Below are 140,457 nucleotides of genomic sequence, written 5' to 3' on the forward strand. Positions count from 1 at the left end.
AGGCACAACGTGCAGGCTTCCTAACAAAGGGCGAGTTGGGCCCCAGAGCATCTTTCTTCCAGCTCTTTGGGAAGCTAAGAAACAACTCGCTTTGCACAGTGCTCTTACAGCCTATGGGGAACATCTCTTACAAAGGCCTGTGAAACGCAGTTTCTTGGCAGGCCTGATCTGGCTGAAGTAGAAGTTCTGCTCTGGGTGTGCCACATTGCCAAGAGCTGAAAGGCACAACGTGCATGCTTCTTAACAAAGGGCGAGTTGGGCCCCAGAGCATCTTGCTTCCAGCTCTTTGGGAAGCTAAGAAACAACTCGCTCTGCACAGTGCTCTTACAGCCTACTGGGAACATCTCTTACAAAGGCCTGTGAAACGCAGTTTCTTGGCAGGCCTGATTTGGCTGAAGTAGAACTTCTTCCCTGGGTGTGCCTCATTGCCCTAGAGCTGAAAGTCACACCGTGCAGGCTTCTTAACAAAGGGCGAGTTGGGCCCCAGAGAAAATTTCTTACAGCTCTTTGGGAAGCTAAGAAAAAACTCGCTCTGCACAGTGCTCTTACAGCCTACCGGGAACATCTCTTACAAAGGCCTGTGAAACGCTCTTTCTTTGCAGGCCTGATCTGGCTGAAGTAGAACTTCTGCTCTGGGTGTGCCACATTGCCCTAGAGCTGAAAGGCACAACGTGCAGGCTTCTTAACAAAGGGCGAGTTGGGCGCCAGAGCATCTTGCTTCCAGCTCTTTGGGAAGCTAAGATGCAGCTCGCTGTGCACAGTGCTCTTACAGCCTACCGGGAACATCTCTTACAAAGGCCTGTGAAACGCAGTTTCTTTGCAGGCCTGACCTGGCTGAAGTAGAACTTCTGCCCTGGGTGTGCCACATTGCCCTAGAGCTGAAAGGCACAACGTGCAGGCTTCTTAACAAAGGGAAAGTTGGGCCCCAGACCATCTTGCTTCCAGCTCTTTGGGAAGCTAAGAAAGAACTCGCTCTGCACAGTGCTCTTACAGCCTACCGGGAACATCTCTTACAAAGGCCTGTGAAACGCTCTTTCTTTGCAGGCCTGATCTGGCTGAAGTAGAACTTCTGCCCTGGGTGTGCCACATTGCCCTAGAGCTGAAAGGCACAACGTGCAGGCTTCTTAACAAAGGGCGAGTTGGGCGCCAGAGCATCTTGCCTCCAGCTCTTTGGGAAGCTAAGAAGAAATTCGCTCTGCACAGTTCTCTTACAGCCTACCAGGAACATCTCCTAGAGAGGCCTGTGAAACGCAGGTTCTTTGCAGACATTATCTGGCTGAAGTAGAACTTATGCCCTGGGTGTGCAACATTGACCTAGAGCTGAAAGGCACAACGTGCAGGCTTCTTAACAAAGGGAAAGTTGGGCCCCAGAGCATCTTGCTTCCAGCTCTTTGGGAAGCTAAGAAGCAACTCGCTCCGCACAGTGCTCTTACAGCCTACCGGGAACATATCTTACAAAGGCCTTTGAAACGCAGTTTCTTTGCAGACATTATCGGGCTGAAGTAGAACTTCTGCCCTGGTGTGCCACATTGCCCTAGAGCTGAAAGGCACAACGTGCAGGCTTCTTAACAAAGGGCGAGTTGGGCGCCAGAGCATCTTGCTTCCAGCTCTTTGGGAAGCTAAGAAACAACTCGGTCTGCACAGTGCTCTTACAGCCTACCGGAAACATCTCTTACAAAGGCCTGTGAAATGCAGTTTCTTTGCAGGCCTGATCTGGCTGAAGTAGAACTTCTGCCCTCGGTGTGCCACATTGCCCTAGAGCTGAAAGGCACAACGTGCAGGCTTCTTAAAAAAGGGCGAATGGGCGCCAGAGCATCTTGCTTCCAGCACTTTGGGAAGCTAAGAAACAACTCGCTCTGCACAGTGCTCTTACAGCCTACCGGGAACATCTCTTACAAAGGCCTGTGAAACGCAGTTTCTATGCAGGCCTGATCTGGCTGAAGTAGAACTTCTGCCCTGGGTGTGCCACACTGCCCTAGAGCTGAAAGGCACAACGTGCAGGCTTCTTAACAAAGGGCGAGTTGGGCCACAGAGCATCTTGCTTCCAGCTCTTTGAGAAGCTAAGAAACAACTCGCTCTGCACAGTGCTCTTACAGCCTACCGGGAACATCTCTTTCAAAGGCCTGTGAAACGCAGTTTCTTTGCAGGCCTGATTGGCTGAAGTAGAACTTCTGCCCTGGGTGTACCACATTGCCCTAGAGCTGAAAGGAACAACGTGCAGGCTTCTTAACAAAGGGCGAGTTGGGCGCCAGAGAATTTTGCTTCCAGCTCGTTGGGAAGCTAAGAAACAACTCGCTCTGCACAGTGCTCTTACAGCCTACCGGGAACATCTCTTACAAAGGCCTGTGAAACACAGTTTCTTTGCAGGCCTGATCTGGCTGAAGTAGAACTTCTGCGCTGGGTGTGCCACATTGCCCTAGAGCTGAAAGGCACAAAGTACAGGCTTCTTAAAAGTGCGAGTTGGGCCCACAGCATCTTGCTTCCAGCTCTTTGGGAAGCTAAGAAACAACTCGCTTTGCACAGTGCTCTTACAGCCTACGGGGAACATCTCTTACAAAGGCCTGTGAAACGCAGTTTCTTTGCAGGCCTGATCTGGCTGAAGTAGAACTTCTGCTCTGGGTGTGCCACATTGCCCTAAGGCTGAAAGCTACAACGTGCTGTCTGCTTTCCAAAGGTCGAGTTTGGCCCCAGAGCATCTTGCTTCCAGCTCTTTGGGAAGCTAAGAAGCAGCTCGCTCTGCACAGTGCTCTTACAGCCTACAGGGAACATCTCTTACAAAGGCCTGTGAAACGCAGTTTCTTTGCAGGCCTGATCTGGCTGAAGTAGAACTTCTGCCCTGGGTGTGCCACATTGCCCTAGAGCTGAAAGGCACAACGTGCAGGCTTCTTAACAAAGGGCGAGTTGGGCGCCAGAGCATCTTGCTTCCAGCTCTTTGGGAAGCTAAGAAACAACTCGCTCTGCACAGTGCTCTTACAGCCTACCGGGAACATCTCTTACAAAGGCCTGTGAAACGCAGTTTCTATGCAGGCCTGATCTGGCTGAAGTAGTTCTTCTGCCCTGGGTGTGCCACATTGCCCTAGAGCTGAAAGGCACAACGTGCAGGCTTCTTAACAAAGGGCGAGTTGGGCCCCAGAGAAAATTTCTTACAGCTCTTTGGGAAGCTAAGAAACAGCTCGCTCTGCACAGTGCTCTTACAGCCTACCGGGAACATCTCTTACAAAGGCCTGTGAAACGCTCTTTCTTTGCAGGCCTGATCTGGCTGAAGTAGAACTTCTGCTGTGGGTGTGGCACATTGCCCTAGAGCTGAAAGGCACAACGTGCAGGCTTCGTAACAAAGGGCGAGTTGGGCGCCAGAGCATCTTGCCTCCAGCTCTTTGGGAAGCTAAGAAGAAACTCTCTCTGCACAGTTCTCTTACAGCCTACCAGGAACATCTCCTAGAGAGGCCTGTGAAACGCAGTTTCTTTGCAGACATTATCTGGCTGAAGTAGAACTTCTGCCCTGGGTGTGCAACATTGACCTAGAGCTGAAAGGCACAACGTGCAGGCTTCTTAACAAAGGGCAAGTTGGGACCCAGAGCATCTTGCTTCCAGCTCTTTGGGAAGCTAAGAAACAACTCGCTCTGCGCAGTGCTCTTAGAGCCTACAGGGAACATCTCTTACAAAGGCCTGTGAATCGCAGTTTCTATGCACGCCTTATCTGGCTGAAGTAGAACTTCTGCCCTGGGTGTGCCACATTGCCAAGAGCTGAAAGGCACAACGTGCAGGCTTCTTAACAAAGGGCGAGTTAGGCCCCAGAGCATCTTGCTTCCAGCTCTTTGGGAAGCTAAGAAACAACTCGCTCTGCACAGTGCTCTTACAGCCTACCGGGAACATCTCTTACAACGGCCTGTGAAACGCAGTATCTTTGCACTCTTGATCTGACTGACGTAGAACTTCTGCCCTGGGTGTGCCTCAATGCCTTAGAGCTGAAAGGCACAACGTGCAGGCATCTTAACAAAGGGCGAGTTGGGCCCCAGACCATCTTGCTTCCAGCTCTTTGGGAAGCTAAGAAACAACTCGCTCTGCACAGTGCTCTTACCGACTACAGGGAACATCTCTTACAAAGGCCTGTGAAACGCAGTTTCTTTGCAGACATTATCTGGCTGAAGTAGAACTTCTGCCCTGGGTGTGCAACATTGCCCTAGAGCTGAAAGGCACAACGTGCAGGGTTCTTAACAAAGGGCGAGTTGGGCCCCAGAGCATCTTGCTTCCAGCTCTTTGGGAAGCTAAGAAACAACTCGCTCTGCACAGTGCTCTTACAGCCTACCGGGAACATCTATTTCAAAGGCCTGTGAAACGCAGTTTCTTTGCAGGCCTGATCTGGCTGAAGTAGAACTTCTGCCCTGGGTGTGCCACATTGCCCTAGAGCTGAAAGGCACAACGTGCAGGCTTCTTAACATAGGGCGAGTTGGGCTCCACAGCATCTTGCTTCCAGCTCTTTGGGAAGCTAAGAAACAACTCGCTCTGCACAGTGCTCTTACAGCCTACCGGGAACATCTCTTTCAAAGGCCTGTGAAACGCAGTCTCTTTGCAGGCCTGATCTGGCTGAAGTAGAACTTCTGCCCTGGGTGTGCCACATTGCCCTAGAGCTGAAAGTCACAACGTGCAAGCTTCTTAACAAAGGGCGAGTTGGGCCCCAGAGAAAATTTCTTACAGCTCTTTGGGAAGCTAAGAAACAACTCGCTCTGCACAGTGCTCTTACAGCCTACCGGGAACATCTCTTACAAAGGCCTGTGAAACGCAGTTTCTTTGCAGGCCTGATCTGGCTGAAGTAGAACTTCTGCCCTGGGTGTGCCACATTGCCCTAGAGCTGAAAGGCACAACGTGCAGGCTTCCTAACAAAGGGCGAGTTGGGCCCCAGAGCATCCTGCTTCCAGCTCTTTGGGAAGCTAAGAAGAAACTCGCTCTGCACAGTGCTCTTACAGCCTACCGGGAACATCTTTTACAAAGTCCTGTGAAACGCAGTTTCTCTGCAGGCCTGATCTGGCTGAAGTAGAACTTCTGCCCTGGGTGTGCCACATTGCCCTAGAGCTGAAAGGCACAACGTGCAGTCTTCTTAACAAAGGGCGTGTTGGGCCCCAGTGCATCTTGCTTCCAGCTCTTTGGGAAGCTAAGAAAGAACTCGCTCTGCACAGTGCTCTTACAGCCTACCGGGAACATCTCTTACAAAGGCCTGTGAAACGCAGTTTCTTTGCAGGCCTGATCTGGCTGAAGTAGAACTTCTGCTCTGGGTGTGCCACATTGCCCTAGAGCTGAAAGTTACAACGTGCTGTCTCATTTCCAAATGGCGAGTTGGGCCCCAGAGCATCTTGTTTTCAGCTCTTTGGGAAGCTAAGAAGCAGCTCGCTCTGCATAGTGCTCTTACAGCCTACCGGGAACATCTATTTCAAAGGCCTGTGAAACGCAGTTTCTTTGCAGGCCTGATCTGGCTGAAGTAGAACTTCTGCCCTGGGTGTGCCACATTGCCCTAGAGCTGAAAGGAACAACGTGCAGGCTTCTTAACAAAGGGCGAGTTGGGCCCCACAGCATCTTGCTTCCAGCTCTTTGGGAAGCTAAGAAACAACTCGCTCTGCACAGTGCTCTTACAGCCTACCGGGAACATCTCTTACAAAGGCCTGTGAAACGCAGTTTCTTTGCAGGCCTGATCTGGCTGAAGTAGAACTTCTGCTCTGGGTGTGCCACATTGCCCTAAGGCTGAAAGCTACAACGTGCTGTCTGCTTTCCAAAGGTCGAGTTGGGCCCCAGAGCATCTTGCTTCCAGCTCTTTGGGAAGCTAAGAAGCAGCTCGCTCTGCACAGTGCTCTTACAGCCTACCGGGAACATCTCTTACAAAGGCCTGTGAAACGCAGTTTCTTTGCAGGCCTGATCTGGCTGAAGTAGAACTTCTGCCCTGGGTGTGCCACATTGCCCTAGAGCTGAAAGGCACAACGTGCAGGCTTCTTACCAAAGGGCGAGTTGGGCCCCAGAGCATCTTGCTTCCAGCTCTTTGGGAAGCTAAGAAACAACTCGCTCTGCACAGTGCTCTTACAGCCTACCGGGAACATCTCTTACAAAGGCCTGTGAAACGCAGTTTCTATGCAGGCCTGATCTGGCTGAAGTAGTTCTTCTGCCCTGGGTGTGCCACATTGCCCTAGAGCTGAAAGGCACAACGTGCAGGCTTCTTAACAAAGGGCGAGTTGGGCCCCACAGCATCTTGGTTCCAGCTCTTTGGGAAGCTAAGAAACAACTCGCTCTGCACAGTGCTCTTACAGCCTACCGGGAACATCTCTTTCAAAGGCCTGTGAAACGCAGTCTCTTTGCAGGCCTGATCTGGCTGAAGTAGAACTTCTGCCCTGGGTGTGCCACATTGCCCTAGAGCTGAAAGGAACAACGTGCAGGATTCTTAACAAAGGCTGAGTTGGGCCCCAGAGCATCTTGCTTCCAGCTCTTTGGGAAGCTAAGAAACAACTCGCTCTGCACAGTGCTCTTACAGCCTACTGGGAACATCTCTTACAAAGGCCTGTGAAACGCAGTTTCTTTGCAGGCCTGATCTGGCTGAAGTAGAACTTCTGCCCTGGGTGTGCCACATTGCCCTAGAGCTGAAAGGAACAACGTGCAGGCTTCTTAACAAAGGGCGAGTTGGGCCCCAGAGAAAATTTCTTACAGCTCTTTGGGAAGCTAAGAAACAACTCGCTCTGCACAGTGCTCTTACAGCCTACCGGGAACATCTCTTACAAAGGCCTGTGAAACGCTCTTTCTTTGCAGGCCTGATCTGGCTGAAGTAGAACTTCTGCTGTGGGTGTGGCACATTGCCCTAGAGCTGAAAGGCACAACGTGCAGGCTTCGTAACAAAGGGCGAGTTGGGCGCCAGAGCATCTTGCCTCCAGCTCTTTGGGAAGCTAAGAAGAAACTCTCTCTGCACAGTTCTCTTACAGCCTACCAGGAACATCTCCTAGAGAGGCCTGAGAAACGCAGTTTCTTTGCAGACATTATCTGGCTGAAGTAGAACTTCTGCCCTGGGTGTGCCACATTGCCCTAGAGCTGAAAGGCACAACGTGCAGGCTTCTTAACATAGGGCGAGTTGGGCCCCAGAGCATCTTGCTTCCAGCTCTTTGTGAAGCTAAGAAACAACTCGCTCTGCACAGTGCTCTTACAGCCTACCGGGAACATCTCTTACAAAACCCTGTGAAACGCAGTTTTTTGCAGACCTCATCTGGCTGAAGTAGAACTTCTGCTCTGGGAGTGCCACATTGCCCTAAGGCTGAAAGCTACAACGTGCTGTCTCCTTTCAAATGGGCGAGTTGGGCCCCAGAAATCTTGCTTCCAGCTCTTTGGGAAGCTAAGAAACAACTCGCTCTGCACAGTGCTCTTACAGCCTACCGGGAACATCTCTTACAAAGGCCTGTGAAACGCAGTTTCTATGCAGGCCTGATCTGGCTGAAGTAGAACTTCTGCCCTGGGTGTGCCACACTGCCCTAGAGCTGAAAGGCACAACGTGCAGGCTTCTTAACAAAGGGCGAGTTGGGCCACAGAGGATCTTGCTTCCAGCTCTTTGGGAAGCTAAGAAACAACTCGCTCTGCACAGTGGTCTTACAGCCTACCGGGAACATCTCTTTCAAAGGCCTGTGAAACGCAGTTTCTTTGCAGGCCTGATTTGGCTGAAGTAGAACTTCTGCCCTGGGTGTACCACATTGCCCTAGAGCTGAAAGGAACAACGTGCAGGCTTGTTAGCAAAGGCTGAGTTGGGCCCCAGAGCATCTTGCTTCCAGCTCTTTGGGAAGCTAAGAAACATCTCGCTCTGCACAGTGAACTTAGAACCTACCGAAAACATCTCTTACAAAGGCCTGTGAAACGCAGCTTTATTGCAGGCCAGATCTGGATGAAGTTGAACTTCTGCCCTGGGTGTGCCACATTGCCCTAGAGCTGAAAGGCACAACGTGCAGGCTTCTTAACAAAGGGCGAGTTAGGCCCCAGAGCATCTTGCTTCCAGCTCTTTGGGAAGCTAAGAAACAACTCGCTCTGCACAGTGCTCTTACAGCCTACCGGGAACATCTCTTACAACGGCCTGTGAAACGCAGTATCTTTGCACTCTTGATCTGGCTGACGTAGAACTTCTGCCCTGGGTGTGCCTCAATGCCTTAGAGCTGAAAGGCACAACGTGCAGGCATCTTACCAAAGGGCGAGTTGGGCCCCAGACCATCTTGCTTCCAGCTCTTTGGGAAGCTAAGAAACAACTCGCTCTGCACAGTGCTCTTACCGACTACAGGGAACATCTCTTACAAAGGCCTGTGAAACGCAGTTTCTTTGCAGACATTATCTGGCTGAAGTAGAACTTCTGCCCTGGGTGTGCAACATTGCCCTAGAGCTGAAAGGCACAACGTGCAGGGTTCTTAACAAAGGGCGAGTTGGGCCCCAGAGCATCTTGCTTCCAGCTCTTTGGGAAGCTAAGAAACAACTCGCTCTGCACAGTGCTCTTACAGCCTACCGGGAACATCTATTTCAAAGGCCTGTGAAACGCAGTTTCTTTGCAGGCCTGATCTGGCTGAAGTAGAACTTCTGCCCTGGGTGTGCCACATTGCCCTAGAGCTGAAAGGCACAACGTGCAGGCTTCTTAACATAGGGCGAGTTGGGCTCCACAGCATCTTGCTTCCAGCTCTTTGGGAAGCTAAGAAACAACTCGCTCTGCACAGTGCTCTTACAGCCTACCGGGAACATCTCTTTCAAAGGCCTGTGAAACGCAGTCTCTTTGCAGGCCTGATCTGGCTGAAGTAGAACTTCTGCCCTGGGTGTGCCACATTGCCCTAGAGCTGAAAGTCACAACGTGCAAGCTTCTTAACAAAGGGCGAGTTGGGCCCCAGATAAAATTTCTTACAGCTCTTTGGGAAGCTAAGAAACAACTCGCTCTGCACAGTGCTCTTACAGCCTACCGGGAACATCTCTTACAAAGGCCTGTGAAACGCAGTTTCTTTGCAGGCCTGATCTGGCTGAAGTAGAACTTCTGCCCTGGGTGTGCCACATTGCCCTAGAGCTGAAAGGCACAACGTGCAGGCTTCCTAACAAAGGGCGAGTTGGGCCCCAGAGCATCCTGCTTCCAGCTCTTTGGGAAGCTAAGAAGAAACTCGCTCTGCACAGTGCTCTTACAGCCTACCGGGAACATCTTTTACAAAGTCCTGTGAAACGCAGTTTCTCTGCAGGCCTGATCTGGCTGAAGTAGAACTTCTGCCCTGGGTGTGCCACATTGCCCTAGAGCTGAAAGGCACAACGTGCAGTCTTCTTAACAAAGGGCGTGTTGGGCCCCAGTGCATCTTGCTTCCAGCTCTTTGGGAAGCTAGGAAAGAACTCGCTCTGCACAGTGCTCTTACAGCCTACCGGGAACATCTCTTACAAAGGCCTGTGAAACGCAGTTTCTTTGCAGGCCTGATCTGGCTGAAGTAGAACTTCTGCTCTGGGTGTGCCACATTGCCCTAGAGCTGAAAGTTACAACGTGCTGTCTCATTTCCAAATGGCGAGTTGGGCCCCAGAGCATCTTGTTTTCAGCTCTTTGGGAAGCTAAGAAGCAGCTCGCTCTGCATAGTGCTCTTACAGCCTACCGGGAACATCTATTTCAAAGGCCTGTGAAACGCAGTTTCTTTGCAGGCCTGATCTGGCTGAAGTAGAACTTCTGCCCTGGGTGTGCCACATTGCCCTAGAGCTGAAAGGAACAACGTGCAGGCTTCTTAACATATGGCGAGTTGGGCCCCACAGCATCTTGCTTCCAGCTCTTTGGGAAGCTAAGAAACAACTCGCTCTGCACAGTGCTCTTACAGCCTACCGGGAACATCTCTTACAAAGGCCTGTGAAACGCAGTTTCTTTGCAGGCCTGATCTGGCTGAAGTAGAACTTCTGCTCTGGGTGTGCCACATTGCCCTAAGGCTGAAAGCTACAACGTGCTGTCTGCTTTCCAAAGGTCGAGTTGGGCCCCAGAGCATCTTGCTTCCAGCTCTTTGGGAAGCTAAGAAGCAGCTCGCTCTGCACAGTGCTCTTACAGCCTACCGGGAACATCTCTTACAAAGGCCTGTGAAACGCAGTTTCTTTGCAGGCCTGATCTGGCTGAAGTAGAACTTCTGCCCTGGGTGTGCCACATTGCCCTAGAGCTGAAAGGCACAACGTGCAGGCTTCTTACCAAAGGGCGAGTTGGGCCCCAGAGCATCTTGCTTCCAGCTCTTTGGGAAGCTAAGAAACAACTCGCTCTGCACAGTGCTCTTACAGCCTACCGGGAACATCTCTTACAAAGGCCTGTGAAACGCAGTTTCTATGCAGGCCTGATCTGGCTGAAGTAGTTCTTCTGCCCTGGGTGTGCCACATTGCCCTAGAGCTGAAAGGCACAACGTGCAGGCTTCTTAACAAAGGGCGAGTTGGGCCCCACAGCATCTTGGTTCCAGCTCTTTGGGAAGCTAAGAAACAACTCGCTCTGCACAGTGCTCTTACAGCCTACCGGGAACATCTCTTTCAAAGGCCTGTGAAACGCAGTCTCTTTGCAGGCCTGATCTGGCTGAAGTAGAACTTCTGCCCTGGGTGTGCCACATTGCCCTAGAGCTGAAAGGAACAACGTGCAGGATTCTTAACAAAGGCTGAGTTGGGCCCCAGAGCATCTTGCTTCCAGCTCTTTGGGAAGCTAAGAAACAACTCGCTCTGCACAGTGCTCTTACAGCCTACTGGGAACATCTCTTACAAAGGCCTGTGAAACGCAGTTTCTTTGCAGGCCTGACCTGGCTGAAGTAGAACTTCTGCCCTGGGTGTGCCACATTGCCCTAGAGCTGAAAGGCACAACGTGCAGGCTTCTTAACAAAGGGCAAGTTGGGCCCCAGACCATCTTGCTTCCAGCTCTTTGGGAAGCTAAGAAAGAACTCGCTCTGCACAGTGCTCTTACAGCCTACCGGGAACATCTCTTACAAAGGCCTGTGAAACGCTCTTTCTTTGCAGGCCTGATCTGGCTGAAGTAGAACTTCTGCTCTGGGTGTGGCACATTGCCCTAGAGCTGAAAGGCACAACGTGCAGGCTTCTTAACAAAGGGCGAGTTGGGCGCCAGAGCATCTTGCCTCCAGCTCTTTGGGAAGCTAAGAAGAAATTCGCTCTGCACAGTTCTCTTACAGCCTACCAGGAACATCTCCTAGAGAGGCCTGTGAAACGCAGGTTCTTTGCAGACATTATCTGGCTGAAGTAGAACTTATGCCCTGGGTGTGCAACATTGACCTAGAGCTGAAAGGCACAACGTGCAGGCTTCTTAACAAAGGGAAAGTTGGGCCCCAGAGCATCTTGCTTCCAGCTCTTTGGGAAGCTAAGAAGCAACTCGCTCCGCACAGTGCTCTTACAGCCTACCGGGAACATATCTTACAAAGGCCTTTGAAACGCAGTTTCTTTGCAGACATTATCGGGCTGAAGTAGAACTTCTGCCCTGGTGTGCCACATTGCCCTAGAGCTGAAAGGCACAACGTGCAGGCTTCTTAACAAAGGGCGAGTTGGGCGCCAGAGCATCTTGCTTCCAGCTCTTTGGGAAGCTAAGAAACAACTCGGTCTGCACAGTGCTCTTACAGCCTACCGGAAACATCTCTTACAAAGGCCTGTGAAATGCAGTTTCTTTGCAGGCCTGATCTGGCTGAAGTAGAACTTCTGCCCTCGGTGTGCCACATTGCCCTAGAGCTGAAAGGCACAACGTGCAGGCTTCTTAAAAAAGGGCGAATGGGCGCCAGAGCATCTTGCTTCCAGCTCTTTGGGAAGCTAAGAAACAACTCGCTCTGCACAGTGCTCTTACAGCCTACCGGGAACATCTCTTACAAAGGCCTGTGAAACGCAGTTTCTATGCAGGCCTGATCTGGCTGAAGTAGAACTTCTGCCCTGGGTGTGCCACACTGCCCTAGAGCTGAAAGGCACAACGTGCAGGCTTCTTAACAAAGGGCGAGTTGGGCCACAGAGCATCTTGCTTCCAGCTCTTTGGGAAGCTAAGAAACAACTCGCTCTGCACAGTGCTCTTACAGCCTACCGGGAACATCTCTTTCAAAGGCCTGTGAAACGCAGTTTCTTTGCAGGCCTGATTGGCTGAAGTAGAACTTCTGCCCTGGGTGTACCACATTGCCCTAGAGCTGAAAGGAACAACGTGCAGGCTTCTTAACAAAGGGCGAGTTGGGCGCCAGAGAATTTTGCTTCCAGCTCGTTGGGAAGCTAAGAAACAACTCGCTCTGCACAGTGCTCTTACAGCCTACCGGGAACATCTCTTACAAAGGCCTGTGAAACACAGTTTCTTTGCAGGCCTGATCTGGCTGAAGTAGAACTTCTGCGCTGGGTGTGCCACATTGCCCTAGAGCTGAAAGGCACAAAGTACAGGCTTCTTAAAAGTGCGAGTTGGGCCCACAGCATCTTGCTTCCAGCTCTTTGGGAAGCTAAGAAACAACTCGCTTTGCACAGTGCTCTTACAGCCTACGGGGAACATCTCTTACAAAGGCCTGTGAAACGCAGTTTCTTTGCAGGCCTGATCTGGCTGAAGTAGAACTTCTGCTCTGGGTGTGCCACATTGCCCTAAGGCTGAAAGCTACAACGTGCTGTCTGCTTTCCAAAGGTCGAGTTTGGCCCCAGAGCATCTTGCTTCCAGCTCTTTGGGAAGCTAAGAAGCAGCTCGCTCTGCACAGTGCTCTTACAGCCTACAGGGAACATCTCTTACAAAGGCCTGTGAAACGCAGTCTCTTTGCAGGCCTGATCTGGCTGAAGTAGAACTTCTGCCCTGGGTGTGCCACATTGCCCTAGAGCTGAAAGGCACAACGTGCAGGCTTCTTAACAAAGGGCGAGTTGGGCGCCAGAGCATCTTGCTTCCAGCTCTTTGGGAAGCTAAGAAACAACTCGCTCTGCACAGTGCTCTTACAGCCTACCGGGAACATCTCTTACAAAGGCCTGTGAAACGCAGTTTCTATGCAGGCCTGATCTGGCTGAAGTAGTTCTTCTGCCCTGGGTGTGCCACATTGCCCTAGAGCTGAAAGGCACAACGTGCAGGCTTCTTAACAAAGGGCGAGTTGGGCCCCAGAGAAAATTTCTTACAGCTCTTTGGGAAGCTAAGAAACAACTCGCTCTGCACAGTGCTCTTACAGCCTACCGGGAACATCTCTTACAAAGGCCTGTGAAACGCTCTTTCTTTGCAGGCCTGATCTGGCTGAAGTAGAACTTCTGCTGTGGGTGTGGCACATTGCCCTAGAGCTGAAAGGCACAACGTGCAGGCTTCGTAACAAAGGGCGAGTTGGGCGCCAGAGCATCTTGCCTCCAGCTCTTTGGGAAGCTAAGAAGAAACTCTCTCTGCACAGTTCTCTTACAGCCTACCAGGAACATCTCCTAGAGAGGCCTGTGAAACGCAGTTTCTTTGCAGACATTATCTGGCTGAAGTAGAACTTCTGCCCTGGGTGTGCAACATTGACCTAGAGCTGAAAGGCACAACGTGCAGGCTTCTTAACAAAGGGCAAGTTGGGACCCAGAGCATCTTGCTTCCAGCTCTTTGGGAAGCTAAGAAACAACTCGCTCTGCGCAGTGCTCTTAGAGCCTACAGGGAACATCTCTTACAAAGGCCTGTGAATCGCAGTTTCTATGCACGCCTTATCTGGCTGAAGTAGAACTTCTGCCCTGGGTGTGCCACATTGCCCTAGAGCTGAAAGGCACAACGTGCAGTCTTCTTAACAAAGGGCGAGTTGGGCCCCATAGCATCTTGCTTCCAGCTCTTTGGGAGCTAAGTAACAACTCGCTCTGCACAGTGCTCTTACAGCCTACCGGGAACATCTCTTACAAAGGCCTGTGAAACGTAGTTTCTATGCAGGCCTGATCTGGCTGAATGAGAACTTCGGCCCTGGGTGTGCCACATTGCCCTACAGCTGAAAGGCACAACGTGCAGGCTTCTTAACAAAGGGCGAGTTGGGCCCCAGAGCTTCTTGCTTCCAGCTCTTGGGAAGCTAAGAAACAACTCGCTCTGCACAGTGCTCTTACAGCCTACCGGGAACATCTCTTTCAAAGGCCTGTGAAACGCAGTTTCTTAGCAGGCCTGATCTGGCTGAAGTAGAACTTCTGCCCTGGGTGTGCCACATTGTCCTACAGCTGAAAGGCACAACGTGCAGGCTTCTTAACAAAGGCTGAGTTGGGCCCCAGAGCATCTTGCTTCCAGCTCTTTGGGAAGCTAAGAACGAACTCGCTCTGCACAGTGCTCTTACAGCCTACCGGGAACATCTCTTACAAAGGCCTGTGAAACGCAGTTTCTTTGCAGGCCTGATCTGGCTGAAGTAGAACTTCTGCTTTGGGTGTGCCACATTGCCCTAGAGCTGAAAGCTACAACGCGCTGTCTCCTTTCCAAAGGGCGAGTTGGGCCCCAGAGCATCTTGCTTCCAGCTCTTTGGGAAGCTAAGAAACAACTCGCTCTGCACAGTGCTCTTACAGCCTACCGGGAACATCTCTTACAAAGGCCTGTGAAACGCAGTTTCTTTGCAGGCCTGATCTGCCTGAAGTAGAACTTCTACCCTCGGTGTGCCACATTGCCCTAGAGCTGAAAGGCACAACGTGCAGGCTTCTTAACAAAGGGCGAATGGGCGCCAGAGCATCTTGCTTCCAGCTCTTTGGGAAGCTAAGAAACAACTCGCTCTGCACAGTGCTCTTACAGCCTACCGGGAACATCTCTTACAAAGGCCTGTGAAACGCAGTTTCTTTGCAGGCCTGACCTGGCTGAAGTAGAACTTCTGCCCTGGGTGTGCCACATTGCCCTAGAGCTGAAAGGCACAACGTGCAGGCTTCTTAACAAAGGGCGAGTTAGGCCCCAGAGCATCTTGCTTCCAGCTCTTTGGGAAGCTAAGAAACAACTCGCTCTGCACAGTGCTCTTACAGCCTACCGGGAACATCTCTTACAACGGCCTGTGAAACGCAGTATCTTTGCACTCTTGATCTGGCTGACGTAGAACTTCTGCCCTGGGTGTGCCTCAATGCCTTAGAGCTGAAAGGCACAACGTGCAGGCATCTTAACAAAGGGCGAGTTGGGCCCCAGACCATCTTGCTTCCAGCTCTTTGGGAAGCTAAGAAACAACTCGCTCTGCACAGTGCTCTTACCGACTACAGGGAACATCTCTTACAAAGGCCTGTGAAACGCAGTTTCTTTGCAGACATTATCTGGCTGAAGTAGAACTTCTGCCCTGGGTGTGCAACATTGCCCTAGAGCTGAAAGGCACAACGTGCAGGGTTCTTAACAAAGGGCGAGTTGGGCCCCAGAGCATCTTGCTTCCAGCTCTTTGGGAAGCTAAGAAACAACTCGCTCTGCACAGTGCTCTTACAGCCTACCGGGAACATCTATTTCAAAGGCCTGTGAAACGCAGTTTCTTTGCAGGCCTGATCTGGCTGAAGTAGAACTTCTGCCCTGGGTGTGCCACATTGCCCTAGAGCTGAAAGGCACAACGTGCAGGCTTCTTAACATAGGGCGAGTTGGGCTCCACAGCATCTTGCTTCCAGCTCTTTGGGAAGCTAAGAAACAACTCGCTCTGCACAGTGCTCTTACAGCCTACCGGGAACATCTCTTTCAAAGGCCTGTGAAACGCAGTCTCTTTGCAGGCCTGATCTGGCTGAAGTAGAACTTCTGCCCTGGGTGTGCCACATTGCCCTAGAGCTGAAAGTCACAACGTGCAAGCTTCTTAACAAAGGGCGAGTTGGGCCCCAGAGAAAATTTCTTACAGCTCTTTGGGAAGCTAAGAAACAACTCGCTCTGCACAGTGCTCTTACAGCCTACCGGGAACATCTCTTACAAAGGCCTGTGAAACGCAGTTTCTTTGCAGGCCTCATCTGGCTGAAGTAGAACTACTGCCCTGGGTGTGCCACATTGCCCTAGAGCTGAAAGGCACAACGTTCAGGCTTCCTAACAAAGGGCGAGTTGGGCCCCAGAGCATCCTGCTTCCAGCTCTTTGGGAAGCTAAGAAGAAACTCGCTCTGCACAGTGCTCTTACAGCCTACCGGGAACATCTTTTACAAAGTCCTGTGAAACGCAGTTTCTCTGCAGGCCTGATCTGGCTGAAGTAGAACTTCTGCCCTGGGTGTGCCACATTGCCCTAGAGCTGAAAGGCACAACGTGCAGTCTTCTTAACAAAGGGCGTGTTGGGCCCCAGTGCATCTTGCTTCCAGCTCTTTGGGAAGCTAAGAAACAACTCGCTCTGCACAGTGCTCTTACAGCCTACCGGGAACATCTCTTACAAAGGCCTGTGAAACGCAGTTTCTTTGCAGGCCTGATCTGGCTGAAGTAGAACTTCTGCTCTGGGTGTGCCACATTGCCCTAGAGCTGAAAGTTACAACGTGCTGTCTCATTTCCAAATGGCGAGTTGGGCCCCAGAGCATCTTGTTTTCAGCTCTTTGGGAAGCTAAGAAGCAGCTCGCTCTGCATAGTGCTCTTACAGCCTACCGGGAACATCTATTTCAAAGGCCTGTGAAACGCAGTTTCTTTGCAGGCCTGATCTGGCTGAAGTAGAACTTCTGCCCTGGGTGTGCCACATTGCCCTAGAGCTGAAAGGCACAACGTGCAGGCTTCTTACCAAAGGGCGAGTTGGGCCCCAGAGCATCTTGCTTCCAGCTCTTTGGGAAGCTAAGAAACAACTCGCTCTGCACAGTGCTCTTACAGCCTACCGGGAACATCTCTTACAAAGGCCTGTGAAACGCAGTTTCTATGCAGGCCTGATCTGGCTGAAGTAGTTCTTCTGCCCTGGGTGTGCCACATTGCCCTAGAGCTGAAAGGCACAACGTGCAGGCTTCTTAACAAAGGGCGAGTTGGGCCCCACAGCATCTTGGTTCCAGCTCTTTGGGAAGCTAAGAAACAACTCGCTCTGCACAGTGCTCTTACAGCCTACCGGGAACATCTCTTTCAAAGGCCTGTGAAACGCAGTCTCTTTGCAGGCCTGATCTGGCTGAAGTAGAACTTCTGCCCTGGGTGTGCCACATTGCCCTAGAGCTGAAAGGAACAACGTGCAGGATTCTTAACAAAGGCTGAGTTGGGCCCCAGAGCATCTTGCTTCCAGCTCTTTGGGAAGCTAAGAAACAACTCGCTCTGCACAGTGCTCTTACAGCCTACTGGGAACATCTCTTACAAAGGCCTGTGAAACGCAGTTTCTTTGCAGGCCTGATCTGGCTGAAGTAGAACTTCTGCCCTGGGTGTGCCACATTGCCCTAGAGCTGAAAGGAACAACGTGCAGGCTTCTTAACAAAGGGCGAGTTGGGCCCCAGGGAAAATTTCTTACAGCTCTTTGGGAAGCTAAGAAACAACTCGCTCTGCACAGTGCTCTTACAGCCTACCGGGAACATCTCTTACAAAGGCCTGTGAAACGCTCTTTCTTTGCAGGCCTGATCTGGCTGAAGTAGAACTTCTGCTGTGGGTGTGGCACATTGCCCTAGAGCTGAAAGGCACAACGTGCAGGCTTCGTAACAAAGGGCGAGTTGGGCGCCAGAGCATCTTGCTTCCAGCTCTTTGGGAAGCTAAGAAGAAACTCTCTCTGCACAGTTCTCTTACAGCCTACCAGGAACATCTCCTAGAGAGGCCTGAGAAACGCAGTTTCTTTGCAGACATTATCTGGCTGAAGTAGAACTTCTGCCCTGGGTGTGCCACATTGCCCTAGAGCTGAAAGGCACAACGTGCAGGCTTCTTAACATAGGGCGAGTTGGGCCCCAGAGCATCTTGCTTCCAGCTCTTTGTGAAGCTAAGAAACAACTCGCTCTGCACAGTGCTCTTACAGCCTACCGGGAACATCTCTTACAAAACCCTGTGAAACGCAGTTTTTTGCAGACCTCATCTGGCTGAAGTAGAACTTCTGCTCTGGGAGTGCCACATTGCCCTAAGGCTGAAAGCTACAACGTGCTGTCTCCTTTCCAATGGGCGAGTTGGGCCCCAGAAATCTTGCTTCCAGCTCTTTGGGAAGCTAAGAAACAACTCGCTCTGCACAGTGCTCTTACAGCCTACCGGGAACATCTCTTACAAAGGCCTGTGAAACGCAGTTTCTATGCAGGCCTGATCTGGCTGAAGTAGAACTTCTGCCCTGGGTGTGCCACACTGCCCTAGAGCTGAAAGGCACAACGTGCAGGCTTCTTAACAAAGGGCGAGTTGGGCCACAGAGCATCTTGCTTCCAGCTCTTTGGGAAGCTAAGAAACAACTCGCTCTGCACAGTGGTCTTACAGCCTACCGGGAACATCTCTTTCAAAGGCCTGTGAAACGCAGTTTCTTTGCAGGCCTGATTTGGCTGAAGTAGAACTTCTGCCCTGGGTGTACCACATTGCCCTAGAGCTGAAAGGAACAACGTGCAGGCTTGTTAGCAAAGGCTGAGTTGGGCCCCAGAGCATCTTGCTTCCAGCTCTTTGGGAAGCTAAGAAACATCTCGCTCTGCACAGTGAACTTAGAACCTACCGAAAACATCTCTTACAAAGGCCTGTGAAACGCAGCTTTATTGCAGGCCAGATCTGGATGAAGTTGAACTTCTGCCCTGGGTGTGCCACATTGCCCTAGAGCTGAAAGGCACAACGTGCAGGCTTCTTAACAAAGGGCGAGTTAGGCCCCAGAGCATCTTGCTTCCAGCTCTTTGGGAAGCTAAGAAACAACTCGCTCTGCACAGTGCTCTTACAGCCTACCGGGAACATCTCTTACAACGGCCTGTGAAACGCAGTATCTTGGCACTCTTGATCTGGCTGACGTAGAACTTCTGCCCTGGGTTTGCCTCAATGCCTTAGAGCTGAAAGGCACAACGTGCAGGCATCTTAACAAAGGGCGAGTTGGGCCCCAGACCATCTTGCTTCCAGCTCTTTGGGAAGCTAAGAAACAACTCGCTCTGCACAGTGCTCTTACCGACTACAGGGAACATCTCTTACAAAGGCCTGTGAAACGCAGTTTCTTTGCAGACATTATCTGGCTGAAGTAGAACTTCTGCCCTGGGTGTGCAACATTGCCCTAGAGCTGAAAGGCACAACGTGCAGGGTTCTTAACAAAGGGCGAGTTGGGCCCCAGAGCATCTTGCTTCCAGCTCTTTGGGAAGCTAAGAAACAACTCGCTCTGCACAGTGCTCTTACAGCCTACCGGGAACATCTATTTCAAAGGCCTGTGAAACGCAGTTTCTTTGCAGGCCTGATCTGGCTGAAGTAGAACTTCTGCCCTGGGTGTGCCACACTGCCCTAGAGCTGAAAGGCACAACGTGCAGGCTTCTTAACATAGGGCGAGTTGGGCTCCACAGCATCTTGCTTCCAGCTCTTTGGGAAGCTAAGAAACAACTCGCTCTGCACAGTGCTCTTACAGCCTACCGGGAACATCTCTTTCAAAGGCCTGTGAAACGCAGTCTCTTTGCAGGCCTGATCTGGCTGAAGTAGAACTTCTGCCCTGGGTGTGCCACATTGCCCTAGAGCTGAAAGTCACAACGTGCAAGCTTCTTAACAAAGGGCGAGTTGGGCCCCAGATAAAATTTCTTACAGCTCTTTGGGAAGCTAAGAAACAACTCGCTCTGCACAGTGCTCTTACAGCCTACCGGGAACATCTCTTACAAAGTCCTGTGAAACGCAGTTTCTTTGCAGGCCTGATCTGGCTGAAGTAGAACTTCTGCCCTGGGTGTGCCACATTGCCCTAGAGCTGAAAGGCACAACGTGCAGGCTTCCTAACAAAGGGCGAGTTGGGCCCCAGAGCATCCTGCTTCCAGCTCTTTGGGAAGCTAAGAAGAAACTCGCTCTGCACAGTGCTCTTACAGCCTACCGGGAACATCTTTTACAAAGTCCTGTGAAACGCAGTTTCTCTGCAGGCCTGATCTGGCTGAAGTAGAACTTCTGCCCTGGGTGTGCCACATTGCCCTAGAGCTGAAAGGCACAACGTGCAGTCTTCTTAACAAAGGGCGTGTTGGGCCCCAGTGCATCTTGCTTCCAGCTCTTTGGGAAGCTAAGAAAGAACTCGCTCTGCACAGTGCTCTTACAGCCTACCGGGAACATCTCTTACAAAGGCCTGTGAAATGCAGTTTCTTTGCAGGCCTGATCTGGCTGAAGTAGAACTTCTGCTCTGGGTGTGCCACATTGCCCTAGAGCTGAAAGTTACAACGTGCTGTCTCATTTCCAAATGGCGAGTTGGGCCCCAGAGCATCTTGTTTTCAGCTCTTTGGGAAGCTAAGAAGCAGCTCGCTCTGCATAGTGCTCTTACAGCCTACCGGGAACATCTATTTCAAAGGCCTGTGAAACGCAGTTTCTTTGCAGGCCTGATCTGGCTGAAGTAGAACTTCTGCCCTGGGTGTGCCACATTGCCCTAGAGCTGAAAGGAACAACGTGCAGGCTTCTTAACATATGGCGAGTTGGGCCCCACAGCATCTTGCTTCCAGCTCTTTGGGAAGCTAAGAAACAACTCGCTCTGCACAGTGCTCTTACAGCCTACCGGGAACATCTCTTACAAAGGCCTGTGAAACGCAGTTTCTTTGCAGGCCTGATCTGGCTGAAGTAGAACTTCTGCTCTGGGTGTGCCACATTGCCCTAAGGCTGAAAGCTACAACGTGCTGTCTGCTTTCCAAAGGTCGAGTTGGGCCCCAGAGCATCTTGCTTCCAGCTCTTTGGGAAGCTAAGAAGCAGCTCGCTCTGCACAGTGCTCTTACAGCCTACCGGGAACATCTCTTACAAAGGCCTGTGAAACGCAGTTTCTTTGCAGGCCTGATCTGGCTGAAGTAGAACTTCTGGCCTGGGTGTGCCACATTGCCCTAGAGCTGAAAGGCACAACGTGCAGGCTTCTTACCAAAGGGCGAGTTGGGCCCCAGAGCATCTTGCTTCCAGCTCTTTGGGAAGCTAAGAAACAACTCGCTCTGCACAGTGCTCTTACAGCCTACCGGGAACATCTCTTACAAAGGCCTGTGAAACGCAGTTTCTATGCAGGCCTGATCTGGCTGAAGTAGTTCTTCTGCCCTGGGTGTGCCACATTGCCCTAGAGCTGAAAGGCACAACGTGCAGGCTTCTTAACAAAGGGCGAGTTGGGCCCCACAGCATCTTGGTTCCAGCTCTTTGGGAAGCTAAGAAACAACTCGCTCTGCACAGTGCTCTTACAGCCTACCGGGAACATCTCTTTCAAAGGCCTGTGAAACGCAGTCTCTTTGCAGGCCTGATCTGGCTGAAGTAGAACTTCTGCCCTGGGTGTGCCACATTGCCCTAGAGCTGAAAGGAACAACGTGCAGGATTCTTAACAAAGGCTGAGTTGGGCCCCAGAGCATCTTGCTTCCAGCTCTTTGGGAAGCTAAAAAACAACTCGCTCTGCACAGTGCTCTTACAGCCTACTGGGAACATCTCTTACAAAGGCCTGTGAAACGCAGTTTCTTTGCAGGCCTGATCTGGCTGAAGTAGAACTTCTGCCCTGGGTGTGCCACATTGCCCTAGAGCTGAAAGGAACAACGTGCAGGCTTCTTAACAAAGGGCGAGTTGGGCCCCAGAGAAAATTTCTTACAGCTCTTTGGGAAGCTAAGAAACAACTCGCTCTGCACAGTGCTCTTACAGCCTACCGGGAACATCTCTTACAAAGGCCTGTGAAACGCTCTTTCTTTGCAGGCCTGATCTGGCTGAAGTAGAACTTCTGCTGTGGGTGTGGCACATTGCCCTAGAGCTGAAAGGCACAACGTGCAGGCTTCGTAACAAAGGGCGAGTTGGGCGCCAGAGCATCTTGCCTCCAGCTCTTTGGGAAGCTAAGAAGAAACTCTCTCTGCACAGTTCTCTTACAGCCTACCAGGAACATCTCCTAGAGAGGCCTGAGAAACGCAGTTTCTTTGCAGACATTATCTGGCTGAAGTAGAACTTCTGCCCTGGGTGTGCCACATTGCCCTAGAGCTGAAAGGCACAACGTGCAGGCTTCTTAACATAGGGCGAGTTGGGCCCCAGAGCATCTTGCTTCCAGCTCTTTGTGAAGCTAAGAAACAACTCGCTCTTCACAGTGCTCTTACAGCCTACCGGGAACATCTCTTACAAAACCCTGTGAAACGCAGTTTTTTGCAGACCTCATCTGGCTGAAGTAGAACTTCTGCTCTGGGAGTGCCACATTGCCCTAAGGCTGAAAGCTACAACGTGCTGTCTCCTTTCAAATGGGCGAGTTGGGCCCCAGAAATCTTGCTTCCAGCTCTTTGGGAAGCTAAGAAACAACTCGCTCTGCACAGTGCTCTTACAGCCTACCGGGAACATCTCTTACAAAGGCCTGTGAAACGCAGTTTCTATGCAGGCCTGATCTGGCTGAAGTAGAACTTCTGCCCTGGGTGTGCCACACTGCCGTAGAGCTGAAAGGCACAACGTGCAGGCTTCTTAACAAAGGGCGAGTTGGGCCACAGAGCATCTTGCTTCCAGCTCTTTGGGAAGCTAAGAAACAACTCGCTCTGCACAGTGGTCTTACAGCCTACCGGGAACATCTCTTTCAAAGGCCTGTGAAACGCAGTTTCTTTGCAGGCCTGATTTGGCTGAAGTAGAACTTCTGCCCTGGGTGTACCACATTGCCCTAGAGCTGAAAGGAACAACGTGCAGGCTTGTTAGCAAAGGCTGAGTTGGGCCCCAGAGCATCTTGCTTCCAGCTCTTTGGGAAGCTAAGAAACATCTCGCTCTGCACAGTGAACTTAGAACCTACCGAAAACATCTCTTACAAAGGCCTGTGAAACGCAGCTTTATTGCAGGCCAGATCTGGATGAAGTTGAACTTCTGCCCTGGGTGTGCCACATTGCCCTAGAGCTGAAAGGCACTACGTGCAGGCTTCTTAACAAATTGCGTGTTGGGCTCCAGTGCATCTTGCTTCCAGCTCTTTGGGAAGCTAAGAAAGAACTCGCGATGCACAGTGCTCTTACAGCCTACCGGGAACATCTCTTACAAAGGCCTGTGAAACGTAGTTTCTTTGCTGGCCTGATCTGACTGAAGTAGAACTTCTGCCCTGGGTGTGCCACATTGCCCTAGAGCTGAAAGGCACAACGTGCACTCTTCTTAACAAAGGGCGAGTTGGGCCCCACAGCATCTTGCTTCCAGCTCTTTGGGAAGCTAAGAAACAACTCGCTCTGCACAGTGCTCTTACAGCCTACCGGGAATATCTCTTACAAAGGCCTGTGAAACGCAGTTTCTTTGCAGGCCTGATCTGGCTGAAGTAGAACATCTGGCCTGGGTTTGCCACATTGCCCTAGAGCTGAAAGGCACAACGTGCAGGCTTCTTAACATAGGGCGAGTTGGGCCCCAGAGCATCTTGCTTCCAGCTCTTTGGGAAGCTAAGAAACAACTCGCTCTGCACAGTGCTCTTATAACCTACCGGGAACATATCTTACAAAGGCCTGTGAAACGCAGTTTCTTTGCAGGCCTGATCTGGCTGAAGTAGAACTTCTGCTCTGGGTGTGCCACATTGCCCTAAGGCTGAAAGCTACATGGTGCTGTCTCCTTTCAAAAGGGCGAGTTGGGCCCCAGAGCATCTTGCTTCCAGCTCTTTGGGAAGCTAAGAAGCAGCTCGCTGTGCACAGTGGTCTTACAGCCTACCGGGAACATCTCTTCCAAAGGCCTGTGAAACGCAGTTTCTTTGCAGGCGTGATCTGGCTGAAGTAGAACTTCTGCCCTGGGTGTGCCACATTGCCCTAGAGCTGAAAGGCACAACGTGCAGGCTTCTTAACAAAGGGCAAGTTGGTCCCCAGACCATCTTTCTTCCAGCTCTTTGGGAAGCTAAGAAAGAACTCGCTCTGCACAGTGCTCTTACAGCCTACCGGGAACATCTCTTACAAAGGCCTGTGAAACGCTCTTTCTTTGCATGCCTGATCTGGCTGAAGTAGAACTTCTGCTCTGGGTGCGCCACATTGCCCTAAGGCTGAAAGCTGCAACGTGCTGTCTCCTTTCAAAAGGTCGAGTTGGGCCCCAGAGCATCTTGCTTCCAGCTCTTTGGGAAGCTAAGAAGCAGCTCGCTCTGCACAGTGCTCTTACAGCCTACCGGGAACATCTCTTACAAAGGCTTGTGAAACGCAGTTTCTTTGCAGGCCTGATCTGGCTGAAGTAGAACTTCTACCCTGGGTGTGCCACATTGCCCTAGAGCTGAAAGGCACAACGTGCAGGCTTCTTAACAAAGGGCGAGTTGGGCCCCAGAGCTTCTTGCTTCCAGCTCTTTGGGAAGCTAAGAAACAACTCGCTCTGCACAGTGCTCTTACAGCCTACCGGGAACATCTCTTACAAAGGCCTGTGAAACGCAGTTTCTATGCAGGCCTGATCTGGCTGAAGTAGAACTTCTGCCCTGGGTGTGCCACATTGCCCTAGAGCTGAAAGGCACAACGTGCAGGCTTCTTAACATAGGGCGAGTTGGGCTCCACAGCATCTTGCTTCCAGCTCTTTGGGAAGCTAAGAAACAACTCGCTCTGCACAGTGCTCTTACAGCCTACCGGGAGCATATCTTACAAAGGCCTGTGAAACGCAGTTTCTTTGCAGGCCTGATCTGGCTGAAGTAGAACTTCTGCTCTGGGTGTGCCACATTGCCCTAAGGCTGAAAGCTACATGGTGCTGTCTCCTTTCAAAAGGGCGAGTTGGGCCCCAGAGCATCTTGCTTCCAGCTCTTTGGGAAGCTAAGATGCAGCTCGCTGTGCACAGTGCTCTTACAGCCTACCGGGAACATCTCTTACAAAGGCCTGTGAAACGCAGTTTCTTTGCAGGCCTGATCTGGCTGAAGTAGAACTTCTGCCCTGGGTGTGCCACATTGCCCTAGAGCTGAAAGGCACAACGTGCAGGCTTCTTAACAAAGGGCAAGTTGGGCCCCAGACCATCTTGCTTCCAGCTCTTTGGGAAGCTAAGAAAGAACTCGCTCTGCACAGTGCTCTTACAGCCTACCGGGAACATCTCTTACAAAGACCTGTGAAACGCTCTTTCTTTGCAGGCCTGATCTGGCTGAAGTAGAACTTCTGCCCTGGGTGTGCCACATTGCCCTAGAGCTGAAAGGCACAACGTGCAGGCTTCTTAAAAGTGCGAGTTGGGCCCACAGCATCTTGCTTCCAGCTCTTTGGGAAGCTAAGAAACAACTCGCTTTGCACAGTGCTCTTACAGCCTACGGGGAACATCTCTTACAATGTCCTGTGAAACGCAGTTTCTTGGCAGGCCTGATCTGGCTGAAGTAGAAGTTCTGCTCTGGGTGTGCCACATTGCCCTAGAGCTGAAAGGCACAACGTGTAGGCTTCTTAACAAAGGGCGAGTTGGGCCCCAGAGCATCTTGCTTCCAGCTCTTTGGGAAGCTAAGAAACAACTCGCTCTGCACAGTGCTCTTACAGCCTACTGGGAACATCTCTTACAAAGGCCTGTGAAACGCAGATTCTTGGCAGGCCTGATCTGGCTGAAGTAGAACTTCTGCCCTGGGTGTGCCACATTGCCCTAGAGCTGAAAGTCACAACGTGCAGGCTTCTTAACAAAGGGCGAGTTGGGCCCCAGAGAAAATTTCTTACAGCTCTTTGGGAAGCTAAGAAACAACTCGCTCTGCACAGTGCTCTTACAGCCTACCGGGAACATCTCTTACAAAGGCCTGTGAAACGCAGTTTCTTTGCAGGCCTGATCTGGCTGAAGTAGAACTTCTGCCCTGGGTGTGCCACATTGCCCTAGAGCTGAAAGGCACAACGTGCAGGCTTCCTAACAAAGGGCGAGTTGGGCCCCAGAGCATCCTGCTTCCAGCTCTTTGGGAAGCTAAGAAGAAACTCGCTCTGCACAGTGCTCTTACAGCCTACCGGGAACATCTTTTACAAAGGCCTGTGAAACGCAGTTTCTCTGCAGGCCTGATCTGGCTGAAGTAGAACTTCTGCCCTGGGTGTGCCACATTGCCCTAGAGCTGAAAGGCACAACGTGCAGGCTTCTTAACCAAGGGCGAGTTGGGCCCCACAGCATCTTGCTTCCAGCTCTTTGGGAAGCTAAGAAGAAACTCGCTCTGCACAGTGCTCTTACAGCCTACCGGGAACATCTCTTACAAAGGCCTGTGAAATGCAGTTTCTTTGCAGGCCTGATCTGGCTGAAGTAGAACTTCTGCTCTGGGTGTGCCACACTGCCCTACAGCTGAAAGGCACAACGTGCTGTCTCATTTCCAAATGGCGAGTTGGGCCCCAGAGCATCTTGTTTTCAGCTCTTTGGGAAGCTAAGAAGCAGGTCGCTCTGCATAGTGCTCTTACAGCCTACCGGGAACATCTATTTCAAAGGCCTGTGAAACGCAGTTTCTTTGCAGGCCTGATCTGGCTGAAGTAGAACTTCTGCCCTGGGTGTGCCACATTGCCCTAGAGCTGAAAGGCACAACGTGCAGGCTTCCTAACAAAGGGCGAGTTGGGCCCCAGAGCATCTTGCTTCCAGCTCTTTGGGAAGCTAAGAAACAACTCGCTTTGCACAGTGCTCTTACAGCCTACGGGGAACATCTCTTACAAAGGCCTGTGAAACGCAGTTTCTTGGCAGGCCTGATCTGGCTGAAGTAGAAGTTCTGCTCTGGGTGTGCCACATTGCCAAGAGCTGAAAGACACAACGTGCAGGCTTCTTAACAAAGGGCGAGTTGGGCCCCAGAGCATCTTGCTTCCAGCTCTTTGGGAAGCTAAGAAACAACTCGCTCTGCACAGTGCTCTTACAGCCTACTGGGAACATCTCTTACAAAGGCCTGTGAAACGCAGTTTCTTGGCAGGCCTGATCTGGCTGAAGTAGAACTTCTGCCCTGGGTGTGCCTCATTGCCCTAGAGCTGAAAGTCACACCGTGCAGGCTTCTTAACAAAGGGCGAGTTGGGCCCCAGAGAAAATTTCTTACAGCTCTTTGGGAAGCTAAGAAACAACTCGCTCTGCACAGTGCTCTTACAGCCTACCGGGAACATCTCTTACAAAGGCCTGTGAAACGCTCTTTCTTTGCAGGCCTGATCTGCCTGAAGTAGAACTTCTGCTCTGGGTGTGCCACATTGCCCTAGAGCTGAAAGGCACAACGTGCAGGCTTCTTAACAAAGGGCGAGTTGGGCGCCAGAGCATCTTGCTTCCAGCTCTTTGGGAAGCTAAGATGCAGCTCGCTGTGCACAGTGCTCTTACAGCCTACCGGGAACATCTCTTACAAAGGCCTGTGAAACGCTCTTTCTTTGCAGGCCTGATCTGGCTGAAGTAGAACTTCTGCCCTGGGTGTGCCACATTGCCCTAGAGCTGAAAGGCACAACGTGCAGGCTTCTTAACAAAGGGCAAGTTGGGCCCCAGACCATCTTGCTTCCAGCTCTTTGGGAAGCTAAGAAAGAACTCGCTCTGCACAGTGCTCTTACAGCCTACCGGGAACATCTCTTACAAAGGCCTGTGAAACGCTCTTTCTTTGCAGGCCTGATCTGGCTGAAGTAGAACTTCTGCCCTGGGTGTGCCACATTGCCCTAGAGCTGAAAGGCACAACGTGCAGGCTTCTTAAAAGTGCGAGTTGGGCCCACAGCATCTTGCTTCCAGCTCTTTGGGAAGCTAAGAAACAACTCGCTTTGCACAGTGCTCTTACAGCCTACGGGGAACATCTCTTACAAAGGCCTGTGAAACGCAGATTCTTGGCAGGCCTGATCTGGCTGAAGTAGAACTTCTGCCCTGGGTGTGCCACATTGCCCTAGAGCTGAAAGTCACAACGTGCAGGCTTCTTAACAAAGGGCGAGTTGGGCCCCAGAGAAAATTTCTTACAGCTCTTTGGGAAGCTAAGAAACAACTCGCTCTGCACAGTGCTCTTACAGCCTACCGGGAACATCTCTTACAAAGGCCTGTGAAACGCAGTTTCTTTGCAGGCCTGATCTGGCTGAAGTAGAACTTCTGCCCTGGGTGTGCCACATTGCCCTAGAGCTGAAAGGCACAACGTGCAGGCTTCCTAACAAAGGGCGAGTTGGGCCCCAGAGCATCCTGCTTCCAGCTCTTTGGGAAGCTAAGAAGAAACTCGCTCTGCACAGTGCTCTTACAGCCTACCGGGAACATCTTTTACAAAGGCCTGTGAAACGCAGTTTCTCTGCAGGCCTGATCTGGCTGAAGTAGAACTTCTGCCCTGGGTGTGCCACATTGCCCTAGAGCTGAAAGTCACAACGTGCAGGCTTCTTAACAAAGGGCGTGTTGGGCCCCAGTGCATCTTGCTTCCAGCTCTTTGGGAAGCTAAGAAAGAACTCGCTCTGCACAGTGCTCTTACAGCCTACCGGGAACATCTCTTACAAAGGCCTGTGAAATGCAGTATCTTTGCAGGCCTGATCTGGCTGAAGTAGAACTTCTGCTCTGGGTGTGCCACACTGCCCTACAGCTGAAAGGCACAACGTGCTGTCTCATTTCCAAATGGCGAGTTGGGCCCCAGAGCATCTTGTTTTCAGCTCTTTGGGAAGCTAAGAAGCAGCTCGCTCTGCATAGTGCTCTTACAGCCTACCGGGAACATCTCTTCCAAAGGCCTGTGAAACGCAGTTTCTTTGCAGGCCTGATCTGGCTGAAGTAGAACTTCTGCTCTGGGTGCGCCACATTGCCCTAAGGCTGAAAGCTGCAACGTGCTGTCTCCTTTCAAAAGGTCGAGTTGGGCGCCAGAGCATCTTGCTTCCAGCTCTTTGGGAAGCTAAGAAGCAGCTCGCTCTGCACAGTGCTCTTACAGCCTACCGGGAACATCTCTTACAAAGGCTTGTGAAACGCAGTTTCTTTGCAGGCCTGATCTGGCTGAAGTAGAACTTCTGCCCTGGGTGTGCCACATTGCCCTAGAGCTGAAAGGCACAACGTGCAGGCTTCTTAACAAAGGGCGAGTTGGGCCCCAGAGCTTCTTGATTCCAGCTCTTTGGGAAGCTAAGAAACAACTCGCTCTGCACAGTGCTCTTACAGCCTACCGGGAACATCTCTTACAAAGGCCTGTGAAACGCAGTTTCTATGCAGGCCTGATCTGGCTGAAGTAGAACTTCTGCCCTGGGTGTGCCACATTGCCCTAGAGCTGAAAGGCACAACGTGCAGGCTTCTTAACATAGGGCGAGTTGGGCTCCACAGCATCTTGCTTCCAGCTCTTTGGGAAGCTAAGAAACAACTCGCTCTGCACAGTGCTCTTACAGCCTACCGGGAGCATATCTTACAAAGGCCTGTGAAACGCAGTTTCTTTGCAGGCCTGATCTGGCTGAAGTAGAACTTCTGCTCTGGGTGTGCCACATTGCCCTAAGGCTGAAAGCTACATGGTGCTGTCTCCTTTCAAAAGGGCGAGTTGGGCCCCAGAGCATCTTGCTTCCAGCTCTTTGGGAAGCTAAGATGCAGCTCGCTGTGCACAGTGCTCTTACAGCCTACCGGGAACATCTCTTACAAAGGCCTGTGAAACGCAGTTTCTTTGCAGGCCTGATCTGGCTGAAGTAGAACTTCTGCCCTGGGTGTGCCACATTGCCCTAGAGCTGAAAGGCACAACGTGCAGGCTTCTTAACAAAGGGCAAGTTGGGCCCCAGACCATCTTGCTTCCAGCTCTTTGGGAAGCTAAGAAAGAACTCGCTCTGCACAGTGCTCTTACAGCCTACCGGGAACATCTCTTACAAAGGCCTGTGAAACGCTCTTTCTTTGCAGGCCTGATCTGGCTGAAGTAGAACTTCTGCCCTGGGTGTGCCACATTGCCCTAGAGCTGAAAGGCACAACGTGCAGGCTTCTTAAAAGTGCGAGTTGGGCCCACAGCATCTTGCTTCCAGCTCTTTGGGAAGCTAAGAAACAACTCGCTTTGCACAGTGCTCTTACAGCCTACGGGGAACATCTCTTACAATGTCCTGTGAAACGCAGTTTCTTGGCAGGCCTGATCTGGCTGAAGTAGAAGTTCTGCTCTGGGTGTGCCACATTGCCCTAGAGCTGAAAGGCACAACGTGTAGGCTTCTTAACAAAGGGCGAGTTGGGCCCAAGAGCATCTTGCTTCCAGCTCTTTGGGAAGCTAAGAAACAACTCGCTCTGCACAGTGCTCTTACAGCCTACTGGGAACATCTCTTACAAAGGCCTGTGAAACGCAGATTCTTGGCAGGCCTGATCTGGCTGAAGTAGAACTTCTGCCCTGGGTGTGCCACATTGCCCTAGAGCTGAAAGTCACAACGTGCAGGCTTCTTAACAAAGGGCGAGTTGGGCCCCAGAGAAAATTTCTTACAGCTCTTTGGGAAGCTAAGAAACAACTTGCTCTGCACAGTGCTCTTACAGCCTACCGGGAACATCTCTTACAAAGGCCTGTGAAACGCAGTTTCTTTGCAGGCCTGATCTGGCTGAAGTAGAACTTCTGCTCTGGGTGTGCCACATTGCCCTAAGGCTGAAAGCTACAACGTGCTGTCTCCTTTCAAAAGGTCGAGTTGGGCCCCAGAGCATCTTGCTTCCAGCTCTTTGGGAAGCTAAGAAGCAGCTCGCTCTGCACAGTGCTCTTACAGCCTACCGGGAACATCTCTTACAAAGGCCTGTGAAACGCAGTTTCTTTGCAGGCCTGATCTGGCTGAAGTAGAACTTCTGCCCTGGGTGTGCCACATTGCCCTAGAGCTGAAAGGCACAACGTGCAGGCTTCTTAACAAAGGGCGAGTTGGGCCCCAGAGCATCTTGCTTCCAGCTCTTTGGGAAGCTAAGAAACAACTCGCTCTGCACAGTGCTCTTACAGCCTACCGGGAACATCTCTTACAAAGGCCTGTGAAACGCAGATTCTATGCAGGCCTGATCTGGCTGAAGTAGTTCTTCTGCCCTGGGTGTGCCATATTGCCCTAGAGCTGAAAGGAACAACGTGCAGGATTCTTAACAAAGGCTGAGTTGGGCCCCAGAGCATCTTGCTTCCAGCTCTTTGGGAAGCTAAGAAACAACTCGCTCTGCACAGTGCTCTTAGAGCCTACCGAACACATCTCTTACAAAGGCCTGTGAAACGCAGCTTTTTTGCAGGCCAGATCTGGCTGAAGTAGAACTTCTGCCCTGGGTGTGCCACATTGCCCTAGAGCTGAAAGGCACAACGTGCAGGCTTCCTAACAAAGGGCGAGTTGGGCCCCAGAGCATCTTGCTTCCAGCTCTTTGGGAAGCTAAGAAACAACTCGCTTTGCACAGTGCTCTTACAGCCTACGGGGAACATCTCTTACAAAGGCCTGTGAAACGCAGTTTCTTGGCAGGCCTGATCTGGCTGAAGTAGAAGTTCTGCTCTGGGTGTGCCACATTGCCAAGAGCTGAAAGGCACAACGTGCAGGCTTCTTAACAAAGGGCGAGTTGGGCCCCAGAGCATCTTGCTTCCAGCTCTTTGGGAAGCTAAGAAACAACTCGCTCTGCACAGTGCTCTTACAGCCTACTGGGAACATCTCTTACAAAGGCCTGTGAAACGCAGTTTCTTGGCAGGCCTGATCTGGCTGAAGTAGAACTTCTGCCCTGGGTGTGCCACATTGCCCTAGAGCTGAAAGTCACACCGTGCAGGCTTCTTAACAAAGGGCGAGTTGGGCCCCAGAGAAAATTTCTTACAGCTCTTTGGGAAGCTAAGAAACAACTCGCTCTGCACAGTGCTCTTACAGCCTACCGGGAACATCTCTTACAAAGGCCTGTGAAACGCTCTTTCTTTGCAGGCCTGATCTGGCTGAAGTAGAACTTCTGCTCTGGGTGTGCCACATTGCCCTAGAGCTGAAAGGCACAACGTGCAGGCTTCTTAACAAAGGGCGAGTTGGGCGCCAGAGCATCTTGCTTCCAGCTCTTTGGGAAGCTAAGATGCAGCTCGCTGTGCACAGTGCTCTTACAGCCTACCGGGAACATCTCTTACAAAGGCCTGTGAAACGCAGTTTCTTTGCAGGCCTGATCTGGCTGAAGTAGAACTTCTGCCCTGGGTGTGCCACATTGCCCTAGAGCTGAAAGGCACAACGTGCAGGCTTCTTAACAAAGGGCAAGTTGGGCCCCAGACCATCTTGCTTCCAGCTCTTTGGGAAGCTAAGAAAGAACTCGCTCTGCAGAGTGCTCTTACAGCCTACCGGGAACATCTCTTACAAAGGCCTGTGAAACGCTCTTTCTTTGCAGGCCTGATCTGGCTGAAGTAGAACTTCTGCCCTGGGTGTGCCACATTGCCCTAGAGCTGAAAGGCACAACGTGCAGGCTTCTTAAAAGTGCGAGTTGGGCCCACAGCATCTTGCTTCCAGCTCTTTGGGAAGCTAAGAAACAACTCGCTTTGCACAGTGCTCTTACAGCCTACGGGGAACATCTCTTACAAAGGCCTGTGAAACGCAGATTCTTGGCAGGCCTGATCTGGCTGAAGTAGAACTTCTGCCCTGGGTGTGCCACATTGCCCTAGAGCTGAAAGTCACAACGTGCAGGCTTCTTAACAAAGGGCGAGTTGGGCCCCAGAGAAAATTTCTTACAGCTCTTTGGGAAGCTAAGAAACAACTCGCTCTGCACAGTGCTCTTACAGCCTACCGGGAACATCTCTTACAAAGGCCTGTGAAACGCAGTTTCTTTGCAGGCCTGATCTGGCTGAAGTAGAACTTCTGCCCTGGGTGTGCCACATTGCCCTAGAGCTGAAAGGCACAACGTGCAGGCTTCCTAACAAAGGGCGAGTTGGGCCCCAGAGCATCCTGCTTCCAGCTCTTTGGGAAGCTAAGAAGAAACTCGCTCTGCACAGTGCTCTTACAGCCTACCGGGAACATCTTTTACAAAGGCGTGTGAAACGCAGTTTCTCTGCAGGCCTGATCTGGCTGAAGTAGAACTTCTGCCCTGGGTGTGCCACATTGCCCTAGAGCTGAAAGTCACAACGTGCAGGCTTCTTAACAAAGGGCGTGTTGGGCCCCAGTGCATCTTGCTTCCAGCTCTTTGGGAAGCTAAGAAAGAACTCGCTCTGCACAGTGCTCTTACAGCCTACCGGGAACATCTCTTACAAAGGCCTGTGAAATGCAGTATCTTTGCAGGCCTGATCTGGCTGAAGTAGAACTTCTGCTCTGGGTGTGCCACACTGCCCTACAGCTGAAAGGCACAACGTGCTGTCTCATTTCCAAATGGCGAGTTGGGCCCCAGAGCATCTTGTTTTCAGCTCTTTGGGAAGCTAAGAAGCAGCTCGCTCTGCATAGTGCTCTTACAGCCTACCGGGAACATCTATTTCAAAGGCCTGTGAAACGCAGTTTCTTTGCAGGCCTGATCTGGCTGAAGTAGAACTTCTGCCCTGGGTGTGCCACATTGCCCTAGAGCTGAAAGGCACAACGTGCAGGCTTCTTAACAAAGGGTGAGTTGGGCCCCAGAGCTTCTTGCTTCCAGCTCTTTGGGAAGCTAAGAAACAACTCGCTCTGCACAGTGCTCTTACAGCCTACCGGGAACATCTCTTACAAAGGCCTGTGAAACGCAGTTTCTATGCAGGCCTGATCTGGCTGAAGTAGAACTTCTGCCCTGGGTGTGCCACATTGCCCTAGAGCTGAAAGGCACAACGTGCAGGCTTCTTAACATAGGGCGAGTTGGGCTCCACAGCATCTTGCTTCCAGCTCTTTGGGAAGCTAAGAAACAACTCGCTCTGCACAGTGCTCTTACAGCCTACCGGGAGCATATCTTACAAAGGCCTGTGAAACGCAGTTTCTTTGCAGGCCTGATCTGGCTGAAGTAGAACTTCTGCTCTGGGTGTGCCACATTGCCCTAAGGCTGAAAGCTACATGGTGCTGTCTCCTTTCAAAAGGGCGAGTTGGGCCCCAGAGCATCTTGCTTCCAGGTCTTTGGGAAGCTAAGATGCAGCTCGCTGTGCACAGTGCTCTTACAGCCTACCGGGAACATCTCTTACAAAGGCCTGTGAAACGCAGTTTCTTTGCAGGCCTGATCTGGCTGAAGTAGAACTTCTGCCCTGGGTGTGCCACATTGCCCTAGAGCTGAAAGGCACAACGTGCAGGCTTCTTAACAAAGGGCAAGTTGGGCCCCAGACCATCTTGCTTCCAGCTCTTTGGGAAGCTAAGAAAGAACTCGCTCTGCACAGTGCTCTTACAGCCTACCGGGAACATCTCTTACAAAGGCCTGTGAAACGCTCTTTCTTTGCAGGCCTGATCTGGCTGAAGTAGAACTTCTGCCCTGGGTGTGCCACATTGCCCTAGAGCTGAAAGGCACAACGTGCAGGCTTCTTAAAAGTGCGAGTTGGGCCCACAGCATCTTGCTTCCAGCTCTTTGGGAAGCTAAGAAACATCTCGCTCTGCACAGTGAACTTAGAGCCTACCGAAAACATCTCTTACAAAGGCCTGTGAAACGCAGCTTTATTGCAGGCCAGATCTGGATGAAGTTGAACTTCTGCCCTGGGTGTGCCACATTGCCCTAGAGCTGAAAGGCACAACGTGCAGGCTTCTTAACAAAGGGCAAGTTGGGCCCCAGACCATCTTGCTTCCAGCTCTTTGGGAAGCTAAGAAAGAACTCGCGATGCACAGTGCTCTTACAGCCTACCGGGAACATCTCTTACAAAGGCCTGTGAAACGTAGTTTCTTTGCAGGCCTGATCTGACTGAAGTAGAACTTCTGCTCTGGGTGTGCCACATTGCCCTAGAGCTGAAAGCTACAACGTGCTGTCTCATTTCCAAATGGCGAGTTGGGCCCCAGAGCATCTTGTTTTCAGCTCTTTGGGAAGCTAAGAAGCAGCTCGCTCTGCATAGTGCTCTTACAGCCTACCGGGAACATCTATTTCAAAGGCCTGTGAAACGCAGTTTCTTTGCAGGCCTGATCTGGCTGAAGTAGAACTTCTGCCCTGGGTGTGCCACATTGCCCTAGAGCTGAAAGGCACAACGTGCAGGCTTCTTAACAAAGGGTGAGTTGGGCCCCAGAGCTTCTTGCTTCCAGCTCTTTGGGAAGCTAAGAAACAACTCGCTCTGCACAGTGCTCTTACAGCCTACCGGGAACATCTCTTACAAAGGCCTGTGAAACGCAGTTTCTATGCAGGCCTGATCTGGCTGAAGTAGAACTTCTGCCCTGGGTGTGCCACATTGCCCTAGAGCTGAAAGGCACAACGTGCAGGCTTCTTAACATAGGGCGAGTTGGGCTCCACAGCATCTTGCTTCCAGCTCTTTGGGAAGCTAAGAAACAACTCGCTCTGCACAGTGCTCTTACAGCCTACCGGGAGCATATCTTACAAAGGCCTGTGAAACGCAGTTTCTTTGCAGGCCTGATCTGGCTGAAGTAGAACTTCTGCTCTGGGTGTGCCACATTGCCCTAAGGCTGAAAGCTACATGGTGCTGTCTCCTTTCAAAAGGGCGAGTTGGGCCCCAGAGCATCTTGCTTCCAGGTCTTTGGGAAGCTAAGATGCAGCTCGCTGTGCACAGTGCTCTTACAGCCTACCGGGAACATCTCTTACAAAGGCCTGTGAAACGCAGTTTCTTTGCAGGCCTGATCTGGCTGAAGTAGAACTTCTGCCCTGGGTGTGCCACATTGCCCTAGAGCTGAAAGGCACAACGTGCAGGCTTCTTAACAAAGGGCAAGTTGGGCCCCAGACCATCTTGCTTCCAGCTCTTTGGGAAGCTAAGAAAGAACTCGCTCTGCACAGTGCTCTTACAGCCTACCGGGAACATCTCTTACAAAGGCCTGTGAAACGCTCTTTCTTTGCAGGCCTGATCTGGCTGAAGTAGAACTTCTGCCCTGGGTGTGCCACATTGCCCTAGAGCTGAAAGGCACAACGTGCAGGCTTCTTAAAAGTGCGAGTTGGGCCCACAGCATCTTGCTTCCAGCTCTTTGGGAAGCTAAGAAACATCTCGCTCTGCACAGTGAACTTAGAGCCTACCGAAAACATCTCTTACAAAGGCCTGTGAAACGCAGCTTTATTGCAGGCCAGATCTGGATGAAGTTGAACTTCTGCCCTGGGTGTGCCACATTGCCCTAGAGCTGAAAGGCACAACGTGCAGGCTTCTTAACAAAGGGCAAGTTGGGCCCCAGACCATCTTGCTTCCAGCTCTTTGGGAAGCTAAGAAAGAACTCGCGATGCACAGTGCTCTTACAGCCTACCGGGAACATCTCTTACAAAGGCCTGTGAAACGTAGTTTCTTTGCAGGCCTGATCTGACTGAAGTAGAACTTCTGCTCTGGGTGTGCCACATTGCCCTAGAGCTGAAAGCTACAACGTGCTGTCTCATTTCCAAATGGCGAGTTGGGCCCCAGAGCATCTTGTTTTCAGCTCTTTGGGAAGCTAAGAAGCAACTCGCTCTGCAGAGTGCTCTTACAGCCTACCGGGAACATCTATTTCAAAGGCCTGTGAAACGCAGTTTCTTTGCAGGCCTGATCTGGCTGAAGTAGAACTTCTGCCCAGGGTGTGCCACATTGCCCTAGAGCTGAAAGGCACAACGTGCAGGCTTCTTAACATAGGGCGAGTTGGGCCCCACAGCATCTTGCTTCCAGCTCTTTGGGAAGCTAAGAAACAACTCGCTCTGCACAGTGCTCTTACAGCCTACCGGGAACATCTCTTACAAAGGCCTGTGAAACGCACTTTCTTTGCAGGCCTGATCTGGCTGAAGTAGAACTTCTGCTCTGGGTGTGCCACATTGCCCTAAGGCTGAAAGCTACAACGAGCTGTTTCCTTTCAAAAGGTCGAGTTGGGCCCCAGAGCATCTTGCTTCCAGCTCCTTTTGAAGCTAAGAAGCAGCTCGCTCTGCACAGTGCTCTTACAGCCTACCGGGAACATCGCTTACAAAGGCCTGTGAAACGCAGTTTCTTTGCAGTCCTGATCTGGCTGAAGTAGAAGTTCTGCTCTGGGTGTGCCACATTGCCCTAGAGCTGAAAGGCACAACGTGCAGGCTTCTTGACAAAGGGCGAGTTGGGCCCCACAGCATCTTGCTTCCAGCTCTTTGGGAAGCTAAGAAACAACTCGCTCTGCACAGTGCTCTTACAGCCTACTGGGAACATCTCTTACAAAGGCCTGTGAAACTCAGTTTCTTGGCAGGCCTGATCTGGCTGAAGTAGAACTTCTGCCCTGGGTGTGCCACATTGACCTAGAGCTGAAAGGAACAACGTGCAGGCTTCTTAACAAACGGCGAGTTGGGCCCCAGAGAAAATTTCTTACAGCTCTTTGGGAAGCTAAGAAACAACTCGCTCTGCACAGTGCTCTTACAGCCTACCGGGAACATCTCTTACAAAGGCCTGTGAAATGCTCTTTCTTTGCAGGCCTGATCTGGCTGAAGTAGAACTTCTGCTGTGGGTGTGGCACATTGCCCTAGAGCTGAAAGGCACAACGTGCAGGCTTCGTAACAAAGGGCGAGTTGGGCGCCAGAGTATCTTGCCTCCAGCTCTTTGGGAAGCTAAGAAGAAACTCTCTCTGCACAGTTCTCTTACAGCCTACCAGGAACTTCTCCTAGAGAGGCCTGTGAAACGCAGTTTCTTTGCAGACATTATCTGGCTGAAGTAGAACTTCTGCCCTGGGTGTGCAACATTGACCTAGAGCTGAAAGGCACAACGTGCAGGCTTCTTAACAAAGGGCAAGTTGGGACCCGGAGCATCTTGCTTCCAGCTCTTTGGGAAGCTAAGAAACAACTCGCTCTGCGCAGTGCTCTTAGAGCCTACATGGAACATCTCTTACAAAGGCCTGTGAATCGCAGTTTCTATGCACGCCTTATCTGGCTGAAGTAGAACTTCTGCCCTGGGTGTGCCACATTGCCCTAGAGCTGAAAGGCACAACGTGCAGGCTTCTTAACAAAGGGCGAGTTGGGCGCCAGAGCATCTTGCTTCCAGCTCTTTGGGAAGCTAAGATGCAGCTCGCTGTGCACAGTGCTCTTACAGCCTACCGGGAACATCTCTTACAAAGGCCTGTGAAACGCAGTTTCTTTGCAGGCCTGATCTGGCTGAAGTAGAACTTCTGCCCTGGGTGTGCCACATTGCCCTAGAGCTGAAAGGCACAACGTGCAGGCTTCTTAACAAAGGGCAAGTTGGGCCCCAGACCATCTTGCTTCCAGCTCTTTGGGAAGCTAAGAAAGAACTCGCTCTGCACAGTGCTCTTACAGCCTACCGGGAACATCTCTTACAAAGGCCTGTGAAACGCTCTTTCTTTGCAGGCCTGATCTGGCTGAAGTAGAACTTCTGCCCTGGGTGTGCCACATTGCCCTAGAGCTGAAAGGCACAACGTGCAGGCTTCTTAAAAGTGCGAGTTGGGCCCACAGCATCTTGCTTCCAGCTCTTTGGGAAGCTAAGAAACAACTCGCTTTGCACAGTGCTCTTACAGCCTACGGGGAACATCTCTTACAAAGGCCTGTGAAACGCAGATTCTTGGCAGGCCTGATCTGGCTGAAGTAGAACTTCTGCCCTGGGTGTGCCACATTGCCCTAGAGCTGAAAGTCACAACGTGCAGGCTTCTTAACAAAGGGCGAGTTGGGCCCCAGAGAAAATTTCTTACAGCTCTTTGGGAAGCTAAGAAACAACTCGCTCTGCACAGTGCTCTTACAGCCTACCGGGAACATCTCTTACAAAGGCCTGTGAAACGCAGTTTCTTTGCAGGCCTGATCTGGCTGAAGTAGAACTTCTGCCCTGGGTGTGCCACATTGCCCTAGAGCTGAAAGGCACAACGTGCAGGCTTCCTAACAAAGGGCGAGTTGGGCCCCAGAGCATCCTGCTTCCAGCTCTTTGGGAAGCTAAGAAGAAACTCGCTCTGCACAGTGCTCTTACAGCCTACCGGGAACATCTTTTACAAAGGCGTGTGAAACGCAGTTTCTCTGCAGGCCTGATCTGGCTGAAGTAGAACTTCTGCCCTGGGTGTGCCACATTGCCCTAGAGCTGAAAGTCACAACGTGCAGGCTTCTTAACAAAGGGCGTGTTGGGCCCCAGTGCATCTTGCTTCCAGCTCTTTGGGAAGCTAAGAAAGAACTCGCTCTGCACAGTGCTCTTACAGCCTACCGGGAACATCTCTTACAAAGGCCTGTGAAATGCAGTATCTTTGCAGGCCTGATCTGGCTGAAGTAGAACTTCTGCTCTGGGTGTGCCACACTGCCCTACAGCTGAAAGGCACAACGTGCTGTCTCATTTCCAAATGGCGAGTTGGGCCCCAGAGCATCTTGTTTTCAGCTCTTTGGGAAGCTAAGAAGCAGCTCGCTCTGCATAGTGCTCTTACAGCCTACCGGGAACATCTATTTGAAAGGCCTGTGAAACGCAGTTTCTTTGCAGGCCTGATCTGGCTGAAGTAGAACTTCTGCCCTGGGTGTGCCACATTGCCCTAGAGCTGAAAGGCACAACGTGCAGGCTTCTTAACAAAGGGCGAGTTGTGCCCCAGAGCATCTTGCTTCCAGCTCTTTGGGAAGCTAAGAAACAACTCGCTCTGCACAGTGCTCTTACAGCCTACCGGGAACATCTCTTACAAAGGCCTGTGAAACGCAGTTTCTATGCAGGCCTGATCTGGCTGAAGTAGAACTTCTGCCCTGGGTGTGCCACATTGCCCTAGAGCTGAAAGGCACAACGTGCAGGCTTCTTAACATAGGGCGAGTTGGGCTCCACAGCATCTTGCTTCCAGCTCTTTGGGAAGCTAAGAAACAACTCGCTCTGCACAGTGCTCTTACAGCCTACCGGGAGCATATCTTACAAAGGCCTGTGAAACGCAGTTTCTTTGCAGGCCTGATCTGGCTGAAGTAGAACTTCTGCTCTGGGTGTGCCACATTGCCCTAAGGCTGAAAGCTACATGGTGCTGTCTCCTTTCAAAAGGGCGAGTTGGGCCCCAGAGCATCTTGCTTCCAGCTCTTTGGGAAGCTAAGATGCAGCTCGCTGTGCACAGTGCTCTTACAGCCTACCGGGAACATCTCTTACAAAGGCCTGTGAAACGCAGTTTCTTTGCAGGCCTGATCTGGCTGAAGTAGAACTTCTGCCCTGGGTGTGCCACATTGCCCTAGAGCTGAAAGGCACAACGTGCAGGCTTCTTAACAAAGGGCAAGTTGGGCCCCAGACCATCTTGCTTCCAGCTCTTTGGGAAGCTAAGAAAGAACTCGCTCTGCACAGTGCTCTTACAGCCTACCGGGAACATCTCTTACAAAGGCCTGTGAAACGCTCTTTCTTTGCAGGCCTGATCTGGCTGAAGTAGAACTTCTGCCCTGGGTGTGCCACATTGCCCTAGAGCTGAAAGGCACAACGTGCAGGCTTCTTAAAAGTGCGAGTTGGGCCCACAGCATCTTGCTTCCAGCTCTTTGGGAAGCTAAGAAACATCTCGCTCTACACAGTGAACTTAGAGCCTACCGAAAACATCTCTTACAAAGGCCTGTGAAACGCAGCTTTATTGCAGGCCAGATCTGGATGAAGTTGAACTTCTGCCCTGGGTGTGCCACATTGCCCTAGAGCTGAAAGGCACAACGTGCAGGCTTCTTAACAAATTGCGTGTTGGGCTCCAGTGCATCTTGCTTCCAGCTCTTTGGGAAGCTAAGAAAGAACTCGCGATGCACAGTGCTCTTACAGCCTACCGGGAACATCTCTTACAAAGGCCTGTGAAACGTAGTTTCTTTGCAGGCCTGATCTGACTGAAGTAGAACTTCTGCTCTGGGTGTGCCACATTGCCCTAGAGCTGAAAGCTACAACGTGCTGTCTCATTTCCAAATGGCGAGTTGGGCCCCAGAGCATCTTGTTTTCAGCTCTTTGGGAAGCTAAGAAGCAACTCGCTCTGCAGAGCGCTCTTACAGCCTACCGGGAACATCTATTTCAAAGGCCTGTGAAACGCAGTTTCTTTGCAGGCCTGATCTGGCTGAAGTAGAACTTCTGCCCAGGGTGTGCCACATTGCCCTAGAGCTGAAAGGCACAACGTGCAGGCTTCTTAACATAGGGCGAGTTGGGCCCCACAGCATCTTGCTTCCAGCTCTTTGGGAAGCTAAGAAACAACTCGCTCTGCACAGTGCTCTTACAGCCTACCGGGAACATCTCTTACAAAGGCCTGTGAAACGCACTTTCTTTGCAGGCCTGATCTGGCTGAAGTAGAACTTCTGCTCTGGGTGTGCCACATTGCCCTAAGGCTGAAAGCTACAACGAGCTGTTTCCTTTCAAAAGGTCGAGTTGGGCCCCAGAGCATCTTGCTTCCAGCTCCTTTTGAAGCTAAGAAGCAGCTCGCTCTGCACAGTGCTCTTACAGCCTACCGGGAACATCGCTTACAAAGGCCTGTGAAACGCAGTTTCTTTGCAGTCCTGATCTGGCTGAAGAAGAAGTTCTGCTCTGGGTGTGCCACATTGCCCTAGAGCTGAAAGGCACAACGTGCAGGCTTCTTGACAAAGGGCGAGTTGGGCCCCACAGCATCTTGCTTCCAGCTCTTTGGGAAGCTAAGAAACAACTCGCTCTGCACAGTGCTCTTACAGCCTACTGGGAACATCTCTTACAAAGGCCTGTGAAACTCAGTTTCTTGGCAGGCCTGATCTGGCTGAAGTAGAACTTCTGCCCTGGGTGTGCCACATTGACCTAGAGCTGAAAGGAACAACGTGCAGGCTTCTTAACAAACGGCGAGTTGGGCCCCAGAGAAAATTTCTTACAGCTCTTTGGGAAGCTAAGAAACAACTCGCTCTGCACAGTGCTCTTACAGCCTACCGGGAACATCTCTTACAAAGGCCTGTGAAATGCTCTTTCTTTGCAGGCCTGATCTGGCTGAAGTAGAACTTCTGCTGTGGGTGTGGCACATTGCCCTAGAGCTGAAAGGCACAACGTGCAGGCTTCGTAACAAAGGGCGAGTTGGGCGCCAGAGCATCTTGCCTCCATCTCTTTGGGAAGCTAAGAAGAAACTCTCTCTGCACAGTTCTCTTACAGCCTACCAGGAACTTCTCCTAGAGAGGCCTGTGAAACGCAGTTTCTTTGCAGACATTATCTGGCTGAAGTAGAACTTCTGCCCTGGGTGTGCAACATTGACCTAGAGCTGAAAGGCACAACGTGCAGGCTTCTTAACAAAGGGCAAGTTGGGACCCGGAGCATCTTGCTTCCAGCTCTTTGGGAAGCTAAGAAACAACTCGCTCTGCGCAGTGCTCTTAGAGCCTACCGGGAACATCTCTTACAAAGGCCTGTGAAACGCAGTTTCTTTGCAGGCCTGATCTGGCTGAAGTAGAACTTCTGCTTTGGGTGTGCCACATTGCCCTAGAGCTGAAAGCTACAACGCGCTGTCTCCTTTCCAAAGGGCGAGTTGGGCCCCAGAGCATCTTGCTTCCAGCTCTTTGGGAAGCTAAGAAAGAACTCGCTCTGCACAGTGCTCTTACAGCCTACCGGGAACATCTCTTACAAAGGCCTGTGAAACGCAGTTTCTTTGCAGGCCTGATCTGGCTGAAGTAGAACTTCTGCCCTGGGTGTGCCACATTGCCCTAGAGCTGAAAGGCACAACGTGCAGGCTTCTTAACAAAGGGCGAGTTGGGCCCCAGAGCATCCTGCTTCCAGCTCTTTGGGAAGCTAAGAAGAAACTCGCTCTGCACAGTGCTCTTACAGCCTACCGGGAACATCTTTTACAAAGGCCTGTGAAACGCAGTTTCTCTGCAGGCCTGATCTGGCTGAAGTAGAACTTCTGCCCTGGGTGTGCCACATTGCCCTAGAGCTGAAAGGCACAACGTGCAGGCTTCTTAACAACGGGCGTGTTGGGCCCCAGTGCATCTTGCTTCCAGCTCTTTGGGAAGCTAAGAAAGAACTCGCTCTGCACAGTGCTCTTACAGCCTACCGGGAACATCTCTTACAAAGGCCTGTGAAATGCAGTTTCTTTGCAGGCCTGATCTGGCTGAAGTAGAACTTCTGCTCTGGGTGTGCCACACTGCCCTACAGCTGAAAGGCACAACGTGCTGTCTCATTTCCAAATGGCGAGTTGGGCCCCAGAGCATCTTGTTTTCAGCTCTTTGGGAAGCTAAGAAGCAGCTCGCTCTGCATAGTGCTCTTACAGCCTACCGGGAACATCTCTTACAAAGGCCTGTGAAACGCAGTTTCTTTGCAGGCCTGATCTGGCTGAAGTAGAACTTCTGCTCTGGGTGTGCCACATTGCCCTAAGGCTGAAAGCTACAACGTGCTGTCTCCTTTCAAAAGGTCGAGTTGGGCCCCAGAGCATCTTGCTTCCAGCTCTTTGGGAAGCTAAGAAGCAGCTCGCTGTGCACAGTGGTCTTACAGCCTACCGGGAACATCTCTTCCAAAGGCCTGTGAAACGCAGTTTCTTTGCAGGCCTGATCTGGCTGAAGTAGAACTTCTGCCCTGGGTGTGCCACATTGCCCTAAGCTGAAAGGCACAACGTGCAGGCTTCTTAACAAAGGGCAAGTTGGGCCCCAGACCATCTTGCTTCCAGCTCTTTGGGAAGCTAAGAAAGAACTCGCTCTGCACAGTGCTCTTACAGCCTACCGGGAACATCTCTTACAAAGGCCTGTGAAACGCTCTTTCTTTGCAGGCCTGATCTGGCTGAAGTAGAACTTCTGCCCTGGGTGTGCCACATTGCCCTAGAGCTGAAAGGCACAACGTGCAGGCTTCTTAAAAGTGCGAGTTGGGCCCACAGCATCTTGCTTCCAGCTCTTTGGGAAGCTAAGAAACAACTCGCTTTGCACAGTGCTCTTACAGCCTACGGGGAACATCTCTTACAATGTCCTGTGAAACGCAGTTTCTTGGCAGGCCTGATCTGGCTGAAGTAGAAGTTCTGCTCTGGGTGTGCCACATTGCCCTAGAGCTGAAAGGCACAACGTGTAGGCTTCTTAACAAAGGGCGAGTTGGGCCCCAGAGCATCTTGCTTCCAGCTCTTTGGGAAGCTAAGAAACAACTCGCTCTGCACAGTGCTCTTACAGCCTACCGGGAACATCTCTTACAAAGGCCTGTGAAACGCAGTTTCTTTGCAGGCCTGATCTGGCTGAAGTAGAACTTCTGCTCTGGGTGTGCCACATTGCCCTAAGGCTGAAAGCTACAACGTGTGTCTCCTTTCAAAAGGTCGAGTTGGGCCCCAGAGCATCTTGCTTCCAGCTCTTTGGGAAGCTAAGAAGCAGCTCGCTCTGCACAGTGCTCTTACAGCCTACCGGGAACATCTCTTACAAAGGCCTGTGAAACGCAGTTTCTTTGCAGGCCTGATCTGGCTGAAGTAGAACTTCTGCCCTGGGTGTGCCACATTGCCCTAGAGCTGAAAGGCACAACGTGCAGGCTTCTTAACAAAGGGCGAGTTGGGCCCCAGAGCATCTTGCTTCCAGCTCTTTGGGAAGCTAAGAAACAACTCGCTCTGCACAGTGCTCTTACAGCCTACCGGGAACATCTCTTACAAAGGCCTGTGAAACGCAGATTCTATGCAGGCCTGATCTGGCTGAAGTAGGTCTTCTGCCCTGGGTGTGCCATATTGCCCTAGAGCTGAAAGGAACAACGTGCAGGATTCTTAACAAATGCTGAGTTGGGCCCCAGAGCATCTTGCTTCCAGCTCTTTGGGAAGCTAAGAAACAACTCGCTCTGCACAGTGCTCTTAGAGCCTACCGAACACATCTCTTACAAAGGCCTGTGAAACGCAGCTTTTTTGCAGGCCAGATCTGGATGAAGTTGAACTTCTGCCCTGGGTGTGCCACATTGCCCTAGAGCTGAAAGGCACAACGTGCAGGCTTCCTAACAAAGGGCGAGTTGGGCCCCAGAGCATCTTGCTTCCAGCTCTTTGGGAAGCTAAGAAACAACTCGCTTTGCACAGTGCTCTTACAGCCTACGGGGAACATCTCTTACAAAGGCCTGTGAAACGCAGTTTCTTGGCAGGCCTGATCTGGCTGAAGTAGAAGTTCTGCTCTGGGTGTGCCACATTGCCAAGAGCTGAAAGGCACAACGTGCAGGCTTCTTAACAAAGGGCGAGTTGGGCCCCAGAGCATCTTGCTTCCAGCTCTTTGGGAAGCTAAGAAACAACTCGCTCTGCACAGTGCTCTTACAGCCTACTGGGAACATCTCTTACAAAGGCCTGTGAAACGCAGTTTCTTGGCAGGCCTGAATTGGCTGAAGTAGAACTTCTGCCCTGGGTGTGCCTCATTGCCCTAGAGCTGAAAGTCACACCGTGCAGGCTTCTTAACAAAGGGCGAGTTGGGCCCCAGAGAAAATTTCTTACAGCTCTTTGGGAAGCTAAGAAACAACTCGCTCTGCACAGTGCTCTTACAGCCTACCGGGAACATCTCTTACAAAGGCCTGTGAAACGCTCTTTCTTTGCAGGCCTGATCTGGCTGAAGTAGAACTTCTGCTCTGGGTGTGCCACATTGCCCTAGAGCTGAAAGGCACAACGTGCAGGCTTCTTAACAAAGGGCGAGTTGGGCGCCAGAGCATCTTGCTTCCAGCTCTTTGGGAAGCTAAGATGCAGCTCGCTGTGCACAGTGCTCTTACAGCCTACCGGGAACATCTCTTACAAAGGCCTGTGAAACGCAGTTTCTTTGCAGGCCTGATCTGGCTGAAGTAGAACTTCTGCCCTGGGTGTGCCACATTGCCCTAGAGCTGAAAGGCACAACGTGCAGGCTTCTTAACAAAGGGCAAGTTGGGCCCCAGACCATCTTGCTTCCAGCTCTTTGGGAAGCTAAGAAAGAACTCGCTCTGCACAGTGCTCTTACAGCCTACCGGGAACATCTCTTACAAAGGCCTGTGAAACGCTCTTTCTTTGCAGGCCTGATCTGGCTGAAGTAGAACTTCTGCCCTGGGTGTGCCACATTGCCCTAGAGCTGAAAGGCACAACGTGCAGGCTTCTTAAAAGTGCGAGTTGGGCCCACAGCATCTTACTTCCAGCTCTTTGGGAAGCTAAGAAACAACTCGCTCTGCACAGTGCTCTTACAGCCTACGGGGAACATCTCTTACAAAGGCCTGTGAAACGCAGATTCTTGGCAGGCCTGATCTGGCTGAAGTAGAACTTCTGCCCTGGGTGTGCCACATTGCCCTAGAGCTGAAAGTCACAACGTGCAGGCTTCTTAACAAAGGGCGAGTTGGGCCCCAGAGAAAATTTCTTACAGCTCTTTGGGAAGCTAAGAAACAACTCGCTCTGCACAGTGCTCTTACAGCCTACCGGGAACATCTCTTACAAAGGCCTGTGAAACGCAGTTTCTTTGCAGGCCTGATCTGGCTGAAGTAGAACTTCTGCCCTGGGTGTGCCACATTGCCCTAGAGCTGAAAGGCACAACGTGCAGGCTTCCTAACAAAGGGCGAGTTGGGCCCCAGAGCATCCTGCTTCCAGCTCTTTGGGAAGCTAAGAAGAAACTCGCTCTGCACAGTGCTCTTACAGCCTACCGGGAACATCTTTTACAAAGGCCTGTGAAACGCAGTTTCTCTGCAGGCCTGATCTGGCTGAAGTAGAACTTCTGCCCTGGGTGTGCCACATTGCCCTAGAGCTGAAAGTCACAACGTGCAGGCTTCTTAACAAAGGGCGTGTTGGGCCCCAGTGCATCTTGCTTCCAGCTCTTTGGGAAGCTAAGAAAGAACTCGCTCTGCACAGTGCTCTTACAGCCTACCGGGAACATCTCTTACAAAGGCCTGTGAAATGCAGTATCTTTGCAGGCCTGATCTGGCTGAAGTAGAACTTCTGCTCTGGGTGTGCCACACTGCCCTACAGCTGAAAGGCACAACGTGCTGTCTCATTTCCAAATGGCGAGTTGGGCCCCAGAGCATCTTGTTTTCAGCTCTTTGGGAAGCTAAGAAGCAGCTCGCTCTGCATAGTGCTCTTACAGCCTACCGGGAACATCTCTTCCAAAGGCCTGTGAAACGCAGTTTCTTTGCAGGCCTGATCTGGCTGAAGTAGAACTTCTGCCCTGGGTGTGCCACATTGCCCTAGAGCTGAAAGGCACAACGTGCAGGCTTCTTAACAAAGGGCAAGTTGGGACCCAGACCATCTTGCTTCCAGCTCTTTGGGAAGCTAAGAAAGAACTCGCTCTGCACAGTGCTCTTACAGCCTACCGGGAACATCTCTTACAAAGGCCTGTGAAACGCTCTTTCTTTGCATGCCTGATCTGGCTGAAGTAGAACTTCTGCTCTGGGTGCGCCACATTGCCCTAAGGCTGAAAGCTGCAACGTGCTGTCTCCTTTCAAACGGTCGAGTTGGGCCCCAGAGCATCTTGCTTCCAGCTCTTTGGGAAGCTAAGAAGCAGCTCGCTCTGCACAGTGCTCTTACAGCCTACCGGGAACATCTCTTACAAAGGCTTGTGAAACGCAGTTTCTTTGCAGGCCTGATCTGGCTGAAGTAGAACTTCTGCCCTGGGTGTGCCACATTGCCCTAGAGCTGAAAGGCACAACGTGCAGGCTTCTTAAGAAAGGGCGAGTTGGGCCCCAGAGCTTCTTGCTTCCAGCTCTTTGGGAAGCTAAGAAACAACTCGCTCTGCACAGTGCTCTTACAGCCTACCGGGAACATCTCTTACAAAGGCCTGTGAAACGCAGTTTCTATGCAGGCCTGATCTGGCTGAAGTAGAACTTCTGCCCTGGGTGTGCCACATTGCCCTAGAGCTGAAAGGCACAACGTGCAGGCTTCTTAACATAGGGCGAGTTGGGCTCCACAGCATCTTGCTTCCAGCTCTTTGGGAAGCTAAGAAACAACTCGCTCTGCACAGTGCTCTTACAGCCTACCGGGAGCATATCTTACAAAGGCCTGTGAAACGCAGTTTCTTTGCAGGCCTGATCTGGCTGAAGTAGAACTTCTGCTCTGGGTGTGCCACATTGCCCTAAGGCTGAAAGCTACATGGTGCTGTCTCCTTTCAAAAGGGCGAGTTCGGCCCCAGAGCATCTTGCTTCCAGCTCTTTGGGAAGCTAAGATGCAGCTCGCTGTGCACAGTGCTCTTACAGCCTACCGGGAACATCTCTTACAAAGGCCTGTGAAACGCAGTTTCTTTGCAGGCCTGATCTGGCTGAAGTAGAACTTCTGCCCTGGGTGTGCCTCATTGCCCTAGAGCTGAAAGGCACACCGTGCAGGCTTCTTAACAAAGGGCGAGTTGGGCCCCAGAGAAAATTTCTTACAGCTCTTTGGGAAGCTAAGAAACAACTCGCTCTGCACAGTGCTCTTACAGCCTACCGGGAACATCTCTTACAAAGGCCTGTGAAACGCTCTTTCTTTGCAGGCCTGATCTGGCTGAAGTAGAACTTCTGCTCTGGGTGTGCCACATTGCCCTAGAGCTGAAAGGCACAACGCGCAGGCTTCTTAACAAGGGGCGAGTTGGGCGCCAGAGCATCTTGCTTCCAGCTCTTTGGGAAGCTAAGATGCAGCTCGCTGTGCACAGTGCTCTTACAGCCTACCGGGAACATCTCTTACAAAGGCCTGTGAAACGCAGTTTCTTTGCAGGCCTGACCTGGCTGAAGTAGAACTTCTGCCCTGGGTGTGCCACATTGCCCTAGAGCTGAAAGGCACAACGTGCAGGCTTCTTAACAAAGGGCAAGTTGGGCCCCAGACCATCTTGCTTCCAGCTCTTTGGGAAGCTAAGAAAGAACTCGCTCTGCACAGTGCTCTTACAGCCTACGGGGAACATCTCTTACAAAGTCCTGTGAAACGCAGTTTCTTGGCAGGCCTGATCTGGCTGAAGTAGAAGTTCTGCTCTGGGTGTGCCACATTGCCCTAGAGCTGAAAGGCACAACGTGTAGGCTTCTTAACAAAGGGCGAGTTGGGCCCCAGAGCATCCTGCTTCCAGCTCTTTGGGAAGCTAAGAAGAAACTCGCTCTGCACAGTGCTCTTACAGCCTACCGGGAACATCTTTTACAAAGGCCTGTGAAACGCAGTTTCTCTGCAGGCCTGATCTGGCTGAAGTAGAACTTCTGCCCTGGGTGTGCCACATTGCCCTAGAGCTGAAAGGCACAACGTGCAGGCTTCTTAACAAAGGGCGTGTTGGGCCCCAGTGCATCTTGCTTCCAGCTCTTTGGGAAGCTAAGAAAGAACTCGCTCTGCACAGTGCTCTTACAGCCTACCGGGAACATCTCTTACAAAGGCCTGTGAAACGCAGTTTCTTGGCAGGCCTGATCTGGCTGAAGTAGAACTTCTGCCCTGGGTGTGCCACATTGCCCTAGAGCTGAAAGTCACACCGTGCAGGCTTCTTAAAAAAGGGCGAGTTGGGCCCCAGAGAAAATTTCTTACAGCTCTTTGGGAAGCTAAGAAACAACTCGCTCTGCACAGTGCTCTTACAGCCTACCGGGAACATCTCTTACAAAGGCCTGTGAAACGCTCTTTCTTTGCAGGCCTGATCTGGCTAAAGTAGAACTTCTGCTCTGGGTGTGGCACATTGCCCTAGAGCTGAAAGGCACAACGTGCAGGCTTCTTAAGAAAGGGCGAGTTGGGCGCCAGAGCATCTTGCCTCCAGCTCTTTGGGAAGCTAAGAAGAAACTCGCTCTGCACAGTTCTCTTACAGCCTACCAGGAACATCTCCTAGAGAGGCCTGTGAAACGCAGTTTCTTTGCAGACATTATCTGGCTGAAGTAGAACTTATGCCCTGGGTGTGCAACATTGACCTAGAGCTGAAAGGCACAACTTGCAGGCTTCTTAACAAAGGGCAAGTTGGGACCCGGAGCATCTTGCTTCCAGCTCTTTGGGAAGCTAAGAAACAACTCGCTCTGCGCAGTGCTCTTAGAGCCTACATGGAACATCTCTTACAAAGGCCTGTGAATCGCAGTTTCTATGCACGCCTTATCTGGCTGAAGTAGAACTTCTGCCCTGGGTGTGCCACATTGCCCTAGAGCTGAAAGGCACAACGTGCAGGCTTCTTAACAAAGGGCGAGTTGGGCCCCACAGCATCTTGCTTCCAGCTCTTTGGGAGCTAAGAAACAACTCGCTCTGCACAGTGCTCTTACAGCCTACCGGGAACATCTCTTACAAAGGCCTGTGAAATGTAGTTTCTATGCAGGCCTGACCTGGCTGAAGGAGAACTTCTGCCCTGGGTGTGCCACATTGCCCTAGAGCTGAAAGGCACAGCGTGCAGGCTTCTTAACAAAGGGCGAGTTGGGCCCCAGAGCTTCTTGCTTCCAGCTCTTGGGAAGCTAAGAAATAACTCACTCTGCACAGTGCTCTTACAGCCTACCGGGAACATCTCTTTCAAAGGCCTGTGAAACGCAGTTTCTTAGCAGGCCTGATCTGGCTGAAGTAGAACTTCTGCCCTGGGTGTGCCACATTGTCCTACAGCTGAAAGGCACAACGTGCAGGCTTCTTAACAAAGGCTGAGTTGGGCCCCAGAGCATCATGCTTCCAGCTCTTTGGGAAGCTAAGAAAGAACTCGCTCTGCACAGTGCTCTTACAGCCTACCGGGAACATCTCTTACAAAGGCCTGTGAAACGCAGTTTCTTTGCAGGCCTGATCTGGCTGAAGTAGAACTTCTGCTTTGGGTGTGCCACATTGCCCTAGAGCTGAAAGCTACAACGCGCTGTCTCCTTTCCAAAGGGCGAGTTGGGCCCCAGAGCATCTTGCTTCCAGCTCTTTGGGAAGCTAAGAAACAACTCGCTCTGCACAGTGCTCTTACAGCCTACCGGGAACATCTCTTACAAAGGCCTGTGAAACGCAGTTTCTTTGCAGGCCTGATCTGGCTGAAGTAGAACTTCTGCCCTGGGTGTGCCACATTGCCCTAGAGCTGAAAGGCACAACGTGCAGGCTTCTTAACAAAGGGCGAGTTGGGCCCCAGAGCATCCTGCTTCCAGCTCTTTGGGAAGCTAAGAAGAAACTCGCTCTGCACAGTGCTCTTACAGCCTACCGGGAACATCTTTTACAAAGGCCTGTGAAACGCAGTTTCTCTGCAGGCCTGATCTGGCTGAAGTAGAACTTCTGCCCTGGGTGTGCCACATTGCCCTAGAGCTGAAAGGCACAACGTGCAGGCTTCTTAACAAAGGGCGTGTTGGGCCCCAGTGCATCTTGCTTCCAGCTCTTTGGGAAGCTAAGAAAGAACTCGCTCTGCACAGTGCTCTTACAGCCTACCGGGAACATCTCTTACAAAGGCCTGTGAAATGCAGTTTCTTTGCAGGCCTGATCTGGCTGAAGTAGAACTTCTGCTCTGGGTGTGCCACACTGCCCTACAGCTGAAAGGCACAACGTGCTGTCTCATTTCCAAATGGCGAGTTGGGCCCCAGAGCATCTTGTTTTCAGCTCTTTGGGAAGCTAAGAAGCAGCTAGCTCTGCATAGTGCTCTTACAGCCTACCGGGAACATCTATTTCAAAGGCCTGTGAAACGCAGTTTCTTTGCAGGCCTGATCTGGCTGAAGTAGAACTTCTGCCCTGGGTGTGCCACATTGCCCTAGAGCTGAAAGGCACAACGTGCAGGCTTCTTAACATATGGCGAGTTGGGCCCCACAGCATCTTGCTTCCAGCTCTTTGGGAAGCTAAGAAACAACTCGCTCTGCACAGTGCTCTTACAGCCTACCGGGAACATCTCTTACAAAGGCCTGTGAAACGCAGTTTCTTTGCAGGCCTGATCTGGCTGAAGTAGAACTTCTGCTCTGGGTGTGCCACATTGCCCTAAGGCTGAAAGCTACAACGTGCTGTCTCCTTTCAAAAGTCGAGTTGGGCCCCAGAGCATCTTGCTTCCAGCTCTTTGGGAAGCTAAGAAGCAGCTCGCTCTGCACAGTGCTCTTACAGCCTACCGGGAACATCTCTTCCAAAGGCCTGTGAAACGCAGTTTCTTTGCAGGCCTGATCTGGCTGAAGTAGAACTTCTGCCCTGGGTGTGCCACATTGCCCTAAGCTGAAAGGCACAACGTGCAGGCTTCTTAACAAAGGGCAAGTTGGGCCCCAGACCATCTTGCTTCCAGCTCTTTGGGAAGCTAAGAAAGAACTCGCTCTGCACAGTGCTCTTACAGCCTACCGGGAACATCTCTTACAAAGGCCTGTGAAACGCTCTTTCTTTGCATGCCTGATCTGGCTGAAGTAGAACTTCTGCTCTGGGTGCGCCACATTGCCCTAAGGCTGAAAGCTGCAACGTGCTGTCTCCTTTCAAAACGTCGAGTTGGGCCCCAGAGCATCTTGCTTCCAGCTCTTTGGGAAGCTAAGAAGCAGCTCGCTCTGCACAGTGCTCTTACAGCCTACCGGGAACATCTCTTACAAAGGCTTGTGAAACGCAGTTTCTTTGCAGGCCTGATCTGGCTGAAGTAGAACTTCTGCCCTGGGTGTGCCACATTGCCCTAGAGCTGAAAGGCACAACGTGCAGGCTTCTTAACAAAGGGCGAGTTGGGCTCCAGAGCTTCTTGCTTCCAGCTCTTTGGGAAGCTAAGAAACAACTCGCTCTGCACAGTGCTCTTACAGCCTACCGGGAACATCTCTTACAAAGGCCTGTGAAACGCAGTTTCTATGCAGGCCTGATCTGGCTGAAGTAGAACTTCTGCCCTGGGTGTGCCACATTGCCCTAGAGCTGAAAGGCACAACGTGCAGGCTTCTTAACATAGGGCGAGTTGGGCTCCACAGCATCTTGCTTCCAGCTCTTTGGGAAGCTAAGAAACAACTCGCTCTGCACAGTGCTCTTACAGCCTACCGGGAGCATATCTTACAAAGGCCTGTGAAACGCAGTTTCTTTGCAGGCCTGATCTGGCTGAAGTAGAACTTCTGCTCTGGGTGTGCCACATTGCCCTAAGGCTGAAAGCTACATGGTGCTGTCTCCTTTCAAAAGGGCGAGTTGGGCCCCAGAGCATCTTGCTTCCAGCTCTTTGGGAAGCTAAGATGCAGCTCGCTGTGCACAGTGCTCTTACAGCCTACCGGGAACATCTCTTACAAAGGCCTGTGAAACGCAGTTTCTTTGCAGGCCTGATCTGGCTGAAGTAGAACTTCTGCCCTGGGTGTGCCACATTGCCCTAGAGCTGAAAGGCACAACGTGCAGGCTTCTTAACAAAGGGCAAGTTGGGCCCCAGACCATCTTGCTTCCAGCTCTTTGGGAAGCTAAGAAAGAACTCGCTCTGCACAGTGCTCTTACAGCCTACCGGGAACATCTCTTACAAAGGCCTGTGAAACGCTCTTTCTTTGCAGGCCTGATCTGGCTGAAGTAGAACTTCTGCCCTGGGTGTGCCACATTGCCCTAGAGCTGAAAGGCACAACGTGCAGGCTTCTTAAAAGTGCGAGTTGGGCCCACAGCATCTTGCTTCCAGCTCTTTGGGAAGCTAAGAAACAACTCGCTTTGCACAGTGCTCTTACAGCCTACGGGGAACATCTCTTACAAGGTCCTGTGAAACGCAGTTTCTTGGCAGGCCTGATCTGGCTGAAGTAGAAGTTCTGCTCTGGGTGTGCCACATTGCCCTAGAGCTGAAAGGCACAACGTGTAGGCTTCTTAACAAAGGGCGAGTTGGGCCCCAGAGCATCTTGCTTCCAGCTCTTTGGGAAGCTAAGAAACAACTCGCTCTGCACAGTGCTCTTACAGCCTACTGGGAACATCTCTTACAAAGGCCTGTGAAACGCAGATTCTTGGCAGGCCTGATCTGGCTGAAGTAGAACTTCTGCCCTGGGTGTGCCACATTGCCCTAGAGCTGAAAGTCACAACGTGCAGGCTTCTTAACAAAGGGCGAGTTGGGCCCCAGAGAAAATTTCTTACAGCTCTTTGGGAAGCTAAGAAACAACTCGCTCTGCACAGTGCTCTTACAGCCTACCGGGAACATCTCTTACAAAGGCCTGTGAAACGCAGTTTCTTTGCAGGCCTGATCTGGCTGAAGTAGAACTTCTGCCCTGGGTGTGCCACATTGCCCTAGAGCTGAAAGGCAAAACGTGCAGGCTTCCTAACAAAGGGCGAGTTGGGCCCCAGAGCATCCTGCTTCCAGCTCTTTGGGAAGCTAAGAAGAAACTCGCTCTGCACAGTGCTCTTACAGCCTACCGGGAACATCTTTTACAAAGGCCTGTGAAACGCAGTTTCTCTGCAGGCCTGATCTGGCTGAAGTAGAACTTCTGCCCTGGGTGTGCCACATTGCCCTAGAGCTGAAAGGCACAACGTGCAGGCTTCTTAACAAAGGGCGTGTTGGGCCCCAGTGCATCTTGCTTCCAGCTCTTTGGGAAGCTAAGAAAGAACTCGCTCTGCACAGTGCTCTTACAGCCTACCGGGAACATCTCTTACAAAGGCCTGTGAAATGCAGTTTCTTTGCAGGCCTGATCTGGCTGAAGTAGAACTTCTGCTCTGGTTGTGCCACAGTGCCCTACAGCTGAAAGGCACAACGTGCTGTCTCATTTCCAAATGGCGAGTTGGGCCCCAGAGCATCTTGTTTTCAGCTCTTTGGGAAGCTAAGAAGCAGCTCGCTCTGCATAGTGCTCTTACAGCCTACCGGGAACATCTATTTCAAAGGCCTGTGAAACGCAGTTTCTTTGCAGGCCTGATCTGGCTGAAGTAGAACTTCTGCCCTGGGTGTGCCACATTGCCCTAGAGCTGAAAGGCACAACGTGCAGGCTTCTTAACATATGGCGAGTTGGGCCCCACAGCATCTTGCTTCCAGCTCTTTGGGAAGCTAAGAAACAACTCGCTCTGCACAGTGCTCTTACAGCCTACCGGGAACATCTCTTACAAAGGCCTGTGAAACGCAGTTTCTTTGCAGGCCTGATCTGGCTGAAGTAGAACTTCTGCTCTGGGTGTGCCACATTGCCCTAAGGCTGAAAGCTACAACGTGCTGTCTCCTTTCAAAAGGTCGAGTTGGGCCCCAGAGCATCTTGCTTCCAGCTCTTTGGGAAGCTAAGAAGCAGCTCGCTCTGCACAGTGCTCTTACAGCCTACCGGGAACATCTCTTACAAAGGCCTGTGAAACGCAGTTTCTTTGCAGGCCTGATCTGGCTGAAGTAGAACTTCTGCCCTGGGTGTGCCACATTGCCCTAGAGCTGAAAGGCACAACGTGCAGGCTTCTTAACAAAGGGCGAGTTGGGCCCCAGAGCATCTTGCTTCCAGCTCTTTGGGAAGCTAAGAAGCAACTCGCTCTGCACAGTGCTCTTACAGCCTACCGGGAACATCTCTTACAAAGGCCTGTGAAACGCAGATTCTATGCAGGCCTGATCTGGCTGAAGTAGTTCTTCTGCCCTGGGTGTGCCATATTGCCCTAGAGCTGAAAGGAACAACGTGCAGGATTCTTAACAAAGGCTGAGTTGGGCCCCAGAGCATCTTGCTTCCAGCTCTTTGGGAAGCTAAGAAACAACTCGCTCTGCACAGTGCTCTTAGAGCCTACCGAACACATCTCTTACAAAGGCCTGTGAAACGCAGCTTTTTTGCAGGCCAGATCTGGATGAAGTTGAACTTCTGCCCTGGGTGTGCCACATTGCCCTAGAGCTGAAAGGCACAACGTGCAGGCTTCCTAACAAAGGGCGAGTTGGGCCCCAGAGCATCTTGCTTCCAGCTCTTTGGGAAGCTAAGAAACAACTCGCTTTGCACAGTGCTCTTACAGCCTACGGGGAACATCTCTTACAAAGGCCTGTGAAACGCAGTTTCTTGGCAGGCCTGATCTGGCTGAAGTAGAAGTTCTGCTTTGGGTGTGCCACATTGCCAAGAGCTGAAAGGCACAACGTGCAGGCTTCTTAACAAAGGGCGAGTTGGGCCCCAGAGCATCTTGCTTCCAGCTCTTTGGGAAGCTAAGAAACAACTCGCTCTGCACAGTGCTCTTACAGCCTACTGGGAACATCTCTTACAAAGGCCTGTGAAACGCAGTTTCTTGGCAGGCCTGATCTGGCTGAAGTAGAACTTCTGCCCTGGGTGTGCCTCATTGCCCTAGAGCTGAAAGTCACACCGTGCAGGCTTCTTAACAAAGGGCGAGTTGGGCCCCAGAGAAAATTTCTTACAGCTCTTTGGGAAGCTAAGAAACAACACGCTCTGCACAGTGCTCTTACAGCCTACCGGGAACATCTCTTACAAAGGCCTGTGAAACGCTCTTTCTTTGCAGGCCTGATCTGCCTGAAGTAGAACTTCTGCTCTGGGTGTGCCACATTGCCCTAGAGCTGAAAGGCACAACGTGCAGGCTTCTTAACAAAGGGCGAGTTGGGCGCCAGAGCATCTTGCTTCCAGCTCTTTGGGAAGCTAAGATGCAGCTCGCTGTGCACAGTGCTCTTACAGCCTACCGGGAACATCTCTTACAAAGGCCTGTGAAACGCAGTTTCTTTGCAGGCCTGATCTGGCTGAAGTAGAACTTCTGCCCTGGGTGTGCCACATTGCCCTAGAGCTGAAAGGCACAACGTGCAGGCTTCTTAACAAAGGGCAAGTTGGGCCCCAGACCATCTTGCTTCCAGCTCTTTGGGAAGCTAAGAAAGAACTCGCTCTGCACAGTGCTCTTACAGCCTACCGGGAACATCTCTTACAAAGGCCTGTGAAACGCTCTTTCTTTGCAGGCCTGATCTGGCTGAAGTAGAACTTCTGCCCTGGGTGTGCCACATTGCCCTAGAGCTGAAAGGCACAACGTGCAGGCTTCTTAAAAGTGCGAGTTGGGCCCACAGCATCTTGCTTCCAGCTCTTTGGGAAGCTAAGAAACAACTCGCTTTGCACAGTGCTCTTACAGCCTACGGGGAACATCTCTTACAAAGGCCTGTGAAACGCAGATTCTTGGCAGGCCTGATCTGGCTGAAGTAGAACTTCTGCCCTGGGTGTGCCACATTGCCAAGAGCTGAAAGGCACAACGTGCAGGCTTCTTAACAAAGGGCGAGTTGGGCCCCAGAGCATCTTGCTTCCAGCTCTTTGGGAAGCTAAGAAACAACTCGCTCTGCACAGTGCTCTTACAGCCTACTGGGAACATCTCTTACAAAGGCCTGTGAAACGCAGTTTCTTGGCAGGCCTGATCTGGCTGAAGTAGAACTTCTGCCCTGGGTGTGCCTCATTGCCCTAGAGCTGAAAGTCACACCGTGCAGGCTTCTTAACAAAGGGCGAGTTGGGCCCCAGAGAAAATTTCTTACAGCTCTTTGGGAAGCTAAGAAACAACTCGCTCTGCACAGTGCTCTTACAGCCTACCGGGAACATCTCTTACAAAGGCCTGTGAAACGCTCTTTCTTTGCAGGCCTGATCTGGCTGAAGTAGAACTTCTGCTCTGGGTGTGCCACATTGCCCTAGAGCTGAAAGGCACAACGTGCAGGCTTCTTAACAAAGGGCGAGTTGGGCGCCAGAGCATCTTGCTTCCAGCTCTTTGGGAAGCTAAGATGCAGCTCGCTGTGCACAGTGCTCTTACAGCCTACCGGGAACATCTCTTCCAAAGGCCTGTGAAACGCAGTTTCTTTGCAGGCCTGATCTGGCTGAAGTAGAACTTCTGCCCTGGGTGTGCCACATTGCCCTAGAGCTGAAAGGCACAACGTGCAGGCTTCATAACAAAGGGCAAGTTGGGCCCCAGACCATCTTGCTTCCAGCTCTTTGGGAAGCTAAGAAAGAACTCGCTCTGCACAGTGCTCTTACAGCCTACCGGGAACATCTCTTACAAAGGCCTGTGAAACGCTCTTTCTTTGCAGGCCTGATCTGGCTGAAGTAGAACTTCTGCCCTGGGTGTGCCACATTGCCCTAGAGCTGAAAGGCACAACGTGCAGGCTTCTTAAAAGTGCGAGTTGGGCCCACAGCATCTTGCTTCCAGCTCTTTGGGAAGCTAAGAAACAACTCGCTTTGCACAGTGCTCTTACAGCCTACGGGGAACATCTCTTACAAAGGCCTGTGAAACGCAGATTCTTGGCAGGCCTGATCTGGCTGAAGTAGAACTTCTGCCCTGGGTGTGCCACATTGCCCTAGAGCTGAAAGTCACAACGTGCAGGCTTCTTAACAAAGGGCGAGTTGGGCCCCAGAGAAAATTTCTTACAGCTCTTTGGGAAGCTAAGAAACAACTCGCTCTGCACAGTGCTCTTACAGCCTACCGGGAACATCTCTTACAAAGGCCTGTGAAACGCAGTTTCTTTGCAGGCCTGATCTGGCTGAAGTAGAACTTCTGCCCTGGGTGTGCCACATTGCCCTAGAGCTGAAAGGCACAACGTGCAGGCTTCCTAACAAAGGGCGAGTTGGGCCCCAGAGCATCCTGCTTCCAGCTCTTTGGGAAGCTAAGAAGAAACTCGCTCTGCACAGTGCTCTTACAGCCTACCGGGAACATCTTTTACAAAGGCCTGTGAAACGCAGTTTCTCTGCAGGCCTGATCTGGCTGAAGTAGAACTTCTGCCCTGGGTGTGCCACATTGCCCTAGAGCTGAAAGTCACAACGTGCAGGCTTCTTAACAAAGGGCGTGTTGGGCCCCAGTGCATCTTGCTTCCAGCTCTTTGGGAAGCTAAGAAAGAACTCGCTCTGCACAGTGCTCTTACAGCCTACCGGGAACATCTCTTACAAAGGCCTGTGAAATGCAGTATCTTTGCAGGCCTGATCTGGCTGAAGTAGAACTTCTGCTCTGGGTGTGCCACACTGCCCTACAGCTGAAAGGCACAACGTGCTGTCTCATTTCCAAATGGCGAGTTGGGCCCCAGAGCATCTTGTTTTCAGCTCTTTGGGAAGCTAAGAAGCAGCTCGCTCTGCATAGTGCTCTTACAGCCTACCGGGAACATCTCTTCCAAAGGCCTGTGAAACGCAGTTTCTTTGCAGGCCTGATCTGGCTGAAGTAGAACTTCTGCCCTGGGTGTGCCACATTGCCCTAGAGCTGAAAGGCACAACGTGCAGGCTTCTTAACAAAGGGCAAGTTGGGACCCAGACCATCTTGCTTCCAGCTCTTTGGGAAGCTAAGAAAGAACTCGCTCTGCACAGTGCTCTTACAGCCTACCGGGAACATCTCTTACAAAGGCCTGTGAAACGCTCTTTCTTTGCATGCCTGATCTGGCTGAAGTAGAACTTCTGCTCTGGGTGCGCCACATTGCCCTAAGGCTGAAAGCTGCAACGTGCTGTCTCCTTTCAAAAGGTCGAGTTGGGCCCCAGAGCATCTTGCTTCCAGCTCCTGGGGAAGCTAAGAAGCAGCTCGCTCTGCACAGTGCTCTTACAGCCTACCGGAAACATCTCTTACAAAGGCTTGTGAAACGCAGTTTCTTTGCAGGCCTGATCTGGCTGAAGTAGAACTTCTGCCCTGGGTGTGCCACATTGCCCTAGAGCTGAAAGGCACAACGTGCAGGCTTCTTAACATAGGGCGAGTTGGGCTCCACAGCATCTTGCTTCCAGCTCTTTGGGAAGCTAAGAAACAACTCGCTCTGCACAGTGCTCTTACAGCCTACCGGGAGCATATCTTACAAAGGCCTGTGAAACGCAGTTTCTTTGCAGGCCTGATCTGGCTGAAGTAGAACTTCTGCTCTGGGTGTGCCACATTGCCCTAAGGCTGAAAGCTACATGGTGCTGTCTCCTTTCAAAAGGGCGAGTTGGGCCCCAGAGCATCTTGCTTCCAGCTCTTTGGGAAGCTAAGATGCAGCTCGCTGTGCACAGTGCTCTTACAGCCTACCGGGAACATCTCTTACAAAGGCCTGTGAAACGCAGTTTCTTTGCAGGCCTGATCTGGCTGAAGTAGAACTTCTGCCCTGGGTGTGCCACATTGCCCTAGAGCTGAAAGGCACAACGTGCAGGCTTCTTAACAAAGGGCAAGTTGGGCCCCAGACCATCTTGCTTCCAGCTCTTTGGGAAGCTAAGAAAGAACTCGCTCTGCACAGTGCTCTTACAGCCTACCGGGAACATCTCTTACAAAGGCCTGTGAAACGCTCTTTCTTTGCAGGCCTGATCTGGCTGAAGTAGAACTTCTGCCCTGGGTGTGCCACATTGCCCTAGAGCTGAAAGGCACAACGTGCAGGCTTCTTAAAAGTGCGAGTTGGGCCCACAGCATCTTGCTTCCAGCTCTTTGGGAAGCTAAGAAACAACTCGCTTTGCACAGTGCTCTTACAGCCTACGGGGAACATCTCTTACAAAGGCCTGTGAAACGCAGATTCTTGGCAGGCCTGATCTGGCTGAAGTAGAACTTCTGCCCTGGGTGTGCCACATTGCCCTAGAGCTGAAAGTCACAACGTGCAGGCTTCTTAACAAAGGGCGAGTTGGGCCCCAGAGAAAATTTCTTACAGCTCTTTGGGAAGCTAAGAAACAACTCGCTCTGCACAGTGCTCTTACAGCCTACCGGGAACATCTCTTACAAAGGCCTGTGAAACGCAGTTTCTTTGCAGGCCTGATCTGGCTGAAGTAGAACTTCTGCCCTGGGTGTGCCACATTGCCCTAGAGCTGAAAGGCACAACGTGCAGGCTTCCTAACAAAGGGCGAGTTGGGCCCCAGAGCATCCTGCTTCCAGCTCTTTGGGAAGCTAAGAAGAAACTCGCTCTGCACAGTGCTCTTACAGCCTACCGGGAACATCTTTTACAAAGGCCTGTGAAACGCAGTTTCTCTGCAGGCCTGATCTGGCTGAAGTAGAACTTCTGCCCTGGGTGTGCCACATTGCCCTAGAGCTGAAAGGCACAACGTGCAGGCTTCTTAACAAAGGGCGTGTTGGGCCCCAGTGCATCTTGCTTCCAGCTCTTTGGGAAGCTAAGAAAGAACTCGCTCTGCACAGTGCTCTTACAGCCTACCGGGAACATCTCTTACAAAGGCCTGTGAAATGCAGTATCTTTGCAGGCCTGATCTGGCTGAAGTAGAACTTCTGCTCTGGGTGTGCCACACTGCCCTACAGCTGAAAGGCACAACGTGCTGTCTCATTTCCAAATGGCGAGTTGGGCCCCAGAGCATCTTGTTTTCAGCTCTTTGGGAAGCTAAGAAGCAGCTCGCTCTGCATAGTGCTCTTACAGCCTACCGGGAACATCTCTACCAAAGGCCTGTGAAACGCAGTTTCTTTGCAGGCCTGATCTGGCTGAAGTAGAACTTCTGCCCTGGGTGTGCCACATTGCCCTAGAGCTGAAAGGCACAACGTGCAGGCTTCTTAACAAAGGGCAAGTTGGGACCCAGACCATCTTGCTTCCAGCTCTTTGGGAAGCTAAGAAAGAACTCGCTCTGCACAGTGCTCTTACAGCCTACCGGGAACATCTCTTACAAAGGCCTGTGAAACGCTCTTTCTTTGCAGGCCTGATCTGGCTGAAGTAGAACTTCTGCTCTGGGTGTGCCACACTGCCCTACAGCTGAAAGGCACAACGTGCTGTCTCATTTCCAAATGGCGAGTTGGGCCCCAGAGCATCTTGTTTTCAGCTCTTTGGGAAGCTAAGAAGCAGCTCGCTCTGCATAGTGCTCTTACAGCCTACCGGGAACATCTCTACCAAAGGCCTGTGAAACGCAGTTTCTTTGCAGGCCTGATCTGGCTGAAGTAGAACTTCTGCCCTGGGTGTGCCACATTGCCCTAGAGCTGAAAGGCACAACGTGCAGGCTTCTTAACAAAGGGCAAGTTGGGACCCAGACCATCTTGCTTCCAGCTCTTTGGGAAGCTAAGAAAGAACTCGCTCTGCACAGTGCTCTTACAGCCTACCGGGAACATCTCTTACAAAGGCCTGTGAAACGCTCTTTCTTTGCAGGCCTGATCTGGCTGAAGTAGAACTTCTGCTCTGGGTGCGCCACATTGCCCTAAGGCTGAAAGCTGCAACGTGCTGTCTCCTTTCAAAAGGTCGAGTTGGGCCCCAGAGCATCTTGCTTCCAGCTCTTTGGGAAGCTAAGAAGCAGCTCGCTCTGCACAGTGCTCTTACAGCCTACCGGGAACATCTCTTACAAAGGCCTGTGAAACGCAGTTTCTTGGCAGGCCTGATCTGGCTGAAGTAGAACTTCTGCCCTGGGTGTGCCACATTGCCCTAGAGCTGAAAGGCACAACGTGCAGGCTTCTTAACAAAGGGCGAGTTGGGCCCCAGAGCTTCTTGCTTCCAGCTCTTTGGGAAGCTAAGAAACAACTCGCTCTGCACAGTGCTCTTACAGCCTACTGGGAACATCTCTTACAAAGGCCTGTGAAACGCAGATTCTTGGCAGGCCTGATCTGGCTGAAGTAGAACTTCTGCCCTGGGTGTGCCACATTGCCCTAGAGCTGAAAGTCACAACGTGCAGGCTTCTTAACAAAGGGCGAGTTGGGCCCCAGAGAAAATTTCTTACAGCTCTTTGGGAAGCTATGAAACAACTCGCTCTGCACAGTGCTCTTACAGCCTACCGGGAACATCTCTTACAAAGGCCTGTGAAACGCAGTTTCTTTGCAGGCCTGATCTGGCTGAAGTAGAACTTCTGCCCTGGGTGTGCCACATTGCCCTAGAGCTGAAAGGCACAACGTGCAGGCTTCCTAACAAAGGGCGAGTTGGGCCCCAGAGCATCCTGCTTCCAGCTCTTTGGGAAGCTAAGAAGAAACTCGCTCTGCACAGTGCTCTTACAGCCTACCGGGAACATCTTTTACAAAGGCCTGTGAAACGCAGTTTCTCTGCAGGCCTGATCTGGCTGAAGTAGAACTTCTGCCCTGGGTGTGCCACATTGCCCTAGAGCTGAAAGGCACAACGTGCAGGCTTCATAACAAAGGGCGTGTTGGGCCCCAGTGCATCTTGCTTCCAGCTCTTTGGGAAGCTAAGAAAGAACTCGCTCTGCACAGTGCTCTTACAGCCTACCGGGAACATCTCTTACAAAGGCCTGTGAAATGCAGTTTCTTTGCAGGCCTGATCTGGCTGAAGTAGAACTTCTGCTCTGGGTGTGCCACAGTGCCCTACAGCTGAAAGGCACAACGTGCTGTCTCATTTCCAAATGGCGAGTTGGGCCCCAGAGCATCTTGTTTTCAGCTCTTTGGGAAGCTAAGAAGCAGCTCGCTCTGCATAGTGCTCTTACAGCCTACCGGGAACATCTATTTCAAAGGCCTGTGAAACGCAGTTTCTTTGCAGGCCTGATCTGGCTGAAGTAGAACTTCTGCCCTGGGTGTGCCACATTGCCCTAGAGCTGAAAGGCACAACGTGCAGGCTTCTTAACATATGGCGAGTTGGGCCCCACAGCTTCTTGCTTCCAGCTCTTTGGGAAGCTAAGAAACAACTCGCTCTGCACAGTGCTCTTACAGCCTACCGGGAACATCTCTTACAAAGGCCTGTGAAACGCAGTTTCTTTGCAGGCCTGATCTGGCTGAAGTAGAACTTCTGCTCTGGGTGTGCCACATTGCCCTAAGGCTGAAAGCTACAACGTGCTGTCTCCTTTCAAAAGGTCGAGTTGGGCCCCAGAGCATCTTGCTTCCAGCTCTTTGGGAAGCTAAGAAGCAGCTCGCTCTGCACAGTGCTCTTACAGCCTACCGGGAACATCTCTTACAAAGGCCTGTGAAACGCAGTTTCTTTGCAGGCCTGATCTGGCTGAAGTAGAACTTCTGCCCTGGGTGTGCCACATTGCCCTAGAGCTGAAAGGCACAACGTGCAGGCTTCTTAACAAAGGGCGAGTTGGGCCCCAGAGCATCTTGCTTCCAGCTCTTTGGGAAGCTAAGAAACAACTCGCTCTGCACAGTGCTCTTACAGCCTACCGGGAACATCTCTTACAAAGGCCTGTGAAACGCAGATTCTATGCAGGCCTGATCTGGCTGAAGTAGTTCTTCTGCCCTGGGTGTGCCATATTGCCCTAGAGCTGAAAGGAACAACGTGCAGGATTCTTAACAAAGGCTGAGTTGGGCCCCAGAGCATCTTGCTTCCAGCTCTTTGGGAAGCTAAGAAACAACTCGCTCTGCACAGTGCTCTTAGAGCCTACCGAACACATCTCTTACAAAGGCCTGTGAAACGCAGCATTTTTGCAGGCCAGATCTGGATGAAGTTGAACTTCTGCCCTGGGTTTGCCACATTGCCCTAGAGCTGAAAGGCACAACGTGCAGGCTTCCTAACAAAGGGCGAGTTGGGCCCCAGAGCATCTTGCTTCCAGCTCTTTGGGAAGCTAAGAAACAACTCGCTTTGCACAGTGCTCTTACAGCCTACGGGGAACATCTCTTACATAGGCCTGTGAAACGCAGTTTCTTGGCAGGCCTGATCTGGCTGAAGTAGAAGTTCTGCTCTGGGTGTGCCACATTGCCAAGAGCTGAAAGGCACAACGTGCAGGCTTCTTAACAAAGGGCGAGTTGGGCCCCAGAGCATCTTGCTTCCAGCTCTTTGGGAAGCTAAGAAACAACTCGCTCTGCACAGTGCTCTTACAGCCTACTGGGAACATCTCTTACAAAGGCCTGTGAAACGCAGTTTCTTGGCAGGCCTGATCTGGCTGAAGTAGAAGTTCTGCCCTGGGTGTGCCTCCTTGCCCTAGAGCTGAAAGTCACACCGTGCAGGCTTCTTAACAAAGGGCGAGTTGGGCCCCAGAGAAAATTTCTTACAGCTCTTTGGGAAGCTAAGAAACAACTCGCTCTGCACAGTGCTCTTACAGCCTACCGGGAACATCTCTTACAAAGGCCTGTGAAACGCTCTTTCTTTGCAGGCCTGATCTGGCTGAAGTAGAACTTCTGCTCTGGGTGTGCCACATTGCCCTAGAGCTGAAAGGCACAACGTGCAGCCTTCTTAACAAAGGGCGAGTTGGGCGCCAGAGCATCTTGCTTCCAGCTCTTTGGGAAGCTAAGATGCAGCTCGCTGTGCACAGTGCTCTTACAGCCTACCGGGAACATCTCTTACAAAGGCCAGTGAAACGCAGTTTCTTTGCAGGCCTGATCTGGCTGAAGTAGAACTTCTGCCCTGGGTGTGCCACATTGCCCTAGAGCTGAAAGGCACAACGTGCAGGCTTCTTAACAAAGGGCAAGTTGGGCCCCAGACCATCTTGCTTCCAGCTCTTTGGGAAGCTAAGAAAGAACTCGCTCTGCACAGTGCTCTTACAGCCTACCGGGAACATCTCTTACAAAGGCCTGTGAAACGCAGTTTCTATGCAGGCCTGATCTGGCTGAAGTAGAACTTCTGCCCTGGGTGTGCCACATTGCCCTAGAGCTGAAAGGCACAACGTGCAGGCTTCTTAACATAGGGCGAGTTGGGCTCCACAGCATCTTGCTTCCAGCTCTTTGGGAAGCTAAGAAACAACTCGCTCTGCACAGTGCTCTTACAGCCTACCGGGAGCATATCTTACAAAGGCCTGTGAAACGCAGTTTCTTTGCAGGCCTGATCTGGCTGAAGTAGAACTTCTGCTCTGGGTGTGCCACATTGCCCTAAGGCTGAAAGCTACATGGTGCTGTCTCCTTTCAAAAGGGCGAGTTGGGCCCCAGAGCATCTTGCTTCCAGCTCTTTGGGAAGCTAAGATGCAGCTCGCTGTGCACAGTGCTCTTACAGCCTACCGGGAACATCTCTTACAAAGGCCTGTGAAACGCAGTTTCTTTGCAGGCCTGATCTGGCTGAAGTAGAACTTCTGCCCTGGGTGTGCCACATTGCCCTAGAGCTGAAAGGCACAACGTGCAGGCTTCTTAACAAAGGGCAAGTTGGGCCCCAGACCATCTTGCTTTCAGCTCTTTGGGAAGCTAAGAAAGAACTCGCTCTGCACAGTGCTCTTACAGCCTACCGGGAACATCTCTTACAAAGGCCTGTGAAACGCAGTTTCTTTGCAGGCCTGATCTGGCTGAAGTAGAACTTCTGCCCTGGGTGTGCCACATTGCCCTAGAGATGAAAGGCACAACGTGCAGGCTTCTTAAAAGTGCGAGTTGGGCCCACAGCATCTTGCTTCCAGCTCTTTGGGAAGCTAAGAAACAACTCGCTTTGCACAGTGCTCTTACAGCCTACGGGGAACATCTCTTACAATGTCCTGTGAAACGCAGTTTCTTGGCAGGCCTGATCTGGCTGAAGTAGAAGTTCTGCTCTGGGTGTGCCACATTGCCCTAGAGCTGAAAGGCACAACGTGTAGGCTTCTTAACAAAGGGCGAGTTGGGCCCCAGAGCATCTTGCTTCCAGCTCTTTGGGAAGCTAAGAAACAACTCGCTCTGCACAGTGCTCTTACAGCCTACTGGGAACATCTCTTACAAAGGCCTGTGAAACGCAGATTCTTGGCAGGCCTGATCTGGCTGAAGTAGAACTTCTGCCCTGGGTGTGCCACATTGCCCTAGAGCTGAAAGTCACAACGTGCAGGCTTCTTAACAAAGGGCGAGTTGGGCCCCAGAGAAAATTTCTTACAGCTCTTTGGGAAGCTAAGAAACAACTCTCTCTGCACAGTGCTCTTACAGCCTACCGGGAACATCTCTTACAAAGGCCTGTGAAACGCAGTTTCTTTGCAGGCCTGATCTGGCTGAAGTAGAACTTCTGCCCTGGGTGTGCCACATTGCCCTAGAGCTGAAAGGCACAACGTGCATGCTTCCTAACAAAGGGCGAGTTGGGCCCCAGAGCATCCTGCTTCCAGCTCTTTGGGAAGCTAAGAAGAAACTCGCTCTGCACAGTGCTCTTACAGCCTACCGGGAACATCTTTTACAAAGGCCTGTGAAACGCAGTTTCTCTGCAGGCCTGATCTGGCTGAAGTAGAACTTCTGCCCTGGGTGTGCCACATTGCCCTAGAGCTGAAAGGCACAACGTGCAGGCTTCTTAACAAAGGGCGTGTTGGGCCCCAGTGCATCTTGCTTCCAGCTCTTTGGGAAGCTAAGAAAGAACTCGCTCTGCACAGTGCTCTTACAGCCTACCGGGAACATCTCTTACAAAGGCCTGTGAAACGCAGTTTCTTGGCAGGCCTGATCTGGCTGAAGTAGAACTTCTGCCCTGGGTGTGCCACATTGCCCTAGAGCTGAAAGTCACAACGTGCAGGCTTCTTAACAAAGGGCGTGTTGGGCCCCAGAGCATCTTGTTTTCAGCTCTTTGGGAAGCTAAGAAGCAGCTCGCTCTGCATAGTGCTCTTACAGCCTACCGGGAACATCTATTTCAAAGGCCTGTGAAACGCAGTTTCTTTGCAGGCCTGATCTGGCTGAAGTAGAACTTCTGCCCTGGGTGTGCCACATTGCCCTAGAGCTGAAAGGCACAACGTGCAGGCTTCTTAACAAAGGGCGAGTTGGGCCCCAGAGCTTCTTGCTTCCAGCTCTTTGGGAAGCTAAGAAACAACTCGCTCTGCACAGTGCTCTTACAGCCTACCGGGAACATCTCTTACAAAGGCCTGTGAAACGCAGTTTCTATGCAGGCCTGATCTGGCTGAAGTAGAACTTCTGCCCTGGGTGTGCCACATTGCCCTAGAGCTGAAAGGCACAACGTGCAGGCTTCTTAACATAGGGCGAGTTGGGCTCCACAGCATCTTGCTTCCAGCTCTTTGGGAAGCTAAGAAACAACTCGCTCTGCACAGTGCTCTTACAGCCTACCGGGAGCATATCTTACAAAGGCCTGTGAATCGCAGTTTCTTTGCAGGCCTGATCTGGCTGAAGTAGAACTTCTGCTCTGGGTGTGCCACATTGCCCTAAGGCTGAAAGCTACATGGTGCTGTCTCCTTTCAAAAGGGCGAGTTGGGCCCCAGAGCATCTTGCTTCCAGCTCTTTGGGAAGCTAAGATGCAGCTCGCTGTGCACAGTGCTCTTACAGCCTACCGGGAACATCTCTTACAAAGGCCTGTGAAACGCAGTTTCTTTGCAGGCCTGATCTGGCTGAAGTAGAACTTCTGCCCTGGGTGTGCCACATTGCCCTAGAGCTGAAAGGCACAACGTGCAGGCTTCTTAACAAAGGGCAAGTTGGGCCCCAGACCATCTTGCTTTCAGCTCTTTGGGAAGCTAAGAAAGAACTCGCTCTGCACAGTGCTCTTACAGCCTACCGGGAACATCTCTTACAAAGGCCTGTGAAACGCTCTTTCTTTGCAGGCCTGATCTGGCTGAAGTAGAACTTCTGCCCTGGGTGTGCCACATTGCCCTAGAGCTGAAAGGCACAACGTGCAGGCTTCTTAAAAGTGCGAGTTGGGCCCACAGCATCTTGCTTCCAGCTCTTTGGGAAGCTAAGAAAAAACTGGCTTTGCACAGTGCTCTTACAGCCTACGGGGAACATCTCTTACAATGTCCTGTGAAACGCAGTTTCTTGGCAGGCCTGATCTGGCTGAAGTAGAAGTTCTGCTCTGGGTGTGCCACATTGCCCTAGAGCTGAAAGGCACAACGTGTAGGCTTCTTAACAAAGGGCGAGTTGGGCCCCAGAGAATCTTGCTTCCAGCTCTTTGGGAAGCTAAGAAACAACTCGCTCTGCACAGTGCTCTTACAGCCTACTGGGAACATCTCTTACAAAGGCCTGTGAAACGCAGATTCTTGGCAGGCCTGATCTGGCTGAAGTAGAACTTCTGCCCTGGGTGTGCCACATTGCCCTAGAGCTGAAAGTCACAACGTGCAGGCTTCTTAACAAAGGGCGAGTTGGGCCCCAGAGAAAATTTCTTGCAGCTCTTTGGGAAGCTAAGAAACAACTCTCTCTGCACAGTGCTCTTACAGCCTACCGGGAACATCTCTTACAAAGGCCTGTGAAACGCAGTTTCTTTGCAGGCCTGATCTGGCTGAAGTAGAACTTCTGCCCTGGGTGTGCCACATTGCCCTAGAGCTGAAAGGCACAACGTGCAGGCTTCCTAACAAAGGGCGAGTTGGGCCCCAGAGCATCCTGCTTCCAGCTCTTTGGGATGCTAAGAAGAAACTCGCTCTGCACAGTGCTCTTACAGCCTACCGGGAACATCTTTACAAAGGCCTGTGAAACGCAGTTTCTCTGCAGGCCTGATCTGGCTGAAGTAGAACTTCTGCCCTGGGTGTGCCACATTGCCCTAGAGCTGAAAGGCACAACGTGCAGGCTTCTTAACAAAGGGCGAGTTGGGCCCCAGAGAAAATTTCTTACAGCTCTTTGGGAAGCTATGAAACAACTCGCTCTGCACAGTGCTCTTACAGCCTACCGGGAACATCTCTTACAAAGGCCTGTGAAACGCAGTTTCTTTGCAGGCCTGATCTGGCTGAAGTAGAACTTCTGCCCTGGGTGTGCCACATTGCCCTAGAGCTGAAAGGCACAACGTGCAGGCTTCCTAACAAAGGGCGAGTTGGGCCCCAGAGCATCCTGCTTCCAGCTCTTTGGGAAGCTAAGAAGAAACTCGCTCTGCACAGTGCTCTTACAGCCTACCGGGAACATCTTTTACAAAGGCCTGTGAAACGCAGTTTCTCTGCAGGCCTGATCTGGCTGAAGTAGAACTTCTGCCCTGGGTGTGCCACATTGCCCTAGAGCTGAAAGGCACAACGTGCAGGCTTCATAACAAAGGGCGTGTTGGGCCCCTGTGCATCTTGCTTCCAGCTCTTTGGGAAGCTAAGAAAGAACTCGCTCTGCACAGTGCTCTTACAGCCTACCGGGAACATCTCTTACAAAGGCCTGTGAAATGCAGTTTCTTTGCAGGCCTGATCTGGCTGAAGTAGAACTTCTGCTCTGGGTGTGCCACAGTGCCCTACAGCTGAAAGGCACAACGTGCTGTCTCATTTCCAAATGGCGAGTTGGGCCCCAGAGCATCTTGTTTTCAGCTCTTTGGGAAGCTAAGAAGCAGCTCGCTCTGCATAGTGCTCTTACAGCCTACCGGGAACATCTATTTCAAAGGCCTGTGAAACGCAGTTTCTTTGCAGGCCTGATCTGGCTGAAGTAGAACTTCTGCCCTGGGTGTGCCACATTGCCCTAGAGCTGAAAGGCACAACGTGCAGGCTTCTTAACATATGGCGAGTTGGGCCCCACAGCTTCTTGCTTCCAGCTCTTTGGGAAGCTAAGAAACAACTCGCTCTGCACAGTGCTCTTACAGCCTACCGGGAACATCTCTTACAAAGGCCTGTGAAACGCAGTTTCTTTGCAGGCCTGATCTGGCTGAAGTAGAACTTCTGCTCTGGGTGTGCCACATTGCCCTAAGGCTGAAAGCTACAACGTGCTGTCTCCTTTCAAAAGGTCGAGTTGGGCCCCAGAGCATCTTGCTTCCAGCTCTTTGGGAAGCTAAGAAGCAGTTCGCTCTGCACAGTGCTCTTACAGCCTACCGGGAACATCTCTTACAAAGGCCTGTGAAACGCAGTTTCTTTGCAGGCCTGATCTGGCTGAAGTAGAACTTCTGCCCTGGGTGTGCCACATTGCCCTAGAGCTGAAAGGCACAACGTGCAGGCTTCTTAACAAAGGGCGAGTTGGGCCCCAGAGCATCTTGCTTCCAGCTCTTTGGGAAGCTAAGAAACAACTCGCTCTGCACAGTGCTCTTACAGCCTACCGGGAACATCTCTTACAAAGGCCTGTGAAACGCAGATTCTATGCAGGCCTGATCTGGCTGAAGTAGTTCTTCTGCCCTGGGTGTGCCATATTGCCCTAGAGCTGAAAGGAACAACGTGCAGGATTCTTAACAAAGGCTGAGTTGGGCCCCAGAGCATCTTGCTTCCAGCTCTTTGGGAAGCTAAGAAACAACTCGCTCTGCACAGTGCTCTTAGAGCCTACCGAACACATCTCTTACAAAGGCCTGTGAAACGCAGCATTTTTGCAGGCCAGATCTGGATGAAGTTGAACTTCTGCCCTGGGTTTGCCACATTGCCCTAGAGCTGAAAGGCACAACGTGCAGGCTTCCTAACAAAGGGCGAGTTGGGCCCCAGAGCATCTTGCTTCCAGCTCTTTGGGAAGCTAAGAAACAACTCGCTTTGCACAGTGCTCTTACAGCCTACGGGGAACATCTCTTACAAAGGCCTGTGAAACGCAGTTTCTTGGCAGGCCTGATCTGGCTGAAGTAGAAGTTCTGCTCTGGGTGTGCCACATTGCCAAGAGCTGAAAGGCACAACGTGCAGGCTTCTTAACAAAGGGCGAGTTGGGCCCCAGAGCATCTTGCTTCCAGCTCTTTGGGAAGCTAAGAAACAACTCGCTCTGCACAGTGCTCTTACAGCCTACTGGGAACATCTCTTACAAAGGCCTGTGAAACGCAGTTTCTTGGCAGGCCTGATCTGGCTGAAGTAGAACTTCTGCCCTGGGTGTGCCTCCTTGCCCTAGAGCTGAAAGTCACACCGTGCAGGCTTCTTAACAAAGGGCGAGTTGGGCCCCAGAGAAAATTTCTTACAGCTCTTTGGGAAGCTAAGAAACAACTCGCTCTGCACAGTGCTCTTACAGCCTACCGGGAACATCTCTTACAAAGGCCTGTGAAACGCTCTTTCTTTGCAGGCCTGATCTGGCTGAAGTAGAACTTCTGCTCTGGGTGTGCCACATTGCCCTAGAGCTGAAAGGCACAACGTGCAGGCTTCTTAACAAAGGGCGAGTTGGGCGCCAGAGCATCTTGCTTCCAGCTCTTTGGGAAGCTAAGATGCAGCTCGCTGTGCACAGTGCTCTTACAGCCTACCGGGAACATCTCTTACAAAGGCCTGTGAAACGCAGTTTCTTTGCAGGCCTGATCTGGCTGAAGTAGAACTTCTGCCCTGGGTGTGCCACATTGCCCTAGAGCTGAAAGGCACAACGTGCAGGCTTCTTAACAAAGGGCAAGTTGGGCCCCAGACCATCTTGCTTCCAGCTCTTTGGGAAGCTAAGAAAGAACTCGCTCTGCACAGTGCTCTTACAGCCTACCGGGAACATCTCTTACAAAGGCCTGTGAAACGCTCTTTCTTTGCAGGCCTGATCTGGCTGAAGTAGAACTTCTGCCCTGGGTGTGCCACATTGCCCTAGAGCTGAAAGGCACAACGTGCAGGCTTCTTAAAAGTGCGAGTTGGGCCCACAGCATCTTGCTTCCAGCTCTTTGGGAAGCTAAGAAACAACTCGCTTTGCACAGTGCTCTTACAGCCTACGGGGAACATCTCTTACAAAGGCCTGTGAAACGCAGATTCTTGGCAGGCCTGATCTGGCTGAAGTAGAACTTCTGCCCTGGGTGTGCCACATTGCCCTAGAGCTGAAAGGCACAACGTGCAGGCTTCTTAACAAAGGGCGAGTTGGGCCCCAGAGAAAATTTCTTACAGCTCTTTGGGAAGCTAAGAAACAACTCGCTCTGCACAGTGCTCTTACAGCCTACCGGGAACATCTCTTACAAAGGCCTGTGAAACGCTCTTTCTTTGCAGGCCTGATCTGGCTGAAGTAGAACTTCTGCCCTGGGTGTGCCACATTGCCCTAGAGCTGAAAGGCACAACGTGCAGGCTTCTTAAAAGTGCGAGTTGGGCCCACAGCATCTTGCTTCCAGCTCTTTGGGAAGCTAAGAAACAACTCGCTTTGCACAGTGCTCTTACAGCCTACGGGGAACATCTCTTACAAAGGCCTGTGAAACGCAGATTCTTGGCAGGCCTGATCTGGCTGAAGTAGAACTTCTGCCCTGGGTGTGCCACATTGCCCTAGAGCTGAAAGGCACAACGTGCAGGCTTCTTAACAAAGGGCGAGTTGGGCCCCAGAGAAAATTTCTTACAGCTCTTTGGGAAGCTAAGAAACAACTCGCTCTGCACAGTGCTCTTACAGCCTACCGGGAACATCTCTTACAAAGGCCTGTGAAACGCAGTTCCTTTGCAGGCCTGATCTGGCTGAAGTAGAACTTCTGCCCTGGGTGTGCCACATTGCCCTAGAGCTGAAAGGCACAACGTGCAGGCTTCCTAACAAAGGGCGAGTTGGGCCCCAGAGCATCCTGCTTCCAGCTCTTTGGGAAGCTAAGAAGAAACTCGCTCTGCACAGTGCTCTTACAGCCTACCGGGAACATCTTTTACAAAGGCCTGTGAAACGCAGTTTCTCTGCAGGCCTGATCTGGCTGAAGTAGAACTTCTGCCCTGGGTGTGCCACATTGCCCTAGAGCTGAAAGGCACAACGTGCAGGCTTCTTAACAAAGGGCGTGTTGGGCCCCAGTGCATCTTGCTTCCAGCTCTTTGGGAAGCTAAGAAAGAACTCGCTCTGCACAGTGCTCTTACAGCCTACCGGGAACATCTCTTACAAAGGCCTGTGAAATGCAGCATCTTTGCAGGCCTGATCTGGCTGAAGTAGAACTTCTGCTCTGGGTGTGCCACACTGCCCTACAGCTGAAAGGCACAACGTGCTGTCTCATTTCCAAATGGCGAGTTGGGCCCCAGAGCATCTTGTTTTCAGCTCTTTGGGAAGCTAAGAAGCAGCTCGCTCTGCATAGTGCTCTTACAGCCTACCGGGAACATCTATTTCAAAGGCCTGTGAAACGCAGTTTCTTTGCAGGCCTGATCTGGCTGAAGTAGAACTTCTGCCCTGGGTGTGCCACATTGCCCTAGAGCTGAAAGGCACAACGTGCAGGCTTCTTAACAAAGGGCGAGTTGGGCCCCAGAGCTTCTTGCTTCCAGCTCTTTGGGAAGCTAAGAAACAACTCGCTCTGCACAGTGCTCTTACAGCCTACCGGGAACATCTCTTACAAAGGCCTGTGAAACGCAGTTTCTATGCAGGCCTGATCTGGCTGAAGTAGAACTTCTGCCCTGGGTGTGCCACATTGCCCTAGAGCTGAAAGGCACAACGTGCAGGCTTCTTAACATAGGGCGAGTTGGGCTCCACAGCATCTTGCTTCCAGCTCTTTGGGAAGCTAAGAAACAACTCGCTCTGCACAGTGCTCTTACAGCCTACCGGGAGCATATCTTACAAAGGCCTGTGAAACGCAGTTTCTTTGCAGGCCTGATCTGGCTGAAGTAGAACTTCTGCTCTGGGTGTGCCACATTGCCCTAAGGCTGAAAGCTACATGGTGCTGTCTCCTTTCAAAAGGGCGAGTTGGGCCCCAGAGCATCTTGCTTCCAGCTCTTTGGGAAGCTAAGATGCAGCTCGCTGTGCACAGTGCTCTTACAGCCTACCGGGAACATCTCTTACAAAGGCCTGTGAAACGCAGTTTCTTTGCAGGCCTGATCTGGCTGAAGTAGAACTTCTGCCCTGGGTGTGCCACATTGCCCTAGAGCTGAAAGGCACAACGTGCAGGCTTCTTAACAAAGGGCAAGTTGGGCCCCAGACCATCTTGCTTTCAGCTCTTTGGGAAGCTAAGAAAGAACTCGCTCTGCACAGTGCTCTTACAGCCTACCGGGAACATCTCTTACAAAGGCCTGTGAAACGCAGTTTCTTTGCAGGCCTGATCTGGCTGAAGTAGAACTTCTGCCCTGGGTGTGCCACATTGCCCTAGAGATGAAAGGCACAACGTGCAGGCTTCTTAAAAGTGCGAGTTGGGCCCACAGCATCTTGCTTCCAGCTCTTTGGGAAGCTAAGAAACAACTCGCTTTGCACAGTGCTCTTACAGCCTACGGGGAACATCTCTTACAATGTCCTGTGAAACGCAGTTTCTTGGCAGGCCTGATCTGGCTGAAGTAGAAGTTCTGCTCTGGGTGTGCCACATTGCCCTAGAGCTGAAAGGCACAACGTGTAGGCTTCTTAACAAAGGGCGAGTTGGGCCCCAGAGCATCTTGCTTCCAGCTCTTTGGGAAGCTAAGAAACAACTCGCTCTGCACAGTGCTCTTACAGCCTACTGGGAACATCTCTTACAAAGGCCTGTGAAACGCAGATTCTTGGCAGGCCTGATCTGGCTGAAGTAGAACTTCTGCCCTGGGTGTGCCACATTGCCCTAGAGCTGAAAGTCACAACGTGCAGGCTTCTTAACAAAGGGCGAGTTGGGCCCCAGAGAAAATTTCTTACAGCTCTTTGGGAAGCTAAGAAACAACTCTCTCTGCACAGTGCTCTTACAGCCTACCGGGAACATCTCTTACAAAGGCCTGTGAAACGCAGTTTCTTTGCAGGCCTGATCTGGCTGAAGTAGAACTTCTGCCCTGGGTGTGCCACATTGCCCTAGAGCTGAAAGGCACAACGTGCATGCTTCCTAACAAAGGGCGAGTTGGGCCCCAGAGCATCCTGCTTCCAGCTCTTTGGGAAGCTAAGAAGAAACTCGCTCTGCACAGTGCTCTTACAGCCTACCGGGAACATCTTTTACAAAGGCCTGTGAAACGCAGTTTCTCTGCAGGCCTGATCTGGCTGAAGTAGAACTTCTGCCCTGGGTGTGCCACATTGCCCTAGAGCTGAAAGGCACAACGTGCAGGCTTCTTAACAAAGGGCGTGTTGGGCCCCAGTGCATCTTGCTTCCAGCTCTTTGGGAAGCTAAGAAAGAACTCGCTCTGCACAGTGCTCTTACAGCCTACCGGGAACATCTCTTACAAAGGCCTGTGAAACGCAGTTTCTTGGCAGGCCTGATCTGGCTGAAGTAGAACTTCTGCCCTGGGTGTGCCACATTGCCCTAGAGCTGAAAGTCACAACGTGCAGGCTTCTTAACAAAGGGCGTGTTGGGCCCCAGAGCATCTTGTTTTCAGCTCTTTGGGAGGCTAAGAAGCAGCTCGCTCTGCATAGTGCTCTTACAGCCTACCGGGAACATCTATTTCAAAGGCCTGTGAAACGCAGTTTCTTTGCAGGCCTGATCTGGCTGAAGTAGAACTTCTGCCCTGGGTGTGCCACATTGCCCTAGAGCTGAAAGGCACAACGTGCAGGCTTCTTAACAAAGGGCGAGTTGGGCCCCAGAGCTTCTTGCTTCCAGCTCTTTGGGAAGCTAAGAAACAACTCGCTCTGCACAGTGCTCTTACAGCCTACCGGGAACATCTCTTACAAAGGCCTGTGAAACGCAGTTTCTATGCAGGCCTGATCTGGCTGAAGTAGAACTTCTGCCCTGGGTGTGCCACATTGCCCTAGAGCTGAAAGGCACAACGTGCAGGCTTCTTAACATAGGGCGAGTTGGGCTCCACAGCATCTTGCTTCCAGCTCTTTGGGAAGCTAAGAAACAACTCGCTCTGCACAGTGCTCTTACAGCCTACCGGGAGCATATCTTACAAAGGCCTGTGAATCGCAGTTTCTTTGCAGGCCTGATCTGGCTGAAGTAGAACTTCTGCTCTGGGTGTGCCACATTGCCCTAAGGCTGAAAGCTACATGGTGCTGTCTCCTTTCAAAAGGGCGAGTTGGGCCCCAGAGCATCTTGCTTCCAGCTCTTTGGGAAGCTAAGATGCAGCTCGCTGTGCACAGTGCTCTTACAGCCTACCGGGAACATCTCTTACAAAGGCCTGTGAAACGCAGTTTCTTTGCAGGCCTGATCTGGCTGAAGTAGAACTTCTGCCCTGGGTGTGCCACATTGCCCTAGAGCTGAAAGGCACAACGTGCAGGCTTCCTAACAAAGGGCGAGTTGGGCCCCAGAGAAAATTTCTTGCAGCTCTTTGGGAAGCTAAGAAACAACTCTCTCTGCACAGTGCTCTTACAGCCTACCGGGAACATCTCTTACAAAGGCCTGTGAAACGCAGTTTCTTTGCAGGCCTGATCTGGCTGAAGTAGAACTTCTGCCCTGGGTGTGCCACATTGCCCTAGAGCTGAAAGGCACAACGTGCAGGCTTCCTAACAAAGGGCGAGTTGGGCCCCAGAGCATCCTGCTTCCAGCTCTTTGGGATGCTAAGAAGAAACTCGCTCTGCACAGTGCTCTTACAGCCTACCGGGAACATCTTTACAAAGGCCTGTGAAACGCAGTTTCTCTGCAGGCCTGATCTGGCTGAAGTAGAACTTCTGCCCTGGGTGTGCCACATTGCCCTAGAGCTGAAAGGCACAACGTGCAGGCTTCTTAACAAAGGGCGTGTTGGGCCCCAGTGCATCTTGCTTCCAGCTCTTTGGGAAGCTAAGAAAGAACTCGCTCTGCACAGTGCTCTTACAGCCTACCGGGAACATCTCTTACAAAGGCCTGTGAAATGCAGTTTCTTTGCAGGCCTGATCTGGCTGAAGTAGAACTTCTGCTCTGGGTGTGCCACACTGCCCTACAGCTGAAAGGCACAGCGTGCTGTCTCATTTCCAAATGGCGAGTTGGGCCCCAGAGCATCTTGCTTCCAGCTCTTTGGGAAGCTAAAAAGCAGCTCGCTCTGCACAGTGCTCTTACAGCCTACCGGGAACATCTCTTACAAAGGCCTGTGAAACGCAGTTTCTTTGCAGGCCTGATCTGGCTGAAGTAGAACTTCTGCCCTGGGTGTGCCACATTGCCCTAGAGCTGAAAGGCACAACGTGCAGGCTTCTTAACAAAGGGCGAGTTGGGCCCCAGAGCATCTTGCTTCCAGCTCTTTGGGAAGCTAAGAAACAACTCGCTCTGCACAGTGCTCTTACAGCCTACCGGGAACATCTCTTACAAAGGCCTGTGAAACGCAGTTTCTATGCAGGCCTGATCTGGCTGAAGTAGTTCTTCTGCCCTGGGTGTTCCATATTGCCCTAGAGCTGAAAGGAACAACGTGCAGGATTCTTAACAAAGGCTGAGTTGGGCCCCAGAGCATCTTGCTTCTAGCTCTTTGGGAAGCTAAGAAACAACTCGCTCTGCACAGTGCTCTTAGAGCCTACCGAACACATCTCTTACAAAGGCCTGTGAAACGCAGCTTTTTTGCAGGCCAGATCTGGATGAAGTTGAACTTCTGCCCTGGGTGTGCCACATTGCCCTAGAGCTGAAAGGCACAACGTGCAGGCTTCCTAACAAAGGGCGAGTTGGGCCCCAGAGCATCTTGCTTCCAGCTCTTTGGGAAGCTAAGAAACAACTCGCTTTGCACAGTGCTCTTACAGCCTATGGGGAACATCTCTTACAAAGGCCTGTGAAACGCAGTTTCTTGGCAGGCCTGATCTGGCTGAAGTAGAAGTTCTGCTCTGGGTGTGCCACATTGCCAAGAGCTGAAAGGCACAACGTGCAGGCTTCTTAACAAAGGGCGAGTTGGGCCCCAGAGCATCTTGCTTCCAGCTCTTTGGGAAGCTAAGAAACAACTCGCTCTGCACAGTGCTCTTACAGCCTACTGGGAACATCTCTTACAAAGGCCTGTGAAACGCAGTTTCTTGGCAGGCCTGATTTGGCTGAAGTAGAACTTCCTCCCTGGGTGTGCCTCATTGCCCTAGAGCTGAAAGTCACACCGTGCAGGCTTCTTAACAAAGGGCGAGTTGGGCCCCAGAGAAAATTTCTTACAGCTCTTTGGGAAGCTAAGAAACAACTCGCTCTGCACAGTGCTCTTACAGCCTACCAGGAACATCTCTTACAAAGGCCTGTGAAACGCTCTTTCTTTGCAGGCCTGATCTGGCTGAAGTAGAACTTCTGCTCTGGGTGTGCCACATTGCCCTAGAGCTGAAAGGCACAACGTGCAGGCTTCTTAACAAAGGGCGAGTTGGGCGCCAGAGCATCTTGCTTCCAGCTCTTTGGGAAGCTAAGATGCAGCTCGCTGTGCACAGTGCTCTTACAGCCTACCGGGAACATCTCTTACAAAGGCCTGTGAAACGCAGTTTCTTTGCAGGCCTGATCTGGCTGAAGTAGAACTTCTGCCCTGGGTGTGCCACATTGCCCTAGAGCTGAAAGTCACAACGTGCAGGCTTCTTAACAAAGGGCGTGTTGGGCCCCAGTGCATCTTGCTTCCAGCTCTTTGGGAAGCTAAGAAAGAACTCGCTCTGCACAGTGCTCTTACAGCCTACCGGGAACATCTCTTACAAAGGCCTGTGAAATGCAGTATCTTTGCAGGCCTGATCTGGCTGAAGTAGAACTTCTGCTCTGGGTGTGCCACACTGCCCTACAGCTGAAAGGCACAACGTGCTGTCTCATTTCCAAATGGCGAGTTGGGCCCCAGAGCATCTTGTTTTCAGCTCTTTGGGAAGCTAAGAAGCAGCTCGCTCTGCATAGTGCTCTTACAGCCTACCGGGAACATCTATTTCAAAGGCCTGTGAAACGCAGTTTCTTTGCAGGCCTGATCTGGCTGAAGTAGAACTTCTGCCCTGGGTGTGCCACATTGCCCTAGAGCTGAAAGGCACAACGTGCAGGGTTCTTAACATATGGCGAGTTGGGCCCCACAGCATCTTGCTTCCAGCTCTTTGGGAAGCTAAGAAACAACTCGCTCTGCACAGTGCTCTTACAGCCTACCGGGAACATCTCTTACAAAGGCCTGTGAAACGCAGTTTCTTTGCAGGCCTGATCTGGCTGAAGTAGAACTTCTGCTCTGGGTATGCCACATTGCCCTAAGGCTGAAAGCTACAACGTGCTGTCTCCTTTCAAAAGGTCGAGTTGGGCCCCAGAGCATCTTGCTTCCAGCTTTTTGCGAAGCTAAGAAGCAGCTCGCTCTGCACAGTGCTCTTACAGCCTACCGGGAACATCTCTTACAAAGGCCTGTGAAACGCAGTTTCTTTGCAGGCCTGATCTGGCTGAAGTAGAACTTCTGCCCTGGGTGTGCCACATTGCCCTAGAGCTGAAAGGCACAACGTGCAGGCTTCTTAACAAAGGGCGAGTTGGGCCCCAGAGCATCTTGCTTCCAGCTCGTTGGGAAGCTAAGAAACAACTCGCTCTGCACAGTGCTCTTACAGCCTACCGGGAACATCTCTTACAAAGGCCTGTGAAACGCAGTTTCTATGCAGGCCTGATCTGGCTGAAGTAGTTCTTCTGCCCTGGTTGTGCCATATTGCCCTAGAGCTGAAAGGAACAACGTGCAGGATTCTTAACAAAGGCTGAGTTGGGCCCCAGAGAATCTTGCTTCAAGCTCTTTGGGAAGCTAAGAAACAACTCGCTCTGCACAGTGCTCTTAGAGCCTACCGAACACATCTCTTACAAAGGCCTGTGAAACGCAGCTTTTTTGCAGGCCAGATCTGGATGAAGTTGAACTTCTGCCCTGGGTGTGCCACATTGCCCTAGAGCTGAAAGGCACAACGTGCAGTCTTCCTAACAAAGGGCGAGTTGGGCCCCAGAGCATCTTGCTTCCAGCTCTTTGGGAAGCTAAGAAACAACTCGCTTTGCACAGTGCTCTTACAGCCTACCGGGAACATCTCTTAAAAAGGCCTGTGAAACGCAGTTTCTTGGCAGGCCTGATCTGGCTGAAGTAGAAGTTCTGCTCTGGGTGTGCCACATTGCCAAGAGCTGAAAGGCACAACGTGCAGGCTTCTTAACAAAGGGCGAGTTGGGCCCCAGAGCATCTTGCTTCCAGCTCTTTGGGAAGCTAAGAAACAACTCGCTCTGCACAGTGCTCTTACAGCCTACGGGGAACATCTCTTACAAAGGCCTGTGAAACGCAGTTTCTTGGCAGGCCTGATCTGGCTGAAGTAGAACTTCTGCCCTGGGTGTGCCTCATTGCCCTAGAGCTGAAAGTCACACCGTGCAGGCTTCTTAACAAAGGGCGAGTTGGGCCCCAGAGAAAATTTCTTACAGCTCTTTGGGAAGCTAAGAAACAACTCGCTCTGCACAGTGCTCTTACAGCCTACCGGGAACATCTTTTACAAAGGCCTGTGAAACGCAGTTTCTCTGCAGGCCTGATCTGGCTGAAGTAGAACTTCTGCCCTGGGTGTGCCACATTGCCCTAGAGCTGAAAGGCACAACGTGCAGGCTTCTTAACAAAGGGCGTGTTGGGCCCCAGTGCATCTTGCTTCCAGCTCTTTGGGAAGCTAAGAAAGAACTCGCTCTGCACAGTGCTCTTACAGCCTACCGGGAACATCTCTTACAAAGGCCTGTGAAACGCAGTTTCTTGGCAGGCCTGATCTGGCTGAAGTAGAACTTCTGCCCTGGGTGTGCCACATTGCCCTAGAGCTGAAAGTCACACCGTGCAGGCTTCTTAACAAAGGGCGAGTTGGGCCCCACAGCATCTTTGTTCCAGCTCTTTGGGAAGCTAAGAAACAACTCGCTCTGCACAGTGCTCTTACAGCCTACCGGGAACATCTCTTTCAAAGGCCTGTGAAACGCAGTCTCTTTGCAGGCCTGATCTGGCTGAAGTAGAACTTCTGCCCTGGGTGTGCCACATTGCCCTAGAGCTGAAAGGAACAACGTGCAGGATTCTTAACAAAGGCTGAGTTGGGCCCCAGAGCATCTAGCTTCCAGCTCTTTGGGAAGCTAAGAAACAACTCGCTCTGCACAGTGCTCTTACAGCCTACTGGGAACATCTCTTACAAAGGCCTGTGAAACGCTCTTTCTTTGCAGGCCTGATCTGGCTGAAGTAGAACTTCTGCTGTGGGTGTGGCACATTGCCCTAGAGCTGAAAGGCACAACGTGCTGGGTTCGTAACAAAGGGCGAGTTGGGCGCCAGAGCATCTTGCCTCCAGCTCTTTGGGAAGCTAAGAAGAAACTCTGTCTGCACAGTTCTCTTACAGCCTACCAGGAACATCTCCTAGAGAGGCCTGTGAAATGCAGTTTCTTTGCAGACATTATCTGGCTGAAGTAGAACTTCTGCCCTGGGTGTGCAACATTGACCTAGAGCTGAAAGGCACAACGTGCAGGCTTCTTAACAAACGGCAAGTTGGGCCCCAGAGCATCTTGCTTCCAGCTCTTTGGGAAGCTAAGAAACAACTCGCTCTGCGCAGTGCTCTTAGAGCCTACAGGGAACATCTCTTACAAAGGCCTGTGAATCGCAGTTTCTATGCACGCCTTATCTGGCTGAAGTAGAACTTCTGCCCTGGGTGTGCCACATTGCCCTAGAGCTGAAAGGCACAACGTGAAGGCTTCTTAACAAAGGGCGAGTTGGGCCCCACATCATCTTGCTTCCAGCTCTTTGGGAGCTAAGAAGCAACTCGCTCTGCACACTGCTCTTACAGCCTACCGGGAACATCTCTTACAAAGGCCTGTGAAACGTAGTTTCTATGCAGGCCTGATCTGGCTGAAGGAGAACTTCTGCCCTGGGTGTGCCACATTGCCCTACAGCTGAAAGGCACAACGTGCAGGCTTCTTAACAAAGGGCGAGTTGGGCCCCAGAGCTTCTTGCTTCCAGCTCTTGGGAAGCTAAGAAACAACTCACTCTGCACAGTGCTCTTACAGCCTACCGGGAACATCTCTTTCAAAGGCCTGTGAAACGCAGTTTCTTTGCAGGCCTGATCTGGCTGAAGTAGAACTTCTGCCCTGGGTGTGCCACATTGTCCTACAGCTGAAAGGCACAACGTGCAGGCTTCTTATCAAAGGCTGAGTTGGGCCCCAGAGCATCTTGCTTCCAGCTCTTTGGGAAGCTAAGAAAGAACTCGCTCTGCACAGTGCTCTTACAGCCTACCGGGAACATCTCTTACAAAGGCCTGTGAAACGCAGTTTCTTTGCAGGCCTGATCTGGCTGAAGTAGAACTTCTGCTTTGGGTGTGCCACATTGCCCTAGAGCTGAAAGCTACAACGCGCTGTCTCCTTTCCAAAGGGCGAGTTGGGCCCCAGAGCATCTTGCTTCCAGCTCTTTGGGAAGCTAAGAAACAACTCGCTCTGCACAGTGCTCTTACAGCCTACCGGGAACATCTCTTACAAAGGCCTGTGAAACGCAGTTTCTTTGCAGGCCTGATCTGCCTGAAGTAGAACTTCTACCCTCGGTGTGCCTCATTGCCTTAGAGCTGAAAGGCACAACGTGCAGGCATCTTAACAAAGGGCGAGTTGGGACCCAGACCATCTTGCTTCCAGCTCTTTGGGAAGCTAAGAAACAACTCGCTCTGCACAGTGCTCTTACAGACTACAGGGAACATCTCTTACAAAGGCTTGTGAAACGCAGTTTCTTTGCAGACATTATCTGGCTGATGTAGAACTTCTGCCCTGGGTGTGCAACATTGCCCTAGAGCTGAAAGGCACAACGTGCAGGCTTCTTAACAAAGGGCGAGTTGGGCCCCACAGCATCTTGCTTCCAGCTCTTTGGGAAGCTAAGAAACAACTCGCTCTGCACAGTGCTCTTACAGCCTACCGGGAACATCTATTTCAAAGGCCTGTGAAACGCAGTTTCTTTGCAGGCCTGATCTGGCTGAAGTAGAACTTCTGCCCTGGGTGTGCCACATTGCCCTAGAGCTGAAAGGCACAACGTGCAGGCTTCTTAACATAGGGCGAGTTGGGCTCCACAGCATCTTGCTTCCAGCTCTTTGGGAAGCTAAGAAACAACTCGCTCTGCACAGTGCTCTTACAGCCTACCGGGAACATATCTTACAAAGCCCTGTGAAACGCAGTTTCTTTGCAGGCCTGATCTGGCTGAAGTAGAACTTCTGCTCTGGGTGTGCCACATTGCCCTAAGGCTGAAAGCTACATGGTGCTGTCTCCTTTCAAAAGGGCGAGTTGGGCCCCAGAGCATCTTGCTTCCAGCTCTTTGAGAAGCTAAGAAACAACTCGCTCTGCACAGTGCTCTTACAGCCTATCGGGAACATCTCTTACAAAGGCCTGTGAAACGCAGTTTCTATGCAGGCCTGATCTGGCTGAAGTAGAACTTCTGCCCTGGGTGTGCCACATTGCCCTAGAGCTGAAAGGCACAACTTGCAGGCTTCTTAACAAAGGGCGAGTTGGGCCCCAGAGAAAATTTCTTACAGCTCTTTGGGAAGCTAAGAAACAACTCGCTCTGCACAGTGCTCTTACAGCCTACCGGGAACATCTCTTACAAAGGCCTGTGAAACGCAGTTTCTTTGCAGGCCTGATCTGGCTGAAGTAGAACTTCTGCTCTGGGTGTGCCACATTGCCCTAAGGCTGAAAGCTACAACGTGCTGTCTGCTTTCCAAAGGTCGAGTTGGGCCCCAGAGCATCTTGCTTCCAGCTCTTTGGGAAGCTAAGAAGCAGCTCGCTCTGCACAGTGCTCTTACAGCCTACCGGGAACATCTCTTACAAAGGCCTGTGAAACGCAGTTTCTTTGCAGGCCTGATCTGGCTGAAGTAGAACTTCTGCCCTGGGTGTGCCACATTGCCCTAGAGCTGAAAGGCACAACGTGCAGGCTTCTTAACAAAGGGCGAGTTGGGCCCCAGAGCATCTTGCTTCCAGCTCTTTGGGAAGCTAAGAAACAACTCGCTCTGCACAGTGCTCTTACAGCCTACCGGGAACATCTGTTACAAAGGCCTGTGAAACGCAGTTTCTATGCAGGCCTGATCTGGCTGAAGTAGTTCTTCTGCCCTGGGTGTGCCACATTGCCCTAGAGCTGAAAGGCACAACGTGCAGGCTTCTTAACAAAGGGCGAGTTGGGCCCCACAGCATCTTGGTTCCAGCTCTTTGGGAAGCTAAGAAACAACTCGCTCTGCACAGTGCTCTTACAGCCTACCGGGAACATCTCTTTCAAAGGCCTGTGAAACGCAGTCTCTTTGCAGGCCTGATCTGGCTGAAGTAGAACTTCTGCCCTGGGTGTGCCACATTGCCCTAGAGCTGAAAGGAACAACGTGCAGGATTCTTAACAAAGGCTGAGTTGGGCCCCAGAGCATCTTGCTTCCAGCTCTTTGGGAAGCTAAGAAACAACTCGCTCTGCACAGTGCTCTTACAGCCTACTGGGAACATCTCTTACAAAGGCCTGTGAAACGCAGTTTCTTGGCAGGCCTGATCTGGCTGAAGTAGAACTTCTCCCCTGGGTGTGCCACATTGCCCTAGAGCTGAAAGGAACAACGTGCAGGCTTCTTAACAAAGGGCGAGTTGGGCCCCAGGCAAAATTTCTTACAGCTCTTTGGGAAGCTAAGAAACAACTCGCTCTGCACAGTGCTCTTACAGCCTACCGGGAACATCTCTTACAAAGGCCTGTGAAATGCTCCTTCTTTGCAGGCCTGATCTGGCTGAAGTAGAACTTCTGCTGTGGGTGTGGCACATTGCCCTAGAGCTGAAAGGCACAACGTGCTGGCTTCGTAACAAAGGGCGAGTTGGGCGCCAGAGCATCTTGCCTCCAGCTCTTTGGGAAGCTAAGAAGAAACTCTGTCTGCACAGTTCTCTTACAGCCTACCAGGAACATCTCCTAGAGAGGCCTGTGAAATCCAGTTTCTTTGCAGACATTATCTGGCTGAAGTAGAACTTCTGCCCTGGGTGTGCAACATTGACCTAGAGCTGAAAGGCACAACGTGCAGGCTTCTTAACAAACGGCAAGTTGGGCCCCAGAGCATCTTGCTTCCAGCTCTTTGGGAAGCTAAGAAACAACTCGCTCTGCGCAGTGCTCTTAGAGCCTACAGGGAACATCTCTTACAAAGGCCTGTGAATCGCAGTTTCTATGCACGCCTTATCTGGCTGAAGTAGAACTTCTGCCCTGGGTGTGCCACATTGCCCTAGAGCTGAAAGGCACAACGTGCAGGGTTCTTAACAAAGGGCGAGTTGGGCCCCACAGCATCTTGCTTCCAGCTCTTTGGGAGCTAAGAAACAACTCGCTCTGCACAGTGCTCTTACAGCCTACCGGGAACATCTCTTACAAAGGCCTGTGAAACGCAGTATCTTTGCAGGCCTGATCTGGCTGAAGTAGAACTTCTGCCCTGGGTGTGCCACATTGCCCTAGAGCTGAAAGGCACAACGTGCAGGCTTCTTAAGAAAGGGCGAGTTGGGCCCCACAGCATCTTGCTTCCAGCTCTTTGGGAAGCTAAGAAACAACTCGCTCTGCACAGTGCTCTTACAGCCTACCGGAAACATCTCTTACAAAGGCCTGTGAAACGCAGCTTTTTTGCAAGCCTGGTCTGGCTGAAGTACAACTTCTGCCCTGGGTGTGCCACATTGCCCTAGAGCTGAAAGGCACAACGTGCAGGCTTCTTAACAAAGGGCGAGTTGGGCCCCAGAGCATCTTGCTTCCAGCTCTTTGGGAAGCTAAGAAACAACTCGCTCTGCACAGTGCCATTACAGCCTACCGGGAACATCTCTTACAAAGGCCTGTGAAACGCAGTTTCTTTGCAGGCCTGATCTGGCTGAAGTAGAACTTCTGCCCTGGGTGTGCCACATTGCCCTAGAGCTGAAAGGCACAACGTGCAGGCTTCTTAAGAAAGGGCGAGTTGGGCCCCACAGCATCTTGCTTCCAGCTCTTTGGGAAGCTAAGAAACAACTCGCTCTGCACAGTGCTCTTACAGCCTACCGGAAACATCTCTTACAAAGGCCTGTGAAACGCAGCTTTTTTGCAAGCCTGGTCTGGCTGAAGTAGAACTTCTGCCCTGGGTGTGCCACATTGCCCTAGAGCTGAAAGGCACAACGTGCAGGCTTCTTAACAAAGGGCGAGTTGGGCCCCACAGCATCTTGCTTCCAGCTCTTTGGGAAGCTAAGAAACAACTCGCTCTGCACAGTGCTCTTACAGCCTACCGGGAACATCTCTTACAAAGGCCTGTGAAACGCAGTTTCTTTGCAGACATTATCTGGCTGAAGTAGAACTTCTGCCCTGGGTGTGCCACATTGCCCGAGAGCTGAAAGGCACAACGTGCAGGCTTCTTAACAAAGGGTGAGTTGGGCCCCAGAGCATCTTGCTTCCAGCTCTTTGGGAAGCTAAGAAAGAACTCGCTCTGCACAGTGCTCTTAAAACCTACCGGGAACATCTCTTACAAAGACCTGTGAAACGCTGTTTCTTTGCAGGTCTGATCTGGCTGAAGTAGAACTTCTGCCCTGGGTGTGCCACATTGCCCTAGAGCTGAAAGCTACAACCTGCTGTCTCCTTTCCACAGGGCGAGTTGGGCCCCAGAGCATCTTGCTTCCAGCTCTTTGGGAAGCTAAGAAGCAACTCGCTCCGCACAGTGCTCTTACAGCCTACCGGGAACATATCTTACAAAGGCCTTTGAAACGCAGTTTCTTTGCAGACATTATCGGGCTGAAGTAGAACTTCTGCCCTGGTGTGCCTCATTGCCCTAGAGCTGAAAGGCACAACGTGCAGGCTTCTTAACAAAGGGCGAGTTGGGCGCCAGAGCATCTTGCTTCCAGCTCTTTGGGAAGCTAAGAAACAACTCGCTCTGCACAGTGCTCTTACAGCCTACCGGAAACATCTCTTACAAAGGCCTGTGAAACGCAGTTTCTTTGCAGGCCTGATCTGGCTGAAGTAGAACTTCTACCCTCGGTGTGCCACATTGCCCTAGAGCTGAAAGGCACAACGTGCAGGCTTCTTAACAAAGGGCGAATGGGCGCCAGAGCATCCTGCTTCCAGCTCTTTGGGAAGCTAAGAAACAACTCGCTCTGCACAGTGCTCTTACAGCCTACCGGGAACATCTCTTACAAAGGCCTGTGAAACGCAGTTTCTTTGCAGGCCTGATCTGGCTGAAGTAGAACTTCTGCCCTGGGTGTGCCACATTGCCCTAGAGCTGAAAGGCACAACGTGCAGGCTTCTTAACAAAGGGCGAGTTAGGCCCCAGAGCATCTTGCTTCCAGCTCTTTGGGAAGCTAAGAAACAACTCGCTCTGCACAGTGCTCTTACAGCCTACCGGGAACATCTCTTACAACGGCCTGTGAAACGCAGTTTCTTTGCACTCTTGATCTGGCTGACGTAGAACTTCTGCCCTGGGTGTGCCTCATTGCCTTAGAGCTGAAAGGCACAACGTGCAGGCATCTTAACAAAGGGCGAGTTGGGCCCCAGACCATCTTGCTTCCAGCTCTTTGGGAAGCTAAGAAACAACTCGCTCTGCACAGTGCTCTTACAGACTACAGGGAACATCTCTTACAAAGGCTTGTGAAACGCAGTTTCTTTGCAGACATTATCTGGCTGAAGTAGAACTTCTGCCCTGGGTGTGCAACATTGCCCTAGAGCTGAAAGGCACAACGTGCAGGGTTCTTAACAAAGGGCGAGTTGGGCCCACAGCATCTTGCTTCCAGCTCTTTGGGAAGCTAAGAAACAACTCGCTCTGCACAGTGCTCTTACAGCCTACTGGGAACATCTTTTACAAAGGCCTGTGAAACGCAGATTCTTGGCAGGCCGGATCTGGCGGTAGTAGAACTTCTGCCCTGGGTGTGGCACATTGCCCTAGAGCTGAAAGTCACAACGTGCAGGCTTCTTAACAAAGGGCGAGTTGGGCCCCAGAGAAAATTTCTTACAGCTCTTTGGGAAGCTAAGAAACAACTCGCTCTGCACAGTGCTCTTACAGCCTACCGGGAACATCTCTTACAAAGGCCTGTGAAACGCAGTTTCTTTGCGGGCCTGATCTGGCTGAAGTAGAACTTCTGCCCTGGGTGTGCCACATTGCCCTAGAGCTGAAAGGCACAACGTGCAGGCTTCCTAACAAAGGGCGAGTTGGTCCCCAGAGCATCCTGCTTCCAGCTCTTTGGGAAGCTAAGAAGAAAATCGCTCTGCACAGTGCTCTTACAGCCTACCGGGAACATCTTTTACAAAGGCCTGTGAAACGCAGTTTCTCTGCAGGCCTGATCTGGCTGAAGTAGAACTTCTGCCCTGGGTGTGCCACATTGCCCTAGAGCTGAAAGGCACAACGTGCAGGCTTCTTAACAAAGGGCGTGTTGGGCCCCAGTGCATCTTGCTTCCAGCTCTTTGGGAAGCTAAGAAAGAACTCGCTCTGCACAGTGCTCTTACAGCCTACCGGGAACATCTCTTACAAAGGCCTGTGAAACGCAGTTTCTTTGCAGGCCTGATCTGGCTGAAGTAGAACTTCTGCTCTGGGTGTGCCACATTGCCCTAGAGCTGAAAGCTACAACGTGCTGTCTCATTTCCAAATGGCGAGTTGGGCCCCAGAGCATCTTGTTTTCAGCTCTTTGGGAAGCTAAGAAGCAGCTAGCTCTGCATAGTGCTCTTACAGCCTACCGGGAACATCTATTTCAAAGGCCTGTGAAACGCAGTTTCTTTGCAGACATTATCTGGCTGAAGTAGAACTTCTGCCCTGGGTGTGCCACATTGCCCTAGAGCTGAAAGGAACAACGTGCAGGCTTCTTAACAAAGGGCGAGTTGGGCCCCAGAGAAAATTTCTTACAGCTCTTTGTGAAGCTAAGAAACAACTCGCTCTGCACAGTGCTCTTACAGCCTACCGGGAACATCTCTTACAAAGGCCTGTGAAACGCTCTTTCTTTGCAGGCCTGATCTGGCTGAAGTAGAACTTCTGCTGTGGGTGTGGCACATTGCCCTAGAGCTGAAAGGCACAACGTGCTGGCTTCGTAACAAAGGGCGAGTTGGGCGCCAGAGCATCTTGCCTACAGCTCTTTGGGAAGCTAAGAAGAAACTCTCTCTGCACAGTTCTCTTACAGCCTACCAGGAACATCTCCTAGAGAGGCCTGTGAAACGCAGTTTCTTTGCAGACATTATCTGGCTGAAGTAGAACTTCTGCCCTGGGTGTGCAACATTGACCTAGAGCTGAAAGGCACAACGTGCAGGCTTCTTAACAAAGGGCAAGTTGGGCCCCAGAGCATCTTGCTTCCAGCTCTTTGGGAAGCTAAGAAACAACTCGCTCTGCGCAGTGCTCTTAGAGCCTACAGGGAACATCTCTTACAAAGGCCTGTGAAACGCAGTTTCTTTGCTGGCCTGATCTGCCTGAAGTAGAACTTCTACCCTCGGTGTGCCTCATTGCCTTAGAGCTGAAAGTCACAACGTGCAGGCATCTTAACAAAGGGCGAGTTGGGCCCCAGACCATCTTGCTTCCAGCTCTTTGGGAAGCTAAGAAACAACTCGCTCTGCACAGTGCTCTTACAGACTACAGGGAACATCTCTTACAAAGGCTTGTGAAACGCAGTTTCTTTGCAGACATTATCTGGCTGAAGTAGAACTTCTGCCCTGGGTGTGCAACATTGCCCTAGAGCTGAAAGGCACAACGTGCAGGGTTCTTAACAAAGGGCGAGTTGGGCCCCACAGCATCTTGCTTCCAGCTCTTTGGGAAGCTAAGAAACAACTCGCTCTGCACAGTGCTCTTACAGCCTACCGGGAACATCTATTTCAAAGGCCTGTGAAACGCAGTTTCTTTGCAGGCCTGATCTGGCTGAAGTAGAACTTCTGCCCTGGGTGTGCCACATTGCCCTAGAGCTGAAAGGCACAACGTGCAGGCTTCTTAACATAGGGCGAGTTGGGCTCCACAGCATCTTGCTTCCAGCTCTTTGGGAAGCTAAGAAACAACTCGCTCTGCACAGTGCTCTTACAGCCTACCGGGAACATATCTTACAAAGGCCTGTGAAACGCAGTTTCTTTGTAGGCCTGATCTGGCTGAAGTAGAACTTCTGCTCTGGGTGTGCCACATTGCCCTAAGGCTGAAAGCTACATGGTGCTGTCTCCTTTCAAAAGGGCGAGTTGGGCCCCAGAGCATCTTGCTTCCAGCTCTTTGGGAAGCTAAGGAGCAGCTCGCTGTGCACAGTGCTCTTACAGCCTACCGGGAACATCTCTTACAAAGGCCTGTGAAACGCAGTTTCTTTGCAGGCCTGATCTGGCTGAAGTAGAACTTCTGCCCTGGGTGTGCCACATTGCCCTATAGCTGAAAGGCACAACGTGCAGGCTTCTTAACAAAGGGCAAGATGGGCCCCAGAGCATCTTGCTTCCAGATCTTTGGGAAGCTAAGAAAGAACTCGCTCTGCACAGTGCTCTTACAGCCTACCGGGAACATCTCTTACAAAGGCCTGTGAAACGCTCTTTCTTTGCAGGCCTGATCTGGCTGAAGTAGAACTTCTGCTCTGGGTGTGCCACATTGCCCTAAGGCTGAAAGCTACAACGTGCTGTCTCCTTTCAAAAGGTCAAGTTGGGCCCCACAGCATCTTGCTTCCAGCTCTTTGGGAAGCTAAGAAGCAGCTCGCTCTGCACAGTGCTCTTACAGCCTACCGGGAACATCTCTTACAAAGGCCTGTGAAACGCAGTTTCTTTGCAGGCCTGATCTGGCTGAAGTAGAACTTCTGCTCTGGGTGTGCCACATTGCCCTAGAGCTGAAAGCTACAACGTGCTGTCTCATTTCCAAATGGCGAATTGGGCCCCAGAGCATCTTGTTTTCAGCTCTTTGGGAAGCTAAGAAGCAGCTCGCTCTGCATAGTGCTCTTACAGCCTACCGGGAACATCTATTTCAAAGGCCTGTGAAACGCAGTTTCTTTGCAGGCCTGATCTGGCTGAAGTAGAATTTCTGCCCTGGGTGTGCCACATTGCCCTAGAGCTGAAAGGCACAACGTGCAGGCTTCTTAAATGTGCGAGTTGGGCCCACAGCATCTTGCTTCCAGCTCTTTGGGAAGCTAAGAAACAACTCGCTTTGCACAGTGCTCTTACAGCCTACGGGGAACATCCTTTACAAAGTCCTGTGAAACGCAGTTTCTTGGCAGGCCTGATCTGGCTGAAGTAGAAGTTCTGCTCTGGGTGTGCCACATTGCCCTAGAGCTGAAAGGCACAACGTGTAGGCTTCTTAACAAAGGGCGAGTTGGGCCCCACAGCATCTTGCTTCCAGCTCTTTGGGAAGCTAAGAAACAACTCGCTCTGCACAGTGCTCTTACAGCCTACCGGGAACATCTCTTACAAAGGCCTGTGAAACGCAGTTTCTTTGCAGGCCTGATCTGGCTGAAGTAGAACTTCTGCCCTGGGTGTGCCACATTGCCCTAGAGCTGAAAGGCACAACGTGCAGGCTTCCTAACAAAGGGCGAGTTGGGCCCCAGAGCATCCTGCTTCCAGCTCTTTGGGAAGCTAAGAAGAAACTCGCTCTGCACAGTGCTCTTACAGCCTACCGGGAACATCTTTTACAAAGGCCTGTGAAACGCAGTTTCTCTGCAGGCCTGATCTGGCTGAAGTAGAACTTCTGCCCTGGGTGTGCCACATTGCCCTAGAGCTGAAAGGCACAACGTGCAGGCTTCTTAACAAAGGGCGTGTTGGGCCCCAGTGCATCTTGCTTCCAGCTCTTTGGGAAGCTAAGAAACAACTCGCTCTGCACAGTGCTCTTACAGCCTACCGGGAACATCTCTTACAAAGGCCTGTGAAACGCAGTTTCTTTGCAGGCCTGATCTGGCTGAAGTAGAACTTCTGCTCTGGGTGTGCCACATTGCCCTAGAGCTGAAAGCTACAACGTGCTGTCTCATTTCCAAATGGCGAGTTGGGCCCCAGAGCATCTTGTTTTCAGCTCTTTGGGAAGCTAAGAAGCAGCTCGCTCTGCATAGTGCTCTTACAGCCTACCGGGAACATCTATTTCAAAGGCCTGTGAAACGCAGTTTCTTTGCAGGCCTGATCTGGCTGAAGTAGAACTTCTGTCCTGGGTGTGCCACATTGCCCTAAAGCTGAAAGGAACAACGTGCAGGATTCTTAACAAAGGCTGAGTTGGGCCCCAGAGCATCTTGCTTCCAGCTCTTTGGGAAGCTAAGAAAAAACTCGCTCTGCACAGTGCTCTTAGAGCCTACCGTCACATCTCTTACAAAGGCCTGTGAAACGCAGCTTTTTTGCAGGCCAGATCTGGATGAAGTTGAACTTCTGCCCTGGGTGTGCCACATTGCCCTAGAGCTGAAAGGCACAACGTGCAGGCTTCCTAACAAAGGGCGAGTTGGGCCCCAGAGCATCTTGCTTCCAGCTCTTTGGGAAGCTAAGAAGCAACTCGCTCCGCACAGTGCTCTTACAGCCTACCGGGAACATATCTTACAAAGGCCTTTGAAACGCAGTTTCTTTGCAGACATTATCGGGCTCAAGTAGAACTTCTGCCCTGGTGTGCCACATTGCCCTAGAGCTGAAAGGCACAACGTGCAGGATTCTTAACAAAGGGCGAGTTGGGCCCCACAGCATCTTGCTTCCAGCTCTTTGGGAAGCTAAGAAATAACTCGCTCTGCACAGTGCTCTTACAGTCTACTGGGAACATCTCTTACAAAGGCCTGTGAAACGCAGTTTCTTGGCAGGCCTGATCTGGCTGAAGTAGAACTTCTGCTCTGGGTGTGCCACATTGCCCTAGAGCTGAAAGCTACAACGTGCTGTCTCATTTCCAAATGGCGAGTTGGGCCCCAGAGCATCTTGTTTTCAGCTCTTTGGGAAGCTAAGAAGCAGCTCGCTCTGCATAGTGCTCTTACAGCCTACCGGGAACATCTATTTCAAAGGCCTGTGAAACGCAGTTTCTTTGCAGGCCTGATCTGGCTGAAGTAGAACTTCTGTCCTGGGTGTGCCACATTGCCCTAAAGCTGAAAGGAACAACGTGCAGGATTCTTAACAAAGGCTGAGTTGGGCCCCAGAGCATCTTGCTTCCAGCTCTTTGGGAAGCTAAGAAAAAACTCGCTCTGCACAGTGCTCTTAGAGCCTACCGTCACATCTCTTACAAAGGCCTGTGAAACGCAGCTTTTTTGCAGGCCAGATCTGGATGAAGTTGAACTTCTGCCCTGGGTGTGCCACATTGCCCTAGAGCTGAAAGGCACAACGTGCAGGCTTCCTAACAAAGGGCGAGTTGGGCCCCAGAGCATCTTGCTTCCAGCTCTTTGGGAAGCTAAGAAGCAACTCGCTCCGCACAGTGCTCTTACAGCCTACCGGGAACATATCTTACAAAGGCCTTTGAAACGCAGTTTCTTTGCAGACATTATCGGGCTCAAGTAGAACTTCTGCCCTGGTGTGCCACATTGCCCTAGAGCTGAAAGGCACAACGTGCAGGATTCTTAACAAAGGGCGAGTTGGGCCCCACAGCATCTTGCTTCCAGCTCTTTGGGAAGCTAAGAAATAACTCGCTCTGCACAGTGCTCTTACAGTCTACTGGGAACATCTCTTACAAAGGCCTGTGAAACGCAGTTTCTTGGCAGGCCTGATCTGGCTGAAGTAGAACTTCTGCCCTGGGTGTGCCACATTGCCCTAGAGCTGAAAGGAACAACGTGCAGGCTTCTTAACAAAGGGCGAGTTGGGCCCCAGAGAAAATTTCTTACAGCTCTTTGGGAAGCTAAGAAACAACTCGCTCTGCACAGTGCTCTTACAGCCTACCGGGAACATCTCTTACAAAGGCCTGTGAAACGCAGTTTCTTAGCAGGCCTGATCTGGCTGAAGTAGAGCTTCTGCTTTGGGTGTGCCACATTGCCCTAGAGCTGAAAGCTACAACGCGCTGTCTCCTTTCCAAAGGGCGAGTTGGGCCCCAGAGCATCTTGCTTCCAGCTCTTTGGGAAGCTAAGAAAGAACTTGCTCTGCACAGTGCTCTTACAGCCTTCCGGGAACATCTCTTACAAAGGCCTGTGAAACGCAGTTTCTATGCAGGCCTGATCTGGCTGAAGTAGAACTTCTGCCCTGGGTGTGCCACATTGCCCTAGAGCTGAAAGGCACAACGTGCAGGCTTCTGAACAAAGGGCGAGTTGGGCCCCACAGCATCTTGCTTCCAGCTCTTTGGGAAGCTAAGAAACAACTCGCTCTGCACAGTGCTCTTACAGCCTACCGGAAACATCTCTTACAAAGGCCTGTGAAACGCAGCTTTTTTGCAAGCCTGATCTGGCTGAAGTAGAACTTCTGCCCTGGGTGTGCCACATTGCCCTAGAGCTGAAAGGCACAACGTGCAGGCTTCTTAACAAAGGGCGACTTGGGCCCCAGAGCATCTTGCTTCCAGCTCTTTGGGAAGCTAAGAAACAACTCGCTCTGCACAGTGCCATTACAGCCTACCGGGAACATCTCTTACAAAGGCCTGTGAAACGCAGTTTCTTGGCAGGCCTGATATGGCTGAAGTAGAACTTCTGCCCTGGGTGTGCCACATTGCCCGAGAGCTGAAAGGCACAACGTGCAGGCTTCTTAACAAAGGGTGAGTTGGGCCCCAGAGCATCTTGCTTCCAGCTCTTTGGGAAGCTAAGAAACAGCTCGCTCTGCACAGTGCCATTACAGCCTACCGGGAACATCTCTTACAAAGGCCTGTGAAACGCAGTTTCTTTGCAGGCCTGATCTGGCTGAAGTAGAACTTCTGCTCTGGGTGTGCCACATTGCCCTAAGGCTGAAAGCTACATGGTGCTGTCTCCTTTCAAAAGGGCGAGTTGGGCCCCAGAGCATCTTGCTTCCAGCTCTTTGGGAAGCTAAGAAGCAGCTCGCTGTGCACAGTGCTCTTACAGCCTACCGGGAACATCTCTTACAAAGACATGTGAAACGCAGTTTCTTTGCAGGCCTGATCTGGCTGAAGTAGAACTTCTGCCCTGGGTGTGCCACATTGCACTAGAGCTGAAAGGCACAACGTGCAGGCTTCTTAACAAAGGGCAAGTTGGGCCCCAGAGCATCTTGCTTCCAGCTCTTTGGGAAGCTAAGAAAGAACTCGCTCTGCACAGTGCTCTTACAGCCTACCGGGAACATCTCTTACAAAGGCCTGTGAAAGGCTCTTTCTTTGCAGGCCTGATCTGGCTGAAGTAGAACTTCTGCTCTGGGTGTGCCACATTGCCCTAAGGCTGAAAGCTACAACGTGCTGTCTCCTTTCAAAAGGTCGAGTTGGGCCCCACAGCATCTTGCTTCCAGCTCTTTGGGAAGCTAAGAAGCAGCTCGCTCTGCACAGTGCTCTTACAGCCTACCGGGAACATCTCTTACAAAGGCCTGTGAAACGCAGTTTCTTTGCAGGCCTGATCTGGCTGAAGTAGAACTTCTGCCCTGGGTGTGCCACATTGCCCTAGAGCTGAAAGGCACAACGTGCAGGCTTCTTAAATGTGCGAGTTGGGCCCACAGCATCTTGCTTCCAGCTGTTTGGGAAGCTAAGAAACAACTCGCTTTGCACAGTGCTCTTACAGCCTACGGGGAACATCTCTTACAAAGTCCTGTGAAACGCAGTTTCTTGGCAGGCCTGATCTGGCTGAAGTAGAAGTTCTGCTCTGGGTGTGCCACATTGCCCTAGAGCTGAAAGGCACAACGTGTAGGCTTCTTAACAAAGGGCGAGTTGGGCCCCAGAGCATCTTGCTTCCAGCTCTTTGGGAAGCTAAGAAACAACTCGCTCTGCACAGTGCTCTTACAGCCTACCGGGAACATCTCTTACAAAGGCCTGTGAAACGCAGTTTCTTTGCAGGCCTGATCTGGCTGAAGTAGAACTTCTGCCCTGGGTGTGCCACATTGCCCTAGAGCTGAAAGGCACAACGTGCAGGCTTCCTAACAAAGGGCGAGTTGGGCCCCAGAGCATCCTGCTTCCAGCTCTTTGGGAAGCTAAGAAGAAACTCTCTCTGCACAGTGCTCTTACAGCCTACCGGGAACATCTTTTACAAAGGCCTGTGAAACGCAGTTTCTCTGCAGGCCTGATCTGGCTGAAGTAGAACTTCTGCCCTGGGTGTGCCACATTGCCCTAGAGCTGAAAGGCACAACGTGCAGGCTTCTTAACAAAGGGCGTGTTGGGCCCCAGTGCATCTTGCTTCCAGCTCTTTGGGAAGCTAAGAAAGAACTCGCTCTGCACAGTGCTCTTACAGCCTACCGGGAACATCTCTTACAAAGGCCTGTGAAACGCAGTTTCTTTGCAGGCCTGATCTGGCTGAAGTAGAACTTCTGCTCTGGGTGTGCCACATTGCCCTAGAGCTGAAAGGCACAACGTGCAGGCTTCTTAACCAAGGGCGTGTTGGGCTCCAGTGCATCTTGCTTCCAGCTCTTTGGGAAGCTAAGAAAGAACTCGCTCTGCACAGTGCTCTTACAGCCTACCGGGAACATCTCTTACAAAGGCCTGTGAAACGCAGTTTCTTTGCAGGCCTGATCTGGCTGAAGTAGAACTTCTGCCCTGGGTGTGCCACATTGCCCTAGAGCTGAAAGGAACAACGTGCAGGATTCTTAACAAAGGCTGAGTTGGGTCCCAGAGCATCTTGCTTCCAGCTCTTTGGGAAGCTAAGAAAAAACTCGCTCTGCACAGTGCTCTTAGAGCCTACCGAACACATCTCTTACAAAGGCCTGTGAAACACAGCTTTTTTGCAGGCCAGATCTGGATGAAGTTGAACTTCTGCCCTGGGTGTGCCACATTGCCCTAGAGCTGAAAGGCACAACGTGCAGGCTTCCTAACAAAGGGCGAGTTGGGCCCCAGAGCATCTTGCTTCCAGCTCTTTGGGAAGCTAAGAAGCAACTCGCTCCGCACAGTGCTCTTGCAGCCTACCGGGAACATATCTTACAAAGGCCTTTGAAACGCAGTTTCTTTGCAGACATTATCGGGGTGAAGTAGAACTTCTGCCCTGGTGTGCCACATTGCCCTAGAGCTGAAAGGCACAACGTGCAGGCTTCTTAACAAAGGGCGAGTTGGGCCCCAGAGCATCTTGCTTCCAGCTCTTTGGGAAGCTAAGAAACAACTCGGTCTGCACAGTGCTCTTACAGCCTACCGGAAACATCTCTTACAAAGGCCTGTGAAATGCAGTTTCTTTGCAGGCCTGATCTGCCTGAAGTAGAACTTCTACCCTCGGTGTGCCACATTGCACTAGAGCTGAAAGGCACAGCGTGCAGGCTTCTTAACAAAGGGCGAATGGGCACCAGAGCATCTTGCTTCCAGCTCTTTGGGAAGCTAAGAAACAACTCGCTCTGCACAGTGCTCTTACAGACTACCGGGAACATCTCTTACAAAGGCCTGTGAAACGCAGTTTCTATGCAGGCCTGATCTGGCTGAAGTAGAACTTCTGCCCTGGGTGTGCCACATTGCCCTAGAGCTGAAAGGCACAACGTGCAGGCTTCTTAACAAAGGGCGAGTTGGGACCCAGATCATCTTGCTTCCAGCTCTTTGGGAAGCTAAGAAACAACTCGCTCTGCACAGTGCTCTTACAGCCTACCGGGAACATCTCTTTCAAAGGCCTGTGAAACGCAGTTTCTTTGCAGGCCTGATTTGGCTGAAGTAGAACTTCTGCCCTGGGTGTGCAACATTGCCCTAGAGCTGAAAGGAACAACGTGCAGGCTTGTTAACAAAGGCTGAGTTGGGCCCCAGAGCATCTTGCTTCCAGCTCTTTGGGAAGCTAAGAAACAACTCGCTCTGCAGAGTGCTCTTACAGCCTACCGGGAACATCTATTTCAAAGGCCTGTGAAACGCAGTTTCTTTGCAGGCCTGATCTGGCTGAAGTAGAACTTCTGCCCAGGGTGTGCCACATTGCCCTAGAGCTGAAAGGAACAACGTGCAGGCTTCTTAACAAAGGGCGAGTTTGGTCCCAGAGAAAATTTCTTACAGCTCTTTGGGAAGCTAAGAAACAACTCGCTCTGCACAGTGCTCTTACAGCCTACCGGGAACATCTCTTACAAAGGCCTGTGAAACGCTCTTTCTTTGCAGGCCTGATCTGGCTGAAGTAGAACTTCTGCTCTGGGTGTGACACATTGCCCTAGAGCTGAAAGGCACAACGTGCAGGCTTCTTAACAAAGGGCGAGTTGGGCGCCAGAGCATCTTGCCTCCAGCTCTTTGGGAAGCTAAGAAGAAACTCTCTCTGCACAGTTCTCTTACAGCCTACCAGGAACATCTCCTAGAGAGGCCTGTGAAACGCAGTTTCTTTGCAGACATTATCTGGCTGAAGTAGAACTTCTGCCCTGGGTGTGCAACATTGACCTAGAGCTGAAAGGCACAACGTGCAGGCTTCTTAACAAAGGGCAAGTTGGGACCCAGAGCATCTTGCTTCCAGCTCTTTGGGAAGCTAAGAAACAACTCGCTCTGCGCAGTGCTCTTAGAGCCTACAGGGAACATCTCTTACAAAGGCCTGTGAAATGTAGTTTCTATGCACGCCTTATCTGGCTGAAGTAGAACTTCTGCCCTGGGTGTGCCACATTGTCCTACAGCTGAAAGGCACAACGTGCAGGCTTCTTAACAAAGGCTGAGTTGGGCCCCAGAGCATCTTGCTTCCAGCTCTTTGGGAAGCTAAGAAAGAACTCGCTCTGCACAGTGCTCTTACAGCCTACCGGGAACATCTCTTACAAAGGCCTGTGAAACGCAGTTTCTTTGCAGGCCTGATCTGGCTGAAGTAGAACTTCTGCTTTGGGTGTGCCACATTGCCCTAGAGCTGAAAGCTACAACGCGCTGTCTCCTTTCAAAAGGGCGAGTTGGGCCCCAGATAATCTTGCTTCCAGCTCTTTGGGAAGCTAAGAAGCAACTCGCTCTGCACAGTGCTCTTACAGCCTACCGGGAACATATCTTACAAAGGCCTGTGAAACGCAGTTTCTTTGCAGACATTATCGGGCTGAAGTAGAACTTCTGCCCTGGGTGTGCAACATTGCCCTAGAGCTGAAAGGCACAACGTGCAGGCTTCTTAACAAAGGGCGAGTTGGGCCCCAGAGCATCTTGCTTCCAGCTCTTTGGGAAGCTAGGAAACAACTCGCTCTGCACAGTGCTCTTACAGCCTACCGGGAACATCTCTTACAAAGGCCTGTGAAACACAGTTTCTATGCAGGCCTGATCTGGCTGAAGTAGATCTTCTGCCCTGGGTGTGCCACATTGCCCTAGAGCTGAAAGGCACAACGTGCAGGCTTCTTAACAAAGGGCGAGTTGGGCCCCACAGCATCTTGCTTCCAGCTCTTTGGGAAGCTAAGAAACAACTCGCTCTGCACAGTGCTCTTACAGCCTACCGGGAACATCTCTTACAACGGCCTGTGAAACGCAGTTTCTTTGCACTCTTGATCTTTCTGACGTAGAACTTCTGCCCTGGGTGTACCTCATTGGCTTAGAGCTGAAAGGCACAATGTGCAGGCATCTTAACAAAGGGCGAGTTGGGCCCCAGAGCATCTTGCTTCCAGCTCTTTGGGAAGCTAAGAAACAACTCGCTCTGCACAGTGCTCTTACAGCCTACCGGGTACATCTCTTACAAAGGCCTGTGAAACGCAGTTTCTATGCAGGCCTGATCTGGCTTAAGTAGAACTTCTGCCCTGGGTGTGCCACATTGCCCTATAGCTGAAAGGCACAACGTGCAGGCATCTCAACAAAGGGCGAGTTGGGCCCCAGACCATCTTGCTTCCAGCTCTTTGGGAAGCTAAGAAACAACTCGCTCTGCACAGTGCTCTTACAGTCTACAGGGAACATATCTTACAAAGGCTTGTGAAACGCAGTTTCTTTGCAGACATTATCTGGCTGAAGTAGAACTTCTGCCCTGGGTGTGCCACATTGCCCTAGAGCTGAAAGGCACAACGTGCAGGCTTCTTAACAAAGGGCGAGTTGGGCCCCACAGAATCTTGCTTCCAGCTCTTTGGGAAGCTAAGAAACAACTCGCTCTGCACAGTGCTCTTACAGCCTACCAGGAACATCTCCTAGAGAGGCCTGTGAAACGCAGTTTCTTTGCAGACATTATCTGGCTGAAGTAGAACTTCTGCCCTGGGTGTGCCACATTGACCTAGAGCTGAAAGGCACAACGTGCAGGCTTCTTAATGACGGGCGAGTTGGGCCCCAGAGCATCTTGCTTCCAGCTCTCTGGGAAGCTAAGAAACAACTCGCTCTGCGCAGTGCTCTTGCAGCCTACAGGGAACATCTCTTACAAAGGCCTGTGAAACGCAGTTTCTATGCAGGCCTGATCTGGCTGAAGTAGAACTTCTGCCCTGGGTGTGCCACATTGCCCTAGAGCTGAAAGGCACAACGTGCAGGCTTCTTAACAAAGGGCGACTTGGGCCCCAGATCATCTTGCTTCCAGCTCTTTGGGAAGCTAAGAAGCAACTCGCTCTACACAGTGCTCTTACAGCCTACAGGGAACATCTGTTACAAAGGCCTGTGAAACGCAGTTTCTTTGCAGGCCTGATCTGAATGAAGTAGAACTTCTGCCCTGGGTGTGCCACATTGCCCTAGAGCTGAAAGGCACAACGTGCAGGCTTCTTAACAAAGCGCAAGTTGGGCGCCAGAGCATCTTGCTTCCAGCTCTTTGGGAAGCTAACAAACAACTCGCTCTGCACAGTGCTCTTACAGCCTACCGGGAACATCTCTTACAAAGGCCTGTGAAGCGCAGTTTCTTGGCAGGCCTGATATGGCTGAAGTAGAAGTTCTGCTCTGGGTGTGCCACATTGACCTAGAGCTGAAAGCTACAAAGTGCTGTCTCCTTTCCAAAGGGCGAGTTGGGCCCCAGAGCATCTTGCTTCCAGCTCTTTGGGAAGCAAAGAAGCAACTCGGTCTGCACAGTGCTCTTACAGCCTACCGGGAACATATCTTACAAAGGCCTGTGAAACGCAGTTTCTTTGCAGACATTATCGGGCTGAAGTAGAACTTCTGCCCTGGGTGTGCAACATTGCCCTAGAGCTGAAAGGCACAACGTGCAGGGTTCTTAACAAAGGGCGAGTTGGGCCCCAGAGCATCTTGCTTCCAGCTCTTTGGGAAGCTAAGAAACAACTCGCTCTGCACAGTGCTCTTACAGTCTACCGGGAACATCTCTTACAAAGGCCTGTGAAACACAGTTTCTATGCAGGCATGATCTGGCTGAAGTAGATCTTCTGCCCTGGGTGTGCCACATTGCCCTACAGCTGAAAGGCACAACGTGCAGGCTTCTTAACAAAGGGCGAGTTGGGCCCGAGAGCATCTTGCTTCCAGCTCTTTGGGAAGCTAAGAAACAACTCGCTCCGCACAGTGCTCTTACAGCCTACCGGGAACATCTCTTACAAAGGCCTGTGAACCGCAGTTTCTTGGCAGGCCTGATCTGGCTGAAGTAGAACTTCTGCCCTGGGTGTGCCACATTGCCCTAGAGCTGAAAGGCACAACGTGCAGGCTTCTTAACAAAGGGCGAGTTGGGCCCCAGATCATCTTGCTTCCAGCTCTTTGGGAAGCTAAGAAAGAACTCGCTCTGCACAGTGCTCTTACAGCCTACCGGGAACATCTCTTACAAAGGCCTGTGAAACGCAGTTTCTTTGCAGGCCTGATCTGGCTGAAGTAGAACTTCTGCCCTGGGTGTGCCACATTGCCCTAGAGCTGAAAGGCACAACGTGCAGGCTTCCTAACAAAGGGCGAGTTGGGCCCCAGAGCATCCTGCTTCCAGCTCTTTGGGAAGCTAAGAAGAAACTCGCTCTGCACAGTGCTCTTACAGCCTACCGGGAACATCTTTTACAAAGGCCTGTGAAACGCAGTTTCTCTGCAGGCCTGATCTGGCTGAAGTAGAACTTCTGCCCTGGGTGTGCCACATTGCCCTAGAGCTGAAAGGCACAACGTGCAGGCTTCTTAACAAAGGGCGTGTTGGGCCCCAGTGCATCTTGCTTCCAGCTCTTTGGGAAGCTAAGAAAGAACTCGCTCTGCACAGTGCTCTTACAGCCTACCGGGAACATCTCTTACAAAGGCCTGTGAAACGCAGTTTCTTTGCAGGCCTGATCTGGCTGAAGTAGAACTTCTGCTCTGGGTGTGCCACATTGCCCTAGAGCTGAAAGCTACAACGTGCTGTCTCATTTCCAAATGGCGAGTTGGGCCCCAGAGCATCTTGTTTTCATCTCTTTGGGAAGCTAAGAAGCAGCTCGCTCTGCATAGTGCTCTTACAGCCTACCGGGAACATCTATTTCAAAGGCCTGTGAAACGAAGTTTCTTTGCAGGCCTGATCTGGCTGAAGTAGAACTTCTGCCCTGGGTGTGCCACATTGCCCTAGAGCTGAAAGGCACAACGTGCAGGCTTCTTAACATATGGCGAGTTGGGCCCCACAGCATCTTGCTTCCAGCTCTTTGGGAAGCTAAGAAACAACTCGGTCTGCACAGTGCTCTTACAGCCTACCGGGAACATCTCTTACAAAGGCCTGTGAAACGCAGTTTCTTTGCAGGCCTGATCTGGCTGAAGTAGAACTTCTGTCCTGGGTGTGCCACATTGCCCTAGAGCTGAAAGGAACAACGTGCAGGATTGTTAACAAAGGCTGAGTTGGTCCCCAGAGCATCTTGCTTCCAGCTCTTTGGGAAGCTAAGAAAAAACTCGCTCTGCACAGTGCTCTTAGAGCCTACCGAACACATCTCTTACAAAGGCCTGTGAAACGCAGCTTTTTTGCAGGCCAGATCTGGATGAAGTTGAACTTCTGCCCTGGGTGTGCCACATTGCCCTAGAGCTGAAAGGCACAACGTGCAGGCTTCCTAACAAAGGGCGAGTTGGGCCCCAGAGCATCTTGCTTCCAGCTCTTTGGGAAGCTAAGAAGCAACTCGCTCCGCACAGTGCTCTTACAGCCTACCGGGAACATATCTTACAAAGGCCTTTGAAACGCAGTTTCTTTGCAGACATTATCGGGCTGAAGTAGAACTTCTGCCCTGGTGTGCCACATTGCCCTAGAGCTGAAAGGCACAACGTGCAGGCTTCTTAACAAAGGGCGAGTTGGGCCCCACAGCATCTTGCTTCCAGCTCTTTGGGAAGCTAAGAAACAACTCGCTCTGCACAGTGCTCTTACAGCCTACTGGGAACATCTCTTACAAAGGCCTGTGAAACGCAGTTTCTTGGCAGGCCTTATCTGGCTGAAGTAGAACTTCTGCCCTGGGTGTGCCACATTGCCCTAGAGCTGAAAGGAACAACGTGCAGGCTTCTTAACAAAGGGCGAGTTGGGCCCCAGAGAAAATTTCTTACAGCTCTTTGGGAAGCTAAGAAACAACTCGCTCTGCACAGTGCTCTTACAGCCTACCGGGAACATCTCTTACAAAGACATGTGAAACGGTGTTTCTTTGCAGGCCTGATCTGGCTGAAGTAGAACTTCTGCTCTGGGTGTGGCACATTGCCCTAGAGCTGAAAGGCACAACGTGCAGGCTTCTTAACAAAGGGCGAGTTGGGCGCCAGAGCATCTTGCCTCCAGCTCTTTGGGAAGCTAAGAAAGAACTCGCTCTGCACAGTGCTCTTACAGCCTACCGGGAACATCTCTTACAAAGGCCTGTGAAACGCAGTTTCTTTGCAGGCCTGATCTGGCTGAAGTAGAACTTCTGCTTTGGGTGTGCCACATTGCCCTAGAGCTGAAAGCTACAACGCGCTGTCTCCTTTCCAAAGGGCGAGTTGGGCCCCAAAGCATCTTGCTTCCAGCTCTTTGGGAAGCTAAGGAAGAACTTGCTCTGCACAGTGCTCTTACAGCCTACCGGGAACATCTCTTACAAAGGCCTGTGAAACGCAGTTTCTTTGCAGACCTGATCTGCCTGAAGTAGAACTTCTACCCTCGGTGTGCCACATTGCCCTAGAGCTGAAAGGCACAACGTGCAGGCTTCTTAACAAAGGGCGAATGGGCGCCAGAGCATCTTGCTTCCAGCTCTTTGGGAAGCTAAGAAGCAGCTCGCTGTGCACAGTGCTCTTACAGCCTACCGGGAACATCTCTTACAAAGACATGTGAAACGCAGTTTCTTTGCAGGCCTGATCTGGCTGAAGTAGAACTTCTGCCCTGGGTGTGCCACATTGCCCTAGAGCTGAAAGGCACAACGTGCAGGCTTCTTAACAAAGGGCAAGTTGGGCCCCAGAGCATCTTGCTTCCAGCTCTTTGGGAAGCTAAGAAAGAACTCGCTCTGCACAGTGCTCTTACAGCCTACCGGGAACATGTCTTACAAAGGCCTGTGAAACGCTCTTTCTTTGCAGGCCTGATCTGGCTGAAGTAGAACTTCTGCTCTGGGTGTGACACATTGCCCTAAGGCTGAAAGCTACAACGTGCTGTCTCCTTTCAAAAGGTCGAGTTGGGCCACACAGCATCTTGCTTCCAGCTCTTTGGGAAGCTAAGAAGCAGCTCGCTCTGCACAGTGCTCTTACAGCCTACCGGGAACATCTCTTACAAAGGCCTGTGAAACGCAGTTTCTTTGCAGGCCTGATCTGGCTGAAGTAGAACTTCTGCCCTGGGTGTGCCACATTGACCTAGAGCTGAAAGGCACAACGTGCAGGCTTCTTAAATGTGCGAGTTGGGCCCACAGCATCTTGCTTCCAGCTCTTTGGGAAGCTAAGAAACAACTCGCTTTGCACAGTGCTCTTACAGCCTACGGGGAACATCTCTTACAAAGTCCTGTGAAACGCAGTTTCTTTGCAGGCCTGATCTGGCTGAAGTAGAAGTTCTGCTCTGGGTGTGCCACATTGCCCTAGAGCTGAAAGGCACAACGTGCAGTCTTCTTAACAAAGGGCGAGTTGGGCCCCAGAGCATCTTGCTTCCAGCTCTTTGGGAAGCTAAGAAACAACTCGCTCTGCACAGTGCTCTTACAGCCTACCGGGAACATCTCTTACAAAGGCCTGTGAAACGCAGTTTCTTTGCAGGCCTGATCTGGCTGAAGTAGAACTTCTGCCCTGGGTGTGCCACATTGCCCTAGAGCTGAAAGGCACAACGTGCAGGCTTCCTAACAAAGGGCGAGTTGGGCCCCAGAGCATCCTGCTTCCAGCTCTTTGGGAAGCTAAGAAGAATCTCTCTCTGCACAGTGCTCTTACAGCCTACCGGGAACATCTTTTACAAAGGCCTGTGAAACGCAGTTTCTCTGCAGGCCTGATCTGGCTGAAGTAGAACTTCTGCCCTGGGTGTGCCACATTGCCCTAGAGCTGAAAGGCACAACGTGCAGGCTTCTTAACAAAGGGCGTGTTGGGCCCCAGTGCATCTTGCTTCCAGCTCTTTGGGAAGCTAAGAAACAACTCGCTCTGCACAGTGCTCTTACAGCCTACCGGGAACATCTCTTACAAAGGCCTGTGAAACGCAGTTTCTTTGCAGGCCTGATCTGGCTGAAGTAGAACTTCTGCTCTGGGTGTGCCACATTGCCCTAGAGCTGAAAGGCACAACGTGCAGGCTTCTTAACAAAGGGCGTGTTGGGCTCCAGTGCATCTTGCTTCCAGCTCTTTGGGAAGCTAAGAAAGAACTCGCTCTGCACAGTGCTCTTACAGCCTAAAGGGAACATCTCTTACAAAGGCCTGTGAAACGCAGTTTCTTTGCAGGCCAGATCTGGCTGAAGTTGAACTTCTGCCCTGGGTGTGCCACATTGCCCTAGAGCTGAAAGGCACAACGTGCAGGCTTCCTAACAAAGGGCGAGTTGGGCCCCAGAGCATCTTGCTTCCAGCTCTTTGGGAAGCTAAGAAGCAACTCGCTCCGCACAGTGCTCTTACAGCCTACCGGGAACATATCTTACAAAGGCCTTTGAAACGCAGTTTCTTTGCAGACATTATCGGGCTGAAGTAGAACTTCTGCCCTGGTGTGCCACATTGCCCTAGAGCTGAAAGGCACAACGTGCAGGCTTCTTAACAAAGGGCGAGTTGGGCGCCAGAGCATCTTGCTTCCAGCTCTTTGGGAAGCTAAGAAACAACTCGGTCTGCACAGTGCTCTTACAGCCTACCGGAAACATCTCTTTCAAAGGCCTGTGAAATGCAGTTTCTTTGCAGGCCTGATCTGCCTGAAGTAGAACTTCTACCCTCGGTGTGCCACATTGCACTAGAGCTGAAAGGCACAACGTGCAGGCTTCTTAACAAAGGGCGAATGGGCACCAGAGCATCTTGCTTCCAGCTCTTTGGGAAGCTAAGAAACAACTCGCTCTGCACAGTGCTCTTACAGACTACCGGGAACATCTCTTACAAAGGCCTGTGAAACGCAGTTTCTATGCAGGCCTGATCTGGCTGAAGTAGAACTTCTGCCCTGGGTGTGCCACATTGCCCTAGAGCTGAAAGGCACAACGTGCAGGCTTCTTAACAAAGGGCGAGTTGGGCCCCAGATCATCTTGCTTCCAGCTCTTTGGGAAGCTAAGAAACAACTCGCTCTGCACAGTGCTCTTACAGCCTACCGGGAACATCTCTTTCAAAGGCCTGTGAAACGCAGTTTCTTTGCAGGCCTGATTTGGCTGAAGTAGAACTTCTGCCCTGGGTGTGCCACATTGCCCTAGAGCTGAAAGGAACAACGTGCAGGCTTGTTAACAAAGGCTGAGTTGGGCCCCAGAGCATCTTGCTTCCAGCTCTTTGGGAAGCTAAGAAACAACTCGCTCTGCACAGTGCTCTTAGAGCCTACCGAAAACATCTCTTACAAAGGCCTGTGAAACGCAGCTTTATTGCGGGCCAGATCTGGATGAAGTTGAACTTCTGCCCTGGGTGTGCCACATTGCCCTAGAGCTGAAAGGCACAACGTGCAGGCTTCTTAACAAATTGTGTTTTGGGCCCCAGTGCATCTTGCTTCCAGCTCTTTGGGAAGCTAAGAAAGAACTCGCTCTGCACAGTGCTCTTACAGCCTACCGGGAACATCTCTTACAAAGGCCTGTGAAACGTAGTTTCTTTGCAGGGCTGGTCTGACTGAGGAAGAACTTCTGCTCTGGGTGTGCCACATTGCCCTAGAGCTGAAAGCTACAACGTGCTGTCTCATTTCCAAATGGCGAGTTGGGCCCCAGAGCATCTTGTTTTCAGCTCTTTGGGAAGCTAAGAAACAACTCGCTCTGCAGAGTGCTCTTACAGCCTACCGGGAACATCTATTTCAAAGGCCTGTGAAACGCAGTTTCTTTGCAGGCCTGATCTGGCTGAAGTAGAACTTCTGCCCTGGGTGTGCCACATTGCCCTAGAGCTGAAAGGCACAACGTGCAGGCTTCTTAACAAAGGGCGAGTTGGGCGCCAGAGCATCTTGCTTCCAGCTCTTTGGGAAGCTAAGAAACAACTCGCTCTGCACAGTGCTCTTACAGCCTACCGGGAACATCTCTTACAAAGGCCTGTGAAACACAGTTTCTTTGCAGGCCTGATGTGGCTGAAGTAGAACTTCTGCCCTGGGTGTGCCACATTGCCCTAGAGCTGAAAGGCACAACGTACAGGCTTCTTAAAAGTGCGAGTTGGGCCCACAGCATCTTGCTTCCAGCTCTTTATGAAGCTAAGAAACAACTCGCTTTGCACAGTGCTCTTACAGCCTACGGGGAACATCTCTTACAAAGGCCTGTGAAACGCACTTTCTTGGCAGTCCTGATCTGGCTGAAGTAGAAGTTCTGCTCTGGGTGTGCCACATTGCCCTAGAGCTGAAAGGCACAACGTGCAGGCTTCTTAACAAAAGGCGAGTTGGGCCCCACAGCATCTTGCTTCCCGCTCTTTGGGAAGCTAAGAAACAACTCGCTCTGCACAGTGCTCTTACAGCCTACTGGGAACATCTCTTACAAAGGCCTGTGAAACGCAGTTTCTTGGCAGGCCTGATCTGGCTGAAGTAGAACTTCTGCCCTGGGTGTGCCACATTGCCCTAGAGCTGAAAGGAACAACGTGCAGGCTTCTTAACAAAGGGCGAGTTGGGTCCCAGAGAAAATTTCTTACAGCTCTTTGGGAAGCTAAGAAACAACTCGCTCTGCACAGTGCTCTTACAGCCTACCGGGAACATCTCTTACAAAGGCCTGTGAAACGCTCTTTCTTTGCAGGCCTGATCTGGCTGAAGTAGAACTTCTGCTCTGGGTGTGACACATTGCCCTAGAGCTGAAAGGCACAACGTGCAGGCTTCTTAACAAAGGGCGAGTTGGGCGCCAGAGCATCTTGCCTCCAGCTCTTTGGGAAGCTAAGAAGAAACTCTCTCTGCACAGTTCTCTTACAGCCTACCAGGAACATCTCCTAGAGAGGCCTGTGAAACGCAGTTTCTTTGCAGACATTATCTGGCTGAAGTAGAACTTCTGCCCTGGGTGTGCAACATTGACCTAGAGCTGAAAGGCACAACGTGCAGGCTTCTTAACAAAGGGCAAGTTGGGACCCAGAGCATCTTGCTTCCAGCTCTTTGGGAAGCTAAGAAACAACTCGCTCTGCGCAGTGCTCTTAGAGCCTACAGGGAGCATCTCTTACAAAGGCCTGTGAAATGTAGTTTCTATGCACGCCTTATCTGGCTGAACTAGAACTTCTGCCCTGGGTGTGCCACATTGTCCTACAGCTGAAAGGCACAACGTGCAGGCTTCTTAACAAAGGCTGAGTTGGGCCCCAGAGCATCTTGCTTCCAGCTCTTTGGGAAGCTAAGAAAGAACTCGCTCTGCACAGTGCTCTTACAGCCTACCGGGAACATCTCTTACAAAGGCCTGTGAAACGCAGTTTCTTTGCAGGCCTGATCTGGCTGAAGTAGAACTTCTGCTTTGGGTGTGCCACATTGCCCTAGAGCTGAAAGCTACAACGCGCTGTCTCCTTTCAAAAGGGCGAGTTGGGCCCCAGATAATCTTGCTTCCAGCTCTTTGGGAAGCTAAGAAGCAACTCGCTCTGCACAGTGCTCTTACAGCCTACCGGGAACATCTCTTACAAAGGCCTGTGAAACGCAGTTTCTTTGCAGACATTATCGGGCTGAAGTAGAACTTCTGCCCTGGGTGTGCAACATTGCCCTAGAGCTGAAAGGCACAACGTGCAGGCTTCTTAACAAAGGGCGAGTTGGGCCCCAGAGCATCTTGCTTCCAGCTCTTTGGGAAGCTAGGAAACAACTCGCTCTGCACAGTGCTCTTACAGCCTACCGGGAACATCTCTTACTAAGGCCTGTGAAACACAGTTTCTATGCAGGCCTGATCTGGCTGAAGTAGATCTTCTGCCCTGGGTGTGCCACATTGCCCTAGAGCTGAAAGGCACAACGTGCAGGCTTCTTAACAAAGGGCGAGTTGGGCCCCACAGCATCTTGCTTCCAGCTCTTTGGGAAGCTAAGAAACAACTCGCTCTGCACAGTGCTCTTACAGCCTACCGGGAACATCTCTTACAACGGCCTGTGAAACGCAGTTTCTTTGCACTCTTGATCTGGCTGACGTAGAACTTCTGCCCTGGGTGTACCTCATTGGCTTAGAGCTGAAAGGCACAATGTGCAGGCATCTTAACAAAGGGCGAGTTGGGCCCCAGAGCATCTTGCTTCCAGCTCTTTGGGAAGCTAAGAAACAACTCGCTCTGCACAGTGCTCTTACAGCCTACCGGGTACATCTCTTACAAAGGCCTGTGAAACGCAGTTTCTATGCAGGCCTGATCTGGCTTAAGTAGAACTTCTGCCCTGGGTGTGCCACATTGCCCTATAGCTGAAAGGCACAACGTGCAGGCATCTCAACAAAGGGCGAGTTGGGCCCCAGAGCATCTTGCTTCCAGCTCTTTGGGAAGCTAAGAAACAACTCGCTCTGCACAGTGCTCTTACAGTCTACAGGGAACATATCTTACAAAGGCTTGTGAAACGCAGTTTCTTTGCAGACATTATCTGGCTGAAGTAGAACTTCTGCCCTGGGTGTGCCACATTGCCCTAGAGCTGAAAGGCACAACGTGCAGGCTTCTTAACAAAGGGCGAGTTGGGCCCCACAGCATCTTGCTTCCAGCTCTTTGGGAAGCTAAGAAACAACTCGCTCTGCACAGTGATCTTACAGCCTACCAGGAACATCTCCTAGAGAGGCCTGTGAAACGCAGTTTCTTTGCAGACATTATCTGGCTGAAGTAGAACTTCTGCCCTGGGTGTGCAACATTGCCCTAGAGCTGAAAGGCACAACGTGCAGGCTTCTTAACAAAGGGCGTGTTGGGCCCCAGAGCATCTTGCTTCCAGCTCTTTGGGAAGCTAAGAAACAACTAGCTCTGCGCAGTGCTCTTACAGCCTACAGGGAACATCTCTTACAAAGGCCTGTGAAACGCAGTTTCTTGGCAGGCCTGATCTGGCTGAAGTAGAACTTCTGCGCTGGGTGTGCCACATTGCCCTGGAGCTGAAAGGCACAACGTGCAGGCTTCTTAACAAAGGGCGAGTTGGGCCCCACAGCATCTTGCTTCCAGCTCTTTGGGAAGCTAAGAAACAACTCTCTCTGCACAGTTCTCTTACAGCCTACCAGGAACATTTCCTAGAGAGGCCTGTGAAACGCAGTTTCTTTGCAGACATTATCTGGCTGAAGTAGAACTTCTGCCCTGGGTGTGCAACATTGACCTAGAGCTGAAAGGCACAACGTGCAGGCTTCTTAATGACGGGCGAGTTGGGCCCCAGAGCATCTTGCTTCCAGCTCTCTGGGAAGCTAAGAAACAACTCGCTCTGCGCAGTGCTCTTGCAGCCTACAGGGAACATCTCTTACAAAGGCCTGTGAAACGCAGTTTCTATGCAGGCCTGATCTGGCTGAAGTAGAACTTCTGCCCTGGGTGTGCCACATTGCCCTAGAGCTGAAAGGCACAACGTGCAGGCTTCTTAACAAAGGGCGACTTGGGCCCCAGATCATCTTGCTTCCAGCTCTTTGGGAAGCTAAGAAGCAACTCGCTCTACACAGTGCTCTTACAGCCTACAGGGAACATCTGTTACAAAGGCCTGTGAAACGCAGTTTCTTTGCAGGCCTGATCTGAATGAAGTAGAACTTCTGCCCTGGGTGTGCCACATTGCCCTAGAGCTGAAAGGCACAACGTGCAGGCTTCTTAACAAAGGGCGAGTTGGGCGCCAGAGCATCTTGCTTCCAGCTCTTTGGGAAGCTAAGAAACAACTCGCTCTGCACAGTGCTCTTACAGCCTACCGGGAACATCTCTTACAAAGGCCTGTGAAGCGCAGTTTCTTGGCAGGCCTGATATGGCTGAAGTAGAAGTTCTGCTCTGGGTGTGCCACATTGACCTAGAGCTGAAAGCTACAAAGTGCTGTCTCCTTTCCAAAGGGCGAGTTGGGCCCCAGAGCATCTTGCTTCCAGCTCTTTGGGAAGCAAAGAAGCAACTCGGTCTGCACAGTGCTCTTACAGCCTACCGGGAACATATCTTACAAAGGCCTGTGAAACGCAGTTTCTTTGCAGACATTATCGGGCTGAAGTAGAACTTCTGCCCTGGGTGTGCCACATTGCCCTAGAGCTGAAAGGCACAACGTGCAGGGTTCTTAACAAAGGGCGAGTTGGGCCCCAGAGCATCTTGCTTCCAGCTCTTTGGGAAGCTAAGAAACAACTCGCTCTGCACAGTGCTCTTACAGTCTACCGGGAACATCTCTTACAAAGGCCTGTGAAACACAGTTTCTATGCAGGCCTGATCTGGCTGAAGTAGATCTTCTGCCCTGGGTGTGCCACATTGCCCTACAGCTGAAAGGCACAACGTGCAGGCTTCTTAACAAAGGGCGAGTTGGGCCCGAGAGCATCTTGCTTCCAGCTCTTTGGGAAGCTAAGAAACAACTCGCTCTGCACAGTGCTCTTACAGCCTACCGGGAACATCTCTTACAAAGGCCTGTGAACCGCAGTTTCTTGGCAGGCCTGATCTGGCTGAAGTAGAACTTCTGCCCTGGGTGTGCCACATTGCCCTAGAGCTGAAAGGCACAACGTGCAGGCTTCTTAACAAAGGGCGAGTTGGGCGCCAGAGCATCTTGCTTCCAGCTCTTTGGGAAGCTAAGAAACAACTCGCTCTGCACAGTGCTCTTACAGCCTACCGGGAACATCTCTTACAAAGGCCTGTGAAACGCAGCTTCTTTGCAGGCCTGATCTGGCTGAAGTAGAACTTCTGCTCTGTGTGTGGCACATTGTCCTAGAGCTGAAAGGCACAACGTGCAGGCTTCTTAACAAAGGGCGAGTTGGGCCACAGAGCATCCTGCTTCCAGCTCTTTGGGAAGTTATGAAGAAACTCGCTCAGCACAGTGCTCTTACAGCCTACCGGTAACATCACTTACAAAGGCCTGTGAAACGCAGTTTCTTTGCAGGCGTGATCTGACTGAAGTAGAACTTCTGCTCTGGGTGTGCTACATCGCTCAGAGCTGAAAGGCACAACGTGCAGGCTTCTTAACAAAGGGCGAGTTGGGCCCCAGAGCATCTTGCTTCCAGCTCTCTGGGAAGCTAAGAAACAACTCGCTCTGCGCAGTGCTCTTGCAGCCTACAGGGAACATCTCTTACAAAGGCCTGTGAAACGCAGTTTCTATGCAGGCCTGATCTGGCTGAAGTAGAACTTCTTCCCTGGGTGTGCCACATTGCCCTAGAGCTGAAAGGCACAACGTGCAGGCTTCTTAACAAAGGGCGAGTTGGGCGCCAGAGCATCTTGCTTCCAGCTCTTTGGGAAGCTAAGAAACAACTCGCTCTGCACAGTGCTCTTACAGCCTACCGGGAACATCTCTTACAAAGGCCTGTGAAGCGCAGTTTCTTGGCAGGCCTGATATGGCTGAAGTAGAACTTCTGCTCTGGGTGTGCCACATTGACCTAGAGCTGAAAGGCACAACGTGCTGTCTCCTTTCCAAAGGGCGAGTTGGGCCCCAGAGCATCTTGCTTCCAGCTCTTTGGGAAGCTAAGAAGCAACTCGCTCTGCACAGTGCTCTTACAGCCTACCGGGAACATCTCTTACAAAGGCCTGTGAAACGCTGTTTCTTTGCAGGCCTGATCTGGCTGAAGTAGAAGTTCTGCTCTGGGTGTGCCACATTGCCCTAGAGCTGAAAGGCACAACGTGCAGGCTTGTTAGCAAAGGGCGAGTTGGGCCCCAGAGCATCTTGCTTCCAGCTCTTTGGGAAGCTAAGAAACAACTCGCTCTGCACAGTGCTCTTAAAGCCTACCGGGAACATCTCTTACAAAGGCATGTGAAACGCAGTTTCTTGGCAGGCCTGATATGGCTGAAGTAGAACTTCTGCCCTGGGTGTGCCACATTGCCCTAGACCTGAAAGGCACAACGTGCAGGCTTCTTAACAAAGGGCGAGTTGGGCCCCAGAGCATCTTGCTTCCAGCTCTTTGGGAAGCTAAGAAACAACTCGCTCTGTGCAGTGCTCTTACAGCCTACAGGGAACATCTCTTACAAAGGCCTGTGAAACGCAGTTTCTATGCAGGCCTGATCTGGCTGAAGTAGAACTTCTGCCCTGGGTGTGCCACATTGCCCTAGAGCTGAAAGGAACAACGTGCAGGCTTCTTAACAAAGGGCGAGTTGGGTCCCAGAGAAAATTTCTTACAGCTCTTTGGGAAGCTAAGAAACAACTCGCTCTGCACAGTGCTCTTACAGCCTACCGGGAACATCTCTTACAAAGGCCTGTGAAACGCTCTTTCTTTGCAGGCCTGATCTGGCTGAAGTAGAACTTCTGCTCTGGGTGTGACACATTGCCCTGGAGCTGAAAGGCACAACGTGCAGGCTTCTTAACAAAGGGCGAGTTGGGCGCCAGAGCATCTTGCCTCCAGCTCTTTGGGAAGCTAAGAAGAAACTCTCTCTGCACAGTTCTCTTACAGCCTACCAGGAACATCTCCTAGAGAGGCCTGTGAAACGCAGTTTCTTTGCAGACATTATCTGGCTGAAGTAGAACTTCTGCACTGGGTGTGCAACATTGACCTAGAGCTGAAAGGCACAACGTGCAGGCTTCTTAACAAAGGGCAAGTTGGGACCCAGAGCATCTTGCTTCCAGCTCTTTGGGAAGCTAAGAAACAACTCGCTCTGCGCAGTGCTCTTAGAGCCTACAGGGAACATCTCTTACAAAGGCCTGTGAAATGTAGTTTCTATGCACGCCTTATCTGGCTGAAGTAGAACTTCTGCCCTGGGTGTGCCACATTGTCCTACAGTGGAAAGGCACAACGTGCAGGCTTCTTAACAAAGGCTGAGTTGGGCCCCAGAGCATCTTGCTTCCAGCTCTTTGGGAAGCTAAGAAAGAACTCGCTCTGCACAGTGCTCTTACAGCCTACCGGGAACATCTCTTACAAAGGCCTGTGAAACGCAGTTTCTTTGCAGGCCTGATCTGGCTGAAGTAGAACTTCTGCTTTGGGTGTGCCACATTGCCCTAGAGCTGAAAGCTACAACGCGCTGTCTCCTTTCAAAAGGGCGAGTTGGGCCCCAGATAATCTTGCTTCCAGCTCTTTGGGAAGCTAAGAAGCAACTCGCTCTGCACAGTGCTCTTACAGCCTACCGGGAACATATCTTACAAAGGCCTGTGAAACGCAGTTTCTTTGCAGACATTATCGGGCTGAAGTAGAACTTCTGCCCTGGGTGTGCAACATTGCCCTAGAGCTGAAAGGCACAACGTGCAGGCTTCTTAACAAAGGGCGAGTTGGGCCCCAGAGCATCTTGCTTCCAGCTCTTTGGGAAGCTAGGAAACAACTCGCTCTGCACAGTGCTCTTACAGCCTACCGGGAACATCTCTTACTAAGGCCTGTGAAACACAGTTTCTATGCAGGCCTGATCTGGCTGAAGTAGATCTTCTGCCCTGGGTGTGCCACATTGCCCTAGAGCTGAAAGGCACAACGTGCAGGCTTCTTAACAAAGGGCGAGTTGGGCCCCACAGCATCCTGCTTCCAGCTCTTTGGGAAGCTAAGAAACAACTCGCTCTGCACAGTGCTCTTACAGCCTACCGGGAACATCTCTTACAACGGCCTGTGAAACACAGTTTCTTTGCACTCTTGATCTGGCTGACGTAGAACTTCTGCCCTGGGTGTACCTCATTGGATTAGAGCTGAAAGGCACAATGTCCAGGCATCTTAACAAAGGGCGAGTTGGGCCCCAGAGCATCTTGCTTCCAGCTCTTTGGGAAGCTAAGAAACAACTCGCTCTGCACAGTGCTCTTACAGCCTACCGGGTACATCTCTTACAAAGGCCTGTGAAACGCAGTTTCTATGCAGGCCTGATCTGGCTTAAGTAGAACTTCTGCCCTGGGTGTGCCACATTGCCCTATAGCTGAAAGGCACAACGTGCAGGCATCTCAACAAAGGGCGAGTTGGGCCCCAGACCATCTTGCTTCCAGCTCTTTGGGAAGCTAAGAAACAACTCGCTCTGCACAGTGCTCTTACAGTCTACAGGGAACATATCTTACAAAGGCTTGTGAAACGCAGTTTCTTTGCAGACATTATCTGGCTGAAGTAGAACTTCTGCCCTGGGTGTGCCACATTGCCCTAGAGCTGAAAGGCACAACGTGCAGGCTTCTTAACAAAGGGCGTGTTGGGCCCCAGTGCATCTTGCTTCCAGCTCTTTTGGAAGCTAAGAAAGAACTCGCTCTGCACAGTGCTCTTACAGCCTACCGGGAACATCTCTTACAAAGGCCTGTGAAACGTAGTTTCTTTGCAGGCCTGATCTGGCTGAAGTCGAACTTCTGCTTTGGGTGTGCCACATTGCCCTAGAGCTGAAAGCTACAATGCGCTGTCTCCTTTCCAAAGGGCGAGTTGGGCCCCAGAGCATCTTGCTTCCAGCTGTTTGGGAAGCTAAGAAACAACTCGCTCTGCACAGTGCTCTTACAGCCTACCAGGAACATCTCTTACAAAGGCCTGTGAAACGCAGTTTCTTTGCAGGCCTGATCTGGCTGAAGTAGAACTTCTGCCCTGGGTGTGCCACATTGCCCTAGAGCTGAAAGGCACAACGTGCAGGCTTCTTAACAAAGGGCGAGTCGGGCCCCACAGCATCATGCTTCCAGCTCTTTGGGAAGCTAAGAAACAACTCGCTCTGCACAGTGCTCTTACAGCCTACAGGGAACATCTCTTACAAAGGCCTGTGAAACGCAGTTTCTTTGCAGGCCTGATCTGGCTGAAGTAGAACTTCTGCCCTGGGTGTGCCACATTGCCCTAGAGCTGAAAGGCACAACGTGCAGGCTTCTTAACAAAGGGCGAGTTGGGCCCCAGAGCATCTTGCTTCCAGCTCTTTGGGAAGCTAAGAAACAACTCGCTCTGCACAGTGCTCTTACAGCCTACCGGGAACATCTCTTACAAAGGCCTGTGAAACGCAGTTTCTTTGCAGGCCTGATCTGGCTGAAGTAGAACTTCTTCCCTGGGTGTGCCACAGTGCCCTAGAGCTGAAAGGCACAACGTGCAGGCTTCTTAACAAAGGGCGAGTTGGGCCACAGAGCATCCTGCTTCCAGCTCTTTGGGAAGTTAAGAAGAAACTCGCTCTGCACAGTGCTCTTACAGCCTACCGGTAACATCACTTACAAAGGCCTGTGAAACGCAGTTTCTTTGCAGGCGTGATCTGACTGAAGTAGAACTTCTGCTTTGGGTGTGCTACATTGCTCAGAGCTGAAAGGCACAACGTGCAGGCTTCTTAACAAAGGGCGAGTTGGGCCCCAGAGCATCTTGCTTCCAGCTCTCTGGGAAGCTAAGAAACAACTCGCTCTGCGCAGTGCTCTTGCAGCCTACAGGGAACATCTCTTACAAAGGCCTGTGAAACGCAGTTTCTATGCAGGCCTGATCTGGCTGAAGTAGAACTTCTTCCCTGGGTGTGCCACATTGCCCTAGAGCTGAAAGGCACAACGTGCAGGCTTCTTAACAAAGGGCGACTTGGGCCCCAGAGCATCTTGCTTCCAGCTCTTTGGGAAGCTAAGAAACAACTCGCTCTGCACAGTGCTCTTACAGCCTACAGGGAACATCTCTTACAAAGGCCTGTGAAACGCAGTTTCTTTGCAGGCCTGATCTGCCTGAAGTAGAACTTCTGCCCTGGATGTGCCACATTGCCCTAGAGCTGAAAGGCACAACGTGCAGGCTTCTTAACAAAGGGCGAGTTGGGCGCCAGAGCATCTTGCTTCCAGCTCTTTGGGAAGCTAAGAAACAACTCGCTCTGCACAGTGCTCTTACAGCCTACCGGGAACATCTCTTACAAAGGCCTGTGAAGCGCAGTTTCTTGGCAGGCCTGATATGGCTGAAGTAGAAGTTCTGCTCTGGGTGTGCCACATTGACCTAGAGCTGAAAGCTACAACGTGGTGTCTCCTTTCCAAAGGGCGAGTTGGGCCCCAGAGCATCTTGCTTCCAGCTCTTTGGGAAGCTAAGAAGCAACTCGCTCTGCACAGTGCTCTTACAGCCTACCGGGAACATATCTTACAAAGGCCTGTGAAACGCAGTTTCTTTGCAGACATTATCGGGCTGAAGTAGAACTTCTGCCCTGGGTGTGCAACATTGCCCTAGAGCTGAAAGGCACAACATGCAGGCTTCTTAACAAAGGGCGAGTTGGGCCCCAGAGCATCTTGCTTCCAGCTCTTTGGGAAGCTAAGAAACAACTCGCTCTGCACAGTGCTCTTACAGCCTACCGGGAACATCTCTTACAAAGGCCTGTGAAACGCAGTTTCTCGGCAGGCCTGATCTGGCTGAAGTAGAACTTCTGCCCTGGGTGTGCCACATTGCCCTAGAGCTGAAAGGCACAACGTGCAGGCTTCTTAACAAAGGGCGACTTGGGCCCCAGATCATCTTGCTTCCAGCTCTTTGGGAAGCTAAGAAGCAACTCGCTCTACACAGTGCTCTTACAGCCTACAGGGAACATCTGTTACAAAGGCCTGTGAAACGCAGTTTCTTTGCAGGCCTGATCTGAATGAAGTAGAACTTCTGCCCTGGGTGTGCCACATTGCCCTAGAGCTGAAAGGCACAACGTGCAGGCTTCTTAACAAAGGGCGAGTTGGGCGCCAGAGCATCTTGCTTCCAGCTCTTTGGGAAGCTAAGAAACAACTCGCTCTGCACAGTGCTCTTACAGCCTACCGGGAACATCTCTTACAAAGGCCTGTGAAGCGCAGTTTCTTGGCAGGCCTGATATGGCTGAAGTAGAAGTTCTGCTCTGGGTGTGCCACATTGACCTAGAGCTGAAAGCTACAAAGTGCTGTCTCCTTTCCAAAGGGCGAGTTGGGCCCCAGAGCATCTTGCTTCCAGCTCTTTGGGAAGCAAAGAAGCAACTCGGTCTGCACAGTGCTCTTACAGCCTACCGGGAACATATCTTACAAAGGCCTGTGAAACGCAGTTTCTTTGCAGACATTATCGGGCTGAAGTAGAACTTCTGCCCTGGGTGTGCAACATTGCCCTAGAGCTGAAAGGCACAACGTGCAGGGTTCTTAACAAAGGGCGAGTTGGGCCCCAGAGCATCTTGCTTCCAGCTCTTTGGGAAGCTAAGAAACAACTCGCTCTGCACAGTGCTCTTACAGTCTACCGGGAACATCTCTTACAAAGGCCTGTGAAACACAGTTTCTATGCAGGCCTGATCTGGCTGAAGTAGATCTTCTGCCCTGGGTGTGCCACATTGCCCTAGAGCTGAAAGGCACAACGTGCAGGCTTCTTAACAAAGGGCGAGTTGGGCCCGAGAGCATCTTGCTTCCAGCTCTTTGGGAAGCTAAGAAACAACTCGCTCTGCACAGTGCTCTTACAGCCTACCGGGAACATCTCTTACAAAGGCCTGTGAACCGCAGTTTCTTGGCAGGCCTGATCTGGCTGAAGTAGAACTTCTGCCCTGGGTGTGCCACATTGCCCTAGAGCTGAAAGGCACAACGTGCAGGCTTCTTAACAAAGGGCGAGTTGGGCCCCAGATCATCTTGCTTCCAGCTCTTTGGGAAGCTAAGAAACAACTCGCTCTGCACAGTGCTCTTACAGCCTACCGGGAACATCTCTTACAAAGGCCTGTGAAACGCAGCTTCTTTGCAGGCCTGATCTGGCTGAAGTAGAACTTCTGCTCTGTGTGTGGCACATTGTCCTAGAGCTGAAAGGCACAACGTGCAGGCTTCTTAACAAAGGGCGAGTTGGGCCACAGAGCATCCTGCTTCCAGCTCTTTGGGAAGTTATGAAGAAACTCGCTCAGCACAGTGCTCTTACAGCCTACCGGTAACATCACTTACAAAGGCCTGTGAAACGCAGTTTCTTTGCAGGCGTGATCTGACTGAAGTAGAACTTCTGCTCTGGGTGTGCTACATCGCTCAGAGCTGAAAGGCACAACGTGCAGGCTTCTTAACAAAGGGCGAGTTGGGCCCCAGAGCATCTTGCTTCCAGCTCTTTGGGAAGCTAAGAAACAACTCGCTCTGCGCAGTGCTCTTGCAGCCTACAGGGAACATCTCTTACAAAGGCCTGTGAAACGCAGTTTCTATGCAGGCCTGATCTGGCTGAAGTAGAACTTCTTCCCTGGGTGTGCCACATTGCCCTAGAGCTGAAAGGCACAACGTGCAGGCTTCTTAACAAAGGGCGAGTTGGGCGCCAGAGCATCTTGCTTCCAGCTCTTTGGGAAGCTAAGAAACAACTCGCTCTGCACAGTGCTCTTACAGCCTACCGGGAACATCTCTTACAAAGGCCTGTGAAGCGCAGTTTCTTGGCAGGCCTGATATGGCTGAAGTAGAACTTCTGCTCTGGGTGTGCCACATTGACCTAGAGCTGAAAGGCACAACGTGCTGTCTCCTTTCCAAAGGGCGAGTTGGGCCCCAGAGCATCTTGCTTCCAGCTCTTTGGGAAGCTAAGAAGCAACTCGCTCTGCACAGTGCTCTTACAGCCTACCGGGAACATCTCTTACAAAGGCCTGTGAAACGCTGTTTCTTTGCAGGCCTGATCTGGCTGAAGTAGAAGTTCTGCTCTGGGTGTGCCACATTGCCCTAGAGCTGAAAGGCACAACGTGCAGGCTTGTTAGCAAAGGGCGAGTTGGGCCCCAGAGCATCTTGCTTCCAGCTCTTTGGGAAGCTAAGAAACAACTCGTTCTGCGCAGTGCTCTTACAGCCTACCGGGAACATCTCTTACAAAGGCCTGTGAAACGCAGTTTCTTTGCAGGCCTGATGTGGCTGAAGTAGAACTTCTGCCCTGGGTGTGCCACATTGCCCTAGAGCTGAAAGGCACAACGTGCAGGCTTCTTAACAAAGGGCGAGTTGGGCGCCAGAGCATCTTGCTTCCAGCTCTTTGGGAAGCTAAGAAACAACTCGCTCTGCACAGTGCTCTTACAGCCTACCGGGAACATCTCTTACAAAGGCCTGTGAAACACAGTTTCTTTGCAGGCCTGATGTGGCTGAAGTAGAACTTCTGCCCTGGGTGTGCCACATTGCCCTAGAGCTGAAAGGCACAACGTACAGGCTTCTTAAAAGTGCGAGTTGGGCCCACAGCATCTTGCTTCCAGCTCTTTGGGAAGCTAAGAAACAACTCGCTTTGCACAGTGCTCTTACAGCCTACGGGGAACATCTCTTACAAAGGCCTGTGAAACGCACTTTCTTGGCAGTCCTGATCTGGCTGAAGTAGAAGTTCTGCTCTGGGTGTGCCACATTGCCCTAGAGCTGAAAGGCACAACGTGCAGGCTTCTTAACAAAGGGCGAGTTGGGCCCCACAGCATCTTGCTTCCCGCTCTTTGGGAAGCTAAGAAACAACTCGCTCTGCACAGTGCTCTTACAGCCTACTGGGAACATCTCTTACAAAGGCCTGTGAAACGCAGTTTCTTGGCAGGCCTGATCTGGCTGAAGTAGAACTTCTGCCCTGGGTGTGCCACATTGCCCTAGAGCTGAAAGGAACAACGTGCAGGCTTCTTAACAAAGGGCGAGTTTGGTCCCAGAGAAAATTTCTTACAGCTCATTGGGAAGCTAAGAAACAACTCGCTCTGCACAGTGCTCTTACAGCCTACCGGGAACATCTCTTACAAAGGCCTGTGAAACGCTCTTTCTTTGCAGGCCTGATCTGGCTGAAGTAGAACTTCTGCTCTGGGTGTGACACATTGCCCTAGAGCTGAAAGGCACAACGTGCAGGCTTCTTAACAAAGGGCGAGTTGGGCGCCAGAGCATCTTGCCTCCAGCTCTTTGGGAAGCTAAGAAGAAACTCTCTCTGCACAGTTCTCTTACAGCCTACCAGGAACATCTCCTAGAGAGGCCTGTGAAACGCAGTTTCTTTGCAGACATTATCTGCCTGAAGTAGAACTTCTGCCCTGGGTGTGCAACATTGACCTAGAGCTGAAAGGCACAACGTGCAGGCTTCTTAACAAAGGGCAAGTTGGGACCCAGAGCATCTTGCTTCCAGCTCTTTGGGAAGCTAAGAAACAACTCGCTCTGCGCAGTGCTCTTAGAGCCTACAGGGAACATCTCTTACAAAGGCCTGTGAAATGTAGTTTCTATGCACGCCTTATCTGGCTGAAGTAGAACTTCTGCCCTGGGTGTGCCACATTGTCCTACAGCTGAAAGGCACAACGTGCAGGCTTCTTAACAAAGGCTGAGTTGGGCCCCAGAGCATCTTGCTTCCAGCTCTTTGGGAAGCTAAGAAAGAACTCGCTCTGCACAGTGCTCTTACAGCCTACCGGGAACATCTCTTACAAAGGCCTGTGAAACGCAGTTTCTTTGCAGGCCTGATCTGGCTGAAGTAGAACTTCTGCTTTGGGTGTGCCACATTGCCCTAGAGCTGAAAGCTACAACGCGCTGTCTCCTTTCAAAAGGGCGAGTTGGGCCCCAGATAATCTTGCTTCCAGCTCTTTGGGAAGCTAAGAAGCAACTCGCTCTGCACAGTGCTCTTACAGCCTACCGGGAACATATCTTACAAAGGCCTGTGAAACGCAGTTTCTTTGCAGACATTATCGGGCTGAAGTAGAACTTCTGCCCTGGGTGTGCAACATTGCCCTAGAGCTGAAAGGCACAACGTGCAGGCTTCTTAACAAAGGGCGAGTTGGGCCCCAGAGCATCTTGCTTCCAGCTCTTTGGGAAGCTAGGAAACAACTCGCTATGCACAGTGCTCTTACAGCCTACCGGGAACATCTCTTACAAAGGCCTGTGAAACACAGTTTCTATGCAGGCCTGATCTGGCTGAAGTAGATCTTCTGCCCTGGGTGTGCCACATTGCCCTAGAGCTGAAAGGCACAACGTGCAGGCTTCTTAACAAAGGGCGAGTTGGGCCCCACAGCATCTTGCTTCCAGCTCTTTGGGAAGCTAAGAAACAACTCGCTCTGCACAGTGCTCTTACAGCCTACCGGGAACATCTCTTACAACGGCCTGTGAAACGCAGTTTCTTTGCACTCTTGATCTTTCTGACGTAGAACTTCTGCCCTGGGTGTACCTCATTGGCTTAGAGCTGAAAGGCACAATGTGCAGGCATCTTAACAAAGGGCGAGTTGGGCCCCAGAGCATCTTGCTTCCAGCTCTTTGGGAAGCTAAGAAACAACTCGCTCTGCACAGTGCTCTTACAGCCTACCGGGTACATCTCTTACAAAGGCCTGTGAAACGCAGTTTCTATGCAGGCCTGATCTGGCTTAAGTAGAACTTCTGCCCTGGGTGTGCCACATTGCCCTATAGCTGAAAGGCACAACGTGCAGGCATCTCAACAAAGGGCGAGTTGGGCCCCAGAGCATCTTGCTTCCAGCTCTTTGGGAAGCTAAGAAACAACTCGCTCTGCACAGTGCTCTTACAGTCTACAGGGAACATATCTTACAAAGGCTTGTGAAACGCAGTTTCTTTGCAGACATTATCTGGCTGAAGTAGAACTTCTGCCCTGGGTGTGCCACATTGCCCTAGAGCTGAAAGGCACAACGTGCAGGCTTCTTAACAAAGGGCGAGTTGGGCCCCACAGAATCTTGCTTCCAGCTCTTTGGGAAGCTAAGAAACAACTCGCTCTGCACAGTGCTCTTACAGCCTACCAGGAACATCTCCTAGAGAGGCCTGTGAAACGCAGTTTCTTTGCAGACATTATCTGGCTGAAGTAGAACTTCTGCCCTGGGTGTGCCACATTGACCTAGAGCTGAAAGGCACAACGTGCAGGCTTCTTAATGACGGGCGAGTTGGGCCCCAGAGCATCTTGCTTCCAGCTCTCTGGGAAGCTAAGAAACAACTCGCTCTGCGCAGTGCTCTTGCAGCCTACAGGGAACATCTCTTACAAAGGCCTGTGAAACGCAGTTTCTATGCAGGCCTGATCTGGCTGAAGTAGAACTTCTGCCCTGGGTGTGCCACATTGCCCTAGAGCTGAAAGGCACAACGTGCAGGCTTCTTAACAAAGGGCGACTTGGGCCCCAGATCATCTTGCTTCCAGCTCTTTGGGAAGCTAAGAAGCAACTCGCTCTACACAGTGCTCTTACAGCCTACAGGGAACATCTGTTACAAAGGCCTGTGAAACGCAGTTTCTTTGCAGGCCTGATCTGAATGAAGTAGAACTTCTGCCCTGGGTGTGCCACATTGCCCTAGAGCTGAAAGGCACAACGTGCAGGCTTCTTAACAAAGCGCAAGTTGGGCGCCAGAGCATCTTGCTTCCAGCTCTTTGGGAAGCTAACAAACAACTCGCTCTGCACAGTGCTCTTACAGCCTACCGGGAACATCTCTTACAAAGGCCTGTGAAGCGCAGTTTCTTGGCAGGCCTGATATGGCTGAAGTAGAAGTTCTGCTCTGGGTGTGCCACATTGACCTAGAGCTGAAAGCTACAACGTGCTGTCTCCTTTCCAAAGGGCGAGTTGGGCCCCAGAGCATCTTGCTTCCAGCTCTTTGGGAAGCAAAGAAGCAACTCGGTCTGCACAGTGCTCTTACAGCCTACCGGGAACATATCTTACAAAGGCCTGTGAAACGCAGTTTCTTTGCAGACATTATCGGGCTGAAGTAGAACTTCTGCCCTGGGTGTGCAACATTGCCCTAGAGCTGAAAGGCACAACGTGCAGGGTTCTTAACAAAGGGCGAGTTGGGCCCCAGAGCATCTTGCTTCCAGCTCTTTGGGAAGCTAAGAAACAACTCGCTCTGCACAGTGCTCTTACAGTCTACCGGGAACATCTCTTACAAAGGCCTGTGAAACACAGTTTCTATGCAGGCCTGATCTGGCTGAAGTAGATCTTCTGCCCTGGGTGTGCCACATTGCCCTACAGCTGAAAGGCACAACGTGCAGGCTTCTTAACAAAGGGCGAGTTGGGCCCCAGAGCATCTTGCTTCCAGCTCTTTGGGAAGCTAAGAAACAACTCGCTCCGCACAGTGCTCTTACAGCCTACCGGGAACATCTCTTACAAAGGCCTGTGAACCGCAGTTTCTTGGCAGGCCTGATCTGGCTGAAGTAGAACTTCTGCCCTGGGTGTGCCACATTGCCCTAGAGCTGAAAGGCACAACGTGCAGGCTTCTTAACAAAGGGCGAGTTGGGCCCCAGATCATCTTGCTTCCAGCTCTTTGGGAAGCTAAGAAACAACTCGCTCTGCACAGTGCTCTTACAGCCTACCGGGAACATCTCTTACAAAGGCCTGTGAAACGCAGTTTCTCTGCAGGCCTGATCTGGCTGAAGTAGAACTTCTGCCCTGGGTGTGCCACATTGCCCTAGAGCTGAAAGGCACAACGTGCAGGCTTCTTAACAAAGGGCGTGTTGGGCCCCAGTGCATCTTGCTTCCAGCTCTTTGGGAAGCTAAGAAAGAACTCGCTCTGCACAGTGCTCTTACAGCCTACCGGGAACATCTCTTACAAAGGCCTGTGAAACGCAGTTTCTTTGCAGGCCTGATCTGGCTGAAGTAGAACTTCTGCTCTGGGTGTGCCACATTGCCCTAGAGCTGAAAGCTACAACGTGCTGTCTCATTTCCAAATGGCGAGTTGGGCCCCAGAGCATCTTGTTTTCATCTCTTTGGGAAGCTAAGAAGCAGCTCGCTCTGCATAGTGCTCTTACAGCCTACCGGGAACATCTATTTCAAAGGCCTGTGAAACGCAGTTTCTTTGCAGGCCTGATCTGGCTGAAGTAGAACTTCTGCCCTGGGTGTGCCACATTGCCCTAGAGCTGAAAGGCACAACGTGCAGGCTTCTTAACATATGGCGAGTTGGGCCCCACAGCATCTTGCTTCCAGCTCTTTGGGAAGCTAAGAAACAACTCGGTCTGCACAGTGCTCTTACAGCCTACCGGGAACATCTCTTACAAAGGCCTGTGAAACGCAGTTTCTTTGCAGGCCTGATCTGGCTGAAGTAGAACTTCTGTCCTGGGTGTGCCACATTGCCCTAGAGCTGAAAGGAACAACGTGCAGGATTGTTAACAAAGGCTGAGTTGGGCCCCAGAGCATCTTGCTTCCAGCTCTTTGGGAAGCTAAGAAAAAACTCGCTCTGCACAGTGCTCTTAGAGCCTACCGAACACATCTCTTACAAAGGCCTGTGAAACGCAGCTTTTTTGCAGGCCAGATCTGGATGAAGTTGAACTTCTGCCCTGGGTGTGCCACATTGCCCTAGAGCTGAAAGGCACAACGTGCAGGCTTCCTAACAAAGGGCGAGTTGGGCCCCAGAGCATCTTGCTTCCAGCTCTTTGGGAAGCTAAGAAGCAACTCGCTCCGCACAGTGCTCTTACAGCCTACCGGGAACATATCTTACAAAGGCCTTTGAAACGCAGTTTCTTTGCAGACATTATCGGGCTGAAGTAGAACTTCTGCCCTGGTGTGCCACATTGCCCTAGAGCTGAAAGGCACAACGTGCAGGCTTCTTAACAAAGGGCGAGTTGGGCCCCACAGCATCTTGCTTCCAGCTCTTTGGGAAGCTAAGAAACAACTTGCTCTGCACAGTGCTCTTAAAGCCTACTGGGAACATCTCTTACAAAGGCCTGTGAAACGCAGTTTCTTGGCAGGCCTGATCTGGCTGAAGTAGAACTTCTGCCCTGGGTGTGCCACATTGCCCTAGAGCTGAAAGGAACAACGTGCAGGCTTCTTAACAAAGGGCGAGTTGGGCCCCAGAGAAAATTTCTTACAGCTCTTTGGGAAGCTAAGAAACAACTCGCTCTGCACAGTGCTCTTACAGCCTACCGGGAACATCTCTTACAAAGACATGTGAAACGGTGTTTCTTTGCAGGCCTGATCTGGCTGAAGTAGAACTTCTGCTCTGGGTGTGGCACATTGCCCTAGAGCTGAAAGGCACAACGTGCAGGCTTCTTAACAAAGGGCGAGTTGGGCGCCAGAGCATCTTGCCTCCAGCTCTTTGGGAAGCTAAGAAAGAACTCGCTCTGCACAGTGCTCTTACAGCCTACCGGGAACATCTCTTACAAAGGCCTGTGAAACGCAGTTTCTTTGCAGGCCTGATCTGGCTGAAGTAGAACTTCTGCTTTGGGTGTGCCACATTGCCCTAGAGCTGAAAGCTACAACGCGCTGTCTCCTTTCCAAAGGGCGAGTTGGGCCCCAAAGCATCTTGCTTCCAGCTCTTTGGGAAGCTAAGAAAGAACTTGCTCTGCACAGTGCTCTTACAGCCTACCGGGAACATCTCTTACAAAGGCCTGTGAAACGCAGTTTCTTTGCAGGCCTGATCTGGCTGAAGTTGAACTTCTGCCCTGGGTGTGCCACATTGCCCTAGAGCTGAAAGGCACAACGTGCAGGCTTCTGAACAAAGGGCGAGTTGGGCCCCACAGCATCTTGCTTCCAGCTCTTTGGGAAGCTAAGAAACAATTCGCTCTGCACAGTGCTCTTACAGCCTACCGGAAACATCTCTTACAAAGGCCTGTGAAACGCAGCTTTTTTGCAAGCCTGATCTGGCTGAAGTAGAACTTCTGCCCTGGGTGTGCCACATTGCCCTAGAGCTGAAAGGCACAACGTGCAGGCTTCTTAACAAAGGGCGAGTTGGGCCCCAGAGCATCTTGCTTCCAGCTCTTTGGGAAGCTAAGAAACAACTCGCTCTGCACAGTGCTCTTACAACCTACCGGGAACATCTCTTACAAAGACCTGTGAAACGCTGTTACTTTGCAGGTCTGATCTGGCTGAAGTAGAACTTCTGCCCTGGGTGTGCCACATTGCCCTAGAGCTGAAAGCTACAACCTGCTGTCTCCTTTCCAAATGGCGAGTTGGGCCCCAGAGCATCTTGCTTCGAGCTCTTTGGGAAGCTAAGAAGCAACTCGCTCCGCACAGTGCTCTTACAGCCTACCGTAAACATCTCTTACAAAGGCCTGTGAAACGCAGTTTCTTTGCAGACCTGATCTGCCTGAAGTAGAACTTCTACCCTCGGTGTGCCACATTGCCCTAGAGCTTAAAGGCACAACGTGTAGGCTTCTTAACAAAGGGCGAATGGGCGCCAGAGCATCTTGCTTCCAGCTCTTTGGGAAGCTAAGAAGCAGCTCGCTGTGCACAGTGCTCTTACAGCCTACCGGGAACATCTCTTACAAAGACCTGTGAAACGCAGTTTCTTTGCAGGCCTGATCTGGCTGAAGTAGAACTTCTGCCCTGGGTGTGCCACATTGCCCTAGAGCTGAAAGGCACAACGTGCAGGCTTCTTAACAAAGGGCAAGTTGGGCCCCAGAGCATCTTGCTTCCAGCTCTTTGGGAAGCTAAGAAAGAACTCGCTCTGCACAGTGCTCTTACAGCCTACCGGGAACATGTCTTACAAAGGCCTGTGAAACGCTCTTTCTTTGCAGGCCTGATCTGGCTGAAGTAGAACTTCTGCTCTGGGTGTGACACATTGCCCTAAGGCTGAAAGCTACAACGTGCTGTCTCCTTTGAAAAGGTCGAGTTGGGCCACACAGCATCTTGCTTCCAGCTCTTTGGGAAGCTAAGAAGCAGCTCGCTCTGCACAGTGCTCTTACAGCCTACCGGGAACATCTCTTACAAAGGCCTGTGAAACGCAGTTTCTTTGCAGGCCTGATCTGGCTGAAGTAGAAGTTCTGCCCTGGGTGTGCCACATTGACCTAGAGCTGAAAGGCACAACGTGCAGGCTTCTTAAATGTGCGAGTTGGGCCCACAGCATCTTGCTTCCAGCTCTTTGGGAAGCTAAGAAACAACTCGCTTTGCACAGTGCTCTTACAGCCTACGGGGAACATCTCTTACAAAGTCCTGTGAAACGCAGTTTCTTTGCAGGCCTGATCTGGCTGAAGTAGAAGTTCTGCTCTGGGTGTGTCACATTGCCCCAGAGCTGAAAGGCACAACGTGCAGTCTTCTTAACAAAGGGCGAGTTGGGCCCCAGAGCATCTTGCTTCCAGCTCTTTGGGAAGCTAAGAAACAACTCGCTCTGCACAGTGCTCTTACAGCCTACCGGGAACATCTCTTACAAAGGCCTGTGAAACGCAGTTTCTTGGCAGGCCTGATCTGGCTGAAGTAGAACTTCTGCCCTGGGTGTGCCACATTGCCCTAGAGCTGAAAGGCACAACGTGCAGGCTTGCTAACAAAGGGCGAGTTGGGCCCCAGAGCATCCTGCTTCCAGCTCTTTGGGAAGCTAAGAAGAATCTCTCTCTGCACAGTGCTCTTACAGCCTACCGGGAACATCTTTTACAAAGGCCTGTGAAACGCAGTTTCTCTGCAGGCCTGATCTGGCTGAAGTAGAACTTCTGCCCTGGGTGTGCCACATTGCCCTAGAGCTGAAAGGCACAACGTGCAGGCTTCTTAACAAAGGGCGTGTTGGGCCCCAGTGCATCTTGCTTCCAGCTCTTTGGGAAGCTAAGAAACAACTCGCTCTGCACAGTTCTCTTACAGCCTACCGGGAACATCTCTTACAAAGGCCTGTGAAACGCAGTTTCTTTGCAGGCCTGATCTGGCTGAAGTAGAACTTCTGCTCTGGGTGTGCCACATTGCCCTAGAGCTGAAAGGCACAACGTGCAGGCTTCTTAACAAAGGGCGTGTTGGGCTCCAGTGCATCTTGCTTCCAGCTCTTTGGGAAGCTAAGAAAGAACTCGCTCTGCACAGTGCTCTTACAGCCTAAAGGGAACATCTCTTACAAAGGCCTGTGAAACGCAGTTTCTTTGCAGGCCTGATCTGGCTGAAGTAGAACTTCTGCCCTGGGTGTGCCACATTGCCCTAGAGCTGAAAGGAACAACGTGCAGGATTCTTAACAAAGGCTGAGTTGGGCCCCAGAGCATCTTGCTTCCAGCTCTTTGGGAAGCTAAGAAAAAACTCGCTCTGCACAGTGCTCTTAGAGCCTACCGAACACATCTCTTACAAAGGCCTGTGAAACGCAGCTTTTTTGCAGGCCAGATCTGGATGAAGTTGAACTTCTGCCCTGGGTGTGCCACATTGCCCTAGAGCTGAAAGGCACAACGTGCAGGCTTCCTAACAAAGGGCGAGTTGGGCCCCAGAGAATCTTGCTTCCAGCTCTTTGGGAAGCTAAGAAGCAACTCGCTCTGCACAGTGCTCTTACAGCCTACCGGGAACATATCTTACAAAGGCCTTTGAAACGCAGTTTCTTTGCAGACATTATCGGGCTGAAGTAGAACTTCTGCCCTGGTGTGCCACATTGCCCTAGAGCTGAAAGGCACAACGTGCAGGCTTCTTAACAAAGGGCGAGTTGGGCGCCAGATCATCTTGCTTCCAGCTCTTTGGGAAGCTAAGAAACAACTCGGTCTGCACAGTGCTCTTACAGCCTACCGGAAACATCTCTTACAAAGGCCTGTGAAATGCAGTTTCTTTGCAGGCCTGATCTGCCTGAAGTAGAACTTCTACCCTCGGTGTGCCACATTGCACTAGAGCTGAAAGGCACAACGTGCAGGCTTCTTAACAAAGGGCGAATGGGCACCAGAGCATCTTGCTTCCAGCTCTTTGGGAAGCTAAGAAACAACTCGCTCTGCACAGTGCTCTTACAGACTACCGGGAACATCTCTTACAAAGGCCTGTGAAACGCAGTTTCTATGCAGGCCTGATCTGGCTGAAGTAGAACTTCTGCCCTGGGTGTGCCACATTGCCCTAGAGCTGAAAGGCACAACGTGCAGGCTTCTTAACAAAGGGCGAGTTGGACCCCAGATCATCTTGCTTCCAGCTCTTTGGGAAGCTAAGAAACAACTCGCTCTGCACAGTGCTCTTACAGCCTACCGGGAACATCTCTTTCAAAGGCCTGTGAAACGCAGTTTCTTTGCAGGCCTGATTTGGCTGAAGTAGAACTTCTGCCCTGGGTGTGCCACATTGCCCTAGAGCTGAAAGGAACAACGTGCAGGCTTGTTAACAAAGGCTGAGTTGGGCCCCAGAGCATCTTGCTTCCAGCTCTTTGGGAAGCTAAGAAACAACTCGCTCTGCACAGTGCTCTTAGAGCCTACCGAAAACATCTCTTACAAAGGCCTGTGAAACGCAGCTTTATTGCGGGCCAGATCTGGATGAAGTTGAACTTCTGCCCTGGGTGTGCCACATTGCCCTAGAGCTGAAAGGCACAACGTGCAGGCTTCTTAACAAATTGTGTGTTGGTCCCCAGTGCATCTTGCTTCCAGCTCTTTGGGAAGCTAAGAAAGAACTCGCTATGCACAGTGCTCTTACAGCCTACCGGGAACATCTCTTACAAAGGCCTGTGAAACGCTCTTTCTTTGCAGGCCTGATCTGGCTGAAGTAGAACTTCTGCTCTGGGTGTGACACATTGCCCTAGAGCTGAAAGGCACAACGTGCAGGCTTCTTAACAAAGGGCGAGTTGGGCGCCAGAGCATCTTGCCTCCAGCTCTTTGGGAAGCTAAGAAGAAACTCTCTCTGCACAGTTCTCTTACAGCCTACCAGGAACATCTCCTAGAGAGGCCTGTGAAACGCAGTTTCTTTGCAGACATTATCTGGCTGAAGTAGAACTTCTGCCCTGGGTGTGCAACATTGACCTAGAGCTGAAAGGCACAACGTGCAGGCTTCTTAACAAAGGGCAAGTTGGGACCCAGAGCATCTTGCTTCCAGCTCTTTGGGAAGCTAAGAAACAACTCGCTCTGCGCAGTGCTCTTAGAGCCTACAGGGAGCATCTCTTACAAAGGCCTGTGAAATGTAGTTTCTATGCACGCCTTATCTGGCTGAACTAGAACTTCTGCCCTGGGTGTGCCACATTGTCCTACAGCTGAAAGGCACAACGTGCAGGCTTCTTAACAAAGGCTGAGTTGGGCCCCAGAGCATCTTGCTTCCAGCTCTTTGGGAAGCTAAGAAAGAACTCGCTCTGCACAGTGCTCTTACAGCCTACCGGGAACATCTCTTACAAAGGCCTGTGAAACGCAGTTTCTTTGCAGGCCTGATCTGGCTGAAGTAGAACTTCTGCTTTGGGTGTGCCACATTGCCCTAGAGCTGAAAGCTACAACGCGCTGTCTCCTTTCAAAAGGGCGAGTTGGGCCCCAGATAATCTTGCTTCCAGCTCTTTGGGAAGCTAAGAAGCAACTCGCTCTGCACAGTGCTCTTACAGCCTACCGGGAACATATCTTACAAAGGCCTGTGAAACGCAGTTTCTTTGCAGACATTATCGGGCTGAAGTAGAACTTCTGCCCTGGGTGTGCAACATTGCCCTAGAGCTGAAAGGCACAACGTGCAGGCTTCTTAACAAAGGGCGAGTTGGGCCCCAGAGCATCTTGCTTCCAGCTCTTTGGGAAGCTAGGAAACAACTCGCTCTGCACAGTGCTCTTACAGCCTACCGGGAACATCTCTTACTAAGGCCTGTGAAACACAGTTTCTATGCAGGCCTGATCTGGCTGAAGTAGATCTTCTGCCCTGGGTGTGCCACATTGCCCTAGAGCTGAAAGGCACAATGTGCAGGCTTCTTAACAAAGGGCGAGTTGGGCCCCACAGCATCTTGCTTCCAGCTCTTTGGGAAGCTAAGAAACAACTCGCTCTGCACAGTGCTCTTACAGCCTACCGGGAACATCTCTTACAACGGCCTGTGAAACGCAGTTTCTTTGCACTCTTGATCTGGCTGACGTAGAACTTCTGCCCTGGGTGTACCTCATTGGCTTAGAGCTGAAAGGCACAATGTGCAGGCATCTTAACAAAGGGCGAGTTGGGCCCCAGAGCATCTTGCTTCCAGCTCTTTGGGAAGCTAAGAAACAACTCGCTCTGCACAGTGCTCTTACAGCCTACCGGGTACATCTCTTACAAAGGCCTGTGAAACGCAGTTTCTATGCAGGCCTGATCTGGCTTAAGTAGAACTTCTGCCCTGGGTGTGCCACATTGCCCTATAGCTGAAAGGCACAACGTGCAGGCATCTCAACAAAGGGCGAGTTGGGCCCCAGAGCATCTTGCTTCCAGCTCTTTGGGAAGCTAAGAAACAACTCGCTCTGCACAGTGCTCTTACAGTCTACAGGGAACATATCTTACAAAGGCTTGTGAAACGCAGTTTCTTTGCAGACATTATCTGGCTGAAGTAGAACTTCTGCCCTGGGTGTGCCACATTGCCCTAGAGCTGAAAGGCACAACGTGCAGGCTTCTTAACAAAGGGCGAGTTGGGCCCCACAGCATCTTGCTTCCAGCTCTTTGGGAAGCTAAGAAACAACTCGCTCTGCACAGTGATCTTACAGCCTACCAGGAACATCTCCTAGAGAGGCCTGTGAAACGCAGTTTCTTTGCAGACATTATCTGGCTGAAGTAGAACTTCTGCCCTGGGTGTGCAACATTGCCCTAGAGCTGAAAGGCACAACGTGCAGGCTTCTTAACAAAGGGCGTGTTGGGCCCCCGAGCATCTTGCTTCCAGCTCTTTGGGAAGCTAAGAAACAACTAGCTCTGCGCAGTGCTCTTACAGCCTACAGGGAACATCTCTTACAAAGGCCTGTGAAACGCAGTTTCTTGGCAGGCCTGATCTGGCTGAAGTAGAACTTCTGCGCTGGGTGTGCCACATTGCCCTGGAGCTGAAAGGCACAACGTGCAGGCTTCTTAACAAAGGGCGAGTTGGGCCCCACAGCATCTTGCTTCCAGCTCTTTGGGAAGCTAAGAAACAACTCTCTCTGCACAGTTCTCTTACAGCCTACCAGGAACATCTCCTAGAGAGGCCTGTGAAACGCAGTTTCTTTGCAGACATTATCTGGCTGAAGTAGAACTTCTGCCCTGGGTGTGCAACATTGACCTAGAGCTGAAAGGCACAACGTGCAGGCTTCTTAATGACGGGCGAGTTGGGCCCCAGAGCATCTTGCTTCCAGCTCTCTGGGAAGCTAAGAAACAACTCGCTCTGCGCAGTGCTCTTGCAGCCTACAGGGAACATCTCTTACAAAGGCCTGTGAAACGCAGTTTCTATGCAGGCCTGATCTGGCTGAAGTAGAACTTCTGCCCTGGGTGTGCCACATTGCCCTAGAGCTGAAAGGCACAACGTGCAGGCTTCTTAACAAAGGGCGACTTGGGCCCCAGATCATCTTGCTTCCAGCTCTTTGGGAAGCTAAGAAGCAACTCGCTCTACACAGTGCTCTTACAGCCTACAGGGAACATCTGTTACAAAGGCCTGTGAAACGCAGTTTCTTTGCAGGCCTGATCTGAATGAAGTAGAACTTCTGCCCTGGGTGTGCCACATTGCCCTAGAGCTGAAAGGCACAACGTGCAGGCTTCTTAACAAAGGGCGAGTTGGGCGCCAGAGCATCTTGCTTCCAGCTCTTTGGGAAGCTAAGAAACAACTCGCTCTGCACAGTGCTCTTACAGCCTACCGGGAACATCTCTTACAAAGGCCTGTGAAGCGCAGTTTCTTGGCAGGCCTGATATGGCTGAAGTAGAAGTTCTGCTCTGGGTGTGCCACATTGACCTAGAGCTGAAAGCTACAAAGTGCTGTCTCCTTTCCAAAGGGCGAGTTGGGCCCCAGAGCATCTTGCTTCCAGCTCTTTGGGAAGCTAAGAAGCAACTCGCTCTGCACAGTGCTCTTACAGCCTACCGGGAACATATCTTACAAAGGCCTGTGAAACGCAGTTTCTTTGCAGACATTATCGGGCTGAAGTAGAACTTCTGCCCTGGGTGTGCAACATTGCCCTAGAGCTGAAAGGCACAACGTGCAGGCTTCTTAACAAAGGGCGAGTTGGGCCCCAGAGCATCTTGCTTCCAGCTCTTTGGGAAGCTAGGAAACAACTCGCTCTGCACAGTGCTCTTACAGCCTACCGGGAACATCTCTTACTAAGGCCTGTGAAACACAGTTTCTATGCAGGCCTGATCTGGCTGAAGTAGATCTTCTGCCCTGGGTGTGCCACATTGCCCTAGAGCTGAAAGGCACAACGTGCAGGCTTCTTAACAAAGGGCGAGTTGGGCCCCACAGCATCTTGCTTCCAGCTCTTTGGGAAGCTAAGAAACAACTCGCTCTGCACAGTGCTCTTACAGCCTACCGGGAACATCTCTTACAACGGCCTGTGAAACGCAGTTTCTTTGCACTCTTGATCTGGCTGACGTAGAACTTCTGCCCTGGGTGTACCTCATTGGCTTAGAGCTGAAAGGCACAATGTGCAGGCATCTTAACAAAGGGCGAGTTGGGCCCCAGAGCATCTTGCTTCCAGCTCTTTGGGAAGCTAAGAAACAACTCGCTCTGCACAGTGCTCTTACAGCCTACCGGGTACATCTCTTACAAAGGCCTGTGAAACGCAGTTTCTATGCAGGCCTGATCTGGCTTAAGTAGAACTTCTGCCCTGGGTGTGCCACATTGCCCTATAGCTGAAAGGCACAACGTGCAGGCATCTCAACAAAGGGCGAGTTGGGCCCCAGAGCATCTTGCTTCCAGCTCTTTGGGAAGCTAAGAAACAACTCGCTCTGCACAGTGCTCTTACAGTCTACAGGGAACATATCTTACAAAGGCTTGTGAAACGCAGTTTCTTTGCAGACATTATCTGGCTGAAGTAGAACTTCTGCCCTGGGTGTGCCACATTGCCCTAGAGCTGAAAGGCACAACGTGCAGGCTTCTTAACAAAGGGCGAGTTGGGCCCCACAGCATCTTGCTTCCAGCTCTTTGGGAAGCTAAGAAACAACTCGCTCTGCACAGTGCTCTTACAGCCTACCAGGAACATCTCCTAGAGAGGCCTGTGAAACGCAGTTTCTTTGCAGACATTATCTGGCTGAAGTAGAACTTCTGCCCTGGGTGTGCAACATTGCCCTAGAGCTGAAAGGCACAACGTGCAGGCTTCTTAACAAAGGGCGTGTTGGGCCCCAGAGCATCTTGCTTCCAGCTCTTTGGGAAGCTAAGAAACAACTAGCTCTGCGCAGTGCTCTTACAGCCTACAGGGAACATCTCTTACAAAGGCCTGTGAAACGCAGTTTCTTGGCAGGCCTGATCTGGCTGAAGTAGAACTTCTGCGCTGGGTGTGCCACATTGCCCTGGAGCTGAAAGGCACAACGTGCAGGCTTCTTAACAAAGGGCGAGTTGGGCCCCACAGCATCTTGCTTCCAGCTCTTTGGGAAGCTAAGAAACAACTCTCTCTGCACAGTTCTCTTACAGCCTACCAGGAACATCTCCTAGAGAGGCCTGTGAAACGCAGTTTCTTTGCAGACATTATCTGGCTGAAGTAGAACTTCTGCCCTGGGTGTGCAACATTGACCTAGAGCTGAAAGGCACAACGTGCAGGCTTCTTAATGACGGGCGAGTTGGGCCCCAGAGCATCTTGCTTCCAGCTCTCTGGGAAGCTAAGAAACAACTCGCTCTGCGCAGTGCTCTTGCAGCCTACAGGGAACATCTCTTACAAAGGCCTGTGAAACGCAGTTTCTATGCAGGCCTGATCTGGCTGAAGTAGAACTTCTGCCCTGGGTGTGCCACATTGCCCTAGAGCTGAAAGGCACAACGTGCAGGCTTCTTAACAAAGGGCGACTTGGGCCCCAGATCATCTTGCTTCCAGCTCTTTGGGAAGCTAAGAAGCAACTCGCTCTACACAGTGCTCTTACAGCCTACAGGGAACATCTGTTACAAAGGCCTGTGAAACGCAGTTTCTTTGCAGGCCTGATCTGAATGAAGTAGAACTTCTGCCCTGGGTGTGCCACATTGCCCTAGAGCTGAAAGGCACAACGTGCAGGCTTCTTAACAAAGGGCGAGTTGGGCGCCAGAGCATCTTGCTTCCAGCTCTTTGGGAAGCTAAGAAACAACTCGCTCTGCACAGTGCTCTTACAGCCTACCGGGAACATCTCTTACAAAGGCCTGTGAAGCGCAGTTTCTTGGCAGGCCTGATATGGCTGAAGTAGAAGTTCTGCTCTGGGTGTGCCACATTGACCTAGAGCTGAAAGCTACAAAGTGCTGTCTCCTTTCCAAAGGGCGAGTTGGGCCCCAGAGCATCTTGCTTCCAGCTCTTTGGGAAGCAAAGAAGCAACTCGGTCTGCACAGTGCTCTTACAGCCTACCGGGAACATGTCTTACAAAGGCCTGTGAAACGCAGTTTCTTTGCAGACATTATCGGGCTGAAGTAGAACTTCTGCCCTGGGTGTGCAACATTGCCCTAGAGCTGAAAGGCACAACGTGCAGGGTTCTTAACAAAGGGCGAGTTGGGCCCCAGAGCATCTTGCTTCCAGCTCTTTGGGAAGCTAAGAAACAACTCGCTCTGCACAGTGCTCTTACAGTCTACCGGGAACATCTCTTACAAAGGCCTGTGAAACACAGTTTCTATGCAGGCCTGATCTGGCTGAAGTAGATCTTCTGCCCTGGGTGTGCCACATTGCCCTACAGCTGAAAGGCACAACGTGCAGGCTTCTTAACAAAGGGCGAGTTGGGCCCCAGATCATCTTGCTTCCAGCTCTTTGGGAAGCTAAGAAACAACTCGCTCTGCACAGTGCTCTTACAGCCTACCGGGAACATCTCTTACAAAGGCCTGTGAAACGCAGCTTCTTTGCAGGCCTGATCTGGCTGAAGTAGAACTTCTGCTCTGTGTGTGGCACATTGTCCTAGAGCTGAAAGGCACAACGTGCAGGCTTCTTAACAAAGGGCGAGTTGGGCCACAGAGCATCCTGCTTCCAGCTCTTTGGGAAGTTATGAAGAAACTCGCTCAGCACAGTGCTCTTACAGCCTACCGGTAACATCACTTACAAAGGCCTGTGAAACGCAGTTTCTTTGCAGGCGTGATCTGACTGAAGTAGAACTTCTGCTCTGGGTGTGCTACATCGCTCAGAGCTGAAAGGCACAACGTTCAGGCTTCTTAACAAAGGGCGAGTTGGGCCCCAGAGCATCTTGCTTCCAGCTCTCTGGGAAGCTAAGAAACAACTCGCTCTGCGCAGTGCTCTTGCAGCCTACAGGGAACATCTCTTACAAAGGCCTGTGAAACGCAGTTTCTATGCAGGCCTGATCTGGCTGAAGTAGAACTTCTTCCCTGGGTGTGCCACATTGCCCTAGAGCTGAAAGGCACAACGTGCAGGCTTCTTAACAAAGGGCGAGTTGGGCGCCAGAGCATCTTGCTTCCAGCTCTATGGGAAGCTAAGAAACAACTCGCTCTGCACAGTGCTCTTACAGCCTACCGGGAACATCTCTTACAAAGGCCTGTGAAGCGCAGTTTCTTGGCAGGCCTGATCTGGCTGAAGTAGAACTTCTGCTCTGGGTGTGCCACATTGACCTAGAGCTGAAAGGCACAACGTGCTGTCTCCTTTCCAAAGGGCGAGTTGGGCCCCAGAGCATCTTGCTTCCAGCTCTTTGGGAAGCTAAGAAGCAACTCGCTCTGCACAGTGCTCTTACAGCCTACCGGGAACATCTCTTACAAAGGCCTGTGAAACGCTGTTTCTTTGCAGGCCTGATCTGGCTGAAGTAGAAGTTCTGCTCTGGGTGTGCCACATTGCCCTAGAGCTGAAAGGCACAACGTGCAGGCTTGTTAGCAAAGGGCGAGTTGGGCCCCAGAGCATCTTGCTTCCAGCTCTTTGGGAAGCTAAGAAACAACTCGCTCTGCACAGTGCTCTTAAAGCCTACCGGGAACATCTCTTACAAAGGCATGTGAAACGCAGTTTCTTGGCAGGCCTGATATGGCTGAAGTAGAACTTCTGCCCTGGGTGTGCCACATTGCCCTAGAGCTGAAAGGCACAACGTGCAGGCTTCTTAACAAAGGGCGAGTTGGGCCCCAGAGCATCTTGCTTCCAGCTCTTTGGGAAGCTAAGAAACAACTCGCTCTGTGCAGTGCTCTTACAGCCTACAGGGAACATCTCTTACAAAGGCCTGTGAAACGCAGTTTCTATGCAGGCCTGATCTGGCTGAAGTAGAACTTCTGCCCTGGGTGTGCCACATTGCCCTAGAGCTGAAAGGAACAACGTGCAGGCTTCTTAACAAAGGGCGAGTTGGGTCCCAGAGAAAATTTCTTACAGCTCTTTGGGAAGCTAAGAAACAACTCGCTCTGCACAGTGCTCTTACAGCCTACTGGGAACATCTCTTACAAAGGCCTGTGAAACGCTCTTTCTTTGCAGGCCTGATCTGGCTGAAGTAGAACTTCTGCTCTGGGTGTGACACATTGCCCTGGAGCTGAAAGGCACAACGTGCAGGCTTCTTAACAAAGGGCGAGTTGGGCGCCAGAGCATCTTGCCTCCAGCTCTTTGGGAAGCTAAGAAGAAACTCTCTCTGCACAGTTCTCTTACAGCCTACCAGGAACATCTCCTAGAGAGGCCTGTGAAACGCAGTTTCTTTGCAGACATTATCTGGCTGAAGTAGAACTTCTGCCCTGGGTGTGCAACATTGACCTAGAGCTGAAAGGCACAACGTGCAGGCTTCTTAACAAAGGGCAAGTTGGGACCCAGAGCATCTTGCTTCCAGCTCTTTGGGAAGCTAAGAAACAACTCGCTCTGCGCAGTGCTCTTAGAGCCTACAGGGAACATCTCTTACAAAGGCCTGTGAAATGTAGTTTCTATGCACGCCTTATCTGGCTGAAGTAGAACTTCTGCCCTGGGTGTGCCACATTGTCCTACAGTGGAAAGGCACAACGTGCAGGCTTCTTAACAAAGGCTGAGTTGGGCCCCAGAGCATCTTGCTTCCAGCTCTTTGGGAAGCTAAGAAACAACTCGCTCTGCACAGTGCTCTTACAGCCTACCGGGAACATCTCTTACAAAGGCCTGTGAAACGCAGTTTCTTTGCAGGCCTGATCTGGCTGAAGTAGAACTTCTGCTTTGGGTGTGCCACATTGCCCTAGAGCTGAAAGCTACAACGCGCTGTCTCCTTTCAAAAGGGCGAGTTGGGCCCCAGATAATCTTGCTTCCAGCTCTTTGGGAAGCTAAGAAGCAACTCGCTCTGCACAGTGCTCTTACAGCCTACCGGGAACATCTCTTACAAAGGCCTGTGAAACGCAGTTTCTTTGCAGACATTATCGGGCTGAAGTAGAACTTCTGCCCTGGGTGTGCAACATTGCCCTAGAGCTGAAAGGCACAACGTGCAGGCTTCTTAACAAAGGGCGAGTTGGGCCCCAGAGCATCTTGCTTCCAGCTCTTTGGGAAGCTAGGAAACAACTCGCTCTGCACAGTGCTCTTACAGCCTACCGGGAACATCTCTTACTAAGGCCTGTGAAACACAGTTTCTATGCAGGCCTGATCTGGCTGAAGTAGATCTTCTGCCCTGGGTGTGCCACATTGCCCTAGAGCTGAAAGGCACAACGTGCAGGCTTCTTAACAAAGGGCGAGTTGGGCCCCACAGCATCCTGCTTCCAGCTCTTTGGGAAGCTAAGAAACAACTCGCTCTGCACAGTGCTCTTACAGCCTACCGGGAACATCTCTTACAACGGCCTGTGAAACGCAGTTTCTTTGCACTCTTGATCTGGCTGACGTAGAATTTCTGCCCTGGGTGTACCTCATTGGCTTAGAGCTGAAAGGCACAATGTCCAGGCATCTTAACAAAGGGCGAGTTGGGCCCCAGAGCATCTTGCTTCCAGCTCTTTGGGAAGCTAAGAAACAACTCGCTCTGCACAGTGCTCTTACAGCCTACCGGGTACATCTCTTACAAAGGCCTGTGAAACGCAGTTTCTATGCAGGCCTGATCTGGCTTAAGTAGAACTTCTGCCCTGGGTGTGCCACATTGCCCTATAGCTGAAAGGCACAACGTGCAGGCATCTCAACAAAGGGCGAGTTGGGCCCCAGACCATCTTGCTTCCAGCTCTTTGGGAAGCTAAGAAACAACTCGCTCTGCACAGTGCTCTTACAGTCTACAGGGAACATATCTTACAAAGGCTTGTGAAACGCAGTTTCTTTGCAGACATTATCTGGCTGAAGTAGAACTTCTGCCCTGGGTGTGCCACATTGCCCTAGAGCTGAAAGGCACAACGTGCAGGCTTCTTAACAAAGGGCGTGTTGGGCCCCAGTGCATCTTGCTTCCAGCTCTTTTGGAAGCTAAGAAAGAACTCGCTCTGCACAGTGCTCTTACAGCCTACCGGGAACATCTCTTACAAAGGCCTGTGAAACGTAGTTTCTTTGCAGGCCTGATCTGGCTGAAGTCGAACTTCTGCTTTGGGTGTGCCACATTGCCCTAGAGCTGAAAGCTACAATGCGCTGTCTCCTTTCCAAAGGGCGAGTTGGGCCCCAGAGCATCTTGCTTCCAGCTCTTTGGGAAGCTAAGAAACAACTCGCTCTGCACAGTGCTCTTACAGCCTACCGGGAACATCTCTTACAAAGGCCTGTGAAACGCAGTTTCTTTGCAGGCCTGATCTGGCTGAAGTAGAACTTCTTCCCTGGGTGTGCCACAGTGCCCTAGAGCTGAAAGGCACAACGTGCAGGCTTCTTAACAAAGGCTGAGTTGGGCCACAGAGCATCCTGCTTCAAGCTCTTTGGGAAGTTAAGAAGAAACTCGCTCTGCACAGTGCTCTTACAGCCTACCGGTAACATCACTTACAAAGGCCTGTGAAACGCAGTTTCTTTGCAGGCGTGATCTGACTGAAGTAGAACTTCTGCTCTGGGTGTGCTACATTGCCCAGAGCTGAAAGGCACAACGTGCAGGCTTCTTAACAAAGGGCGAGTTGGGCCCCAGAGCATCTTGCTTCCAGCTCTCTGGGAAGCTAAGAAACAACTCGCTCTGCGCAGTGCTCTTGCAGCCTACAGGGAACATCTCTTACAAAGGCCTGTGAAACGCAGTTTCTATGCAGGCCTGATCTGGCTGAAGTAGAACTTCTTCCCTGGGTGTGCCACATTGCCCTAGAGCTGAAAGGCACAACGTGCAGGCTTCTTAACAAAGGGCGACTTGGGCCCCAGAGCATCTTGCTTCCAGCTCTTTGGGAAGCTAAGAAACAACTCGCTCTGCACAGTGCTCTTACAGCCTACCGGGAACATCTCTTACAACGGCCTGTGAAACGCAGTTTCTTTGCACTCTTGATCTGGCTGACGTAGAACTTCTGCCCTGGGTGTACCTCATTGGCTTAGAGCTGAAAGGCACAATGTCCAGGCATCTTAACAAAGGGCGAGTTGGGCCCCAGAGCATCTTGCTTCCAGCTCTTTGGGAAGCTAAGAAACAACTCGCTCTGCACAGTGCTCTTACAGCCTACCGGGTACATCTCTTACAAAGGCCTGTGAAACGCAGTTTCTATGCAGGCCTGATCTGGCTTAAGTAGAACTTCTGCCCTGGGTGTGCCACATTGCCCTATAGCTGAAAGGCACAACGTGCAGGCATCTCAACAAAGGGCGAGTTGGGCCCCAGACCATCTTGCTTCCAGCTCTTTGGGAAGCTAAGAAACAACTCGCTCTGCACAGTGCTCTTACAGTCTACAGGGAACATATCTTACAAAGGCTTGTGAAACGCAGTTTCTTTGCAGACATTATCTGGCTGAAGTAGAACTTCTGCCCTGGGTGTGCCACATTGCCCTAGAGCTGAAAGGCACAACGTGCAGGCTTCTTAACAAAGGGCGTGTTGGGC

This window comes from Equus caballus, chromosome 9 (genome assembly GCF_041296265.1).
Source record: "Equus caballus isolate H_3958 breed thoroughbred chromosome 9, TB-T2T, whole genome shotgun sequence".
Classification (NCBI taxonomy): Eukaryota; Metazoa; Chordata; class Mammalia; order Perissodactyla; family Equidae; genus Equus; species Equus caballus.